This window comes from Cottoperca gobio, chromosome 7 (genome assembly GCF_900634415.1).
Source record: "Cottoperca gobio chromosome 7, fCotGob3.1, whole genome shotgun sequence".
In the NCBI taxonomy this organism is placed as follows: domain Eukaryota; kingdom Metazoa; phylum Chordata; class Actinopteri; order Perciformes; family Bovichtidae; genus Cottoperca; species Cottoperca gobio.
Window position 1 is genome coordinate 6,662,892 of NC_041361.1, and position 102,415 is coordinate 6,765,306.

The 102,415-nt window shown below is 39.2% G+C and overlaps 15 protein-coding genes across 38 annotated transcripts in view; 7 read left to right on the forward strand and 8 right to left on the reverse strand.

The window, feature by feature from the left end:
* slc12a5b (solute carrier family 12 member 5b) overlaps positions 1 to 2,168 on the forward strand; it is a 14,856-nt gene extending 12,688 nt beyond the window's left edge. The window contains 7 exon segments of the mRNA XM_029436301.1: positions 1 to 121; positions 319 to 426; positions 711 to 827; positions 1,048 to 1,250; positions 1,480 to 1,494; positions 1,594 to 1,727; positions 1,878 to 2,168. The exon segment at positions 1 to 121 is cut by the window's left edge and continues 11 nt beyond it. Of these exon segments, the coding sequence (XP_029292161.1) occupies positions 1 to 121; positions 319 to 426; positions 711 to 827; positions 1,048 to 1,250; positions 1,480 to 1,494; positions 1,594 to 1,727; positions 1,878 to 1,969 (790 nt within the window). The 3' untranslated portion in view covers positions 1,970 to 2,168.
* Positions 2,169 to 6,556: 4,388 nt separating this feature from the next.
* rh50 (Rh50-like protein) lies at positions 6,557 to 7,981 on the forward strand. Its single transcript, XM_029435910.1, has one exon. The coding sequence runs from the start codon at positions 6,557 to 6,559 to the stop codon at positions 7,979 to 7,981; it is 1,425 nt and encodes a 474-aa protein (XP_029291770.1).
* Positions 7,982 to 9,367: 1,386 nt separating this feature from the next.
* On the forward strand, positions 9,368 to 16,210 carry rbm39b (RNA binding motif protein 39b). Of its 12 annotated transcripts, XM_029436150.1 has the most exons (20): positions 9,369 to 9,597; positions 10,154 to 10,216; positions 10,492 to 10,549; positions 10,720 to 10,795; positions 11,236 to 11,303; positions 11,632 to 11,782; positions 12,103 to 12,156; positions 12,252 to 12,443; positions 13,012 to 13,065; positions 13,197 to 13,238; positions 13,351 to 13,468; positions 13,561 to 13,713; positions 13,845 to 13,982; positions 14,075 to 14,140; positions 14,223 to 14,427; positions 14,781 to 14,864; positions 14,945 to 15,026; positions 15,272 to 15,377; positions 15,495 to 15,573; positions 15,665 to 16,210. In XM_029436150.1, exons 7-20 carry the CDS (start codon positions 12,104 to 12,106, stop codon positions 15,763 to 15,765), a joined length of 1,473 nt encoding a protein of 490 aa, XP_029292010.1. In that variant the 5' UTR covers positions 9,369 to 9,597; positions 10,154 to 10,216; positions 10,492 to 10,549; positions 10,720 to 10,795; positions 11,236 to 11,303; positions 11,632 to 11,782; position 12,103; the 3' UTR covers positions 15,766 to 16,210. The 12 variants fall into 12 exon arrangements, with proteins under 12 accessions (XP_029292000.1, XP_029291999.1, XP_029292007.1 ...); XM_029436148.1 differs by lacking the exon at positions 10,154 to 10,216; XM_029436149.1 differs by lacking the exons at positions 10,154 to 10,216; positions 11,236 to 11,303.
* A 502-nt stretch (positions 16,211 to 16,712) lies between these two features.
* On the reverse strand, positions 16,713 to 29,052 carry pabpc1l (poly(A) binding protein, cytoplasmic 1-like). Of its 2 annotated transcripts, XM_029435139.1 has the most exons (17): positions 28,853 to 29,052; positions 27,123 to 27,327; positions 26,657 to 26,850; positions 26,080 to 26,195; positions 25,846 to 25,932; positions 25,345 to 25,484; positions 25,106 to 25,200; positions 24,537 to 24,674; positions 23,910 to 24,005; positions 21,917 to 22,177; positions 20,663 to 20,750; positions 18,824 to 18,943; positions 18,598 to 18,725; positions 18,144 to 18,255; positions 17,922 to 18,052; positions 17,045 to 17,111; positions 16,713 to 16,868 (listed from the first exon to the last, which is right to left on the reverse strand). In XM_029435139.1, the coding sequence occupies exons 2-16, from the start codon at positions 27,313 to 27,315 to the stop codon at positions 17,058 to 17,060; spliced, it is 1,953 nt and encodes a 650-aa protein (XP_029290999.1). In that variant the 5' UTR covers positions 27,316 to 27,327; positions 28,853 to 29,052; the 3' UTR covers positions 16,713 to 16,868; positions 17,045 to 17,057. The 2 variants fall into 2 exon arrangements, with proteins under 2 accessions (XP_029290999.1, XP_029291000.1); XM_029435140.1 differs by lacking the exon at positions 25,846 to 25,932 and having other exon boundaries at positions 28,853 to 29,044.
* Positions 29,053 to 29,249: 197 nt separating this feature from the next.
* Positions 29,250 to 34,137, reverse strand: LOC115010530 (14-3-3 protein beta/alpha-1). The gene is made up of 6 exons (XM_029435141.1): positions 33,982 to 34,137; positions 32,532 to 32,833; positions 32,283 to 32,406; positions 31,491 to 31,654; positions 31,135 to 31,230; positions 29,250 to 31,043 (listed from the first exon to the last, which is right to left on the reverse strand). The coding sequence occupies exons 2-6, from the start codon at positions 32,823 to 32,825 to the stop codon at positions 30,987 to 30,989; spliced, it is 735 nt and encodes a 244-aa protein (XP_029291001.1). The 5' UTR covers positions 32,826 to 32,833; positions 33,982 to 34,137; the 3' UTR covers positions 29,250 to 30,986.
* A 1,637-nt stretch (positions 34,138 to 35,774) lies between these two features.
* Positions 35,775 to 37,871, forward strand: ognb (osteoglycin, paralog b). Of its 2 annotated transcripts, none has more exons than XM_029436424.1 (6): positions 35,775 to 36,016; positions 36,131 to 36,209; positions 36,489 to 36,653; positions 36,734 to 36,936; positions 37,048 to 37,152; positions 37,286 to 37,871. In XM_029436424.1, exons 1-6 carry the CDS (start codon positions 35,918 to 35,920, stop codon positions 37,454 to 37,456), a joined length of 822 nt encoding a protein of 273 aa, XP_029292284.1. In that variant the 5' UTR covers positions 35,775 to 35,917; the 3' UTR covers positions 37,457 to 37,871. The 2 variants fall into 2 exon arrangements, with proteins under 2 accessions (XP_029292284.1, XP_029292285.1); XM_029436425.1 differs by having other exon boundaries at positions 35,791 to 36,016; positions 37,048 to 37,140.
* On the reverse strand, positions 36,806 to 40,073 carry uqcc5 (ubiquinol-cytochrome c reductase complex assembly factor 5). 2 transcript variants are annotated; one of them, XM_029436427.1, is made up of 3 exons: positions 39,693 to 40,073; positions 38,022 to 38,113; positions 36,806 to 37,938 (listed from the first exon to the last, which is right to left on the reverse strand). In XM_029436427.1, exons 1-2 carry the CDS (start codon positions 39,844 to 39,846, stop codon positions 38,022 to 38,024), a joined length of 246 nt encoding a protein of 81 aa, XP_029292287.1. In that variant the 5' UTR covers positions 39,847 to 40,073; the 3' UTR covers positions 36,806 to 37,938. The 2 variants fall into 2 exon arrangements, with proteins under 2 accessions (XP_029292287.1, XP_029292286.1); XM_029436426.1 differs by having other exon boundaries at positions 36,806 to 38,113; positions 39,693 to 40,070.
* A 1,123-nt stretch (positions 40,074 to 41,196) lies between these two features.
* On the reverse strand, positions 41,197 to 44,042 carry kctd6b (potassium channel tetramerization domain containing 6b). Its single transcript, XM_029436298.1, has 2 exons — positions 43,360 to 44,042; positions 41,197 to 42,827 (listed from the first exon to the last, which is right to left on the reverse strand). Exons 1-2 carry the CDS (start codon positions 43,384 to 43,386, stop codon positions 42,141 to 42,143), a joined length of 714 nt encoding a protein of 237 aa, XP_029292158.1. The 5' UTR covers positions 43,387 to 44,042; the 3' UTR covers positions 41,197 to 42,140.
* Positions 44,043 to 45,650: 1,608 nt separating this feature from the next.
* On the reverse strand, positions 45,651 to 56,302 carry abhd6b (abhydrolase domain containing 6, acylglycerol lipase b). Of its 4 annotated transcripts, none has more exons than XM_029436296.1 (13): positions 54,414 to 56,302; positions 53,483 to 54,250; positions 52,313 to 52,378; positions 52,054 to 52,185; positions 51,331 to 51,487; positions 50,690 to 50,803; positions 50,458 to 50,590; positions 49,194 to 49,351; positions 48,989 to 49,043; positions 48,808 to 48,864; positions 47,727 to 48,380; positions 46,048 to 46,188; positions 45,652 to 45,680 (listed from the first exon to the last, which is right to left on the reverse strand). In XM_029436296.1, exons 4-11 carry the CDS (start codon positions 52,176 to 52,178, stop codon positions 48,277 to 48,279), a joined length of 903 nt encoding a protein of 300 aa, XP_029292156.1. In that variant the 5' UTR covers positions 52,179 to 52,185; positions 52,313 to 52,378; positions 53,483 to 54,250; positions 54,414 to 56,302; the 3' UTR covers positions 45,652 to 45,680; positions 46,048 to 46,188; positions 47,727 to 48,276. The 4 variants fall into 4 exon arrangements, with proteins under 4 accessions (XP_029292157.1, XP_029292156.1, XP_029292154.1 ...); XM_029436294.1 differs by having other exon boundaries at positions 45,655 to 45,680; positions 48,808 to 48,908; XM_029436297.1 differs by lacking the exon at positions 48,808 to 48,864 and having other exon boundaries at positions 45,651 to 45,680.
* A 143-nt stretch (positions 56,303 to 56,445) lies between these two features.
* slmapb (sarcolemma associated protein b) lies at positions 56,446 to 68,266 on the reverse strand. Of its 3 annotated transcripts, none has more exons than XM_029436288.1 (11): positions 68,120 to 68,262; positions 63,096 to 63,263; positions 62,714 to 62,773; positions 60,644 to 60,772; positions 60,489 to 60,563; positions 60,094 to 60,396; positions 59,604 to 59,853; positions 59,260 to 59,431; positions 57,920 to 58,054; positions 57,373 to 57,460; positions 56,446 to 56,958 (listed from the first exon to the last, which is right to left on the reverse strand). In XM_029436288.1, the coding sequence occupies exons 3-10, from the start codon at positions 62,763 to 62,765 to the stop codon at positions 57,377 to 57,379; spliced, it is 1,200 nt and encodes a 399-aa protein (XP_029292148.1). In that variant the 5' UTR covers positions 62,766 to 62,773; positions 63,096 to 63,263; positions 68,120 to 68,262; the 3' UTR covers positions 56,446 to 56,958; positions 57,373 to 57,376. The 3 variants fall into 3 exon arrangements, with proteins under 3 accessions (XP_029292148.1, XP_029292149.1, XP_029292150.1); XM_029436289.1 differs by having other exon boundaries at positions 62,714 to 62,786; XM_029436290.1 differs by lacking the exon at positions 57,373 to 57,460 and having other exon boundaries at positions 68,120 to 68,266.
* LOC115011230 (ceramide synthase 5-like) lies at positions 67,664 to 74,765 on the forward strand. Of its 2 annotated transcripts, XM_029436292.1 has the most exons (11): positions 67,664 to 67,854; positions 68,356 to 68,512; positions 70,013 to 70,115; positions 70,301 to 70,431; positions 71,035 to 71,092; positions 71,238 to 71,288; positions 71,430 to 71,522; positions 72,338 to 72,466; positions 72,748 to 72,854; positions 73,016 to 73,172; positions 74,079 to 74,765. In XM_029436292.1, the coding sequence occupies exons 2-11, from the start codon at positions 68,445 to 68,447 to the stop codon at positions 74,220 to 74,222; spliced, it is 1,041 nt and encodes a 346-aa protein (XP_029292152.1). In that variant the 5' UTR covers positions 67,664 to 67,854; positions 68,356 to 68,444; the 3' UTR covers positions 74,223 to 74,765. The 2 variants fall into 2 exon arrangements, with proteins under 2 accessions (XP_029292152.1, XP_029292151.1); XM_029436291.1 differs by lacking the exon at positions 67,664 to 67,854 and having other exon boundaries at positions 68,306 to 68,512.
* Positions 74,766 to 74,791: 26 nt separating this feature from the next.
* On the reverse strand, positions 74,792 to 79,679 carry LOC115011228 (ribonuclease inhibitor). Of its 4 annotated transcripts, none has more exons than XM_029436285.1 (10): positions 79,451 to 79,591; positions 77,642 to 79,244; positions 77,389 to 77,550; positions 77,130 to 77,303; positions 76,869 to 77,042; positions 76,605 to 76,778; positions 75,600 to 75,773; positions 75,342 to 75,509; positions 75,046 to 75,220; positions 74,792 to 74,925 (listed from the first exon to the last, which is right to left on the reverse strand). In XM_029436285.1, the coding sequence occupies exons 2-9, from the start codon at positions 79,231 to 79,233 to the stop codon at positions 75,151 to 75,153; spliced, it is 2,688 nt and encodes an 895-aa protein (XP_029292145.1). In that variant the 5' UTR covers positions 79,234 to 79,244; positions 79,451 to 79,591; the 3' UTR covers positions 74,792 to 74,925; positions 75,046 to 75,150. The 4 variants fall into 4 exon arrangements, with proteins under 4 accessions (XP_029292145.1, XP_029292146.1, XP_029292144.1 ...); XM_029436286.1 differs by lacking the exon at positions 79,451 to 79,591 and adding an exon at positions 79,595 to 79,679 and having other exon boundaries at positions 74,798 to 74,928; positions 75,047 to 75,220; XM_029436284.1 differs by having other exon boundaries at positions 74,798 to 74,928; positions 75,047 to 75,220.
* Positions 79,680 to 80,476: 797 nt separating this feature from the next.
* On the reverse strand, positions 80,477 to 84,182 carry LOC115010544 (intermediate filament protein ON3-like). The gene is given in 10 exon segments (XM_029435166.1): positions 80,477 to 80,689; positions 80,799 to 80,845; positions 81,402 to 81,430; positions 81,432 to 81,623; positions 81,905 to 82,030; positions 82,258 to 82,422; positions 82,518 to 82,613; positions 82,877 to 82,937; positions 83,047 to 83,255; positions 83,452 to 84,182. Coding segments are annotated over 10 exon segments (1,281 nt in total). The 5' UTR covers positions 83,716 to 84,182; the 3' UTR covers positions 80,477 to 80,597.
* A 571-nt stretch (positions 84,183 to 84,753) lies between these two features.
* On the forward strand, positions 84,754 to 88,945 carry LOC115010985 (deoxyribonuclease-1-like). The gene is made up of 9 exons (XM_029435911.1): positions 84,754 to 84,834; positions 85,226 to 85,314; positions 85,401 to 85,487; positions 85,578 to 85,690; positions 85,954 to 86,066; positions 86,617 to 86,774; positions 86,903 to 86,999; positions 87,156 to 87,279; positions 88,782 to 88,945. Exons 1-9 carry the CDS (start codon positions 84,754 to 84,756, stop codon positions 88,943 to 88,945), a joined length of 1,026 nt encoding a protein of 341 aa, XP_029291771.1.
* A 1,198-nt stretch (positions 88,946 to 90,143) lies between these two features.
* On the forward strand, positions 90,144 to 95,810 carry abtb1 (ankyrin repeat and BTB (POZ) domain containing 1). The gene is made up of 12 exons (XM_029435164.1): positions 90,144 to 90,199; positions 90,626 to 90,688; positions 90,786 to 90,841; positions 90,950 to 91,094; positions 91,263 to 91,422; positions 91,557 to 91,602; positions 92,219 to 92,335; positions 92,440 to 92,552; positions 93,125 to 93,223; positions 93,350 to 93,517; positions 94,044 to 94,244; positions 94,873 to 95,810. The coding sequence occupies exons 1-12, from the start codon at positions 90,144 to 90,146 to the stop codon at positions 95,077 to 95,079; spliced, it is 1,431 nt and encodes a 476-aa protein (XP_029291024.1). The 3' UTR covers positions 95,080 to 95,810.
* Positions 95,811 to 102,415: the final 6,605 nt, after the last annotated feature.

The window sequence follows — 102,415 nt, forward strand, 5'->3', positions numbered from 1 at the left end:
GTGCAAGATGCGCATTTTCACTGTAGCTCAGATGGATGACAATAGTATCCAGATGAAGAAAGATCTCATTACCTTTCTCTATCACCTGCGCATCGAAGCTGTGGTGGAAGTGGTGGAGATGGTGAGAGACTTGTCTGGCACATAATCTGAGTTCATGATAGGACTTTTGTTTTGAAAACTTTGTGAATAAAAGCTCTGTGTTCTGAGATAAACCAGTTTTTTTTATCCATAGAGCCCAAATGTATTTCATAATTTGACTCCTTTTTTCAGTACTTGACAAATGTATGATAAATGAAAAATGTCTTTTTCGCTTTAAAGCATGACAGTGACATCTCAGCCTACACCTATGAGAAGACATTGGTAATGGAACAACGATCACAGATCCTCAAAAAGATGCATTTGACAAAGAATGAGAAGGAGAGAGAGGTAAACCAGAACCTTTTGTACTACACATAACTGGAGAACACGTAATACCTAAAGATTAAAACCACTTTTACAACATAGGAGCCTGAAGAACGGGAAATTAATGTTGACATTTTCATTATCACTCTGTTCACACTAAATATCAGCTCTGGGGCCGGGAATAGGTTGTTAATAAGGTGTTGGTGTCTGGACTTGTTTTCACTCATATGAGGGAAGAAAGAATTAATTGCAAAGGGAAATTACAAATTGAACCTAATTAATTTCCTTACTTTGTTTTATAACTATAGATCCAGAGCATTACGGATTCATCCCGTGGGTCCATTCGGCGTAAAAACGTGCCTGCCTCGCGCTCGCAGCACAGCACTGATGAAGGAGCCAGCGTGGCAGAACTACCAGAAGACGAGGTAATGCTGCAATGGCCCTTTTACAAGAAATAACATGTTTATTTACATGACCTCTGTCCTCATTTTATGCACACCTGTTGTCTCTCTGTGCTCCAGCTTGAGCAGAATCTACTGTTTGTGCTATGATTTTGTGATTTCCCATTGGCCACCGAGTTTCACCTACACTGACAGGTGTCTCTTTTCTCTCTTTCACTGTCACGTCACGGTGTCCGTCTCTTAGTCTGTGGCTGTCTCCAACCCAAAACAGGTGCAGCTGATCCACAGTAAGAACGCTTCCACGCCAACCAGCCCCACAAGCCCCACATCTCCCACTGCGCCTGCAGGGGGCGCTGCAACCTGGACGGACAACAAGGGTGCAGACAAGGGGAAGACCCTTTTAACAGCGAACCCGGAGGTGGCCAAAGACCTCTTCAACATGAAGCCGTGAGTTACCTCTCAGTTTCTCTCAGAGAAAGCAGACATGACACATGGGGATATGGGAATGAGTAAATACTTGTGTATATCAACACATGTACCGAGGTTGAACGAGATACATTGTGTTCCTGCGCATGTGACAAACAAAACGTTGAATTAACAAATGTAGCTTCCTGTGTGAGCCTGAGTCCTGTTTGTAATTCATCGTAATTATTTCCCTCCTAACACGCTGCTGCAGAGAATGGGAGAACTTGTAAGTATTGACATTTTGAAGGGAGACGTACTTGTGTGAGCTGAAGCAGCTGACAGAAGGATTTGTAAACCTAATGTGACCTTTTATTTCTTGCATCAGGAACCAAATCGACGTGAGGCGCATGCACACAGCGATGCGGCTCAATGAGGTCATCACAAAGAAGTCCAAGGAGGCCAAACTTGTCCTGCTCAACATGCCTGGACCGCCCAAGAACCGTGTGGGCAATGAAAACTGTATCCTACAACATACATACGACACTGTATTCCATATATTTTGTGTACTTTGCTCAGTTCAGTTTAATTCAGATCAGTTTAGCTAAAAGTAATGAGTGAATGTTACGTCATGTAAGAAAACTACTTTCCTTCATTGTGATTGTCTCTCAGACATGGAGTTCCTTGAGGTGCTCACTGAAGGTCTCAATCGGGTCCTCCTGGTGCGAGGAGGTGGACGGGAGGTCATCACCATTTACTCTTGAAGGACTTTAAGGTCTTTTAAGAGCACCTACACGGCACCTGGACTCTGTCCTCTTCCCTCTCTCTATATTGTCCCAGGAAAATCCTCCCACTCCCTCACATACCATCTCCTCATTTAAAGCTGGGGTTGGTAATCTTGAGAAGCTAGCAAGAGTAAACTAGATTTTTAAAGTTATCCAACCAAAAAAAACCATCCCAGTGTTACCAACTCTTTTCCAATTAAAGTAGCTAGCATCACTAACTCCAAACGTCGCTAAATCTAGTGAGAAAGTCGCCAAATTGGCAACACTGAAATCCTTCCTAAGCCACTCCCCCAAAATGATCATTATGAACGTAAACATTGAACATGGCTATTTGAACATGGCTATTGTTAGTACTCACAGCTGTCAAACTTGCCGCTTGTGGAAGACTCTGGTGACGCACAATGAGTGCATGGAGTGCGCGCAGTTAGACGGGCCGAATGAAATTAGACGTAATTATTACGGTCCTGCGACAGGCACAGATACGGGATCGTTTGCTTATTTCTGTCAGAGGATTTGATTTATTAATTGCTGTCGGGATTCAAAGACAATTTCAACAAATATAACGTATATAATGTTTTTGAAGTAGATTACACGTCGTAGCTTTGACGTTTTAACCGTTATGGAACAGTCTGTTGCTATCTGTTCTCGGTTATCTGTGATCTGTTATCAGCTGAGTAGATGAGTGTATGATGAGTCAGGGAACACACAAACAAAGCACTCCAAAAGCTTCACTTCTTCTCAGAAAATGAAAGGTTTTCTTTCCCTTTTCTGATATGTGCTCAATGTAATATGTTTTCTTTCCATTTGGTTTTGATCTTGGTCATTGGTAAAATGTTGTTTATTTATTTATTATTATATATTGATTATTTATGTATTTATTCATCTTATCATGTCTGTCTTCGTCCTGCTCTGTTTTTGTCTTTCAATGTATGGTCGGAAGCACACATGTATTAATACTAGAGATACTGGTAATGATATTTATTGATAGTGGAAAAAGGTTCGATGAGGACTTTTCTATTTTAATGCGATACTTTCATATTTATTAATAGGAGTATTAAAAAAGCAGAGGTGGGAGCTGTATGTCAATTTGTACACAAATACCCAAAACGGACCAATTGGATCAAATATACTTGCGACTGGTTTGCACTCATTTCCGTGCCCAAAGTGTAACATTAAACCATCTATGTTATGAGAATGCAGTTTAAGCCCCGGCCATGAACATCATGAGAACAACAGTATCATCGCTGCCTCGTCCCTGTAATGGCAGGGATTTTCTCTCATTGCAGAGAGAACAGAAATTAAAATCAAAAGAAATTGATTTGATGCAGATTATCATGATCCCATACCCGATTGTTTGATTTCATTATCCTCAGAGTGGGACAGGGGTCATGTAGATTGAATGGACTCAATGACATGCTGTAATACAAAGCCTTTGAGCCCAGTGACGGCCACTTTGAATACTGCACATTCACTAATTGTTTGATATGAATACAGTATTCTGCATTCTTGTTTCCCAGCATGCCCAGAAACGGTCCTGTGCTAGATGTTGTGCTAGTTGATCAGCGTGCGCTGAGATCTTTGTCTGTTGTTTTCATGTTAAAATATTTGGATTCATAAGAAGTAAGAAGATTTTGGTATATGATTTCAAGTGACATGAAATCTACACTTTGTCCCGTTACAAAATAATATTTTTCTATTGAAGAAACACACACAACTCTTTAATAAAACCCTACCTCTGCCTGAATATGTTCGAACATTATGTGCCAATTTATAATGTAAGCATGTTTTGATACCATCTTTAGAATGAAGTCAAACAGTTAAAAAGTCCAAAATATAATTTCAATAAATTTCGGGCCAGGCATCTCTTTTATGAAAATATTATAACATTGAATTAATCTACTTATATGTTTGTAAAAAGACATGTTACTACTTCGGTCAGTGTAAGATAGATATACATTGATATTGACATAAATTTTATCTTATAGAATTTATTTTTTTAATTGTATGGTTCAGAAAAAAAGGTTTAAAAACGAAATTTATTTAGAGATTTTAGAAATATTATATATAATATATTTTATTTTATGCATCTGCTGAGTGCACCATATTAAAGGAGTCCCTTGCTTTTAAATATCTTACTGATGGAGATATAATAAGATTGATACCAATGTCAGCCGGAGCCAGGAGATGCTTAGCTTATTTTAGCATAAGAACTGGAAACAGCTTTTTGTTTAATACAAAAACTAAAGTTTAAAAATTATAATTAGCCGATAATCAGGATGCATAACTTCTTTGAGTCTTGGCTGGTTGCCATCTGTTTCAGAATGTCTGCTAAACTAAGACAAGGCTGCTAGATGTGACGTATCAATCTTCTTGTCTAACTCTCAGCAAAAAAAGCATATTTTCTAAAATGTAAAACTACTTAAAATGTTGATTTACTGCTATACTAATGCACACCATTTGAACATGTGATGGAATAAGCTGTAATGTTGTCAAGGCAAACGTATTCAGAAAATGCAGACACAGAATAATACCTACAAATGAGGAAGTTAGATTATCCTTCAGAGTACTTCTCAGACGTTTAATTTGTGTGTGTGTGTGTGTGTGTGTGTGTGTGTGTGTGTGTGTGTGTGTGTGTGTGTGTGTGTGTGTGTGTGTGTGTGTGTGTGTACAGTGGATATTTACCTTCTTTTTGTGTATGGTTTAGTCATTTTGGGACATTCATTAATTCATGCATATGTGCTGTTTTGTCATAGATATTCACACAAAATAAACTGTTCTGCAAACGTTTTGTAGGATGTGAACAGTAAGAGTAGGGCCAGTGTACTGTATAATGTCTTGCCCCAGAACATGTATAGTTTATGAGTATGGCAACAAAGCTATAGTATTTATAGTTTATGATGGAAGTTTTTGTCCAAACATATATATACACAGTAGTTTGATATATTGCCCTCTTATCCTTGGAAATCATAAGACTTGTAAGTATTGTAATTTCCCTTACAATGTATTGTATACATGTATTGTTTTTAATGCTGTAGCAGATACAGAACCTCACCTCATCATACACATATTAATATGTCCTCTTTTTGGTGAATATCTGTGCAGGCCTCAGTGTACTTCCTCACCCAGAGAGTGTGTGTGTGTGTGTGTTTGAGTGAGGACAGTGTATGTAGCCTAACTGAACAGCAAGGCAGAGTGAAGATGGGATATTTGTAAATATATGTGTGATTTTAGGCTTAGAGATAACACTTGTAACGTGTGTTAACACAGGTTTTATAGATATGAAATAGGCAGTTTGTATTGTCTTTTAAGATGATAAACAAACGTTGTGTTATGTTCTACAATGGCTTATGCAATTATGTACGAGTAATGGTTTAAAGAAACCATTTTATGTCAGCACTAAATGCAGTAAATTAAAATCATTTTAATACAACAGTGACTGTTGTGTGTTGTGTGATGAGTGTTTTCTTACAGTGTCTGTTTTTAGATTAAATGTATTGCATTTGCTTCATTTGCCTGCCACCTGTTTCTCAGCATCAATGACTTTAGTAGTCATACAGTTACACAGCTTTGCTGATATTTGGATTAAAATGGCATCACACTAGAAAAACAAACCAGTTTCTATAATGTGCGTATTCATCTGTGCTCAGGCTGCATCTGAACGAGAGGAATGACTTTGCTTTTTAACTGTGCTACAGTGTTATGTCAGGAATAAGACCACATACCACTTGTATGTGAAAGAGTCTACAGCGGCTCTGTAATGCTGCACTTTCAGAGGCACCGCGGCGCTTTGAGGTAAATGCTAACGTCAGCATGCACACATGATCTCAGTGACAATGTTAACATGCTGATGTTTAGCAGGTTTAATGTTTACCATCTTAGTTTAGCGTGTTAGCGAGCTAAACTTGGATAATTAGCACTAAGCACAAAGAGCAGCAGAGGCTGAATAAAGTTGTTTCACAATCATTTAGTCATGAACCAAAAGTATTGAATAATCAATATGTTGACCTGATACTGGCACTATATGAACAGTTACAGCATGAGGCTTGGACTGATGATTATTCCACTGCACTTTGACTCTTTTGACTATCAGAATGCAGCTGGTGTTAACAAAGAAGAACATTACAGTTTCAATTATAAATCCACATGGCAAACTGAATGATATTACTGTATATATGAATTCTTGTAATGGATATTTTGTATTGTACAACTTGTGTCAGAGGACACATGCTTTTGGAAAATGCATCACTAATGTTTTACTACATCCGATAAGAATTAAATCTGAGATAAGATGCTTACAGTTCATGAGGCAAGCTATTGTGAATGCATTATGCAAAGTCATGCTTTGTTATGCTATAAAATAACTACATAAATGTCTGTGTCAGAACTGTTCCATGTCTTATTACAACGGCTAAAGTCCACGCAGCAGCTTGTCTCTGTGAGGGAGATATTGCTTGTGTTTGTCTGAGAGATAGCATGATTAAATAATGCCTTTGACCTGTCTTATTTAAACAGAGATAATACAGGCTGCAAAAGCAATGACTGTCATTTGCCCCAAGAGCTTCCAGGATGAAGGCGCAGTCAACCAGCCTTCGAGTGAGGTTACCTGTGTTTTTGTTTGTCACACAGGTGATCACTGTTGCCTTGTATGCTGCCTTTGTCACCTACGATGAGCATGTGGATGCCAGATTTCAGACTAACAGGACTAACCACATTGACAATGCTGTGTACAGGGACTACCCTGTTTTTACACACATACAGGTCATGATATTCCTCGGCTTTGGGTGCCTGCTGGCGTTTTTTCGACTCTATGGCTTTGGGGGGATGGTTTTTAACTTCCTCGTGGCTACTTTTGCCATTCAGTGGGCCATTCTGGTGCAGGGCTACTTCCAGTTCAGCTACGAGGGTAAGATCCACCTCGGAGTGATCAACCTCATAAATGCAGAGTTTGCCTGTGCGGTGGTGTTGATATCGTTTGGGGCAGTGCTGGGGAAGACGAGCCCGTTGCAGCTGCTGGTCATGGCTCTGCTAGAAGTGCCACTGTTTGCAGTCACAGAATGGGCCGTGCTCAGGTATCTGAAGATCAACGATGCAGGAGGCTCCATTCTTATTCACCTATTTGCCTGTTATTTTGGCTTGGGTGTCACTTTTGTACTGTACAGGCCTAGCCTAAATAAAGGCCATGCAAAAGAGAACACCAGCTACCAGTCTGATATCATGTCTTTAATTGGGACCTTGTTCCTCTGGGTGTTTTGGCCCTCGTTCAACTCAGCACTGACCCTGAAAGGAGACGACCAGCATAGAGCCATCCTCCACACCTTTATCAGCCTCAGTGCCTCCACGCTCACAGCCTTTGCTCTCTCTGCCATGCTGAATAAAAATGGTAAGATTACCATGGCCGATATTCAGAATGTGACCCTGGCTGGAGGCGTGACAGTGGGGGCGTCTGTGGATATGATGATATCGCCTGCAGCTGCATACGCTCTGGGTATGATGGGCTGCATTGCATGCATGCTGGGCTACAAGTTCTTGAGCCCCTTCCTTGCACGGCACTTCAGGATCCAGGATCAGTGTGGAATACATAATTTGCATGGTCTGACAGGACTTATATCCTGTGCTGCAGGGATATGTGCCATACTGATGGCTAATGAGGAGGTGTATGGCCCCAGCTTGTATGAGATATTTTCCCACAGAGCACCAGTAGAGGGAGACCCTAAGCTGCAAGAGCTCCAGATGTTGATCCCAGGTTTACAGCCAGGGTTGGGGAGAACTGCCCAGGAACAGGCTCTCTTCCAGGTCGCAGCTGTGTTCTCCACCATAGGAGTGTCAGCGCTGGGAGGCATCCTCACAGGCTTTGTCTTGAAGCTGCCATTTCTCGCACCACCATCCGATGATTTATGTTTTGATGATAAGCTGTTTTTTGATGTTCCTCTGGACTATGATTCACCACTTAAAGTCTATAATACAATTACAACAGATGATTCTGCTGCCTGACATGCAGCAGCCGTGTGTGGTCAATGCATTTGACTGAGGATAAACAGTCCATATTTGTTTTTTTATGTCGTGAAATTTAACATCATAAACAATTCGGCACAATAGGAAAATGTGAAATACTTTTTAATATGTGTGCAAATATTTTTTCTCGTATTTCTGTCAATAATTCCTGCTATGAAGAGGAAGAGCGTCAACTAAAGCTTTTATTAATTTTGTCAAAATCCATGCAATAACTTAAAAAATGCACAGGAGCAAACAGGGCTCAAATCTGTGTTACAAATATATTCTGTACAAAACAAATAGGAATTAAAAATGGATTAACAACTGCGCTACAAAATACAATTATGTGATGAAGACATTAAACCTATACAGCTTACTACAAAAGGTACAGTAAAGAAAAGAACTACAGCTGAAACAAAAGTAATGATGAAAGATGAAGCTAAATAGCCATGTCATGAAAATAAGTAATAGATCCTGAAAAGTCTGATGGTGTTTTAAAGTTAAAAGCTCATCTCCCAATTTATTAAGAAATTGAAGGCACAGAGAAGAACATGTGTTGGGTATGTTTAAGTGAGTATAGTGATCCAAATGGAAATAAAAGCTGCTTTAGATATTTAAAAAACAAGTCTCCTAGAGTTAAATGTATCATACATGAAACATTGATGTGGAAGATAAGGCCACATTATCAACAAATATTATTTTTAATTAAATTTAAAGGTGTAGGTTTCAGAAGTGTTCTGATATATGATGGTAGCTTAATCTATAGCAGGACATAAAAAATGGGAGACCATTGACATTTGTTTTTACTCAACACTAGATGGCGACACGTGACTGTGTTCTCAAAAAGTTCCAAAGACCCTCATTGTTTGTATCCTCAGTTCTGTTTTACAGGAGGAACAAGAGGGGGGTTGTTCTTCGATGGTATGCTTTGGGCAAAAGAGAGAAGGAGCTAGAGCACAAATTCATGTTGAATATTGATCTGAAATGCACTTCAAATGAGCCATAGGCTATTCTCTTTATTTGCCTTTGATATTTTGTTGAGGTACAGTGTTACTTGCAGCTAATTGAATTGATGTTAATGGCATTGTTGTATGGGTATCTGTGTTAATACATATTTTTAATACATGTCTATTGTCTACTATATTTCTAATTAAAATGTTTTGTGTTGTTCTTTCACATTACTAAAACTATAGAAAAAATGGTATCATTAAAAACCAAAGTCATAGTATCGTAGGCCTATGTTATGAACCTCAAATCACCTCGCTTTAATATTGTGGAGGTGGAGAGAAAGACAGAAGTTTAGTCTCAGGAAGAGAGCGGTGAAGTGCTGCTTGGCTCCAGCAGGGGGCAGTAAGGCAACACCAAATATCGCCGCTGCCGCAAAAGCTCAAAGCAGAAGAAGAAGACGACGAAGAAGAAGGAAGGCGAGCATTTTGATACCAGGCCACGACCTGCCACGGCGAGTCGTAACATAAAAAGGTTACATAACTTCGAAAATTGTGATTACATCTTAGCTTTGTGTGATCGGCATAGAGGGAGGCGTCGAGACGAGTCTCTTCTGCGCCACATTTCCTGGATATTTTGACTTTGGCACATCATTTCATCAATTTCAAACGGTAACGTCAATGTTTGCTAATTAAGCTAGCTCGCTGCCGCGGAAACGTTGTTAGCCATAATGGCTGTTTAACTTAGCGCTTGTTTTTCTAATGTTAAGCATTATTTGGACTACTGTAAACATTTCGGGACAGGGCTGTTTAAAATGGATTCTTACTGACGACGAAATGTAAATGTTTTCTGATATTCAAGTTAGCAGTCTAGTCAAACGCAGCGTCAAATTAATCAGGGTCATTGAAATAAGCTAACGTTGAAACGACGGAGATATAGCTTCCCGAGGTGGCTAGTCAGTGTTAGCTTCGTGTTGAGTGTAACGCGTGTTTATCCTTTATGTTTCGTCTAATGCTAAACATGTACGAGCTATCTTGGACCTGTGACTTTAATTAGCATTTACATTTATATAATTTAAGATTGAGATTGTGAAATTAAGGAAATTATAAGGAAGTTAGGGCAAACTCCGTCTTGTATCGCTGCCATCTAACAAACGTAACTTGTTTTTAGCAAACGTTTATTTAGCTTTCATTCACTGTAATTCATACTTATTTTTATTTACCAAAGTCAGTTGATGGGCTACCTTCTGTGACCAACCTCACAAAACAAAGATTGGCTCACAATTTTCAGGTGATGTGAAAACTGATAAACAAATGTAACTTACATTTATGTTGTTCAAACCTTATTGTTTAGCCAGCTGCGAAAATACTCAACCACCTTTTCTCAAACGTTTAATTGTATGAAATTGCATAACAAAGATTCAAGACCAAGTATCAGTGCACCCCCTCTAAAAAATGATCCGTGTGGTGGTAGCTGTATACAAAGAGGGGGGGAGGACTTGTGTCATTGTGTCCTTAAAAGCAAGTTTCTTGTTTATAAAGATAATCATTGTCTCTCTTTCACAGGATCATCATGGCTGATGATTTTGACGTTGAGGCCATGCTGGAGGCTCCATTCAGAAAGGTGGGTTGCAGATTACAGATATGAGGCCTGTTTCACTGTTATGATTTACTCTTGAGTCCTTTTTATATTTGCTACTGTGACAAAGTTTACTTGAATGTTGTGTGGTGTGATTGAGTATTTAAAACGCAATACAGAATTATAAATAAATCCACATCTATCTCTCTTTATAGACTTCCCTAATGATATCTCACCTCTACTCCCATGAATTCATCTTTGATTCCACTGTGAACTGTGAAAAAAAGGAAGGTAGTTATTGTGCATATACTGATGTACTGTGGTTCATCTTAGGACTAAAAGCGATTTAACCTAGAACATCCAATCCCTATTCGGTTGCAACAAGGTGAATGCCAATGGTTGATAAGCCCATCTTTACATGTCCAGGAAAGGAGGCAGTATTCAGATTTACAATCTTCATGCCATCACTGTTTTTGAATGTGCAGTCCTAATATATAATCAGTTTTAAACCCCACATCTGAATTGTCTTACACTGTCTTTGACAAAAATGTATTGTTCTGTTGCGTTGAAGTAATTCAACTTTCATTAAATTGCTCTTTAATGTATGAAGTTGTGTTTTTAGAGAAACATTTCCCCAAGTTAATTAGGGATTCTGAATTGTGTTTGTTTCAATTTATAACTGTTTAAAATCCAATAGTTGTAGTTTGACAACAGTATGCTTGAAAATGCAGATATTGCAGTTGTGGAGCTTCATTGTTCGAACACATGAGCCATGTCATGATTTTATGGCAAAATACAGGTGAATAATTTCTCTTGCTATTAAATATGAATACTGCCTCTTTGCCATAGTCAACTGTAATGTGAATCAGCATCTTGATTTTGCATGCTACACGAAACCACAGATATTGATATATTTCTAGAATGACTGTAAAATAGATACTTCTATCTAGCATCATTGTATTATAAAGTGAGTTACTTTTCAGTAGTTAATAATTCCTTAAGTCAAAAGGTTAACAGATAATGGCAGTGTTACACGTGGCTGAATTGATGGATTATTTCTTTTTTTTATTCATTATTTTTCTTGGGCGTCAATATTACTAAGAAGTGTGAATCCCTGTTTGCTTCAGGGCAAGATGTGTGACAGAGGTGGCATCGAGCTCTTACAGTCCAAGAACGAAAATGGGTGAAGATCACTGGACTGACACCAACCACACAGGATCTCTTTTAGTGGCCGTGGGCCATGCGTGGTCACATGATTAGGCACAAATAGTGGCATTGGTACGACCTATAAGAAGGGGAATGGTGGAGATGATCTGACTTCTGTCAAAGCTTCCTGAACTCAGCTAATATGTTGGACACTCTCCCTTAACTTTGCTTTGTTGTACTGAGCTGCCTTGTAAAAAACAGGAGCGGGATGGGAAGCTATTGGGGTGGTGGAAGGACACTGTCCAGACAAGACAGTAGGAAGTTTTGAAGTATTATTATTATTAATTGAATATATTCTGCATTTTCTCTTGTCCCACCCCATCCCCTTTACCTTGACGACTTGAAATGTTTCATCTACGTCCTCATGATGTTCTTCTATCAACCTTGCTTAGGATGAGATCAAGTCCTCTCATGCAAATGGACATGATGATCAAAACAAGAAGTAAGTCTTGATATAATATATGGCATATTAGCTTTGTGGTTCTGAAATTTTAAATGTGTTCACTTTGCACGACGATAGCAGTGTTGTAACATTTTTCAGAAAAAGGAGAAGTCGAAGCAAGAGCCGAAGCCCGGGCTCTAGGAAGAGAAGAAGCAGAAGCAAAGATAAAAAGAAGGGTAAAAAGAGGAGCAAGAGCAGAGAAAGAAAACGGACCCGCAGCAGAGAGCGCCATCGCAGCAACTCCCGAAGCAAGGAGCGCTCTGGTCGCTACAGAGCCCGCAAGAGCCCAGTGTAAGTGACTTTTCTATACTCGAGAACATATACACGCTGTCCACTCTATTAGGTATAATCTAATGTACTCCAATGCAACAGTCCTACTATATCTTCTGTCTTTTCAAAGCTAAGTGTTCTGTTTTGATGAGTCAGAAATTATTTTTAAAAACACCTAACTGACCTTAGTGGTAAAACTTATAATTTAATTAACGCCCCTTTGACAATGTCAACTAAAACTGAACATTATAAGCATCATAAAAATAAACTTTATGCCACGGTTGTATTGGATTGCATGAGATTGTAGACGTGTACCTCAAAAAATGGCAACTGAGTGCAAGTAGTTGCTAATAGCTGGTGTTTGTGAGCTTCCAGTGTTGTATATTCACAGAAGAATTGTTCCCAACTTTCTTTTTGACAGATACAAAAATGTTCAAGAAATATTTAAATTAAATATTTGTTTTGGAAAAATCTGGTACTCTTATAGGAAAGTATGCAAAGTTTGAATGCCCTCTTGTCACACAGCATCCCATCAACGTTCTTTTCAGCTTTATTTGATATTGTAAAAGTAATTCTTCTTTGTCTTTAGCCGGAAACGTTCCAAAAGTCGGAGCCCGTTCAAAAAAGAGAAGAGTCCCATCCGGTAAGATTAATCTTCACATTACTGTTTATGAGCCCTGTGGGTACATTTCCTGATTTTGCTATAGCACCCTGAAATCCAGTGGTTCTCTTCAAGGTTTAAACAGATCTGTAAAATTTCTTTTTTTATTCAAGAAACTTTGAGGATGCTATCGGGCAGTATAACAAAATCAGGGAGTAAGATTTACATTTTTGATTTGTCACAATATTGATTATTTCACCCATTTATTTTTGTTTCCAGAAGATTCTTTTTTGTTTTGTTTAAATGTGGATGTTTTTTCTCTTTAAGGCAACCCATTGACAATCTAACACCAGAGGAGAGAGATGCCCGCACAGTTTTCTGTATGCAGCTCGCTGCAAGAATCAGAGCTCGAGACCTGGAAGATTTCTTCTCAGCTGTTGGAAAAGTCAGTTGATTCTCAAGTTATTGTCTCATATAAACCAGCAAGTCGGTGTGTAGCAATGATCTCTTAAACCGTCACCGTTTCTCTCTCTGTAGGTAAGAGATGTGAGAATGATCTCCGACAGAAACTCCAGGAGATCAAAGGGCATCGCATACATAGAGTTTGTGGAGTCTTCTTCTGTACCACTGGCTATCGGATTAACTGGCCAAAGACTGTTAGGGGTGCCCATCATCGTCCAGGCCTCTCAGGTGGGTGTGTCGGATCATATTAATAGCCAATACATCCTTGTTTATCCCAAATTACAATAGTTAGGTAGAATTGTTTATACATTGAGGCACTGAATTAACTTGCTTTAATTACTTTCGTCATGTAATCACAGGCAGAGAAAAATAGAGCCGCAGCCGCTGCCAACAATCTACAGAAGGGCAGTTCGGGTCCAATGAGGCTGTACGTGGGCTCGCTGCACTTCAACATTACTGAAGAAATGCTGCGAGGGATCTTTGAGCCTTTTGGAAAGGTGAGGAACAAGTTTCACATTTAGTTATTAATAATAATGCTTTGTAGACTCATTCATGACGATCCTCTATTGATGTGTTTTTGTTTCCAAAGATTGAGGGAATCCAGCTAATGATGGACAGTGAGACCGGACGATCCAAAGGATATGGCTTCATATCGGTAATTAAAAAAATCTTTATTTCATTGACAGTGCTTTTAGTTTTTTCAGATTGTTTGATTCTAACCTCTTCGCTTATTAAAGTTTGCAGATGCAGAATGTGCAAAAAAAGCCTTGGAGCAGCTGAATGGCTTTGAGCTGGCCGGACGTCCGATGAAGGTGGGGCATGTTACAGAGCGCTCCGACTCATCAACAGCCAGCTCGTTCCTGGACAATGACGAGCTAGAGAGGACTGGCATCGACCTCGGCACCACAGGGCGTCTACAGCTTATGGCTCGACTAGCAGAAGGTTCGTAAGATCCTAGTTTTTGTATTGACTTCACAGAAGCACAAAAGTCCCCTTAAAGTAAAGCTTCAGTCATTTTGTCAAGGGACCAAACAGTCAACCTTATCCTTAGGTTCCAGCCTATCCAATAGGAAGATTTGCTGCTTGGTTATATAGTAAACTGAATACCCTTTTTAGGGTTTAGGACGTCAAAATGTTCGTAACTAAGTAGCTCTGTATTTTAAACAAGACGCAACGTTTGAGTAGTTGTAAAGTGTGACCTTTTTCTCACTGCTGGGACACAAGATATTAATCTTCCCATCTAACTGGCCTTTTTCCTAAAATTAACATTGTGTAATTTCTCTCTCCCTTCACAGGAACTGGTCTGAAGATCCCTCCTGCCGCTCAGCAGGCTCTACAGATGACCGGGTCAATACCTTTTGGAAACATTTCTCAATCAGGTAAAGGGTCTAGATGGTGAAAACATTGTTTGTTTATAACATTTCTGTGGAAAAAAAATCATTTATTTTTGCTGTTTCAGCTACAAGCCATGCCTTGAACCTCCCATCACAACCACTGGCCACACACTGCCTTCAGCTGTCCAACCTGTTCAACCCACAAGCGTAAGGATATTTGAATACGTTATTCCAGTTTATCTTAAATCCACAATCGCATGCCCAAGGATGAACATTGAATTAGTTTTGGTCTCTGTAAAGTCCAAAGTTTCTTGTTACTGACGACACTGAGTGGAATTTCACACTAAAAGCACCCACAATATTTGACAAACTGCAGAGACCTTAAATTGGCACACAGGATTATGAATATTTATAAATTGCAATTACCAAACATGTTTTTATTTCTTCTTCAGAGAAAACGATCCAACCTGGGCCATTGAAATCCAAGATGATGTTATTGAAGAGTGCAACAAACATGGAGGAATTGTTCACATTTATGTTGATAGAAACTCTGCTCAAGTAAGTTGCTGCTACAGATGTATTAGACGTCTTTTCACCGAAATAACAAAATGTATTTCTAGTAGAGCGTTTCATAGGAACTCTGACATTTTTGTAATCTTTTCTTTTTCCACATAGGGTAATGTGTACGTGAAGTGTCCCTCAATACCAGCAGCGATGGCAACTGTAAATGCACTTCATGGTCGCTGGTTTGCAGGTATGTGACAATGCCAACGGGTTTTGAATCTTTAACATAAGTGTAAAACTATGGAGAAAGTTTGAGGTTAACGTTTTCTTCTCTCTTCCAGGCAAAATGATAACGGCTGCCTACGTTCCCTTACCAACCTACCACAACCTTTTCCCTGATTCAGTAACGGCGAAGCAGCTTCTAATGCCGGCACGTCGATAGTCTGAGACATGCTTATATGGAAGTCAGTGTAAATACATTTGTTTGCAGTCATGGAAGTGTTGTTGAAAAAGACGCATTGAAATTAGATGGCTGTGTAATAAAAGTTGCCTCAAGTTCATGTTCACCATTGAAGACTAGGCAGGTTTTTTTCTTTTGAATTGCTTTTCAAATTTTTCGTGGGTTTGTGTTGTAAAATACCACCGAGAAGTAATCTGCAGTTATCTATTGGTATGTACGTTTTTAAATATTCTTGTCTTATCTGCTTGTTTAAATCAACAGTTTTAGATTTAAAATAAATTGCAAAGAGTTACAAACTGTGTTGGGTTATAGGCCTTAATGCCAAAAGTATATCAATGTCAACAATAATCCTTTGTAACTTTTTACAGCCATAATTTCATTTTTTGTATGAAGGCTCCCAATAAATTTTGGCAAATTTGACAATTCATTTTTATGTTGTCCCCCTTTTTGAGTTTGTTCAATTTTAAGTCTTAATTGCAGCATTAGACACCGTGTTTCTAGTCAATTAAATATTTCTTCAGAAAAGTGGATTTAAAAACAAAGTTGCGTCTGTCATTTCTGGACAAAATGTGATACAAGCCGCTGAACATTGTCAGCCTGTAAATAAGTTTTGTACTTGATGTGTTTACATTCAGCTACAAAACTTCATCATATTACATTTAGTCAAAATATGAAATCCCTACTACACCCTACCTTTTCTTTCTTGTACTGTTGACCCTAAAGCCTAACATGCTAGTGGATGATTTCTGGTCTCATGGGACGAAGAAGACTCCTCACTAGAAAACTCACGTGGAGATTTAGGCTTTATCGGAAGTGTTTTTCAGTTTAAGAAGACTAACTGGTTTGTCTGGTTACCGTCTTTGTTACAGAACACAGCCACTTCCCTGTTTGGGTACAAGTTGATGTACTTCAGTTTAACAAATGACACAAGCCAGGTTTAATGCATATACGGTGAACTTTATCTTTTAACAAAGGGTACTGCAACAACAAAATAGCTTTAGCTTTACAAATTTACCAATTTTTTTCTTTTTGTAATTTTACTTTTTTTTTTATGTTTTCCCCCTCCTCCAGAAAGTCGTAGACATCTGGAAAAAATGACATTGTTAGTCTTTGTGGCAACATTTAATGTCTGGGCTACATTTTACAACGACTAAAGTCTTAGCTTCCTCATTGTCAAATTGATTTCAAAAGAGGAACACATACTGCAAACTTAAATATGTTGTAAACAGTCAAGTGCTTTAAGGATCCTTTAACTTCTGACCTGAAAGGGCTCTTCACTTCTTAGGAGAGCACTGGTGAGCCTGCAGGACAGCAATCGCCTCATCCACCTGACCGAAGTAGAGAAAAACAGATTTATCAATACCACACGTTTGACAATAAATAAGAAAAAGCCAACTTGGCTTCGTCCGAAAGTAACAATCTGCCTGCCAGCACCTCTAAAACTCACAAATTAACACCTTATATCTGCCTTGTTTCATCTGTAGAAAAAACTAGTAAAAATGTCACATTGTAGTTTGACCAAGCGTCAACCTCCCATGCTGTGACAACGTGCCAAGAACTGCATTTCATGAATGGCCACTTAAAAGAGTCAACCCCCCTAGAACCTCATGTTAAGATTTACAGCAGAAATAAATAATTTAGCCTAGTGTTTTGTCACTTTTTAAATAAAATTATACTTCCCAATTTATGCCCAATGAAATACATTTGTTTTACTCTTTTATGACTAATGGGAGACACTTCAGCATCCATTCTTAAATTAGCCAATATGGTGGAGGCCAATGTGATACATTGAGCCTCAATAGATGATGCGAGGTGATCACGTCAGATATGTAATGGCTCTTATAATAGAAAGCAGTCAAAATCAAATTTAGCACAATTTCATCTGAGTTTTCTTAATTTTTTTGACTAGTCAAGTTTAAATGTCAGAGACGTTCCTTAAAGACTAATTCCCCTAATTCGATACTGCTCCTTTCTCGTCTCAGACTTGTTTACAAGGTGCACAGATCGTTAGGAGCGGGGACTGTGTGCTGACGTTAAGGTTTTGGTCAGAGATCTTGCATATTTTAAGACAGGCAAATCATAACAAGTCTTGTAATCTGCAGTAGTCCCTTACAGCAACTGTGGAATAGCAATTATACCTTAGAGTGCAGGGACTCGGGAGTCTCCAGCATGTGCAGCAGCTCCGAGTTGTCAATCTCCAGCAGCATGCCAGTGATTTTTCCAGCTAAGTTTGGGTGAAGGGAATGGATCACTGGGTACAATCGCTCCCCTGTATCACAGCAGGGAGAGAGGATTATCAACCAAGTACACAAGTTTCTTCAATCTACATAAAAGAAGAAAATGATGTAATGATGGCACACCGAGAAGCTGTTTCTGATCCATGAGTGGAGCTGCAGCCAGCATCGAGGCGGTGAGCGGCTCTCTGCCTTGAAAGTGCACTGGTGGTGGCTCCATCAAAGGTGCAGGAACAACCTGAAGACATTTACTTTAACACACATCCCAGTGTCTACATCTCATCTCACACTACATTTATTTGACAGCTTTAGTCAATTTGCTGATTCAGATTAATTATACAAAATCACAAGCTACCCAGCAGTATGTAATGTATGAAATATATATATATTCTATACAAGTAAAAATGGCTCCACATTTAGCAGCTGTAATTACCTTCTTTTGTTAGCAGGTCTGAACACAGCATTACTCCAATGATGTAAACACAACATTGTTTACAAGAAGCTCAAACAGTGATGATCACCGTTTCTGGTCCCGAATGTGCATCAGGATTAGAGAACAGGACAGTTCAGACTACAGTACCTGTATTCTTGTCATAGGTGCAGGTACAGTAACGACCTGCTGGACGTTTCTCACTGCGGACGAGTACTTGTACTGGCCGCCTCTGGTCATGTCAGTACGTCCTCCTACAGTCTGGGTGCCTATGTTATCTAAATAAAAGACATAACATGCGTCAGATTTTAAGCGCACATGTGAATGGCACATTTTAGACGAATGGAGCTCATGTTGTCATACTCCTGGTACTTACTGGTCTTGTGCGAGCAGCTTATGATTCGTGGAGCTTGAGTGGAGGCCTGCCTGACTGTGGCGATGGGGGTCGGTCCACGTCGGGGAACAGAGGTACCAACAAACTGGGTTGAGTAGGGGCCTACAAACAAGGGGAGACGACATTTATACACATTGCATATATCCATATACAGTATATCTCAAAAGTGAGTACACCCTTTAGATTTTTGCAAATATTCTGTTATATCCTTTCAGGGGATAACATTATCCTACTGAAACTTTGATATAACTTAAAGTAGTCAGTGTGCTGCTTGAATAACAGTATAGATTTATTGTCCTTTGAAAATTACTCAGTACACAGCTGTTAATGTCTAAACAGCTGGCAACAAAAGTGAGTACACCCCATAGTGAACATGTCCTAATTGTGCCCAATGATGTTGTTTTCCCGCCCTGGTGTCATGTGACTCGTTAGTGTTACAAGGATTCAGGTGTAAATGATAAGCAGGGCTGTTAAATTTGGTGTTTTGGGCACAATTCTCTCTGAATGCTGGACAACATGGCACCTCATGGCAAGGAACTCTCTGAGCGGCTGAAAAAAAGGATTATTGCGCTTCACAAAGATGGCCTTGGCTATAAGAAGATTGCCAACACCATGAAAATGAGTTGCAGCACAGTGGCTAAGATCATACAGCGGTTTTCCAGGACAGGTTCCACTCGGAACAGGCCTCGCCAGGGTCGACCAAAGAAGTTGAGTCCACGTGCTCAGCGTCATATCCAGAGGTTGGTTTCCAAAAATAGACGTGCGAGTGCTTCCAGCATTGCTGCAGAGGTTGCAGAAGTGGGATGTCAGCCTGTCAGTGCCCAGACCATACGCCGCACACTGCATCAAATCGGTTTGTATGGCGGTCGCCCCAGACAGAAGCCCCTTCTGAAACCGATGCATAAGAAAGCCCGCAAACAGTTTGCTGAAGACAATGAATCCAAGAACATGAGTTACTGGAACCATGTCCTGTGGTCTGATGAGACCAAAATAAACCTGTTTGGGTCAGATGGTGTCCGGCGTGTGTGGCGGCACCCTGGTGAGGAGTACCAAGACAAATGTGTTTTGCCTACAGTCAAGCATGGTGGTGGCAGCATCATGGTCTGGGGCTGCATGAGTGCTGCCGGCACTGGGGAGCTACATTTCATTGAGGGACACATGAATTCCAATATATACTGTGACATCCTGCAGCAGAGCATGATCCCCTCTCTTCGGAAACTGGGCCGTAGGGCAGTTTTCCAACATGATAATGACCCTAAACACACCTCCAAGATGACAACGGCCTTGCTGAAGAAGCTGAAGGTTAAGGTGATGGACTGGCCAAGTATGTCTCCAGACCTAAACCCAATTGAGCACATGTGGGGCATCCTCAAGAGGAAGGTGGAGGAGTGCAAGGTGTCCAACATCCGTGCGCTCCGTGATGTCGTCGTGGAGGAGTGGAAGAAGATTCCAGAAGCAACCTGTGCAGCTCTGGTGAATTCCATGCCCAGGAGGGTTAAAGCAGTGCTAGATAACAATGGTGGTCACACAAAATATTGACACTTTGGGCACAATTAGGACATGTTCACTATGGGGTGTACTCACTTTTGTTGCCAGCTGTTTAGACATTAACAGCTGTGTACTGAGTAATTTTCAAAGGACAATAAATCTATACTGTTATTCAAGCAGCACACTGACTACTTTAAGTTATATCAAAGTTTCAGTAGGATAATGTTATCCCCTGAAAGGATATAACAGAATATTTGCAAAAATCTAAAGGGTGTACTCACTTTTGAGATATACTGTATCTATGTAACATAAAAACAACTCAAACCTATTCACCCTGCAGTCTCTGTGGTTGTCCTGTCCAACGAGGCACTGGTCTGATGTTGCTGACAGCATTGTGGTTGTAGAAGGAACGAGTGGGAGGCTGTCAGATAAATATTAATGGAAACATACTGCAGGTTAACATCAATCACATTTAAAAAGCTGCTTGTCCTTCTACTGCATTTCATCAACTCTGTGTCAAATCAGAAAATGTAATGCTTCTTTTTTGTTTTGCTAATCTGATAGATGGAACCACCAATGATATGAGCATGTTTGGGAACCAATACAATGACAGAAAGAAATTAAAGCCAAGAGCCAGTAAAAGCAAAGGGGCTTGTAATGAGAACAGGTACGTACTGATATCCTCTATTCAGTCCTGCTGAATGTCAAGGTCCTGTAACTTTGCACAGTGAATATTTTATCTCCCACCTCTGTTTATCCATCTGAATTGAGTTTATGGCAGGGGCAAACATACATAAAAATTGAAATCAGGGAGGTCATCCATCAAATTAATTATATGGTTTTTGAAGATTACATTTTGCTCTTTTTTTTTTTTTTAAACCCTTGTGCCTTACTTTGAAAAATGTTTCTCTGATGTCAGACAAAAAACTGCTTTAGTCCTGACCAAATATTAATTTATTTTCAGAATGTTAACCCTTTAAATGCCTGTTTGTTTTTAATAAACAACAAAAATATTTTAAAACTATTTGCTGCATACTAAATGCTAGGGAGAAATTGTATTCCAGTCTGTGATATGGCAAAGATTTGCCAAAACATTGATTTGCCTTAAAGTTGTTACCTTCTGATACCTGGTGGAAAGCAGGTAAATATGTTCAATATGGTGGAAAATATCTAGATTGAAAGATTAACATAATATAATGCATGATTTTATGTTGTCATGGCTTTTAATGGGGACAATTTTGTGCCTTAAGGAACTGGGTGTTTGTATTTTGAATACACACATTATAGACTGAATATTAGGAGCTGAAGTTAAACTAAAACTACCTTACTAAAATGTATGCTATATGCATTAGCGCACCCAAAGTTATCAAAAGATTTCAAATGAAAAAGACAAAAATATCCCTTGTGAGGCACAAGGGTTTAACTACTACTGCGTTCAGCGTGGGGATATAATAAAAGTGAGTATCACGTCACAGCCATTTTTCTTTGTGTGGCATAAGTTCATTACTGAACAATCAAAAACCTTTGGTGATTTTCAACATGACGAATACCACATGCTCTCTGTTCTCACTGTTCAAACGTGCATACCTGTGGTACAGTCATGTAGTATCCGGCCTGCTGGTACGAGTCAATGATCGGACTCGGCATGGTCCTCATGGTAGCGATTCTCTGCATGTATTTATTGGTCAGGATCGCTTTACGCTCCTCCCTCCGCTGAGCCAGCGCCACATACAGTGGCTTGGTTGCAATAATTCTCCCGTTCATTTCAGTGACTGCTTTTGTTGCTTCCTCAGGTGAAGAGAAACAGACAAATCCAAAGCCCTTGCTTTGGGAGCCGTCTGTCATGACCTGCCGAGAACAAACAAATGTTTAAGACACTTGACATCAGAACTGTAGACGAGTCACAAAGATGGAGGACTTGCTACTCTTAACTTTTCTGCTGCAAGACTCGACTTACTTGAGACTCGACTATGTGACCCATAAATATTGTGCGTTTTGGAGCTCCGCCAAACTGTCCTGCTCTTAGAAATCTCCTGTATTATTTATTTGCTGGCTTAATTACATTTTGGGCTTATCAAACATACGGTTCAGAACTACATGCTACCAATCTCCGCTGTGGAGACATTGGTACAGTTGGCTCTTCGTAGGACACTGATTTACATTATATTTAAACCATGATTTCTTATTTAGCTTTTGTATGCAATTTATTCTGATCCTTGAGTGTGTAATCAAGGTCATCGGCAAATGCATCGATGACGTCATGCCAAGGATTACTGTACGGACATTCCCAAATCAGAAGGCCTGGATAAACGGAGAGGTGCATGCTAAACTTAAAGCACAGGCTATCGTGCAAAGTGCCAGTGATTTGGATGAGTACAGGAATTCCAGATACGCCCACTGGAGAGTATGACCAACGCTAGAAACATGTGGTCTGGACTAAAAACAATAATGGACTATAAAAGAACAAGTGGTAGTGCTGAGGAAGTGTCTGTATCTCTCCCAGATGAACTGAGCTCCTCGGCTGTGGAGGTACAGAAGGATCCCTGCCCACGGATTTGAACCAGAACAGATGTGCAAATCCTTCAAAAGGATTAACCCACAAAAGGCTCCTGGACCTGATGGCATCCCCAGCTGTACTCTCAAGGTGTGTGCAGTTCAGCTGCCAGGCAGTCTCAATAGTTCTCTGCTCCAGTCCGTAGTCCCCGCATGTTTTGAACAGTCCACGATCGGTCCTGTGCCCAAAAAGACAAAAAAACGTCTGCCTGAAAGACTCACTCACCTCCATCATTATGAAGGGCTTTGAGCAGCTAGTCAAAACCTACATCACCTTATCCCTCCCTGACTCACTGGACTCTCTGCAGTTTGCTTACAGAGCAAACAGACGACACCATTGCCCTCTCCCACCTGGATCAGAGGAACTCATGTGAGAATGCTGTTCATTGAGTTCAGCATTCAACACCATTGTGCCCTCCGAGCTCGTCATTAAGCTCAGGGACCTCGGGCTCACCGGCGCCCTCTGTGACTGGATCCTGAACATGGGCAGACCCCAGGCAGTGCGGGTGGGAAATATCACATCCTCCACCCTGACACCGGAGCCCCTCAGGGCTGCGTGCTCAGCCCTCTCCTCTACTCCCTGTTCACGCATTACTGCGTGGCCACACACAGCTCCAACACAATCATCAAGTTTGCTGACAACACGACCGGCATGATCACCGACGGCGACGAGACAGCGTACAGAGAGGAGGTCAGAGCCTTGACATCACCAGGACAACAACCTCCATCTCAACGTCAGCAAAAGTAAGGAGCCGATTGTGGATTACAGGAAGCAACAGAGAGGGCGACACGCCCCCGTCACCATCATTGTATCTCGCACTATTCCGCATACAATCCTCACAGCGCCCGGCTCACGTCTGCAGGGCGGTAAGACCTTGCTACTGAGAGGTTGCATTTTGTGGTGAATCCCTTTAACTTTTATTGGAGAGGCTTTTAATGGGATGTAGTTTTAAAAATTGTATACCTACAGCTGATGAATCAACAGAAACCGTCAACGATTGTTACACGTGCAGTCTCATCTCATTACCTTGGCACTGGTGATGGTGCCGTAAGGGGCAAACTCCTTCCGCAGTCTCTCGTCATCGATGCTATCGTCCAAGTTCTTCACATACAGATTCACCCCCTGGAATCGGAAAGAGTAAGAAATATAAAATGTCATGCGTCCAAACCATTTCGTCTTTCCTTTTTTGTAGATTGGCCCATGTCATTGCATGACTGATGTTAGTAACTGTCCAAGATGTCCTGCCCTTTATCTTAGTTTTCAAAGATCCATTTATAGACCTGCCTCCACTTTGTGTCTACCACTCTGCTCTTGGGTTCATTATTAGGAATATTGACAATAGTTTATAGAATAAGGTCAGCAGGTATTTTTCCACAGACTCCTACAGAAAATAACCCTATCACGTATATGGGGAATATGTTTTCAGTGTTAACTGTAAGTAAAGGATTTCTGTGAAAGAGCGTGTGCTCAGCTGAACTACCTCGTATAAATATATATTTATATATAAAACAATTTCAGGGAAGGCCTCCATTGTGAACACTACTGCACCTACCTTGTTTACAAATATTCTATAAAACATCCACTTTAGATTAAACCAAACTATTAACAAGGTCTTCAAATGTCAACGTCGATATGCACACAATGCAGCAGCACCTGGTAGCGCTGGATGCGATCCTGTTTGATCTGGTCAAACTTCCGCTTGAGCTCTCCCTGGCGCTCCAGTCGCTTCTGAGCACGACCAACGAAGATGATCTTTCCATTGAGGTCTTTGCCATTCATATCATTAACTGCCTGGGAAAACAAGGAGTATCAACACGTTTGAACAGATTCTGTCTCGTAGAAATAGAATGAGTAGAACAGACATTCCCATTCAAAGCAACAGACAATGATGGGCACAGCAGAGGCCATTTTTATGTGCACCGTTGCGACTGCAAAGAACTGTGACCGTTGTAGCGGGATCATTTTCGTATAAACGGACTTGCGGATTTACTGAGAAGATAGTTTTGCAGCAACGACCAAATTAGTAACAGTGTAGTAGTACTTTGTCCAGAGACACAACTCCAATTCTTTCCCATGTCACGATAAACCCGAAGTGCATCTGGGCTGCAGGTTTGTGAGTCTCTGTACAGTGGTGGTATTATTGGCCCATTGTTCTTTGCCAATGCAGTGAAATAAAGCCAACGTGGATGTAAAATAATGAAGTCAACACTGAACTAAACTACCTTCTGAGCATCCTCATGGTTAGCGTAGTTTACAAAGCCGAAGCCTCGTGAACGGCCCCTTTCGTCCTTCATCACCCGCACACTCAGAGTCCTCCCTGAGAGTTTGAGCACAAAGCAGTCTGTGACAATCTGATATGCAAAGTGAAAGTTATTCAAATATAATACCAACTGTAGCAATCAATTGATCACAGAAAAGCCCCTTCATTAGTAGGAGAGCAAAAAACAAAGTGCTTTCTTACCAAATGCAGAAAAGACTTCCTTGAGTTTCTCATCAGTGTAGTCTTCACCAAAGTTTTTGATGTAGACGTTGGTGAACTTCATCGCTTTGGTGCCAAACTCTACCTCTCTTTCCTTGCGGGACTTAAAGTGGCCAACAAAACTACAGATAGAATCCAACCCCTCAACAAGGGGACAATAACAAAGGGGGTAGTTAAGAAGAGTTTGGCTTTACAGCTTAAAAAAAGCACAGGACCATTGATGAGGACGAACATCAACCAACAGCGCGACTTTAAGACATAACAGTCAAACATTTATTTCTTTAAACAAATAATTACTTCAGTAAAAAAAAAATCCGCAGAGTATCACATTTGAGAAGAAATAAAATAATCTTTCTCCTTCCGTCATGAATGAAGAGCCTACACTGTATTGACATGAGAGCTTTCTGATCATCTTGCCTGTTTAGTCCTGACATCACAACACAGAGACAAAAACCTCGACACAGATCCTACCTATTCACTGACCTAAGCAGGGACACCTGACATGTTTCCCACAGCAAATTGGCCTTTGTGTTGACAATGCCAGAGTCCAACTGTTTATCTGTCTTTCGACTGAGCAAAGAAAACATGGAAAAGTCATCCAGCATTAATTTACAGTGTACACATTAACATACACACATATATGCTGCACTACTCTTTGCCTGACTCTGTTAGATTGCATTTTCTCCACCTTTTTTGGATTGTATTTAGTTTACTCACACTTTCCTGTCATTCAGCAGCATCCCATTCATGGTATCAATGGCCCGGTTTGCAGCCTCGTGAGTCTCAAAGTGAACAAATCCATAGCCTTTTGACCCTTTATCGTCACAAACAACCTACAAAGACAAAAGGTTTCAAATCATGCAAATTACAGCTTTTGCTGCAAAAAAAAAGCACCTTGTGTACTCTTTGCTGGGCGATCGTTCGTATCGCATTGTGTCAGAATGATATCATGTTGTATTGTAAATTATTACAAAGTAAATATTGTCAAACTAGGATGACAAATGGATTTATTTACCGATTTTTACAATTTAAGTGTTCATTGCACTGATTATCAGTTTTGTCTGCTTACATATGCAACATCAGGATATATTGATTTTATATAAATGTTTCAACACGGATTAAAAGCATCTGCACCGCCCTACTCCTGTATACAAATGTCATCATCCCAACACTGGATGTAGAAGAAAAGTGTAGTGTCAAACATCTGCGTAATACTCGGTGCAACATTAGCTTAATGTACAAAGACGCCCAGAGAGCTACATGGCAGTAGTCAAGGAAGACCCCGGCCACTTACCTTGCAGGACAAAATATTGCCAAAGGCTGAGAAGGTATCATACAGCGCCTTGTTGTCAATAGACTCATCCATGTTCTTGATAAAGATGTTTCCCACACCAGACTTCCTGAGTCCCGGGTCACGCTGAGACCACATTATCCGGATAGGCCGACCTTTGATAACGTCGTAGTTCATTGTATCCAGGGCGCACTCCGCTGAAATTGTTTTTATAAATTGTGTTTTGTTTACATTTGTCGTAAAGCACCACCACTCATCATGTCACAGCTGTGGGGGATTCAAATTCCTTTTATCAAGAGAAAATAAATCAAATCAGTTGATCAGAATGTGTTTCATGTGTGCGTTGAGTGTTTACTTGATAAAAAAAAGGTGCTACTTATTCTCCAGTTAAAACATTTCTTGCAGGATAATTTCAGAAATACGCGAGGATATTAGGTGTAATATCATTATTATATTATTGATACTTTACCATCAGCTGGTTGCTGAAAGTTTATATAGGCATATCCCAGAGATCTGCGAGTGATGATGTCGCGGCACACACGGATTGACATGATGGGTCCAGCAGGAGAGAATTTCTGGTAGAGCATGGCCTCCGTAACATCTGAATGCAGGTCGCCTACATACAGAGATGCAAGGGGATACGATTGTCCACTGCTGTTCATCTTAGGTGACAGCTAGTTCAAGAAAGAAGAGTGTTAGGAGTATTACATAGTATCATATATATCATATTCCACTTGAGTTGATCCAGCTCTATGTTCATTTCTGAAGCCACATTTATATTAGAAACACCTTTTAATGTCAATTTTCTAATCTTAACCTGGAGCCCATCCTTATATGAATGCCTCTAACCCAATTGTGGTGAGGTACACCCGGGTTAAGGTCTTATATAGTTTCTACCCAGACAAACTAAATATAATGCAAAACTATTTAATGGCACAACCTGCAGTTTCCAAAATGACCACAAAGTTGAATCAATACATCTTTAATACAGTTTTAAACAACAACTTAAAAGTTACAACCTTCACGAAGGCAGGATATATTGCAAGGGTGTTGTATTAGACTGCATTACTGTAAATCATGTCTCTCTTGCTTTGATTAAACATTTCATGTCATCAATGACATGATAATACTAGGCGCACTTTCACTTCTCAATTGTTTATTCATCTAATTACACAAAAACTTAGTTTCTGTTTGAAGAAATAGAAATATGATTGGGCTTTTTTACCCTACTATGCAGACAGTAGAGACTGAACAATAAAATGTGGACTTTGATTCTTTGCTTTAACCAGATATACACTTTAATTGCTAGTTTATTAGGTCCATCCCATTTACATCAATGACGGTAAGAGACACAATATTATGTAATACAGTTCAAACAGCACCACTAAACATCCTCAAAAATAAATCATAATGTTGAACCTCCTGTAAAACGGTTTTTAACATAAACTAAGCATTACAACCTTATGGAGGGAGGATTAACACCTAGCTAGTTAAAATATATAATATAATAGAGTCTAATAAACTGGCAACTACGTGTACATGTGTGGTTTTGAGGATCTTCATATTAAAATGATCACATTTAAAAACCTGTAAGAAAATTATAAACAAATCTCAATTTATTCAAACTCTTCAATAGTATAAGGGATTAAGTAAACCTCTCGTGTGGGTTCATAAGTAAGTTTTGTTTAATTAATTTTTCTATATTCACATTTCTGTCATGGTACTAAATAGTACTAATTTCTATTTTCTAACTGTCTATATTGTACTACATTCCCTGCAAGCGTATTTAATCATTTCAAATTGTATTCTTTAAAAATTGTTTATCAATGAATGTTCTTTGATTATGCATGTTAATATTTATGAGAAAGGGTGTGGCTAAATGCTGGAGCGAAAATGTGCTTCTCAAAAAAAGTAGAGTAATCTAAAAACTCCTCACAAATAAACATTTAACAAAGATATATCACCTAAATAGACGTAGCTTTGGCAGAGACAGGTGAGTTTAAAATGCATTCATTAAAAGTTCATAAAATATTAATTCGACTTGTTATCACTAAGGAGAGCTAGCTACAGTTAGCTAACTTTAGAACATTTCTTAGAGCACTTCACATCAGAATTAGCTGATATCTGATGGAGGTAAAGCAACTACATCTCAATTAAACACCGGATTTTAAAAAATTGCTAAAAATTAACGTTACTTACGGCTTTTAAATAGCCAATGCGTCGGAATACTGATGTACGAGTTTCAGTGTAGCAGGTTGCGAGCGCCGTTCAACACTTTCCACATGGGCGGGGGGTTGTTTTCGTTTAATTAAGACCGTGGAACACCTGCAGCTCTCCTCCGCATATCGCCGTTTCAATTAAGCTGTGTGAGAGGGCAGAGGTTAACAGACGTGCCACTCCGCGATGAAAACTAGTTCTTGTATAAAATGGCTAAAATCTTATTTATTTCGCCCTCTGGTGGGCGTTAGCAAGGCCCTTGCTGAAATCAAAGCCAACCCACAAATCGTCACCAAATCTTAGTGAATTCAAGCTCTTTATGAATTACTAAACCATATTAATATTCCTTGTGAACAAAAATGAAGACATAATTTGCCTGTTATCTTAAACGAAACTTTATTTCACTGAATGGTCTTTGACACTTTCCTATTTCTTACATGTATAGTGAAACTAGAATGGTTTTAAGATACATAAACACAAAGCTAGAATTACACCAACCATTGTTTATCTCCATTTCTTCATTGCTTTTTAGAGCTATTCTAAATTTTCACAACCACGTGTGTGCACTGGGTAATAGACTGTTACAGAAGCAAATTTTTAGCCATAAGACTTGTCAGTAAAAACAAAGCAAGTAAATACCTGATATACAGACAGGCTTCGTTCCACATTCACTAATTGCATTTTCATCAAGCATAATAATAAACTGACATGATTTTTTTTTCCCAACAGAAGACTATTTCAATTCATTGGAGCATTGTCAGAGTAAACAGACTGTCAGCTATAATGTGCAATGGTGTCTTTAACTACAATATGTGGAATGTAGTGGTGATAAATGGTATTGTGACACTGAGCTTCTTTCCAAAAGTGATGGATTGGGCTTCTCCAAATTGCACCTTCAAAATAGACCTGATTTTTGAGGCGATCATTCACACCAACTATCTTCAACAGCAGAGAGATGCACCTGGGTAAAAACTGACGTCAAGATTTAGCTATTTAAGTTAGTCTTACTCGTTCCCTTTGAGATTTCTAAAAACAACAAGCAGATGCTGCCTAAGAGGCTGCAAGAGAAAGCCAGGCACAGATTTTTTTTGTTGGAGAAAACAACCGCTTTAAGAGGAATATTTTGCAAGCAGGGTTGATACAGTGTGGTAAGACATTTTCAATTAACATCAATAAAAGGTTACTTTAGGTTTTACATACAGATGATAGTCAATCTTGCAAAATACATGGAACCACATTTACGCACATACAATTTTCATTGTACTGAGATCAAGCAGCACCTGAACAGTGAGTAAAACTACAATGACAATCCATACTTAGTTCCAAAAAAGAAAATAGGAGCACTGCCTTTCCAAAAGCCTAATAAATGTGGAATGTCTGAACAATTCTAACATGACAATTTAAGGGGTCCCTTGAAACTGTGATTTTGTGAACATGATCAAGGAGCATTACACCAAGATGTCAGTGTCACAATACAGCCTGCCTCCTTTCTGTATGAGCCCACAGCAGAATTGCAGTTAGTTATTAATACAGGATTGTACGTGTCTGGAAATTCAAACACAAAAACTGTTTTGGGGTTGTGAAGCAAATGGAGCGCCTACCATCACAGTGTTTGGTGAAAATCAACTGCCAGTTTAATTACCATACAATAAAACCTGTAAATATCATGAGGAATCACAAATAAAGTAACCCAAAAAAAAAAAAAAAAAAAATAGGGTGATGAAAATGCACAACAAACTAGCTGGGACAAAGGGATTTGGAAGGACGATTAGAATTCACAACACCCCCTCCCCCCCAGACCACCACACATACAGTCTTTCACATCCTTTCATACATGCTCTCTCACTACATACAGACATACACACAAAGCCGACAAAAAAAAACAGCAACATGGACTCACTAATCAATACAACATGTTTCCAAAAAGTGACTGAATCTGCTAACTGAAAATTACCCTGTCACCTCACAGTGAACTGAGAGGGGTAAACTAGTTGGTCAGGAGCAATTCAGGCTGCTTGTCATACAGAAGTGGGAGGAGCTGATGGAGTGGAGGGGGATGTATATAAGCTGTCTGTGTTTAAGATAAGAGTGTAGGTGGATTAACAGTGCATTTCCATTAGTTTTCCCCGTCTCCAGTCTCTCCCTCATCTGCCTGGTTTTCTGATGTCCACAGCTAGGAACAGAGAAATACAAATGTTATAATTTGCTGCAAGTAATACATGAGGATCAATCGGAGGCAAAACAGCATGTAGCTTAAAACTTACAGTCAGGTTGTCCCTTAGTAGTTGCATGATCAGGGTGCTGTCTTTGTAAGAATCCTCATTCAAAGTGTCAAGTTCAGCGATGGCGTCATCAAATGCCTGAAATTCAAAGATTACACTTGTTATTTAAATGTAATACTACAGCAGCATCCTCTAAACACTGTTTGACAGTGACTATTCACAACAGGCCATTTCTTTGAGATATTCAGCACTTAGATAAATACCACAAGAATTCCCTTACAATGTTTGCAAGTAGTACAGTTTCTGGCTACTTGTGATGCTGATTGTCTTCGAATCTTAAAAATACAGTTAGACTGTAAAATGGTTTAAAAACTATGACATTAGGCTTCGGTTCATACCGCCTTGGCCAGGCTGCAGGCCTTGTCCGGGTTGTTGAGGATTTCATAGTAGAAGACTGAGAAGTTGAGGGCCAGGCCAAGCCGGATAGGGTGTGTTGGCTGCATCTCCCCCTTGCTGATGTCAAAAGCTTGCTGGTACGCCTGCTGGGAATTGTCCACTGTATCTTTAGACAAAAAAAGAATTGAAAAAAAAAAATTAACTTCACTATTTACAACACATTTTAAAGCATTATTAACCGTTTTTGGCCACCTGGGGGCAGCAAACAACAATGTCATACTGTATTGTCACCTATAATTGAAATGGCATTAATTTAAAAAAAAAAATTGTGTCTCCCTAGCACATGCAAGTTCAATATGCACTCTCCTTTTAGCTCTGTTTAAGTCTCTAAAAAAATCCTGGAGGGAAATATCTGGCTCTTTAGGTGCAAAATGCTCTACCAGCTAGGGGCCAACATTGTCTTTTTGCAGTTTGGTGGACGACAGGAAGACTGCCCTCAGTATGTCAGTATGTTGCCTTTTTGTGTGCTAAAAACAGCTGCCTGTCATTGCTGGAAACAATGTTGATGAGTGCTTTCAGTGTGAACCAAAATAATCAATTTGCAGGCAGTTAAACCAAGGAATTAGCTGAAAGACGCTAAGCGGAGCATAGCTGAACTGCAGAGTTTGGGATAATGCCATAAGTGATCCATTTCACAAAGTTATTTGACCCATTGTTATAAAATATTAATTAATGCAGCTTCAGGCACATTGTTAAGAGCACAAATATATAATGTTAATCATGTCCTCACTTACCTTTCTTATCATCCCCAGAAGCAACCTCAGACAGGTATCTATAATAGTCGCCTTTCATTTTCAGATAGAACACCTTGCTTTCCGCAGCAGTTGCATTGGAAATGAGAAAGTTGTCCAGTAGCCCCTGAAAACAATAGTTACAAAAACGTCAGTTAAGTGATGAATCAGGCTGAATTACACACAAGAACAGTCTTCAAAACATGTATGAATTAGGACTAAATTTAAACATCAAAGATAAGAAACCCTTACGAGCACATCATGGCAGATTTCCTGCAGCTCGGTTTCAATCTTCTCCCGGTATTCCTGTGCCATCTGATGTTTTTTGTCATTGCCCTCAGTCTTCTGCTCGATGCTGGAGATGACGCGCCAGGATGAGCGGCGTGCTCCTACCACATTCTTATAGGCAACCGAGAGAAGGTTGCGCTCCTCATTTGACAGTTCCGCATCTTGCTCTGTCACTGACTTCATGGCTGCGGCCATGTCATCGTAGCGCTCAGCCTGCTCAGCAAGCTTGGCCTTCTGTACCAGGTCGTTCTTATCCATTTTCTAGACTGGGGGGAAAGGAAATGCAGGATTAGAAGTTGTTATGTGTAGTTATCAAAAACAAGGAAGAATGTTCACAATAGCCTCACATTGTCCATTCACTAGACATTTATGTGTGCATTTAACTTTGTGTTATGAAATTTTGTTATGCTTTGGCAGACCAGGACTTTTAAGTAAGAATCCAATGGTTACCCATTGGATTCAATGGACAGTGAGGATAAGCATTGGGAACTGGGCCCCTTGGCAAGTGGGTCAACCATACACATCACTAGCTAAGATTAGCTGCTAGCTAGCGTTCGCCAATCCTTTCTCGTCCTTATCGTTCTCAACCTAATTTGGATTGAATAGAACTGATTCTAATTCATAAACAATCGTAGCCATAATGTTAAAAACAATATACACAACGGTTTTACTGGCTCGTTTAACGTGGGTTCAATCGGCACTTGCTACACCAACCGAAGCCTTCCCGGGTCAGGTTTTAATGTCGTCCCCTTATGTTGCTAGCAACGCTAGCGGGATGGTACATTTTGCTAGCTGATGTCAACGATAGCTGGTTCTGTGCTACCGATCAGATTCATCATTTATTCTGTACCATTTACATGTGCGACCTAACTGGATTAGATAACGGTAATGGTGCTAATCTGTCGTATTCATGCTTACGCACAGCGAATGGAGTGGCTAACTATTAGCTAGCTAGCGTCGTCTTTTAATGTACCGTTACGGCTATGTAACGGTAATGTCCGTTAGCTAGGCCAGCAAAAGCACCGACTGACTTTCGTTCAAAAAAACACGGTTAGGGTGTTGGCAATCCAGATTTACCATCTATGTATATTAAATAGAAAACAAAATGATATTCTGAAATGTATTACTTTCGCGTTTAATTCATTTTCAGCAGCTGTATCACGGCCCGCCCAGGCTGACGAGCCTGTCAGAACAAAGTGTCATGGAATCCGACCGTCGGTTAGCTCGTTGGTTAGCATTAGCTGCTAGCAAGCGAGCTAACCCACTAGCCTTTCACAAACCCAGCTCCGTTATCATGGTGGCTTCTCAGCAGGATTCAACCGGACACGATGAAACAGTAATTCTAAAATTCAGCTACGACTTAAAATATAGTATCATAATGCGCTATGTATAAGTGCGATGTTATTCCACTTACAATATTGGCGACTTTTAGTCCTGCTTTTAATTTCTCTCTCTGGACGATTCAGCCTCCGTCCTCCGTCTCGCTCAGCGTATCGTTCAGGGCAGTACCACTTCCGCTACACTGCCACTTCTGTTTCCTCTTTTCTGACCGCACATCTGCCTTACGTAATGCCACCACTAACACAATAAATAAGATAATTAATATAGCCAACGTCACGATATAGATGTTCAACAAACTAAGTAGGTTGTGCGCTTGCATCACATTTTTATGATTTGATGGACTTTAAAATATAGCCTGTTTTTTTGGATGGATTGTTACATCAGGATTTTTTCATTCAAAATTCATAAAAGCAAATAATGCATATTAACGTAACTGCTCATCCGTGTCTGGCAACAGCTTCCTGCTTTAGTTGCGCTTACACAATTAACATAAACATTATGCAAGATTGGACAACCAATTTCTAGCATTTCTGCTATAACATGGGAGCTGTCTGCAGCATTTATACACCTTACATAACTAAATAAACAATTGCCGAGGTTCGTATTGGTTATAAATGTATTGCATATATATGCATTTTATTAGGGTGTTGTTTTACATGTAAGAAATATCTATCTGCTTTCCATCATGCACTGCAAGGTCAAAGGTAAGGGTCAGTCGCAGAGTATGACCTCTGGATCAAGCAGGCTTCAGCATCTTGAACATGACCAATCTGCCTGAAGCACAGGCATAGGAAAAAGTAAAATATCTTTAAACCTTAATATGACATTTTCCTGCAGGCTCCGTGTGAGATCTTTGACTGTGTGCATATGACAATAGTGATGTGACCAATGATCATTTTCTTTATCTTTTCTGTTTTTTATTAATCATATTTTATAAAATATCATAAAATAGTGACACATTCCCAGAGTAACAACAGTACCAAACCTAAAGATATTCAACTTGCTATGAAATAAAACAGAAACAAAACAGCAAATCCTCACAGGAGAAGCTGGAACCAAAGATGTTTAGTGGCTTTGCACAATAAAGGGGAAAAAAGGATTGAATGTTAATTAAAATAGTTGATAAACTAATTGATTAATTGTTTCCACACATGACAATTTCTTACATTTTTAGAGTGAATGGCAATAAGTGGCTATTCACTGTATGCAGAGTTGTTGTAAAGGTAGTTTTATTATTTCTGCGGAGAGGAATTATGTATATTTTCCAGGTGCAAAGTTTGGACACATTACATATAATGATGTTAACATATGACTGTTAGAATAACGATGGCACCTGTAGGGCTATTCATTAAGATTTAAGAAACAAAACTACATCGTCTAATGGAAAACTGAGTAACTGTTGGAGATACATTTTGTAACTGTCCAGTTGCAAGCTGCAAACAAGTGACTTTCCTTTGAAAATAGTCACTTCTAACAGGGAAACAGCCCTCTCCTAAAGAGACAGAGTGCATCAACTGCTGTTATTGAGTTGGTATGAACTGAGGTATTAAGTTGAAAAGGGACATATTCCAAATAGTTTTCTCTTTCCAGTGTGTTGCTCGCTTTGGCAATTCCTTTCATAAATTACTCAATTTTTTCCCCATCGATTACTGGAACTGACCACTCTGTTTTTCCAGTAGCAACATTCTTTTGTCAGTGAAAGTAACATTTGAAAGCACATTAGGTTTTACTTAATGATTTGCTATATATTTTAATCATCACTTTGAGCTCAATACCAACACACTTCTCCTGTCTGTTTGGTAGACAAAAATACACTATATATAGTCTTTAGAATCATACTGACCACTTAGAGCAACACAAACACAGCATGTATTGAGTTAAAGTTTGTTTCCTTTTCCAACTCAGCAGCTTAATAAAAAAACGAGATGGAAAGTTTTCCTGCTCACATGTACTTCAGATCCCAGCCTAGCAGACAGACACTCTCTTCTCTCACCAGCAACTAAGACACGATGATGCAATTAAGGACTTTAATTTTCACATTGATTATGCTCCCATGGATACTGTCTTCTGCAGCAAAAGAGGAATACATGGAAGTCAGAAAGCCTAAGGTAAATTTATCTTTTGGGGTTTATACACTGTAAATGAGTGGTTGGAAGAAATGCATAATACTCTTGAGTTGACAGGAAACGTATAGCTTTCATGAAGAGTTTTCCTTTTTACAGAAAGACACTGTAAACTTTCCAGACTATGATACCCTTCAAGACTCAGACACTGACCCAGCAGCAGCTCCAAAAGCCGCTGGTAAGGTTTGTTTAAACAGATAATTAGTTTTCAACAACTGTTTCAAAGCTGATTATGCAACACTGCAACGCAGAGGCATTCTTCCACATTTCTGTGAATGTAGCTAAAGCCCATATTATATAATAATGGGGCCGATCAAGTGCCCTCATCTAAACTGTGTGTAGTGCCTTTTAAGCTGCCGTCACATCAATGAGACCAATAACTCGACTTCTTTATGAGACAAATCATTTTTTTAAATGTCTGTACAAATGTAATGAAAAAACATTGTGATCTCTTCAGAGCTGCCGACATGTCTGCTGTGTGTTTGCCTGAGTGGATCTGTTTACTGTGAGGAGGTGTCACCAGAAATGTCAGCCGTCCCAGCCCTGCCAAAAGAAACAGCACATCTCTATGCACGTTTCAATAAAATAACAAAAATAAGAAACCAAGACTTTGCAGACACAGGTAAATAAAAGTCATTATGGTATAATTAACTCTTCAGTGAACGCCATTTTTCAAGCTCTCTCCCTTTGTCTTTTCTCTAGTCACATTAAAAACGATTGACCTAACTGGGAATCTCATCACTGAGATAGACGATGGAGCTTTTTCAAAACTTATACATCTTGAGGAGCTCACTCTTGCAGAAAACAGACTGACTAAACTTCCTATGCTGCCCCCCAAGCTGATGTCATTCAATGCCAATTTCAACCAGCTTAAAACCCAGGGTGTGAAGGCAACTGCTTTTAAAGTAAGATATCCCAATGCTCTCAGGTTAAAATGTTGCAGACATTATGTACTCTGCATGTGTTCAGATGTTTGATACAGCCTAATCTAAAGTAGTGGTCTTTTGTTGTTGCAGAAACTCACGGGACTGGCATATCTTTACCTTGGAAACAATGTACTGACAGCCGTGCCCCAACTTCCAGAGTCTCTTCACGTTGTGCACCTGCATGTAAATTCATCTGTAATTCACTGCTATCACAGCAATTAATCAAATAATCTCTGAAGAAGCAATTCCATTATTTTTCTGTTTACAGAGCTAGTAGTAGTAGCTGGTTGATGGGCAAATGTTGTGGTCTCCTGTGTCTGTACTGCAGAACAACAAGATCTCGACAATAACAGATGAGACCTTCTGCAAAGGGAACAGCAGTCACTACATCCGGACCAACATGGATGAGGTGAGACTGGATGGGAACCCCGTCCAGCTGTCGAAGCACCCCGAGAGCTTCACCTGTCTGTACTCCCTCCCTATCGGATGGTACAACTGAAATAACCAAAGCATGCTTTTGACGGAGGTAAACCCTTCTGGGGGAGTTCTGTGTAGAATAAAGGATGCAGATACAAAGATAGTAAACATATCAGTTGCAAAATGCAGTTCTTAAGTTACATTTTATATACTCAAAAAAGTGCAAGACCTCTTATAAACAGACAGACATTGTATGATTACAGAACAGCAGGATGTGTTATCAAGGGGAAGAAATAGCTTGTGTTTCTTATCAAGTTCTATCTCTCAGTATTTAACACATCTGTGCAATGTGATGTTTTTAAATACAAAGACTATTTCTTCATAATTTTTTTGTTACAAGTATTGCTGAGGCAGTTAGACCAGTGGCTTTATTACTGCTAATCTTTCTTAAACTGAAGATCATATTTTACAATAAATTTGCATGTTTTTCCATCTGCCTTTCACTCTTGACTCCTTCTTAACTGTGATACGGTTGTTGTAACATGCTATGAAGTCCATTCCAGCCTGTTCGAAACAAGTAGGGGAGCAAGAGTCCAAAAATGTGTCCTCAGATGACACAGGAAGTCCACATTAAATCTGACCATCGTTCATTTGGCTGCAGGCTCATTATGGACTATCAAACCATCTGCTTTCTTCTTCTCGTACTCCCGTACTGATTGTTTTCTTCGGTAGACATCATCTGGAAAGAAAACAGAATAAAGAGAGTGCAATGAGACGCCTCTAATAGAGGCAGTTTTGACACAATCAAAATTGCAGTGGAGGACAGGACCAGGACACTTAAAACAAAACAGCTGGAATTCAGTAATGCTATTTAAAATGTTTTTTTTCCACTTGTACTTTTCCTTGTGACATGTCAAATTTTCTTCTATAAAAGAAAACTGGCGTATAAGTTATCCTGCAGAATAAAGAGAGTTTGCAACTACAGTAGGGGCTGAGAATTCAAGGAATAATAATAAAAAAAATACAGATGAGAGTCTGTTCTCTGTTCAGGAAAAACATTTTCTGTATCCCTAAATGGCCTCAGAATACTATAATAAATGTGCAGGGCAGCTTTTTCCCCTTTTTTTTTTTTAAACACGAGAGGATTTTTACTTATTTTAGTTCTGCTGAAATGTCACACTTCAGCACATCTGGAATAAATGGATGTGGGTTCAGTGAGAGTAGAAACGCATAAGGATTATTTTCCTTTTTAAATCTTTCGGGTGATCCTGTAGCATTTCTACTCTCTACAGGTGCAGATACAGACATATCAATGCAGTATCAACAATGTGATATGCATTGGTGGAAAGTATATTCACTGTGTAAAGTACTTACACTTTAGACACTTATACTTTTTCTTTTAGTGCTACTTTATAGTACTTCTATTCATATATATAAAGTAATATGATAATATATATATACATACCTATACAACATATTGGAAGGGGTAATTCTAAATAATGACTAGAACTACTTTTACTTTTAATACTTTAAGTACATTAAGTTAAAAGCCTACTTCGGTACTTTTTGAATAGAGGGGTGCTTTTACATTGTGGTATTGCTAAATAAACTGAGTATTTCTTCCACCACTGGCATCTCAAGATCATCTTAGTTGTCATATCATGATGTACAGTTTGTTGTATTTTCCTAGTTTTAAAGTCTGTAACAGGGTCTAATGATATAAGTTCCCAGTATTCTTTTAGTTTGACACAATATCACCTGGGTGCAGTTTGTGTGGTATGGAAATCACAGATGGTTAAACCAAAATGATCATCACTTAATCAACATGGAGGTAATAAACCAAGGTATACTGTGATATGTATTTCTCTGTTAGCAGCTGTACATGCAGTGACCTGCAGTAGTCTGACACACACCCTGTGCAGTGTGTACTTAAAAATGCCTGTTTTTCTACATTTCCTAATGACATTGGGGAGGAGAGGAAAGTTTGAGGACATGTTTAAAAGGTCAACATGGGCGCGTGTCACTGTAAACAGGCTGTAAATGGCTGAATCTTTACGTCACTAAAACGTTTAAAATTAAGTGAAGTAGCTTTCCAGACATACAGTTATCATTGCACTCTGTAAATCAGAATAGCGTTATATCTACTAATTGTCTCAGTTTTGGTCTATTATTCGTTTTTAACAGCCGTTAACGCTCAACATGTAACTTACATACGAAGACACAGGGCTACAAGATGACCCCGTCATGCTAACGTCAGCTAGCTTAGATACCAACGTTTTACTCTTGAAAACAAAGTACATTTGAAAATGTACACTCACAGAAAGTCTCTTTTCCTATCCTCACGTTGATCATGATCCACTCCATGGCGCCTCCGATGCAAAAGAAGATGGGAAGAAACCTGTACGTCCCAAGACGTTGTTTGCCCGGGACAAGGCTCAGTAAATATCTTACTTTGTCACTCCTCTTAAACATCCTGGCTAAGTGACAGACCCAGTATAATAAGTTGTGTCTCGAAAAGACAGTCTACAATGCGGCGGGGAAACTACAAGGAAAGAGCAGGCATGGACCTTTTACATGTCCTCTACACTTGTTACAAGAGCAACGACGTGAGGGGAGGGGTGCGCTCGTTTTGGGACCTGCCGTAAAGCAAACGAGCGGAGCTTTCTTGAATCTAATGGAATCTAGCGAGGAATCAACGGCAGTCGAGAAGCTAAAACGAACGCACCGAGGAAGAGTCGTAACATCCGGTTGTTTGTATGTGCCATTAACACTGTAAGATTAGTATTAATAATTAATAATTTTAAAAATACACAGAAAATATCCAAACAATAAACGGTTGAAAAAGGTTTAAAGGTCACAAAACATAATCATTTTGTTATTTTTTCCCTGCGCAATATTAGTGAAATAGCTAAATTCTTTAGTGATAGAAATGTTTTTGAAAATGTTCAAAAATACAAAATAAATGGGTTTCTGAAGACATTCTGCCCTTATATGCACACGTAACAAAATTAAAACAATATAGATGTGTTTGAATAAATAAACGACCGCTGGTTTAGTATTGATATTTAATATTGGTCTATGTGACGTTCTGACTATCAATGAATAGTGATGCAAGGTTATAATACTGAATGTACTGAAATGTATACCTATTCTTTTTGTCAGCCATTTCTGACTTGGCTAAAAGCAGGTATCAAACCACCTTCATACCCTGGCATTATACTGAAGATGAGACCTGCATCATGGATATTTTCCTATTTCAAAAATAAAAATTGGATTGGTTTCCATGTCTCAAAAGACACTTTACATATGTCGTATCATGAACACAAACAAATAAATATGGCCTAGTTTTGAAATCTTAATGAATGTGTAGATGTTTCAGCATGTTTCTAGTTTTCTAATGCCTTTTCTATTGGGAGGCAAAAAAGGTAATTGGATATAAATACAATGTTGCCACAGGGTTGCACTAGCAAAATAAATGTATGTGACGATGTAGATTAACACAGCTAGTAATTTCTGTGCTTCCACTTATTTTACAATGGACCAATGAATGATGAGAACTGCAATTACTAAAACATTTCGTTCCTAGCATTCAATCTTATAATATATATGTTCAAATACTGATTTCAATGATTAACACAATTTGTCAAATATTCTACCCCATCAGTAGCCCAACCACCCAAAAAATGTTAGTTAACTTGGTTGTACATGCTTGCAAGGAGCTTTGAAGTGATTGGATGTTTGAATAACTGACATACAGTAGGCAAATATTAGTGCAAAATATCAAGTTAAAGTTTAAAAGTTCAACAATAAAGCAAAGCTAAGGACTGACAAATACACAAATGGGTTTATTTTTGGCTGAAATGACCAAATACATCACTGTTGATATGAGCTCTAAACTGTATCAGTATAACAGAATGCTGCAAAGCCCACAAATACATATACAAACACAAGACACCCAGACACATGCAACGAGGGTCTTCAAAAAGAGTACCATACAAGGAGATAAGAGAGCTAACTAACTTAAGATCTACTGTAAATTGGGCTAAAGATAATATAATGTATTATTAAAAAAAGGTTTACTCCTGACAACTCAGGATCCAAAAAGATTCTATCGAGTGTCTGCGTCCCAAACATCCATACAGCTTATGTACGAGGTACAAACCTTTTACAATTTCCCTTTTCCCCCTCAAATTGGGATCTAAATGCATATTAATGCATGTTAAGACGTAGATTTGATAAGACAATATATGGGCATAGAGTCTTAAATCATGGCTACCTGTTTACAATCACTTTATTACTGACTCCAGTTACCGGAACCACATTAAATCACATTATTGCTAGAAAAATTAATTTCTCACATTTAAGCATCATTGTGTCCCTAAATAAATATAATCAATAAAATCATTGCTATAGTATAGGGTCTTTCTGCTTCATAATAAAACATTTTTGTTTTGTAGACCTTAACCTCAATGAAGAATTTTATTTTCAAGTAACACCAAATAAGTAGTGGTGGCATAGATAAGAAAGTGTGCTTGCACTCAAAGAGGTGAATAAATCAAGAATTCACATTTTCATAGTTGTAATGCCATCTGTGTGGACTTCGAGCCTTGTGGCACTGTACCACATTGATCAAAATATGAAACCAAAATCATTATTCGTGAAACACAACTGAAACAGAGGTCAAAATGTGTTCTTGTTTGATCAGGACATGTGTAATATGAAGACAAATCAAACAGCAATGTCACCCACAACAACTGTGCTTTAACTCAGTCTTCAACCTTGTGAGCTGGTCTACAGAAAGTCCAGTGATGCTCCACCGTGTTCTCGTTTGCACGCTCACTCATGTGATGCACACGCGTGTTGCGGATGGTAAAGCCTTGTTTCATGATGTAGTCCATGAGGAGAACCCTTAGGGACACCTCTTGGTGATAGTCACATGGTCCGAAGGTGAACGACACCTGGCAGTCTCTGGTGTCCATCATGTGTTTGTTCCACTTGGTGAAATTGTTGGAAACACCTTCCAGCAGGCCGTGAACCTTTGTGGTTATGGTTAGCTGTGTGATGATAACGGCGACTGGGTTTGAATATTTTGACAGTTTCCGAGTGCTGGAGAGCTCAACGACCTGCTCAAAGATGTCAGGAGGATACAGTGGCTTGGGATCGTTAAGGCACTGGATCAAAGGTTCGATCTGGTAGAAGTCCGCCTCTTTCCTCAGGAGGTCTGTCTCTGTGAAGTCCAAGGGGAGGGTAAGCTCAGACGTCCGCAGGAAGTTCAGGATGTACCGGAAAAGTGTCCCATCGCGATCAATGAAATAATTTCCTTTAGAATCACGAGTAGTGGGGAAATCTCCCCGGAACATGGCACCCAGCATGGAGTCTGGATATCGCTGCAGGGTAGATAAACTGGTGGTGTACAGGTTGCCTCCCACGTTTAACGTAACAGGAGTACTCATCTAGGACAGAGAAGGAAGAGAGAAGAGGATAAGAATCATATGTTCCTTGTAAAATTTAAATAGGGCATTTACATCTTGCAGTTGTAGTTTAATGATAACATTAACAGTGTGAATTTCAACTGCCAACCTAGCTCAAATGAATGGAGTCGAATGAAAAGGCCCTGTAGTTTGTGGTACTGTGTGTTGAATTATATTGCATTAGAAAAAGTTATTCTAACATGTTTGTCCACCCCATTAATACCAATGAGACTAAATTAGAAACACCTGAGTATAATGCAACACAATTCAACAGCACCACAAACTATAGCTTCTAAAATGAACAAAAAGTTGAATCCACACCCGACTAAAAATCCCAACATTACAACCTTCATGAAGGTTGGACTTACGGCAGGGAAGTTATTAGATTGCATTAGTTTTAGATGCGAGCTGTAAACTTAAACTGGCAACAGAGTGAATTTAACATTTATTTATCTGGAAAATAAAAACACCTGACATTGCTCTTATTCTAGTCTGACTTCTATCCATCTCTTACCCTATGGCCCCAGTCGCCATTATCCATTTGAAGAACAATACCCACTTGGTCATAACCAAATTAGAGAGGGAACAGATACTACTTTGGCTTAATTCAATTTCACCTGTGAAAAAAGTCAAATCAACATGAGCTGTTATAAAGTTATGCATAATGTGATTGACACAATCATGTTTTCAAGTACAAGTGCGAGCTTGCAGCATCTGTACCTCTGTGTGAGTTGGATTACATGTGTAATGTTTACATAAAAGGAAGGTGCTCACTTTGTGGATTTAACAAACAAACCGTATTCAGGCACTTGTAATTTATGTTATGTTAAATTAGAATATTTGTAACTCTAGAATGGATACATGGTTCTTTCAGAAATGTTCAGTGTATTTCCTGGCAAAGCAGCAGTTTGTATTTGACAACCTCACCACAGGGTCCATTTAGTAGCTGTTTGAGAGCTTTTGATCATTTACATTGTATTAGGTAACCAAAAGAGAAATTGATATAATAATGGCAGATGTATTGTACCAAACCAGCAGATTATTGTCACGGTAACGTCGCCCCTTCCAGATGTATATCCACTAAGACTGTGTCATTGTTCTTTAAAGGGCCTACGAAATGATAAACATGAATTTCTACTGATGATAGTAAATGCTATTTGTGGTGTAACATTATGTGTTATTTATGACACAATGATCGCAGTATTTAATAAATCATGATTTAGTATGTCGACCACCGATGTTTACACTGCCGCTACCGGAAACACCCAACGCCGTGTTCTGACGTCACAAGTAGAAAACAGTCCACCAGTTGAATACACAGACAGCACGGCAGACGTGGCGATGTCGGACTCTGGCTCGGATATTTTGACAGAATCGAGTGACAGTGAGTCGTCACTCGTTGCACCTTCAAGAAGAGGAGTTTATTGAAGAGGATGCCGGTGTCGTGCATTTAGATCATGCGGGCGAGTTTAACGTGGTGGAAACAGAGCAGCGCGAGACCCATAGTATTCAAGATGGAGAAACAGACGCGGATGATGGTGACGGTGAGTCTGGATTTGGCGGAGATCCTGTGCGACAACAGAACACAGACAGGTATATAGTATATACATTTGACTATAGTTCATAGAACTTCTCAATATATAGTAAATACATCATAATAAAACGTAACATTATCCTCGATCGTAAATAGATCGCAAGCTATCGATTGCTTGCTAACGACTAGTTGTCCGCAAATTGCTCGATCCCTAAATATTCAATTACTTCTCTACTTGGACACATCGACGTCTGTAAAGTTTGATAACTTGATTCTTTCTCGAAGTTTTTGCGGTTCAGGTTCTATCGTTGTGTCTGATGTCAAACGTCATTTATTACGAGGCTGTATATAAAGCATTAGCTAACAAACAGACCGGAGGACAGCGCTGGTTTAGAAAGTATAGTCTGTATACTGAGGTGAGACGGTCTATATATATATATATATATATATATATATATATATATAATATATATATATATATATATATATATATATATATATATATATATATATATATATATATAAAATAGTATGAAATTAAGATGACGTTAATATTGGCCTTTTTTCTGGATATTGCATATTATGTACATGTCCTTACCACTTCTTCTTTTGTACATTTAGGTGTACATGTGAAAACTGTACAATTATGGAAGCAATTGAAGAGCTCCTGCCAAGAAAAGGATGTCATGGAGGAACTCAATGAATATGAGGGACATGGTGCAAACATAACCTGCATAACAGATCACCCAGGATTCAAATCAAAGTGTCTCGATGTGTGGGTGTTGCAGACAGCCTACCAAAGCTATTCAAAGAGGGACTGACAACAAGCAGGTGATCAGCCACGTAATGAGTAAGTTACTTGTGTGCACAAATGTGTAGAGCTCAGAAACTTTGATGTATTTATGGGAAGTCGAATGGTCACTCTGGCAAAGTCACAGAATAAATAGATAAATAAGGTTGAAGTGATTACCATTGACATGTATGATCTTGTATGTTACAGAATGTATCACTATGTGGCATACCGCCGGTGAGATGGGTGAGTTGGGGAATACTTGGTAAGAACCACAGAATGCCATCATGTGCCATTCAAAAGATCTGTGCTACGTTTCCATCTGACACCTACACGTCGTTCAAGTATCCAGCACTTTATTAGAGTCAATAACAAAACACAATGTCAGTTCAGTGATTGAATCTGCTTCTATACAGCACAACAGCATCCCTCTTGTTTGGTTCTTCCACCGACTGCTGAGTGGATCTGGGACTTCGAAAGGTTCCTCATCAACAATTTATTTCTGACATGTCTGAAATGTACAAAACACAACTTCACTAATAAATCTTTCAAACCAGCTTGAAATTGTATTGCACGTTTATACATGTCTGCGTAAAGAAAATATCTAATAACATTCACAATAAAAGATGTGGTTGAATTGATTAAGCTAATGAAGTGTAATTAGCTAAAGCTATTAATACTACAAACAATAACACAGATATTGGCTAGGGCCTGGTGTAGATAGATAGATAGATACTTTATTCATCCCGAGGGAAATTTAGGAAACATTTACATTACAATTTACATTTGTATGTAAACTCGTTACATACAGTAGGCCTAGACCGATTATAGATTTATGCTTGAAACAATAAATACAGTAAACAAGTAGCATGGCTTACCTTTGCTCTCTCCCTTTTGGTGAATGCATTTCGTCGTCTCTTTGGTGGAGGACTCTGTATCGGCGGAAGTGTTTGAATCGGCATGCTGGCTTGTGCTGGCTTGTGCTGGCTGGGGTCTCGGCAGTATTGTAGGCACAGCATCTGCGTTCAGTTTTAAATTCTTTTTGAATCTTATTTCCTTGGTGAGCATAGTTTGTTCGAAACACGATCTCTCAAAGTGCCCACAAATCGTCGGTTTCATCGACGCACTTGTCTTGTCCATAAACGCGACATTTTATCATCTTTTGGCCACAGAAAGCTAGATTTGGAGACAGCCCCACATCCCCATACAACACATCGCTTCACAATTATCCTTGACGATCGATTGTTGTCCGTTCTTTTTCGTAATAATTGACAGCAGTCTTTGCTGGACGCTTCAACGCAGACGAACACTGGCGGCGGCTGTATTCTACTTGTGACGTCATCGCCCGAACATTGCCGAAGTGGATGCTCTCGGCGCAGCGATCGATTGTTGTTAGCGGAAGTCATTTTTATGCTGAATACATCAATATTAAAAATATATATATGGCACATTTCACAATAGATATGTAACCTCTATCATATACCAAGCCCAATAACACACCAAGTACAGAGGCTCTTTAACTATATAATTTTCCCATTTCAATCTTTCCATCATTTGTTCCCTCCACATTTTCAGTGCAGGAGTTTGAGGCTCTTTCCAACATCTTAGAATCAACCGGGCACAGGTTATTAAACCTGATGTTTATACTCTAAATGCAAATTTACTCAACTGAACCACTACTACGACATTTCTCTACAAGGGAGAAACTATGGGAGATTCCTATAATGCGTGCACATATTTACCATGTTCTGTTTTGCATTTCCAACATAAACGGTCTTTAATTAGACCCATTTTATTGAGTCTTGTAGGGGTGTAATAACATCTATGACGTATTTTATATTGAATAAAGTTGACTCCGGCTTCTCTAAAATATTCCTTATTGTTGAAAAGAAGGTCGCTATTTATTCAAAAGATCAGGAATAAAAAGGAAATCTGAACATCAGCATTACAACTGCCAAACTCCATCTGCTGTTGAAGATAATGCAATATGATCGAAAGTTGCAGAAAATGTTGCTACATTAGATTGTTGTCAACTGCAACATGTCAAAACTGAAACTCATTTGTCTGTAACCACGCAGCATAACAACATAAATTCTGCCACTGAATTTAAAGTGAAACCTGACGCTACCAAACTGAACATAACCCAGTAGTTTACATGTTGTAAGTTATTTAGCAACATTGTAAAGTGGGGAATGCAAGTGAAGTTAGCTAGTGTAAAAAGTAGCTACAACATCACTACATTTCTCTAATTCCGTTACAAAAATTAAGGAAGTTGTTTAACGAGCAGAATGAGATGCATTTTAAAAGACGCACGATGTTATTAAGTTGTGAATCTAGCTTGGATGCACTGAGCTATGTAGCGTAAGATACAATGCAAGTACCACTTTGGAAAGGTTTATCGTATAGCCCGCTAGCTAATTGCTAGCTAGCAGGCTAAAATAGCTAGCTTTCCACAAGCCGTTGACGTTAACTGCCGTTACTACTACGATTTGACGCCGGAATTAATTAATTAATTAGACTACCAGGAAGTAACATAGACGTTGAAACAAAGCCTTACCGGATGGCTTTCTCGTTTATTTGTCTGTTTTTGTCCAGAAAACAGCAGCTTGCGGTTGGAATTTAACTGTACAGTCAGGGATGATTGCCGCTGGTCGTACCGGGCAGCTGTGCTCGGCTCCAGGCTGCAGCAAAACTGCGCATACAAGGAGGGTGATTGAAGAAGGAAAGGAGGGGAGGAGGGGAGGAGGTCCTGCTGCAACCACAGTCAGGCAACTCTGCTGTATGAATACGTTCACACATCCGAAACATAGTCACATACAGGTCAATGCATGGGACTTTTATTAGAATGATGCAGTTTACATTACAAAATAAATGCTTTAAATGTTTTAAGAAATTAAAAAGAAGACTAAACACCTTACTTTCTGTCTTAGTGTACATTTGTTCAAGCTTGGACATCTGTTTACATATGCATGTCACGTACAAGGAACATGTGAAGCATTGTAGGGGAAATAAATTATTACAAGTCTTTAGTTTAGGAAGATTTCTTGGTGCCACCCCTAGCATCTTGCTGCAGGATGATGAACTCCAGGATGAGTTTGGCTGTGCGGCTAGGCCTCTCCATCACCACAGAGTGTCCACAGTTCTCCAGCAGGTCCACTCTGCATCCAGGTAACACTTCTGCAATGACTGTAGCTCCAGAAACATCCACCACCTGAACAAATGCAGGGCAATTATCATGTTTATAAAGATATGCTACTGAAGTTTCTCTATTGAGACCCGAGCAGCTAGAGAAACCTGAGCCACCTGAGCTTCAAGTCACAAGTTTATACACAGCCATATCAGGTTTGAGTTTATTAGCATTCATGCTCAAAGTTAACAACTGAATAGAAGAAAAATATACATTAATAATAAAACATTTGACTATATCTATACTTTATTGTAGATCATAAAAACTATTAATTTATCTATATATACATGCACCAATGTGTTATACTCGCACATACTCTTTTACAAATAGAACCATACACTTACATACAACTCGTTTTAGCATTAGTTTAGAAGCGAAAGTTGCAGGTAATCATTTATGTATTTATATAGGCTTTGCTGAGTCACTGTATTAGTTGAACATCATACGTTACCTGGTCTTTTTTGCCCCATATCACTTGTAAGGGTGCAGTTATCAGATGTAAGTGCTCCTGTAAGGCATATCTTGATGTCTCACCAACAATCTCCATAAATACTAATAAAAAATAAACACATTTACTAGTATGGACTAAACTGTACGCTTACATCGGAAATACAAAAAATGTGTGAACTAACCTTCTTCGTAAAATGTGTTGTGAGGCTGCCGAACATCTACTAATCCTTGAAGAATCTAACAATGACAGCACATGTACAAACAAATAAATACGATTAAATACAGCAGTAAGGTGAATATTATTCTGTAACAATTTGTGTGATCATCCACTGTGAGTGCATACAAAGTGAAATTGATAATGCTTGTATTTTGAAGTGTGGACCTGACCTGCTGAGGGATTTTAAAGCGGACATGAGAGCAAAGTTTGAACATGTCCTCCATCTCCTCGGGTGTAGTAGGGATCAGCGGGATGTTTAGTGTGTAATTGCTGTGCTCTAGGTCCTGCAGATGATTGTCAAATTTGGTCTCACATGGGTGTCTTATACCTGCAGGATAAAATTATTGTTTTCTGATTAGAAAATGATGATAGACACTCATATTTAGTTTGGCACGATATACAGAGAAAACTACAAAGGAAAGGGAAACATTAAGTGCATCTGAATCTAGAAGGATTTTCTGCTAGACTGTGAGAATATTGTTTACTAACTTCACTAAGTTAAAGTGTATTTGCTTTTAATAGGTTTTCTGCTAAAACTGTACTTTGTTTCTGTATGCTGCACTTACATCGGTTTGGCTTATTTGAATCTATTGTTCTGCACTTAAATGAATGTACCTATTTGATTGTTTACATGATTGTCGCTTTGAACGTCAGCTAAATGAACTGTAATGTCACTAATGTACTGTAATTAAGGGTGTGTGTGTGGGTGTGTGTGTGTGTGTGTGTGTGTGTGTGTGTGTGTGTGTGTGTGTGTGTGTGTGTGTGTGTGTGTGAGCATGTACGTTATTATGATTATGTCAGTTCGTGTCTTGTAATTATTTATAATTAGTATTCTGTGACAACTTAAAGACAGACTGGTAATCAAGTTAAATGCCACAAATAATAATGTAGGCCTTTAAAAGGGGAACTCCACCTATTTAATATTGTACTTCCATGAAATCTGGGGACTTTCAGTAGACGCATTTAATAAAGAACCGAAGCAACAGAAGCCTAGCTAGCCAGACCTTTAGTTCCTAGTGTGGATTAAGCACCCAATATATTCAAGCCTAGATTTCCCATAAAGCAATTAAATTGCGTTTTTCATTAGATCCTCCCCGCTTGGTAAATGGAGACCTCACGTCTGGTGATCCCAGGTCTGTGTGCCATTGGGAGAGTTCCAAGACGTGAGATTTGTCCCTTTATTTTCCACCACAAAAGTATAAAAGCTCAGATTGAGAGGGTAACACTATCTTCTTTGTAAAAAAAAAAAATAGCTTTAAGGGAATTGAAAATCAAAAAAAGTCACAAAGAGTGAAATGTTCAAGCATTACAGAGCAGATATAACTTTATCTTCAGGTTTCTGTTAAACATTTGACCGTAGACACACACACACACACACACACACACACACACACACACACACACACACACACACACACACACACACACACTGACCGTCTGGACAAATGAGAGTCATGCTACAGATCTCTAAAGGGTAGCAGGCTCCGTAAACCCCGGCTACATTTCCCCCCATGGAGGTCCCAACCACATGGAAAGGTTTCCTGTTCAAGCGAATGGTTTCCACAAACTAAGAAGAATTAGAGACAAAAACAGATATTCAGTGGAAGGATTTCAGGTACCTGACAAATACCCGCTTATATTTTTAATTACTTTCTCTTCACTGTACCTGATGGATCCTTTTGACCTGCCCCTGAATGGCGTAATCCTCTGTGGTGGTGCGTGTTGTTCCCTCATGACCAGGCATGTCCACACACACAATGTGCAGATGTTTTGGTAGATACTACAGCAACCGATGAGAGAAAGTACAGCTCAAAACCATTATTGGATCATGGAAGCCAAGAAACACTGTAATAATTGCAATCTTATAAGCACCTGCTGTTATCGCATTAAATATTTTACTTTGGTTTATCTGAATTTATGTGGTTTGAATTCCCCTCTGGGAAATTTATAGTTTCAAAAACATAATTTCCAGTCGCTCATCTGAGTTTTCTTGGCTCATATGACTATGGTCATGTAATTTGAGCAAATTTCCTATATTTATATTTTGAAACAGCCTTGAAATAACCTGAAAATACCAAAAGGGGAATTCAAAATATTTCACATAAGTTCCAATAGAGTCTAAATCTGTTGATGAATAAGGTACATTTGTTTTAATTGCTCAATAAAATGAGTTAAGAGCCTCTGATGTAGTTATATTTATTGTAACTGCTTCTTTACAAAATGTAAAGTTTGAAGTTTTATAGTCTTTCTTTAGATGAAATCTCTCATGAGTTCATAGCAAATGTTTAGTGTTGCAGATCCACTGACCTTGACAACAGTGAGCCATGTGTCTTTGTGAGCAGAGAAGCCATGCAGCATTAAAATGGAGGGTCTCATCCCAGGCTTTCCTCTGTAGGCATAACAGAAGCGATAGCCACCGCAGTCTGCGTAGCGGACCTGCAGGCCCAGAGTCCTCCTCCAGTACCTGAAGAGGAGCAGGTACACCTGAGCTTATACACACAGACATGATGGCACTTGAATTCAAATTTGGGCCAAATGAGAGTATGTGTTGCCAATTTTCTTGGATACATTAAGGGTTTCGTGTTGAATAAATAGACTAAACATGAACCTTCAAGCTGTTTATAAAGGTTACTGTAATCTCTTTAAAAGGATAGACGTGCACACTTTCAAATCAATCTTAATGCAACCCTCACAATTAAAGCTACCAAAAACACTGTTGAAGTATATATGGCCATGTGAGTGTTGTTTTAAAACAGTTCATACATTCGTCTGAGTGTTTGTATTTTGAGTATACAGTTTAGGATCTGAGGTTGAACTTCCAAAAGTCGGAATATCATTTTTAAAATCATTTTTAGTTACATGATTGTATGTCTTGTATTTTGATTAAAAGCATATTTTTTCATCTGTATTTTCTCATTTATTGTAAAATATTTGTGGTAGAATTATTATCTGGGGCTCATAAGAGGAAATTCCCCTGAGGCATTAAGCATATAAACGTGAAAGACAGAACAACACAGTTATGGACCTTACCAATAATACACTTTAATGAGTGCAGAAGGCCAGAAGAGGAAGGAAGCAACAAAAGCCAGGATGGGAATAGCCAGTGTTCCCCCCGCAATGACAAACAAGTTCACCACGTCCAGATCAGCTGCCATGGCTCACCTCGAATACAACACATGTCGGGGGAGGGGTAAAGCCAGTATCCATACAATGTTTTCTTGAGATAATAAATAACATATGAAACATCTCTCCCATGCAACAAGCCTTTTTCAAAATTGTAATAACTTACAGTTCAGGTGAGTTTTTCCCTCCTCGCTTCTTGAGTAACAGGCAGACACATGTGATCGCTGTGATCCTGTTGATTAGTTTTACAGCATGCAGACACTTCAGTTCATTTTAAGGTGCTTTTGATGTGTTGGAAGCATAAATATTCAACTTATCTATCTTATAATTGAAAAAAAAAAAAACTATCCCTGTGGAGTGGAGTTAGTCGCGGCAGATTATGTGTGCTCTGGATAAATTTATTGATTATTACTCATCATTGGGGAAAACCGGGCCACATTATTCGGTCAATCTTTTAAAGTGAACGTAACATCAACGTATCAACAGCAGCCTTTAACACCATACGCAGCACACAGTCGGTAAAGTGAAAACAATAAGGATTCAAGGATCATTTAGTCATTTTGCAACACATGGTTGTTACACACGAAAAACACGACAGAGCAGAACTGCTGGAGTAGAAGTGCATTTTCCGGCAGAACATCTTTTGAATTTGCAAAAGGAGAAATGTGTATTTGGGCAGATAATATGGCCGGCATCTTTAACATTAAAGAATTCTACTTTATACTGCTACTTCTCTACATTAATTTGACAGCTTTAGCTACTTTACAGATTATTAATACAAAATATAAATGAACGAATACATGATGATGCATTATTATAGATTTAACTATCCAGTAGTATATAAAGCAATACAAATTAGTTCCACCTTTACCAGCTACACATTAAAGGGGTGAACACATGAAAGCATCAATAATTATAATCAAATAATATGATATGTTTCTGAGATGAGCCATTCTGCATAATCAGTAGGACTACTCTAGTTTAGATTTTACTTGTGCCATTTTTAATGCAGGACTTTAACTTGTAACAATTTTGCACTGTGGCTTTACTACTTTGTATTACTTATTAAAAGATCTGAGAACTTGTATTGCAATCATTGATATTCATCGAAATATTTAAGTATTAATGTAAATATTTAGTTACAAATTAAAGCGCATACTTGACAGTGCCTTTGAGTCACACTTGTTTCACACCATGTTTCACTTTGAGCACCCTAAACCAAAGGAGCATTAATAAGTCTATGAATGTGTTTTCTACCTCCACTGTTAGTTTGACTGAGGCACACACATAAAATCCACATCAGGTTTCTAGCTAAAGCTTCAAGTCCAAAACGTACCACTGGGTGTCATGGTAGAGGAAGACTGTGGAGCGGTCCCAGTTTGCAGTCATAAGATTCGAGGGCTTTTCTTTGCACAGACCACTGGGTGTCATGACATCCCCAGCGTGTGAGCGTCATCAGCTTCAGTTGCCTGTGGGTTTGAAGGGTTTGGGTACAGACTTTCTTCAGAGACACTTTGAGGAGGCTTCCTTGACTGAAGGGAAGAAACATAACTTTACATTAAAACGACTAAAAGTGACGTTATTGAGTTTAGTTTATTTCGGTCACCTTAAACAACTTAAATACACATATCAAATAAACAATAATAGGTCATCACTTTTGAAATAGTGACAAACCAAAGCGAACTTCTACTGACTGAAAAGGTTTAGGCTGAAGCCTTACATATATTATAAATTATAATCCTCCAGATCTTCAAACAGTGTAAAAAGGAATCCATGAATCACTAGCAATGTAAATTAAAACTATATGAAGTCCAAGAGTACACTGCAACAATACCATCGCATGCAATGTTCAGCTGCCATTTTGGTGCATCTCTGGTCCACTACATATGACCTACATACAAAGTAGAGCAGAACAAATGAACACAGCAACTCTGCAGGGAGGCCCGCCTTGCGTGGGAATGATTCTTATATTTGGGTTTATATAGGACGAAGAGGCTGCTCACATGTCCCATACACAGTGCATTCCCCAGGTTGTCTGTGCCTCACGTCTAGCCGAATCATTCTGCTCGTCACATCCCGAGAAGTATCCTTGAAACAGCCAAGCCTGCAGAACAGAAATGACAGAGCCAATGAAGCAAAACAAAAACGAGGAAGCGTCATGCAGCCACGTGCATTCAGTAAATTCCACTGGAGCTATGACGCTGCATGAACGTTGCAACAAGCTTCTCATCCAGTTGAGAAATATACATCCTCTTATGCAGACCTACCATCAGTGTGGTCTGCCTGCTCAAAGGGCATAACTGCACGCTTCACCCTGTAATCTTCAAGCAGAAGTAAAGGCCAGCACAGTTAGTAGTCACATTAACTCAGATCATCAAACCTGTGTGATATCATGTTACAAATACATAAAGTTGAGGTCTCACAAGAGATAAGATCAGTCAGCAGAGGCCGAGATATCCTTACTTCTAGTCCCTAGCATGGGTCACGCTCCAAAATACTTGCATCCTACATTTCCCAAAATGCAACTAAGCTGCATTAGCACCTCCATGCCCCCTAAATGCCCACTTCTTTTAAACCCCACACTTCCAGTTTGGAACGTAGTCCTTTGTTGGAAACGTGTAGTCTTGCAGGGATTGATACTGAAAACAGACGTGTGGTAAAACAGTGCAGGGTGCTGCGGGGGTGGTAAACCCCACCCCACCTCACCCTACCCTACTGCCTTGCCACACCTGCTGCACAGACTGACAGGCTCCATTCAAATTAATTTGCACAGGGCTCAAGTCTGTCTGTACAAGGCCTTAAATCACATTACTATGCCGTCATCAGGGGTATTCTTTCCAAGTTTGAAAAGCTCCTTTCAGAGACACAAAAGACATTATACAACTGTATTCAAAGTAGTTTCCCTCATGATTAATAAACAATGTAGCATTGGTAAAGGGCTATTTAATTTTAAGCGTCAGTATGCACAGATTACTTTAAAGCAGATGTGCATTTCAGTTGGATGGTGTCAAACTGTAGAATTCTCTACAGAATGATTTAAAGGGTTGTATAAATATTTGTCAGTTCAGGAAAATGTATAAAGAAAGAATAATTAGACTGTCAGGTGCTGTAACACTAAGGTATGCTTAGTTGATGGTGAATTATGTATGGCATGTTACTGTAATTATTGGTTGTTAGGTAAATACAATCTATTTATAATGTTTATTCATGTTTTGAGTAAGGGGCAGGTAAAAAAGTCGTTTTTTCTGTCATACAGGTCAAACTGCAGGTCATAAGTCTGTCCAGACACTGCGTGTGTTTATTGTACCACTGTGAATACTGCACAGTCTTTTTCCACAGTACATTGTTGGCCGGCTGACGCACGCCCTGTGCTCACCGGAGAAAACCTCACTCTCCAAGGAAAACACTCCCTGCTGTTCTTTAAATACCATCTGCAACACAGGGAGCTTTTAGAAGGGTGCAAAACAGGAAATGTGAGAGAAGATCTAACTGAACAAATTATTTTGCTGGACAGTAGAAGCAAATATAGTTCCCTTCCCTGTATATGAATTGACGATGCACACAAGAACATCTTACCTCAGACAGTGTTTCTCTACAAGGGTGCAAGTGAGTGCAGCGGGATGGAGATCGTAAGAAATAAAAACCTACAGTAGCAGCATGTCTGACCTCATCGCCATAGAACTTGACGGCTTCAGTGACGGCCCGCTTATGAAATTACTATAATGGTGTAATTATGAGGTTAAGATCTTTAATTGAGGTCACCCCTACATATTAGAGCAGTTATTTATAACCCTAGAAACTATAGCTTTCCATCTCTTTACAAAATACATCGATTTTGTACTTATTTACAAGAAACTAAGCAAACTATCATTAATGCAGCAAATGAATATGTATTCATTGATATAATTTAAGATCTTCCACAAAATCACATAACGCATGCAAATATATAACCACGAGGTAACTCTGAATGAATATCAAATTTAGGTTTGACATGACATTTTAAGTATTTGACCAGTTTCTTAGGGTGGCTACTGGTAAGATGGGATACAATATAATAAATAACATGCATTTGAACTGTTTTGTGTGTTTTACTTTAATCCTCATACATTAAAAACGGTTTTTCAAAATGTTAATAAAGCTGAACAGTAACTGCTCAAATACCAGTTTCCAAAATGTCCAGAAATAATACGTGACGAGAGATAATATGTTAGCAGAGCCGACCACCACCATCAACTGATGTTTCGTTATGCTCCTGTTATGCTTCTACGGCATTCATCATGCACTCAATTAGGGGAGGCATTATTGTGACATTATTTATTATACTCACAGTTACAGAGATGTGTTACAGTTAGGGAGGTTCAAACTCGAGGTGATCTATCTAAAATATCATCATCATAAACTAATTAAGTGTGTAGCGTATCTTTACATTCATTAATGGATAATCCTATAAATCACGATAGTAAACAAGAAAACACAACCCTATATTTCCTTCAAATAATAATAGGCATACAAATATTTGTAATTGCACACAAATCTGACATTCTTTTATTAACATCTCCGTCATCTAAAATAGAGCATCTTAAAAATTAAACAGTGTTAAGTATGAGCCCTCCTAATTAATAGTGCAGATATGATACGGGGGCAAGTTTTTCAGTTTCAGTGCGAAGAAATCTGATGACAAATATGGATTCACTTCTTTTTGTGCATGTTTGTGTGTGTTTGAGCACGTTGCCCTCAGATCCTGAAGAGCACAGCAGCAGTCACAGCTGTTAGAGCCACAGCAGCCACAGGTCCCCAGATAAACCATGGTTTCTAAAACAAGCGGTGACACAGAAATGGAAACATGAGCATCACCTCATGAAAACTCCCAACATCATCATCATAGGACCGCCGAAGCTTTGACGGAAGAAGCTTGCCATTGAAAACAATGCATTGCACAGAGAGGGCGCGTTAAAAACAAGCTCTTTCAGATAAAGATAAGCCCATCCAAGCAAACTGTGAGAAACAGTTGTTAAGCATTAGCCATCCAGACAAGACAAACAGATGTCAGATGTTTGAACTGTGAGTAGAGAGGTTAGTCTCTAAGATGTCAATTCTTTTGGAGTTTCCCCCCCCCCAAGGAAGGCATTCTGGGGAATGAGGAAAACCTGATTAAGTCATGCAATTATCTAAAAGACACTGATGAGAATGAAAGATGTAGGCCGATTTGACAGGAGTAATGTGTACCTTACTACCACAATGCACCGATGCACCAATACAGCAAAGCCAGGATAAGGCCGATGACTATGGCTTGAACAGGCAGCAATAGGGATGTCTACAGAAGGGAAGGGATATTACAGTAATCAACTGCAGCGGGACATACTTTTAGTTGGGCGTAGCTTTATTAATAAACCCCTCAGTGAGTAGTCCGTGTTTGTAATTGGTATTTACAAAAATCTCAAAGTCACACACGGCTGTCAATGTCTAAAAGCATACAGTAAGAGACAAGTAGATAAGTGGAGGGGAGCAGGCGTGCTGCTGAGAATATAAGGAAAATATTGTGAATCTTATAAAAGATTCACCTTTTATTCCCGCAGGATATGTCCCAAAATAAAAAAGATGTTCAATACATTATTGTTGCAAAATCTGAAGCAAAGCTCATGCTTCTGAAACAAAACTTGCTTCTTATGCAAATAAAAGCTATAGTGCTGTTTATTTAAGTTTTGTTTTTAAATATAATTGCATTTCATTATATATTAGTCATACAATTGTATACGATTGTGCCGGCACTTACCTTTGACCCTTTCTCCTGTAATTCCTTCATGTTGGCTTTGCACTCCTCAAACTCATCTGTAAGCGACTGTTTTTCCTGCTCAGTCTTCTCATATTTTTCCTTCAGGTCTGACAGCTCAGTCTTAGCCTCCTCATACTGCATGAAGCAAATTATTATTTTTACCTTAACTCACAGGACAAATTACTTTCATTTAAATGTATTTCCAGGGTACATTTGCCTAACAAGGGATTATACCGGGGCCAAAGGTTACTGATGTATCCATGATGTTGACGTGCTTTGTCTGACAGGGCTTTACATGACGAGTGAAGCACACAGAGAGCGCACTCAGGTTCCACTATTATTCAGTGACTGAAAGAGACAATGCCTTGTGGTTCAGGACGACTTCATCTCGGCTTTCTGCTATTCAACAGTGCCCCTCCTATCTGAGAGTTACAGTGGTGGTTGATCCCTATCCAGCCTGCTAAACCTGACTGGGAGCATACAGCAGAGCGCCACTGCCAACACAAACTGTGCTCTGTTTGGGCTGGAAGATGCTGGGAGTTTCACTGTCACTTCAGGGCAGTTCTAGCTAGTTATACTTAGTAGTAGTAGTATCTACGAGCCATTAGAGGAAGCCATTAAGGCAGTTGTGTGTCCCGGGCTGGGTTACCCTGCATCCTGGTACATGAAGTCACGGCTCCGCAAGCAGGAGAACTCAACCTTTTCTGTCCATAACGCACTGAAGAATGTGTTGCTTCAATTATCTACATTCACCATCAACACTGATTGGACATTCACATAAAAAAAGGTGGCATATTTTCCCTTTTGTGGAGAGATGCCATAGTATCACAACATACTGGTTATGCATACTTGATCCTTGATGTGGTGTTACATTTCATTTGATGGCTCTGCGTGTCATTAAAGTGTGATTTTCTTTGCTCTCAGGGAAGAACTTCTAGCCGTTGTTGAGTGTGCATGTAGGAAGTTTCATAAATAATGCAACACCTAGTAAACATTGGTTGTGCAAAGCAACATGTCAGTAACAGCTGAGGACTGTTTTGACATATCTCATAGATACACAATCATCTACTTATGTGTATATGAGTGACATAATAGACTTGTAGCCTTGGGCACTTTGGGGTGGTAACCAGTGCAGCCAATGTTGACAGCTGCACCGTTTACAATGGAACTATAGCTGTTATACAAGGAAGCTATTCTCTTCAGTCACATGATTGAAAAGAGGTTTAACTGTCAGGCTTGAGGGTAGAAGTATTATTAGGCCTAGAGTTAATTCCCAGGAGTGATTCTGAGATGCTTGACACTGTGGTTGATCTTCTGACCTTTTAGTTTTGAGAACTTACCTCTCTCTGCAAAGCCTTGCTGTGGCTGTCTGCTTCCTCCAGTTGGGTTTGCAGCTTGGTGCTATCCTGCTGGTGCTGGAGCTGCAGGCCCTCCAGCCTCTTCTCCAACTCCTGCTGGGATCTCTCCAGGGCTTTGAGGCTGTTGCTCAGCTCAGCATTCTGGGCACGTGAACTACCAGAAATAAAACAACACTGAGTTCAAAAGGGTGAAGGATCACACAAAGAGAAGCATGTGGTATACTGTGTAGCAAAACATGTTGGAGAAGAGTCAAACACATGAGACAGAGGGAGCATAAAGGTGGGGGTGAAGCTGAGCTCCTGGAGATGTAGCTCAGTGCACTGACCTGGCAAGGTCCTTCTCCAGCTGCTGCTGCCTCTGCAGCACTGCCTCTTTCTCAGAGCGCAGAGCTGCACATTCACTCTGCAGGTTGGCCTTGTCTTTCTGGTGAGATTTGAGGAGTTCCTCCTTCTCAGCCCTGAGGGAAGCACACTCCCTCTGGTGCTTATTCACAGTGTCTTGTTTTTCAGATCTCAGGACTGAACACTCCTTCTGAAGGCCGTTACACTCCGCCTGCATGGACTGCAGCTCACCGGCTGTGAAAATAAAGGGTTTTTATGTAACATTCTTTGAGCAGATGGATTTTTCTTAATTAGCTTAAATATTACATTTCCAGTTTGCTTGAACAGACTAGTGTACATTTGAGTTTCTTTATGCTTGAAAACAAAAAGAGACATTTAAAATCATGAGGTCATTACTGCGTCAAAGACATATTTCCTTTTTTGGCTATTTTCATCCTAATTTGTGTCATAATGTTTATTTACACCCTGTGGTACCTTGTATTTCTGCAGTTTTCTGCCACTGCTTGCTCTGTTGTTGAAGGTCACGCTGTAGGTTGTCAATCTCATGCTCATATTTGTTGGCAGTCTGACGCCATTTGTCCAGATCCTTCAAGACGGTTGCCAGGTTAGTCTGGATGGCAGCGACGTCACGGTCCCGCTCAGAAGTAGCTGCCTCAAGGGCACGTTTCATCGCCTTCACCTCATCGCGTGCACTTAGTAGCTCGCCGTGTGAACTGGAGGAGACATCTATCTGCTCTCTGAGACTGCCCGTTTCATCTTGGAGCTGCCGCAGCTGACCTGTCCGAACCATGGTCAGCGTTTAGCTCAGTAATGTTGGCATGTTTAGTAGGATAGACAAAATGTTCCAATCCACAAACACAAATATGTACCTTGAAGATGTTTGATCTGTTTTGCAGATTCATCAGCTTGTTTCTTATTTCCCTTTCTCTCTTCCTGCAGGACACCTACAAAAAAATGATTGCATTTACTGCATGCATTTGTGCTCGTCTGTGTGTGCAAAGTGAAGAATGGTGTGTATTTTTACCTTGTAGCTCCATGCATTTGTGTTTCTCAGTATTAGCCAGCTCCTGGGCTTCTCGAAGATCATCATTCAAGTGCTGGATCATTTTCTCTGAGTCACCAGAGGATCCCATGTTTGACTTAGTCAAGTCGTCTGACAATGAAATAAGAATAGAATTATCCAGGTTAAAAATATCCTTTACTCCTAACATGAGAGCATCTAGCTGTAAGGGTAGAGCTTCTTATCTTTCTGCAGAGTCACTGGGGGTGCATACAGGCACACAAAGTAAAGCTTAAACCATGATGATATGTCAGGCTGTAATGATGGAAATTCACTACTATAAAAATAGAAGGATAACTCAAAGTTTTACCATATTAATTCTGCTCTAGTCCCAAATATTTAACCAGGGCTGACATACTAGATGATTTCCCAAGATATTAAAATGGGACTATTACATAAACTAATTGCTAACCCAGAAATAGACGCATTTTTTTTATCCAAGCTTTTATTCCAAATTGTCCATTAAACCCGGCAACAAACGCGTATCTGGCACATCTACATTCCTTGTTAACTATTTGTTACAGTAAACAATACACAAAGGGAATGGACTAGCCAACGTTGTCAAGGGTCTGTTGTGTTTCCCAGAGGTGGAAACAAGTTCCACAAATACTTGCGCTTTGCAATTCCCGGTGAATATCTTGATCCCCTAATCTACCATGGCTAGGAAAAGAGATGACCTCATCTCAGATCGAGCATTTGGCAGAGGCGAAAACAGGAGTCATGACAGGTCAAGCATGTACACCATAAATGGACACATCAGTGGACTGAGGCAGCTGCAAAATGCAGCATTTGTCGTGATTTCACTGTGTGTGGCAAGCACAGCTGCATAAACATACTCCATATATTACGTACACATATTATTAATAGTGCTACCAGATTGCATTGATAAATGTCCCTAAAATGAAAAGCAATGAAGCGACTGCTGGAGGCTGGTGGCACCCTCCGACTCAGGCACATGACCACCCTGCTGTGTGACGGACAAAGGATGGGCGGGCAGTGCTCCGTCCAGCATGTGTGTATGAGGTTGTGTGTTCCCTCATGCATGCATATGTATGCGTCAGAATGTGAGTGGGCTTCCTGTACGTGGGTTTTTTTCAGTTTGTATGAAAGATGAATGTCGTCTGGAGAGCATGCGACAAGGAGAGTCCAACGTGTTATCTTTAGTAACATTAGTTAATATAGACTGACACCTGACAAAGTAATAATGGGATTAGCCTGCGTGTAAAAATACCACTCTGACTAGTTGGGGGATAGTGAGCATCACACTGCCTCAAGTGACGACAGGGGGGAAATAAAAAAATGTAGGAAAAGTCTTTTTTTAGCTCAAGTGCTGAAGGCTAAAGCCATCATGGTCTATCTTTCCCTGCTGTCGGTTTCCTTCCCAATGAATGTGACAGCGTTATTAAACTGAATCTGAGGGGTAGCGTTGCTCGCACTGAATGTCGACAGTATTCAGCGAATCTCTATAAAACTGCCAGAAGTGATATGAATTTACAGCTACAAAATGTGCTCTAGGTGACTGAAACTGAGAAATACGCTTATCATTTTGAAAAGACTGAGATGCTGTTGTTGTGAGGACAGTGTTTGCTTTGTGCTGCATATACAGTATACTGTGCAGTGTAGCATCACAAATTAATTCATGCAAAATTGATTCCCCTCACTAAAATGCTCGCACATTTTCTCATGAAGGTCTCCGTTGATTTTTATGTTCTCTGTATTGCACTATAATTGAGAGCTCTTTTAAAAAGACAGCCTAAATGGCACTAACAAACAGCCAGCTAATGTGCAAAGAGACTCCATCTTCTAATAAGCTGTTGACACTGGAGAGATCAGCCTCTAAAACAAGGCCATCTACAGCACTGTCAGCTCTAAAACCAAACAACTGCCCTTATAGGCACAGTCACTCTTCTTAACGGTGACTCATGCTTTTTTTCTCTCTTCACATCGTCACTTTGTAAAATATGCAGTTACATGTAAGAGCCATTGGAACAGCAAAACAGTCAAGTCATTCACAAAAGAATACAGCTGGGTTACCTTTAATCAGTGACACGTCATTCAGGGGATCGCTCAGCTCTTTCTCATCCATTTGCTTATCTGTGAAGAAAAACTATAACTAAATATGTCAACAAACAAATAGATGTAGTTTACTAAATAAAGAGTTAATGTCGACAAATAAAATACATAAGTACCTTAGTTATATCATTTAGACTATGGTTGCTGTTATGGTTAAGGAGAAATATATATATATATATTTAAAAAAAAAAGGTAAACACAAAAATGCATGCTCATCTATGAACACACAAGTACTTTTGAAAGAGGCAGCTGCATCGGTGCTGAGCAATTTCCTTTAAAGACTAGTTCACAGAAAACATACAAATAAAAAGGTTAAGAATAAGAACATAGCAGGGAATATTACCTTAGGTGATCCAGGAGCTACAGTACTCTATGTTCTGAGGCTACAGCAGTCTCTGGCATGAAGAACTCTTCTCCCAACTATCAGATTTTTTCAGATGCGAAATGGACCAGTCCAAGCAGTGAGGGGGATATGGGGGGGATGACAGACACTGTGTATCAGACCTCCCTACTATTGTTGGACCGAAGGCAGTGAAGACAAAGAAATGGATAAAATTAGTGAACAAATACCTCAAGTGTGGGTACAAAGCTACACCAGAGGTAAGTGAGATGAATGTCATTAAAAACATGACCCCCCCCTATTTTGTGGCTAAAGTCCCCAAGCCCCTCCACTCTAGGTCATGCATCCGAGCAGGGCATGTCGGAAGCTGCAGCTGCATAGTGACACAGAGAGGTTTTGTTCAGGGAGCCAAGCTGCTCTCTGAACAGTTGGTACTGATGTAAAAATCTACAGGATGACACAGAATGAACAAGGCCAGTGTGATGGTGTGTGTCACACATGTGCTTCACCCACATCCTCTCTTTGCCTTGCTGTAGGCCCTTTAAATTCATGAATTATTTGCCTTTAGGGTTATATCTACATGTCATCCTAAGGGGTACAGCTGTGTTGTGACTATTACAGGGATACACTGTGTGTATTGTTTAGCGAATATGTATTGTATTGGACTATAAAATACCTCAGTTATCCTCTTAAGCATGCTTTGAAATGTTTGTGATGTTGTGTCATCATCGTAATACTAATGCCAAAGGCTCAAAAAGGTGCAAGTCAGAACAGCTCGTGTCAACTGTTTTTCCGGATCTGTGAATACTTAATGTTTGATTATAGAAAGCTGCACCCTACTCAAAAAGGGCAAACCAGTCAGTGTTAAGAGGAGAATGTCACCATGATAGCTGCAAAAGTCTAAATTACAGCTGACAGTACAATACAGTCCACAAGACTAAACATCCTGAGAATTTGGAAAATGAGCTTGCTGCTATCTGCTTGCAGCTACACAATAACAACTAGAAGGGCACTCGGAGAGCGCAGACCAACTCTAAGGCCGTTGGGAGAAAAATAATGCATGTATCCGCCCCGTGATTCGGATCCCCTGTAAAATTTGCAAATCGTTTACCGTTCCACAAAGTTTCATGAACATCGGGCCAGTAGGTTTTAATTGTAGGTTGTAATCCTGCCAACCATCAGAAACAAAAAACATAACCTCCTTGGCGGTGGTAATACATTTAAGGATATGATCAAATTATAGCAAAGGCTTATTGTACCTCTAGAAACCTGGGAATAAGGAGTTATCTTAGGACTCTGTGAATACAAAAATAAAATAAAAACAGGGACAGAAAGAAACCTAAACCTTGGTTGGTCAGTAAACTAGTATTGGAGTAAAGGTTAATGATATAGAGCTGCAAATCATTGACATCATTTCAGTCAATAATCAACCATCGCAACCTTTTACTTCGTTTGTAGTACATTTATAATCTTTACAAACTGTATCTTGGCATTCCCAAAAGGGTGATATTTAACTCTATAGAACCGTAACCAGCCTATCTTCAGTTAAATGGATGACTCTTAAAGAGCACACAATAAGGGTTCTCTAGACAGAAAAGTGAAAGATAAACCGGTTTTATAGGTGGAAGCTACACCCAAATATACTAACAAAGTACTGCAAGCGAAACTACTTTTTGACGAAAATGTGTGATAGCCCATAGAATCAATATGATCTAAAGTTGCTACTATCCTTACACATGCTTCAGAGATCTATGTGCCAAATTGCAAGGATTTTTTACTTTCACCACATTTAATAGCAGCCTGGACTCAAACCAAATGCTATAAAAATCTGCCTGTTGTCTCCACAATAAATCTTTTCTTGATGTTGCATAATAACCGAAGATATCTAGTAGATGTCTTGAGTGGAATTACAGTATAGATCTAACTACACTAGAGTTGCAGGTTAATCAGGTTCACCTAGTTAAAACTAATGCAGTCTAATACAACAGTCCTACTAATAATCCTGCCTTCATGAAGGTTATAATGTTCAGGTTTTATTGAAACGTTTTTAGAAAGGTGCTAATTAAACTTCCTGATAGTTTTTTAGGATTATAACCTTCATAAAAGGCAGTGTCTATTGGCAGGTCCTTGGATTAGACAGCATTAGTTTTAGCTAGGTTAAACTAATAAACTGGCAACTGGGTGTATATTTATGTAAGCTATATGACCGGCTGTCTGTGAAACATTTTTGGTGGAAGGGAATTAAATGAAATGCTGTCAATAGTATGTTTATCCACCCTACATAAAATTAACTTAAGCAGGTTGTTTACTCAACTGGATAATGACGTGAGTGACTTGAAGTATGTTTGAACTGTTATGGCATATCTCATGCATTAATCTAATCTAAACTCAACTACCTTTGTTAACAATATCAGAGAAATTCACTTTGAAATCTACTATCTCTAATAACATGACTGGACAATTTGCAACAATAATGCCTAAAGACATTATCGCTATATTTGAATGTAATTATACATCTGTGAGTTATATGACACTTGTAGTTGGTCAATTTCACATACATAAAAAGGCAAGATTATGTAAGTCCTTTCCAAACTAATATTCTTCTAGTTAAGTAAATGTGTACATGGATACTTATGACAAGTTTTACTTGCTTTTTAATGTTATTGTTTATTAGTTTTTTATATTTCATTTCATGTTTCATTTGATGTTTCACACTGGAATCTTTAATGTTGTAAGAATTTCCATGACCTGTTGAATGGCTGTCTGTTCAATGTAGAGACAAAATAATAATACAAATAAAATATCTTGTCATTATATATATACAGTATATCTCAAAAGTGAGTACACCCTTTAGATTTTTGCAAATATTCTGTTATATCCTTTCAGGGGATAACATTATCCTACTGAAACTTTGATATAACTTAAAGTAGTCAGTGTGCTGCTTGAATAACAGTATAGATTTATTGTCCTTTGAAAATTACTCAGTACACAGCTGTTAATGTCTAAACAGCTGGCAACAAAAGTGAGTACACCCCATAGTGAACATGTCCTAATTGTGCCCAAAGTGTCAATATTTTGTGTGACCACCATTGTTATCTAGCACTGCTTTAACCCTCCTGGGCATGGAATTCACCAGAGCTGCACAGGTTGCTTCTGGAATCTTCTTCCACTCCTCCACGACGACATCACGGAGCGCACGGATGTTGGACACCTTGCACTCCTCCACCTTCCTCTTGAGGATGCCCCACATGTGCTCAATTGGGTTTAGGTCTGGAGACATACTTGGCCAGTCCATCACCTTAACCTTCAGCTTCTTCAGCAAGGCCGTTGTCATCTTGGAGGTGTGTTTAGGGTCATTATCATGTTGGAAAACTGCCCTACGGCCCAGTTTCCGAAGAGAGGGGATCATGCTCTGCTGCAGGATGTCACAGTATATATTGGAATTCATGTGTCCCTCAATGAAATGCAGCTCCCCAGTGCCGGCAGCACTCATGCAGCCCCAGACCATGATGCTGCCACCACCATGCTTGACTGTAGGCAAAACACATTTGTCTTGGTACTCCTCACCAGGGTGCCGCCACACACGCCGGACACCATCTGACCCAAACAGGTTTAATTTGGTCTCATCAGACCACAGGACATGGTTCCAGTAACTCATGTTCTTGGATTCATTGTCTTCAGCAAACTGTTTGCGGGCTTTCTTATGCATCGGTTTCAGAAGGGGCTTCTGTCTGGGGCGACCGCCATACAAACCGATTTGATGCAGTGTGCGGCGTATGGTCTGGGCACTGACAGGCTGACATCCCACTTCTGCAACCTCTGCAGCAATGCTGGAAGCACTCGCACGTCTATTTTTGGAAACCAACCTCTGGATATGACGCTGAGCACGTGGACTCAACTTCTTTGGTCGACCCTGGCGAGGCCTGTTCCGAGTGGAACCTGTCCTGGAAAACCGCTGTATGATCTTAGCCACTGTGCTGCAACTCATTTTCATGGTGTTGGCAATCTTCTTATAGCCAAGGCCATCTTTGTGAAGCGCAATAATCCTTTTTTTCAGCCGCTCAGAGAGTTCCTTGCCATGAGGTGCCATGTTGTCCAGCATTCAGAGAGAATTGTGCCCAAAACACCAAATTTAACAGCCCTGCTTATCATTTACACCTGAATCCTTGTAACACTTAACGAGTCACATGATACCAGGGCGGGAAAACAACATCATTGGGCACAATTAGGACATGTTCACTATGGGGTGTACTCACTTTTGTTGCCAGCTGTTTAGACATTAACAGCTGTGTACTGAGTAATTTTCAAAGGACAATAAATCTATACTGTTATTCAAGCAGCACACTGACTACTTTAAGTTATATCAAAGTTTCAGTAGGATAATGTTATCCCCTGAAAGGATATAACAGAATATTTGCAAAAATCTAAAGGGTGTACTCACTTTTGAGATATACTGTATATATATAAAAATCTTAAATTAGACAGAAGCGTTATCAGGTACTTTTCATTTAGCTAGTTTAGGTCAGACGTTGGTCAGACGTTAGTCAGACGTTAGGTCAGACGTTAGTCAGACGTTAGGTCAGACTGGATGTAGCTAACGGATACCTCGTTAGCTTGTTATTTAGAGAGCTGTTTTAATTGTTACCTCATAGGTAACTGGAAATGGACTTAATATTAAAAAACATTTTATGTGTTTAGCCTCATTTAACTATGTGACTTAACTGTCGTAACTTACTTCCAAACAACTCCAAACTCTGGTTAGGTGAGTGTTTATTGGCTGTGATGGCTAACTAAGACCTTAACTAATCAAAATGCAGTCATTTGCAAATTGGCTAGGTTTCAGTTGATATTAGCCATTGTTAGTTAGCTGCCTTTTGAATCCCAAATATTACCCTACTTTTAAGGTACAGTGTAATGTTGAAGTGGCAGTCTCAAAGGCTACAACGTATAAAACAGTGTGTTCATCATGCAAGTGGAAACATCATTGAAAGTTGCCTAATCAGTGTGGTGGGTGTTGCCTTTCTTACGTGTCGAGCTAGCGGTCCGTTCGGCTTTACTCATAGGAGTAAACCAGAAGTGATACTCTCTTCTTAGTGTTAGTGCTAGCGGGAGGAGGTGGAAACATCACAGCAAAGGTTTTCAGTTTAAATGAATTAAGCTGCCAGATGTTCGACAAGTAACTTTCACCGTTTCACGGTTAGTTCACCCTGGTTTTTTTTATCTTGAGTATTTTTCTGCTCCCCGATGACTTCCTCTATCTCAGCCTGGCTTTGGAGTGAGAGATTTTGGCTTCCCGAAAATGTTACATGGGCGGACCTGGAGCAACCACCACCTGGTGTCGAGTATCCCCGAATGAGACACATACTTTACGCCCTACCTCTGGCTGTCGGAGTTTTTCTACTAAGAATGATTTTTGAAAGGTAAACCACACCCTTGTACCTTGTTTTTGTTATTTTTTGGTGATGTTCTTCATCTGGGTGTGTGCTCTATGTGCGTGCACAGTTGGAGGGATACAGCCTATGTGCCAACTGTTGCACATAAAGAGAGGAAAAAAGCATAGCTACCAAACTCATTGTAAGAATCTTAATATATGAGTCATTCATTATTAATGCAAACTATCAGGAAACTAGAGAGAACTAATTTGGCTTCAATACAAATGCTGAGCTGTTGCTCTCTCTCGCTCTCGCTCTCTCTCTCTCTCTCTCTCTCTCTCTCTCTCTCTCTCTCTCACACACATATATACATATATACATACATACATACATGCATACACACACACACACACACACACACACACACACACACACACACACACACACACAGTTCAGTTAGTTGTTATGAAATTAGGCAAACCTATTTTTAGCTAATTAAACTTCATAGATGGGACTTCTTCAGCTTCTGCCTCTCCATGTGACAGATACTTATATGCTTCTTCTCTCCTTGTTAGTTTTGCCTTAGCCTCTTATTAACAGTGTTAGCATTCTTTTGAGGTGATGATATATGAAATAACTCCACTGACTTGAAACACATGTTTACCTTGCTCATCAAGATACTTTTCTAAGGATAGTTAGGTTGAAAATCAAACAGAAGAAGTGGCCTGATCATACAGTTTAATTCCTTTTATCACTGGAAATTGAACGTGTGTGTGTGTGTGTGTGTGTGTGTGTGTGTGTGTGTGTGTGTGTGTGTGTGTGTGTGTGTGTGTGTGTGTGTGTGTGTGTGTGTGTGTGTGTGAGCATGTACGTTATTATGATTATGTCAGTTCGTGTCTTGTAATTATTTATAATTTCTCAGGCCAAACTTTATAGCACAGAAAGTCCAAGTTCTACAGCAAAGTTAAGCTAAATTAGGGGTTATGCATGGGCTTAATTTAGAATAAAATCCCCAATGAAAGGGCAGGCCCAAAGTCAAGTCTGTACTTCTATTCATTCAGTCTTTTTCCACATTGGGGGATCTATTCCAGATAAGTGTGGGGTGTTGTGAGATTGTAATAAATTGCTGAGTTTGAGCATGAACACTGGTCAACTCGTATGAGCATGTGACACACATCAGTGAGGTGGTTTGAGGCAGCCCCATACCCTCACATGACAGAGGTCACCACGCTCTGTTTAGACTAGGTGCTACATTCCCCAGGATTCTTCCTCGCTTGCCTGTGTCTTCCTTTCAGGCTCTATTGTACTCTCTTCCCCTCCCTCTAAGACAAAGTTAAACATTATGGTGAGCAAACTGCAAACTCAACAGTTCAAGTCAATGAAGGGAGCCCTTTAGCCAGTCTTGGCTAATGGTTTATCTGATTAAGCCTGCACAATATAATTAACTTATCTCTCTAACTCTCTTCTTGTTTATGTCTCACCATCTCTGTATCCCCCTTCCTGCCCCCTTCCTCTTTTTTTTTTGTGCCTCCGTCTGTGTGTTTGCAGGCTAGTGGCCAAACCCTGTGCCCACATACTTCAGATTCAGGCGGGAGTACCTCGGCAAGCTCAGCCCAATGCTGTCCTGGAGAAGGTGTATCAGTCCAAAACGGTAACTAAAGCCCATATTTGTTGTGTAGTCCAGTAAATGTTCCTCTGCACGCTGGAATGCTTAAGTTAGTGCACTGAAATACACCAACACCGACATAATGATATGTTCAGTAAATAATTCAAGCAGTGTGACATACTTACTGGTGTACTGGAAAGCAAGTGATCTCTATTTAGTCCCGTCTTTAGTGTCCGGACACGAGGCTACTGGAGGGACTCTCCAAGCAGATGGACTGGGATGAACGGAAAATACAGAGATGGTTTCGGGTCCGTCGAAACCAAGACAGGCCCAGTACACAGAAAAAGTTCTGTGAAAGCATGTAAGTTCCTACTTAACTGCTGTGTTTTGTCCATTCATTACCATTAGGTTTGCATCTAAAGATTATTTTCATTATCAATTAATCTGCAGATTTCTTTTTTTAACTAATTTAAAAAATAATTTTTTTTCAAATTTCAAAATGTAAAAAAATTAACTCATTTGTTTGTTCTATTCAATATCTGTCCCAGTCTCTCAAAGTCCAAGGTGATGTCTTTACACGTCTTGTTTTGGCAGTCCAAAATCCAAAGATATTCAGTTTAATATCATATAAAACAGAGAAAAGCAGGATATCTCCATTTTTTGAGGCTGAAAGCAGCATTTTCGGCCATTTTTGCATGGAAAAAACACGATTTAGTCGATTGACTGATTGATTAGTTGGCTAAGCGTTGCAGCTTTAATTCTCATGAATTTTAGTACAGACTTTCATAATGAATCCAAATGACTAACGTATCCCTGACTTTATCTCAAGCGCCACTAACAAGTCAAAGTTTTCACTTATCATATCACTTAACATCTATACCTCACTGAAGCATTAGCATGACTGAAGAGAAGAAGAGTACAAGTTACATTATTCTTGTTTTTCTACTCTTTTATGTCACTTCAGGTGGCGGTTTACTTTTTACTTGGGGATTTTCATCTATGGCATTCGACATTTGTGGGTGGTGAGTTGAATTAGCATCATAATTGGTTTTGCACAATACTGATACTGTTGCATTAAAGTGTTGCAGTGCTTTAGCTTTTATTGAAAGACTAACAAGCCCACCATATGTTTTTGTTTATCTAATCATATGCATCTGATTCTGTTAGTCGCCTTGGATGTGGGACACCAGACAGTGTTGGTACAACTATCCTTTTCAGGTTATTAGTTTTTTATTAACTTCATAATTATTATATTCAGCTGCTTATATTAGGACTCCAATCTGTTCAGCACCATATTGTTGGCAGGCCAGTGGAGCTACATATTTGTAAAAGGTGTTTTTGTTTCATTCCCTCCAAAAGCCTCTCAGTCCTGGACAGTTCAACCACTATGCAGCTGAGCTGGCTTTCTATTGGTCTCTGATGTTTTCCCAGTTCATAGACATTAAACGAAAGGTAAGTCAACAACTGCTTTGCCAGCTTCGCACATTCACTTCATATCACAAATGTGTTTGGATTTTGGATCTATGAGAAGGTAACTTGAGCATATTAAGGGGAAAAAATGGTTTCTTCTAGAATAATAAAACATGTGTTCCTCTTGTAGAAGGACACTTATTAACTTTTAATCCTGGATTATGGTGACATTTTTTATACATGCATGTTTAAACTGCGTCTCTGAAGCACCTGGATGCTGTTAATTACTCTGCAGTAAGATTTATTACTGGGGATATAGCCCTCTCTCTCTGTAAAACGTGATAGACACTGGGTTTTATTTATTTATAAGGCCCTTACCTTTTTTTATTTTGACCCCCTTACAGTACTTCGTTGCTGTCTGATTTTTTGTATTTAATTTTTACTCCGCTATATTGTAAATGAGGTATCTACCTCAATGTATGTAAGTTAAAATAACTTTCATACCTTTTTTTTAATGACACCATTGTACTGGAATTAGCTTATTACAATGTGCTCTGGCAGAACAGGTTATACAATGTGAAGCTGCAGCAACACAAATATTTACAATGCCTCTTATTCAAAGCTTCACATAAGCCTGTCGTCCCGGTTCTTACACAAAATCTTTCCGTTGGTTTCACGACAGCCTGTTGATTGATGTACAAAGACAGGCAGTGAGAATTATTCCGCAACTTCATCTCATTGTTCTCATTCGCTGCAAGAGTTTTTACATACTTGAACATTTACAGTGCAGGTATCTTGTGGTGTCAAAATATAGGTGTCATATTCAGCCCTGTCTCTCTTCATTTCACTGAACACAGGATTTCATCATCATGCTTGTCCACCACCTGGCCACCATATTCCTCATCACATTCTCCTACGCCAACAACATGCTAAGAGCTGGCACTTTAGTCATGTGTGTGCACGATGCATCCGACATCTTCCTCGAGGTAAAGAACGCTTTGAAGATTTTCTTTTTCTTACAGCACCTGTCAAACTTGAGCAAGAACTGTTTTTCACTTGGCAAAGCCACACATTATTTTATAAAATGTAGCCAATCACAGCTGGGAACATATGAGCGTGGAAATGCTACTTGTTAGCTACTGTTTGTACTTTAACATGTCTGACAGAAAAAAACACATTGTCCACTACTATTTCTGTGACAAGATGTCATTACTGGAGATACTGGTGTGGTATTTTAATATTGTTATTTCCTTATTTATTCCCCAAGGCTGCCAAGCTGGCCAACTATGCCAAGTACCAGAGGCTATGCGATGGCCTGTTTGTGGTGTTTAGCATAAGCTTTTTCTTCACTCGACTCATCATCTATCCTTTCTGGTGAGGCAAATGAGAGCTTATTTACAAATCAAATGACATATTTGCCTACTTGTCACGCGTTAAAGTATCAGAAGCTGTTTTTACATTAAATTAGTATCTTTAGTGTACTAAAATAATAATATATTGAGAGCTCCAGTTACCTCTGTGTGTATTTGTTGCAGGGTTGTTTACAGTGTTCTGATTGAGAGCTGGGAGATCGTTGGGCCTTACCAGGCCTGGTGGTTGCTCAACGGGTTACTGTTGGTGCTGCAGATTCTTCACATCATCTGGTTCTACCTCATCACTCGCATTGCTATCAAAGCTATATTCAAAGGAAAGGTTAGTCTGGCTGTCTGTAGTGTGTGTTTAGTAAAAACAATTGTCATACTTGGTCCTCCGACTGAAATATCTCAAAATATCTCAGACTAAACTATTGGTTGGATTTCCATGAAATTCATGGTCCCCGCAGGATGGCTACTACTGAATTGGTGATCTTCTGACATTTCCTTTAGTGCCACCATGAGGTTGACATTTCTCTTTTTTAGTTAAAGGTCTCTACAACTATTGGTTGGATTGCCATTAAATTTAGTGCAGACGTCAATGTTCTTTTTACCCTTAGGGTAAAATCATAATGACTTTTTCTCTAGCATCGTCATCAGGTCAATCTTTTATTTGTATAATACTTCCCATCAGCCTCAGCTGTACTTTGTGTTTAGTGCTAATTAGAACATGTTATCATGCCGACACACTAAACTCAGATGGTGACTGGTTAACATTACCTGCGTCAGGATGTTAGCACGCTGACAAGCTGCTAGCTTGGCTGTAGACTCTTAAGACTGCGGTCTAAAAGTTTTTCTGCTTATGAAGTAGCTGCCATGTTTAGAGCTCGTAGAATTCTTTAAATGCTAAGGAAATGTGCATCAACACTTCTTTTCTTATCTCCTTTAGCATACATTGAAACATCCTTTTCAAAAGGAAAGGAGATAATACGGTCCCACAATTCCCTGCAGCAGTATTTAAAGCGACACGGCAGGCCCAAGTCAATAACATCCGCTGTTGCACAATTATGTAGTCTCGTGTAAGCGCAGCCTCTTAGAACGGTGGTTGTCCTTATGAATTCTGTCACATCTTTCCTTGACCACATGACGTTTTCCATCGAGCTCAAAGACAAGTGGTTAGGAAAAGAAATGGGATGTAATATATTTGACTATTCGACCGCAGCCTTAGTCTTGTTTAATTTTACAGGTGGCAAAAGACGACCGCAGTGACATCGAGAGCAGCTCGGACGAGGATATTCATTCCAGTTCCAGTAAAAATCCCAGTCAAACCCTAAAACCAAAGGACCGCAGTCACACTGGTAACCTCAATGGAGACACTCATGACCACTGAGTACCATGAGGGGATGTTTACTTCCAGTGTGGCTTTTATTCACCTGCTGCCTGTGTGACTCACCTTGTCACTTTGACCTCCTGAAGAGACATTCAACTTTCTGAGTGGACTCAGATACAGAGGAACTTTTTGTGTGGACTTAGCACTGTCTTACTGAGTCAGGTTTACAGCTGCTTTTTGCTTATAGGAGTGTGTGTGTGTGTGTGTGTGTGTGTGTGTGTGTGTGTGTGTGTGTGTGTGTGTGTGTGTGTGTGTGTGTGTGTGTGTGTGTGTGTGTGTGTGTGTGTGTGTGTGTGTGTGTGTGTGTGTGTGTGTGTGTGTGTGTGTGTGTGTGTGTAAATTGAAACGGCATGTCAACAGTGCTATTGTCAAAAAGCATTTTCTACATGTAAATACATTTTATTAGTGAAAATGGTAATATATTTACAGCTGTAAAACAAATCACTGCAATCTGCCTTACTATATTTACTGCTTACCCTGTTGTAAGCTAAATATTTCTCTAAAAATGCCAAATATTTCTTAATAAAACATTATTGTATCTAATCAATGTGTAAGTTTTTTATTATGTCATATGGTGAACTTGACTGTATAATGAGTAAGGCTGCAACTGCCAATTATTTTCATTAAATTATAATGTCAAAAAGTGTCAAAGTCCTTTCCCTTGAATTGATCATGTTTCATGTTCTGCCAGGCCAACAGTCCACAGATATTCCCTTTCACATAAGACAAAGAAGAGAAGAAAGAAGAATTATGTAAGTTGCTGGAATCAGTGAATGTGCCCCAATGCAATGTTCATATGACCTAAACAATGAATTATCAAATTGTTATTTTTCTATTTATTGACAAATTAATTCATCCACTTATCGTTTGGTTCAAATAATACCCACTGTATATGATCCTCTAGCAGTCTTTGCGTACTTATCCGTCTTCAGTATATTATTTTTTCACACTCGTCCAACATGTTAAAAGCTTCCTCACCGAAGTCGTTGTACTTCAGGCTGAAAGAGACAAAAGCAGCAGATGCATGCAAGTTTAAAATGTTTTCTCATGCTTAGAAACTTCATGTAAAGTTCACTAACTCAGGATACTTTATAATGAACTGGAGGGAATGAGGCTTACTTCATCTCCAGCATGTTGTGGCTGTCTTGCATGACTTGGACGAGGGCTGGGACGGAGGTGTTAGTCAGCGAGTTGTTTCTCAGTTCCAGGCTCTTCAAAGTCTTACTGGCTCTTATAGCAGCACACAAGTCCTCAACGCAGGCGTCTGTCAAACCGGTCATCTCAACACTACGATACAAGAGAGGCAGACAGATTTAAATGTAGTGCTTACTGCAATGTGGTGATCAAAAATTGGTAAAAATAATTTTGTCAACTCACTCCAGTTCCTCCAACAGACAGATTGGTTGTGCAACAGCATCCCAAAGATGTTTAACCCCTTGGTCTCCTACAGCATTTATACCTACATCCAGGGACTTTAGCTGAGAAGTCCCACTTGTAAGCACTGTACTCAGCGCCTTGAAGACAGACTGGGTTAACTCGCATCGTTTCAAGCTGTAGGATGGAGCAGAACATACATTAGATATGTGTGCACTGTGTGTGGCACTGCACAGTCCCGCTCTGAGCTTGTCTCGGTATCAGCAAAACTCAGTTGAAAATATCAAGAAAAATAACAATGCTGCTCCAATTACCGGCCAAATGTACCGATAAAATGATTTGCGCCATATTTCTGAATCTGTCGAAGCATCTACTGTAATTCGGCAAACACATAATCCACGAAAGAGTACGTGTTAAAGTATTATTTTAATTATGTCCAGGGCTCCTCTTCTCACCGTACACCGTCGCGTTTCTTATCAACGTGACATAGACAGAAGGAAAAAGCTGTCCGGCGATTGACAGTATTTTAACACCACTTTAACACAACACAGCGCTTTCTACAGTTACTGTGGTGTGTTACTGATGTTACCAGCGTTTCCCTCATCAACATCTCACAGAACTTCATCTGAATTTATTATCATTTTGATTTGAAAGGTGCTCGCCGTCTCCCGTGCTGCAGTACCAATCTCTGCCTGAATGGTTACTTATGTGTTGGCAGGGGCGCAGTTTTACCGAAACACAAATATCACTATATACTAACATAATTGTTATTAACATGATGTCGCTGTTTCTTGACTTGGTTAGTTGGTATATAAATGCAGGACTTTATAGAGGTCATAACATTTTTAATTGCAGCTTTTGCATTGATGATGCGTAGACTAGCGTTGCTACTGTAAACGTACATAGACTCACTTCAAAACCAAAGAAGCAGCGACACGAGCACATGATCCCTTGGTACTGTACTAGTAGTCAATGAAAAGTCAGAAGACAGTTACTACATGTGACTACCTGAGCTTTTCTATTGGACATCCAGGTCGACGGAGGGCTTGGCAAAGCAGCAGCGCCCCTTCCTGGCCCAAATCATTCACTGACAGGTCCAGTTCTGACAAAGAGCAGTGCTCCAACATCAAGGCCTCCATGAAATGAGGACAGCATGCACCTGTCAACTCACTATCAAAGAAACTGTGGGGAAGAAAAATATAAGTCGTAGTATTTTTATTTAGGTGTTAAGGAACACATTCACGTGAGGTATTTTGAACGTCACAGACTCACTTGAGGCTCTTCAGTTTGCAAAGTGGGTTTTGCAGGGACTTGCACAAAGCCTCCACTCCTCTCTCACCAATAGCGTTTTGGGTCAGGTTCACTTTTCTCAACTCTGATTGGCCAGAACACAACGCTCCTGATAAAGCCTCCATGGATGCAGCAGTCAACTTGCAGCTTTGTACCCTTTGAATAAACCAAATAACGTAATTTTTCAAAAATAAATAGCCAGGTCTAACAAAAAAACAAATAAGTAATACTATAAGTACGTACTGGAGCTCCTGTAATTTGCACAGTGGACTCTGCAGCGCTTTGCACAGTTTGGTAAAGCCCTGGTCCCCGATCTCGTTAAACCTCATGTCTAACACACACAGCTGAGAGGTGCCTGAGGTCAGGACAGACACCAGATCTTCACAGATGGCCTCAGTCAGTCTGCATACTAGAAGTCTGGGCAAATGAAAAGCAAAATATGTTAGAAATGTCTATTAACATAAAAACACATTTAAAAGCATGCCTTCAGCTTTAATCATACATTAATGTGTGCAGCTTGCAGTCTCTAAGTCCAGCGCATAGAATTTTGAACTTTTCATCTCCGAGGCGGGTATGAGAGAGATTCAGCTCCTTGGTGAGTCCTCTGCTGAGAGCTGAAGCTAGATGAGGGACAGCCCCAGTACTCAAGGAGCTGTCTGACAAGCTGGGGGAGACAACAGAGCAATCTTAATAAGATATACTGAACATATGAAATTAATGATGTCTGGACATGTGAAGTTTTCCCCATGACTTACCTTATCTTATGTGACAAGCTCATAGTTGGAGCCAGCATCTCTGCTTGTCCCTCCGTCAGATTCCTTGTACGGTACAGATTCAACTGCTCCAGCTCACCGAGGCACGTGACAACATAATTCAGAGCTGCACAGTCCTGGAGGCTCAGGTCTCCATAACTGATGCCTATTCGTGCTGAGGGGGTGATGATCTCTTTCACCAAACTCTCATTTTGAGCTTGATGAAGTAGATGGAAGCAGTGGTAGTGCTTGTCTTTGTAAAATCCCTTCAGTGTCGCCTCTGAGCTGCTTTTAAACCAACGATTGAAATCCATGATCCGATCAGAGTTCAGCTCCCCCAGCAGGATCTCCAGCGGTCTGCGTTGAAGTGGCTCTGAGAGCCCTGACAAGAAGAGATCTAGAAACTTTGCACGGCTATTGTGCTTTACCAGCATCTTCTCCACACCCTCAGACATTGACTTGTCCAAAAAGAAAGACACAGCCAAGAGGAACTCCTGCATCAGATTGGAGTAGAAGGAGAAGACACGTCCATCTGATTGGTCAACATCTACTTCCAAGAAAACACCAACTGATGTAAGAAACTGTTGAAAACCAAAGGAATCCATTTCCTCTTTGGTGCAACTCAAATGCTGATCAAGGACGCAATGAGATGCCATCTTGCCAAGGGCCAACATCAGATCTCTGTTGCAGGCCTTGTTCAGCGAGAGCGTCTGAACCAGGTGGACCAGGATGTCTACATACAGCTGAGATAACGTTTCAGGAAGTTTAGCGCCAGCATCCATCAGAGACTTGTAAACAGAACTAACTGTCCAACAAAATCTCGGGGAGGTGCAGATATCATAAAAGCCTAAAGTCCTTTCCATGTGTATTCGTGCTTTGTTGGCAGCAGCTGGATCAGTGAAGAACCCGTTGAAGTAGGCCTCTCTTTGTGGCTTCAGAAACCCCAACACCTCCACCTTGGTGCCACTCAGACACGTTAGAGATCCTGTCGGCCTGGCTGCCACCACAAAGGCAGCTCCTTTCAGCAGCGATCCATGAAGCAAGCTGGCCACTAAACAGGACACCGAAGCTGCCTGGCTGGGGTCAGAGCAGAGGGTGTGGACGGAGGGGTCCAGGCTTTGTTTGCACTGATCCAGATCATCAAACACAAACAACACATTTGCAGGCTTCTGCAGAAGTAGAGGCACAGACTCAGGAGGGATATGACCGTGATGGTGCAGCATTAATGTTTCCAAGGAGAGCGTCCCTGTAAGGCGATTTAACGCCCTGTACCGGAAATGGAAAACATAAGAAAAGTTTTGAAGGTGCTCTCCTTTCGCCCAGCCCACAACTAGCTTCTCCAAAGTAGTAGTTTTACCTGATCCTTCTGGACCAGTCAGTATCACAGTTCTCGTTTCATCAGACAGAGCGGTGTGGATGGCACAATCAAGGGAGGGCAAGTTGTCTTCCACATTTCTGTCTGTCTCCTGAGCTTCAGAAGTCAGCAGGGATATGTACTTATTGTTGTTTATCACACTGATAGGCTGCTCTCCACCCAGAAGTGTAGACATGACATCTGACTTCAGGATGTGAGTCAGCACGGTGTCTTTGTCCATTGTGTAAATCACTGTTGTGAGAATACATAAAATATAATACAGTTAAAGGAATTGACATTCAGCATGACAGTCTGCAGGAAACATTTCATTCATGTCTGCAATATATTAACTGTGAGTTACTTTCTGACTTTAAAAGTTGTCTACCAAAATGTCCTACAAGGTAGACCTACAGTTAAAGAGCACACTTTTCAAAACACGGAAGCAGAAGTACAGTTACCTTGTACGAAGTGCTGCTGCAAAACAAAGTCAAACACGAGACAAAGTATCGTAAAGACAAGAAATCTTTAAAGAAAGCAGACAGGTTGTTGTTTTATTGTTGGGGTTACGCCTATACTGGTAATGCACGAGACGAGCTACATACCAATTAAACCACCAGGAGGCTATATCAAAACAGGAAATACAGTAACATTGTGAACCCTGCACGCTGCCTTACAGGCGTCAGGAAGTGCCGCGAGAGAACGGTAACATACGAGAATAATGTCCTTCTAGTGATAACATCAACGAAGCTGATTTAAAATGCTCCTAAATTAAGTTTAGTGGTGAAAAGTGACGTAGTACATTTACTCAAGTACGCTACTATACTTTTATACACCTACTCTAAAGAGATACATATTCTAATAAACTACATTTCAGAGGAAAGTGTTGTAGCCTACTTTTTACTCCACTGCATTTAGACAGCTTTAGTTACTTTGCAGATCCAGATTATTAATACAAAATATAACAAAAAATACCCAGCAGTATATAAAGTCAGAAAGAATCCACTGTCTCAAATAACTTACTTAAATTACTTTTGGTACTTTGAGTACATTTTGATGCCAATAGAAAATATTCATGTAGATTTAGCCAATAACACTGTTCTTTTACTTAAGTAACATTTAACAAAGTATTTCTTCAGTATGGTATTGCTACTTCTACTTCTAAACTATAAACTGAACGGTCTTTCAAAAAGTGTCTGACGATAACATCTTATCAAAAATATCCCCAAATACAAAAGGAACTTCTACTTCTTACAACATTGTGGTTGTTTATTTATAAACACATTTATTATTAAAATAAACTCCCTTTAGAGGAAGCCCAAGTCGATAAACCTCTGTAAATCTTATCAAAACTGGTTTATTCTGGTCAGAGGTCAGCACGTTTTAATTAAGATTGGAAGAGGAGAATAACCAATAAATGTGATTTCTACATAATTACTACCCAAGAAAAAGGAACACGCATGATCATGCAGCTGAGTTTCTTTATTGTAAACACAGGAATTTGTAATTAATGTGTCATCAAACAGGACTTAAAGCAGTTGACTAATTGTAGGTTACAAAGAGATTCATTTGAAAGTTAGAGTTAAATGGTCCCAACAATCCAGAAAGCTAATTTGCTGCGTCGCTGTTCCATGTGTCATGGGTCTCCAATGTCTTGATGAGAATCGCACTTTGTGGCTTGAGGTTGCAAACCTGGACGACTGTTGTGGAGAGGATAGTATAAATATCACATACAAACACTGCACGTTGTCATAACAATCCTAATGCAAGTGGTAAAAATAGTGTTATCTTCATTTTAAAAGTACTTACTTTTGTTAGGCACTGTTTTGATGTTGACAATAGAGTCCTGTCCAAGTCTGTGAGTGAGAAAGCAGGAAATGTATATAAAAAAATATATATAATACTGTAAACCTTGATGTACTGAAAGTAAAAGATTATTTAATAGGATCTCCCCCAATTTTATACATAAAAGTCTGTTTACAGGTCTTGAGTAAGTTTGTTTTTAAGTGTTGAATGGGCTCATTGTTGTTGAGGGGGAAAGCACTGACTACAAATGCAGTTTTCACTAACCATCAAATACCAGAGACTTCAAGGATGAAACTAATTGGTTTGTTTGGCAAATGTTCTTCTGATTAACCGCCCAAACCCCGTGAAAGAGCTGACCAAACTGTTGGCAGCCGAGTTGCATTGCAACTAATGTAGGCGCCAGGATTTGACAAGAAAAAATTAAATGTGGAATGGTTCTGCTGCATCAATTTTAAAGCTTTCAAGCTTTGACTTCAAACTGAGGATTATCACAAGGCAAAATAAAATTTCAGAAATGCCCCCATTAAGAGCCTGAATTGCCCTTCAAACAATGAGTTATTATGCTATGAGAACTTGACACTGCTGAGATCTACCAATACGACTCACCTTGCCTCCTCTCCCTCCAGCAGTTTTCCTGTAGGTGGAGATCTCTATGTCCAGGGCCAGCTTGACATTCATGAGCTCCTGGTACTCTCTGACTTGCAGAGCCATGTCATGCTTGGCCCTCTGCAGAGCCAGCTCCAGGTCCCTGATGCGAGCCTTGGCATCCTGCACGGCCCCCTCCCCACGCTGCTCCGCTTCAGCTATCTGGCCCTCGAGGTTGGAACACTGAAAATAGTGCAGGGATAGATGGTGTATGCATTCAATGGGAGTCATGTAAAGCTGTCAACTCCGTTTTTAATTCTGTATGAATATTAAGCTTGAAAAGTGTTGTGTCTGCTCAATGATATACATTTGATTTTGTTTTGTTTTAAGCACCTGATTCTTGACAACCATCAGCAAATAAACCCTAAGGCTTAAAGCAAGCATTATCCGGCAAATTGTAAAACGATAAATCCTGTTGCTTTTGGCTTTCAACATACCAAGCACTTTATAAACCTTTCACTCACCTGTGCCTTTACAGCATGGATCTCATTCTGCAGGCGGCTGATCAGTCGATTGAGCTCAGATATTTCCCCCTTGGCGCCACGCAGATCACTGCCATACTGGTCGGCAGTAGCAGTTATCTGGTCAAACTGGTGCCGGCAGGAATCAAACAGAGCAGCAAAGATGAGAGATCAGTAATTATCTGGTTTGACAAGAATTTGACATTTTGACAGCAACCTCTGCGGTCATAATTCTAGTAGATTCACAAGTTTTAGTTAACTGCGGACCCCTTTCATGTTTTAAAGAGAAACTTGTTTTACTGCAAATTTCATTGCATAAACAGCGACATGCAATTCTTCATATTTTAGTTCTTTACCTTGGTCTTGTGCCATCTTTCAGCTTCTTCACGACTACGAGCAGCAATGTCCTCATACTGAGCCTTAACCTCTGACACGATCTGCTCCATGTTCAGGCCACGGGAGTTGTCCATCTGCACCACCACAGAGGTCTCCTTCAGACTGTCCTGCAGCTCACGCAACTCCTTTTATAAACAATAAAACACAGCAACAGTAAGAAGAGAAACTCCAGAACACGAAACAAGCTCAAATACTGTATACATGTTCTTATATTGTGTACCTCGTCATACAGAGCCTTGAGGAAGTTGAGTTCATCAGTGGTAATAGACACCAAATCTATTAAATCCACCTTGGACATATAGCCTGTGTCCACATCCTGCAGGCAGCCAGAAAACATACAAACAACCTTTTTCTCAATTTTTTACCTTTTGCATTTAACAGACACCTTTAAATTTCATGTTAATGTGTGGCCAAGATTATTTCACTTTAACCGTAGTAACACATTACAGATTTGTAAAAAATATTAGCAGAGAAAGAGCCTTGTGATTAATTTCTTTACTAAATAACACACCTTTCACCAATGATATACACACCCATAAAACCATTATTTATCATAACAATTATAACTGCATACTGTACCTTTTTGATCAAGACAAAGTCATTCTCTGTTTCATTCCTCTTGTTGATCTCTTTCTCATACCTGAAACAGCCCACACATATGTTTCCTCATGCAGATCTTAACAGTTAACACTTAATTACCACTTCTTAACTGCCTCTCCAGTTCATTTTGTTTCACAACACTTTCTTACTTTGTCTTGTAGTCATCCACATCTTTGTGCATGACACCGTTCTCCATGTCAAGTCTGTGTTTGTCATGGCTGAGATACTCCAGCTGCTTTTGCAGGTTGCTGATGTAAGTCTTCAGCATGGGTTCAATGTTAGAGGAGGTGGCCGTCTGTCCCTGCATCACCTTCCACTTGGTGTCCAGCATTTTGTTCTGCTGCTCCAGGCATCTCACCTGTGGCACAAGGAGGAAATACCAACCAAATAAAACAGATTCTAACATATTACGTAGAGATGATTTAAGTCGTCGGCCTTTAAATATCACTTCAAATGCCAATAATGTATCTAAATGCATTATCGGGGTCATCAAGATTAATGAACTCTAACGCTCAACATCCCTCAGCAGGAGTTTAAGTGAAATTTCCTCTTACCTTATCAATGAATGAGACAAAACGGTTGTTGAGAGTCTTGATCTGCTCTTTCTCCTGGTTGCGAAGGACGTGGACGTTGGGGTCGATGTCTATCTTTAATGGGGTGAGCAGGCTCTTGTTGATGGTCACGGCTGAAATGGAGGCTGCCTGGTTAGCCCCGTTGCTGGTCCTGGGGATGGAGTAGGATCCCATGGACTTGCTACTGAAGCCCCCTGACGACATGTGTAGTCCTGGGCGGCTGTTGCGCTGGCTCCTCATACTCATGGTAAGTGTTATGTTGAGATTTCTCCGCTGGAGAGGATGGAGTAGGTCTGACGGTGGGTGCACTCGATCAGTGCATTTCTTTATCTTTTGGGTTCTACTTTATAGACAGTACTGGGTGTGGCGTGATAGGGAAGTTATGTGGCTCCCAAATGTTGGTGAACCAGTCTCTCATGTCACCTGTTCTCCCACCTACCCCTTCTGTGTTGGTTGCATTGTTCCTGTTGTACGCTGGAATTCAGGCCAACTCCTTGGGTTTCAGGTATGCTGCATACCATAATGCAATCCATTAAGTGTTTCTGGAGGTAAGCACCTGGTCTGTCCAACATTTTAAAAAACGTAGAACACGAGCGGAACACCACGTAACATGAATGACAATCCGACAAAACACACTGGGGCAGACAGGGATAAATACACAGACACCAAACGAGGGAACAAGACACAGATGAGGGCAGAGTAAATACAGGATGAACACATTAACAATCAGAAGGGGAGGGTAAAGACACAGACAGGTAGTACCACTAGACATATAACAAGGGGGAGTGAACACTTCAACATAAAACAGGACACCAAAGAACAAGCAGATCGTTACACTTATCACAAATATATTAGTGAACACCCCAAATATTTAATTATTTGTGAAATATGTTCCAGTTTTCAACCTTTCCCCTTCAGATAACAGTTTAAAGTAGTCTGAGTCAACAATTGTTGCAGACATACAGACATGAGAATGGGCTGTCCTTAGTGTCAATGTTGGATTTCTTTTCAAACTTTCCATTCATCCCCTTTGAGACCGATTACCCAATTATTGCTCGAATTAGTTTGACAGAGAACATAAGTAAGTCATACAAGGTGTGTGTTTATTCTGCAGATGTGTCAAGACTGTGCCACTGAAGCATCTAGGTGAGTAACGCTGGGAGAAAACGAACTGCGAGAGACCGTGTGAATGTCTGTGTTGTGATTATATATGAAGCAAAACTGAATACTTTTTACAAATATATTGGACACTAATTTAAATGTCTCTATTAGCTCTGCTCAGATATGAAGATTGCTTCTTTCAACGTACAGAAGTTTGGTGTGACCAAACTCTCCAATCCAGATGTCCTGTCAACTCTTGTTAAGGTAAAACGCACCCCTTTGGCAAAGACATTACACAGTAAAAGACCTGTAATGATAAGGGGTTAGTTTTGGAAATGCATAGTTCTGTGATCTTTGGGAGGCAGCCAAGAAGAGATGGGAAATAATTGGCGGTGTACTACATAAAGTGTGAAAATGATTTATTGATCATACCTTGGTAAGAAGAATGGAGAAGGGAAGTTTGGGGTTCCTTACTGGAGCTGCTGCCTCCGCGACCCGACCCCGGATAAGCGGTAGATGATGGATGGATGGATGGATGAATGGATGGACCTTGGTAATTGTAGCTGTCTCTCGTGAAGCTGTTATGAATTCAGATGAAAGAAAAAATAAGCCCATATGACATTTATTAAAGGTTATAATGCGTCCTCTTTTGTAGATTGTGTCTCGATACGACATCATAGTGATACTGGAGGTGGTGGATTTGAGCGGAGATTCTGTTAAACTGTTCTTGAAAGAACTGAACAAGTGAGTTCACTTTTTTTTTTCTGAATGAAGCAAAGATTGTTGTTGTTGGTTTTTACTACACGTACGCTTACCTTCACTCCTGTCAGAGTCAACACAACCCATCACTACGCTCTGCAGCTCAGTATCCGCCTGGGGAGGAACAGATACAAGGAACAGTTTTTGTTTCTATACAGGTAAGATGAAATCACATCACCAGACTGTAATACTTTTGTACTGCAACCATCAAACAGCCGCACTCAAAGCCGCTTTTGTCCCACTGAAAGGGATGATGTTGTCGATTTGATCGACTGCTATCAATATGAAGACAACCAGGTGAACAACATGGATGCCTTCGCAAGAGAGCCGTATATTCTCCACTTCAAACCACACAACACAGGTCTGTCTTTACTGGAGTTTAAGGAATAACACGATGGTACAGTTTGAACATCAGAGTATAACGGCAGTGTTGTCATAAAAACCTGTATTGTGTCTGAGCCATGTCTATATATGGACTTTGTTTTTTTAAGATGAATGACACAGGTTTAGTTTGACAGGGCCGGTTCATCGAGTTATGTCAGTCAGTGTCTTCTGTGTGTAAGATATGTCATGATGGGGCACGTTATCGAAAAGATGATCATTTGTGTCTGTTTTTGGTTGCAGTGCTGAAGGATATAGTGCTCATCCCGGTCCACACCAAACCACTGGACTCTGAAAAAGAGCTGGATGATCTGTATGAGGTCTTCCTGGCTGTCAAAGACAAATGGAAAACTGATGTGAGTTGCATCATCATGTTTAGTATTTAAGCATCAGGGTGTCACATGAAAGTAGTACTTAAATGAACTCAAGGTTGACCAGATTTATAACCAACACAGTGGAAGAAAACAATCTGAGCGGAGAATGAAATCTGTGATATTAACAATAAAAACATTAAGATAAATAAAATAGTAATAATAGAATCAAATTAAAAACTTTTAAATATCTTTATGGAAACTGGACATGTAATCAATTATCCAATCCACTGTGTGTGGTTTGAATGTTCTTCTCAAGTAACTATACTTTTATAAATATGGTTTAAAATCATTGCAAAATGCAAGTCTTGCTTAATCTACATCATACAATTACGGTGACTTTACTTACACAAAAAAAGTATACAAAGACTTGCTTGATCTACATATTAACCTGACATCAGATTTTTTAAGTAGATCAAGCAGGATAATGTTATCAGTGCACATATTTTATTCTTTTATTGATACTCTCATATCAGAAGAATCACTCTGTATCCCTTTTATTAGCACTAAAATGAACATTTCTGATTTCCTCTAGAACATAATGATCCTGGGGGATTTCAATGCAGATGGTGTGTATGTCACCCGGAAGGAGATGAAGGAGATCCGTATTCGCAGTGACAAGAATTTCCATTGGCTGATTGGTGATGACGTGGACACGACGGCAAACACATCAAACGAACACACCTACGACCGGCACGTGTGCATTAATAAACTCCATCTGTGCAATTCCAGCGGATATAGTTTTAATTTCTGTCAGCAGGAAACAAATTGTATATATTGTCATTATTTATGAATTAATGGAATTACTTTATTTACAACAGGATTGTTGTATATGGAGAAGATATGCTGGCAGCCTTTGTGCCAAACTCAGCCAAGCCATTCAATTTCCACAAAGAGTTTGCTATGACAGAAGAAATGGTGAGTTGTCCCTCATACTGCTTTTCGTTGTCTCAGTACCTGAACTCTGACAATAAAGTTGAATCTAATCCAATAATCAACATGTTCTGCATAACTTATTTTCACTGCCCTTTTTTGTGGCAACATTCCTCACTCAGTATATGCATCTTCCCGCAGGCCCTGAGGGTGAGCGACCACTACCCTGTTGAGGTGGAGTTACGTAAAGCTCCTCCTTTCTGGATGACAGAGAGTTCCCAAGGACGTGACAGTGTTGATACATCAGGTAACAAAGGTGTCGCAGGTAAAAAGCCAAACTGTAATTTACTCTGTCAGACAGACATGGAGTGAAGTATTCGGGGCAGTAATTTGTTTTCGACAGTGCAGTGGTGCAACAAATGGAAAGGAATGCTTGGAATGTGTGTAATTTTACAGCCAAACTTTTAAAATGCACATGCTTTAAAAACATTTTTGGGTAGGGGCGCTTTCTGGGACTCAAATAGAGTTTGTTTTAAGTGTTTTTTGGACGAGGAATCATGTAGACACAAAAATTAAAAGAAAACTCTAAGGCTCTCTCTTTTTAAACAATTAAAATGGCTTTATTGTAATGATGCCAAAGTGCATCGGAGTTTGTTATGAGGTCTAACATGACTATGTCATTGCAATAAAGGCATTTTAAATTGTTTTATTTTTCTTGTGATTTTTGCGCGCACATGCTTTAAACTTGGAATTTTCTACTTTTGTGATTAACCAGTGCCATTGCCTCTCAATGTCTAGAAATCTCATTAAAAGACTGGAGACTCCTGCTCCACTCCGTTCACAATGACAGAAGGAGAGTAGGTTGGGTGGGGAAACAGGTTTATAATTCATGCCGCACTGCCACAAAAAACAAAATTAATAATGAATTGATCCTACTAATATGTATTTCCTGTGTGTCCAAAGCCTGATCGAGCATATTCCTGCTTTCAATACTGTAGATCTCTATTCTACCGAACAAAGCCAAAAACGCAGTAACTACATAGTTAGAATTGAGTCAAGAACTGAATCTGCATCTATTTTACAATATAAAAATAATTTTGCCATAAAAAATGTCTTTAACAAAACAGCATGTAACGTTGGAAGAAGTAGAAAACACCACCACGTGAATAAGACAGTAGCTAAATCTAATCCTAATGAATTAAAAAGCAACTGCTATCTTTGCAGCCTCTGATTAAATTATCTACATTCAGGTACAATAATATTTAAATGTATGTCATTTAAGATTAATCTACTGACACACCTGGACATTTCTCTTTAGTACTCGAGTACATTCTTAAAATGATATGATATTTTTCACATTTCAACCCAAACATTGAGTCCCAAATGCACAATAATTTGCCAGACCATGGCATCATATCACATGAATGTCTAACGTCTAAATCCAATCTTACAACATGTCAACTGTTTTATAATTTGTAACCACAGGCATGTAACTTAAAAAAGTGGCAGCTCGTGTTAACGGCTATAGATCATTGAACATCGGAGTTTACGCGGGTTACCTGAATGCAGCACACTTTCATTAACCGTTTGTTCGCTCAACTTGTTGAACAAAACAACTGATGAACCTGTTATTAATTAAATGTGTTTGTGCGTGTGTTTTTCTACTCAGAGATAAACCTGTTATTAATTAAATGTGTTTGTGCGTGTGTTTTTCTACTCAGAGATAAACCTGTTATTAATTAAATGTGTTTGTGCGTGTGTTTTTCTACTCAGAGATAAACCTGTTATTAATTAAATGTGTTTGTGCGTGTGTTTTTCTACTCACAGAGAGTCTGCAGGTTGATGTTTTGAAACTGCAGAAAGAAAACCTGCTGCTGGAGCGAGAAAAACTTCAACTTCAGATCTCCTTATTAAAACATCGGCTGGTCAAACTGAAGCTGAACGAAAGACCAGAAGACCTCAAGCAGGCTGACTTTGCTAAGCTGTTTTAATTGTCCAATAATAGAGCCCTACGTGTGCCCTATTTCAAAGGGATGTTGTCTATATATGTTGGCATATTGCAATCAGTTTGTAAATTATATATTGGACGAAGGTCTGCATGCTTTCTAATAAATAAATATTAGAATCATATAAATGTTATAAATCAATAAATAATCATGAATAAAGTAGGTGTCCTTCAAAATCACTATGCAGGAATTTAAAAAAGACATTAACACAAATTTCTCTTTCTGTGATGAATATTCAGAAACAGCTTTACATTTATTTTGGCATTTTTCTCACACCAAGAAATTCTGGCAAGACCTTTGCCAATGTGTCGATTTAAAGACTTTAGATTATTATGGGAAAATGGTGTTTCTTCACAAACCCAAGAAATGAAAACATTTTTAATTCATGGATGTAAATTTAACAATACAAAAACGTATATTGTTTTCCTGAAGGATACTACTTTCTAAATCGACTAACAAAAAGGCCATCAAGGCACTCACATCTGTATGTTTTATAATAGTTTTGTCTCGTGTGATATACCCCTGGATATTTGTATATACTATCCCCTGTGTTCTTTTGCTTGATTAAAATAATGTAACTATTTGTAAATCTGTAAAATGTAAAAAGAAAATAACCTCAAAGAGCAACGGTATGTATTTTACAGTTTAGTAACAGGTTCATCAGTTGTTTTGTTCAACAAGTTGAACGAACAAACGGTTAATGAAAGTGTGCTGCATTCACGTAACCCGCGTAAACTCCGATGTTCAGCGATCTATAGCCGTTAACACGAGCTGCCACTTTTTTAAGTTACATGCCTGTGGTTACAAATTATAAAACAGTTGACATGTTGTAAGATTGGATTTAGACGTTAGACATTCATGTGATGTAAACGAATAAATAATACAGCGTTACATAACCTTTGCAGGAGAATAATTAACGTTTGCCATCCTGTGAAGCTTCAGTTTACCGTTATTCTCTACATCAAGTGAAGCCGACACTTTAGTCACGTGACTGCACGGATCACTTCCACCAAAACACCGAGGAGGAACCGAGTAGTTTGTAAACAACTGCAAGAAAGGTCTGACAGTCAGCCAACTTCTAAACCGTCGAGCAAAATCTGAAGCTACACCAAATCATCGCTCACCTGTCCGACCGACAGGCCGTCTCAATGCATTACAGAGGACCAAAAACACCGCGGGGATCATGGATGTGTCCGATTTGTTTAGTAGTTGCAAAAAGGGCGACATTTGTAGAGTCAGGTAAACAACGGCTCAGCTGACGTTTTGGCTATAATGTCTTTGCATGTGTGTTACGAATGCAGGTATTTTCTGTTTTCCTCAGGACTGTGTTACAAAATAGGAATAGCTTTCATGCATTTGGCCCGCTCTGCATTGCTGTCTTGCAAGATATAGAAGTAAACATTGAGGTAAACAAGGAAGCCAGGGTTGCTAACGTTAGCTCTTGGTGAGTCAGCTGGTAACTTTAGCCACCGTTGAAGTTGGTATTTAAAAATTAGTTTCCAGATGCAACGTAGGTAAGATACTATCTGTCAGTGTTGGATGGCCTATTTACCAGGACGAAATGTTTGACGTTTTGTATACATTGTAGTCAGTGGCTCAGTTTATGGCAGGTTGTGACTGTGCGCAGTACACCACTGTAACCACTCATTTCTTTTTCTCTCCAAGATACCTTGTTGAACAAAGAGACGTGGACCTCAATGTGAGAGATAAATGGGACAGCAGCCCTTTGTAAGTAGGCCTACAATTTAGTCAAGTAGTCTACTTCTCTGGCTAACACAGCATCATTATCCTAACAACTTAACATGTGAATGCCATTGTTCTTCAGGTATTATGCTTGTCTCTGTGGTCATGATGAGCTGGTCCAGTACCTGTTGGCTAGTGGTAAGGTTGTTTGTTAAGTAATGCAAACATAATAAAAGCATTATAATCACACTGAAATCAATGTTCTGCGGTATAATCGTAGTTTTCTTATCTTTGCTTTGCTTTCAGGTGCCAAGTGTGAAGCCAACACGTTTGATGGCGAGAGGTGTATGTACTGCTGTCTGAATGATTCTCTTCGACACCTGCTCAAAGAATATAAGTGTATCACTATACGCGCCATGCAGCGGGATGATTTTAACTACTTCCTGCACATGTAAGTTGTCCATTAATTTTAAAGGAATTCCAAGTCATTCCCCTCAGCTGTTTTAGTAGTTTACAGTAAAAAGAAACGTGAAAATGAGGAGAATTACCTGCAAAAGTACAGTTTAGTACTTATACAGTTTGTGTACAATCTACACGTTTGTGTGTTTTTGCCGTACAGGTTACTGGAGCAGGGTCAACACAGCGACGTCAAGTTCCTGGTCCATGGACATATATTTACAGCCCACCAATGTGTTCTCAGTGCACGCTCAGAGTACTTTACTGATATGTTTGAGACCAAATGGAAAGGGAAGAACTTGATCACCCTCAAACACCCTTTGGTAGATAAAAATATATTTTCTGGTTGATTAATTCTGTGTTGCAGCGTGTTGTTTTTGTTTCTAGATGGGTGTGTCTAATGTACAAACATACAGGCATATCGTGTCTTTCTACATCTGTATGGCTTTCATTTCAGATCAACCCTGCAGCCTTTGGAGCCATCCTGCAATATTCCTATACAGGTGAGCTGCAAATATTCAGGCTTCTACATTGGTCACAGTATTTAAGAATGTGCAAGAAAATTCAGTCTGTAAATTTTCTTTATGTGTTTATGTGTTACAAAGGTTTATCATTCTGGATTAATTAGAGACGCAGTAAGATTTTTCTTTTCATTGCATGTTCAAATATTTTTATTTTGTATCTGTAAATAAATACATTACCAAAATTAATCAAATCAGAAAACTAGGAATTAAACAAATTAACAAGTTTATACTCTGGGTCTGTTATTATATTTTCTGGTTTTCTGATTTGATTTGCCAAATTAATTATATTTTACTATATATTAATATGCTTTTGATATGATGATATGAAAACCTATAATTCTAACTAAACCTTTTTAATTTACTGAATGTTTGATTTAAGGTACCTTTTAAAGGTCAGGATTCAAATTTTGTCCATATGAACATTGAAACATGAACATCTTTCTGAAATCAATTAAACGAACGAAATAAGAAACGCAGAAAACTAAAAATAAAGATTTTTTCAAGGTCCTTAGTCTTTAGTCCTGCAAAGCAAAACAACAAAACTAATGAGTTTGAGTAAAACCTTTTTCATGCACTCTTTTTCTTAATGTTACAGGACGAATGGATATTGATATAAGCCTCGTGGAGGACTGCAGACGACTTGCTAAACAGTGCAAAATGGAAGATCTGATAGAGGAGCTGGAGAATAAATGCAAACAGTTGTATGAATTTGGTAAGACAGTACTCTTTGTTCAGTTTCTGCTAATGGATTTACCTTTTTCCACTTAAGTGATGTCTGTCTTGTCTCTTTTTTTTCTTTCTTTTCTTATACTGAAGTGTCCAACAAGCCAGGAATCTGTGTGAAGGTTCTCAGCCTGGAACCTCACATCGGTCGACTTCAGGAGGAAATGGCTCAGTTAGCAGACTGTGCACTTCCCATTGAACTAAGAGTAAGGACATGATGGCAAGAAAACACTATAGCTGCCATTATATCAGTTTACAGTTTAGGTATAATATGTAACTTTACCACATTAAAATGTCTAAAAACGACTAGACCTATGTTGTATATTTTGTCGAGTTGTGCACTTACATTTTCCAGCATTTTTAAACCTAGAAAAATCTGTCATTTTAATCAAAGTAATGGTCCATTTCATATCCCCAGTGTTGTGGTTGTCTGCCAAAAGCTCATAATATACTTTTTATGCAGCTTTAAGCCACATATTTACGATACACTTTTTAGATTTATATATTAGTGGTTTTTTTAGTTATATATTTTAACCTGATGAAGGATTTTAGTCTTCAAACGTCTGGATATTAAGTTATCAGGGAAACAAGCTGTGCAAAATATAGCATCCTGTTCCAACCAAACAGCATCAGAAAATCACTGATTTTGAACTTTTTTGTGTCACCAAACTTCGTCCTTTGTTATTGTTTTGATTGAGACACCCCTATGATGGGGAATTACATGTTGTGAGTGTAACAAGCCTATTTTTATTGTCTTTTTCCTGTTAAATCTCCGCAGGTTGGATTTGGTGAACTTCCCTTTAACAGAGTCGACCGCTTCCCTACTTTTCCTGACATCTGCTTCAGAGTCGATGGTTTCAACTTCTTGTGTCATAAGGTACAAACCTTACACAACATTTCTCAGTCAGATTACAGACCCCCACACCCTGTCACTCAAATGATTTTGATGATATTAGAGTTTAATTGTGTGTGTGTGTGTGTGTGTGTGTGTGTGTGTCTCCAGGCGTTTTTCTGCGGACGTAGTGATTATTTTAAAGCCTTGCTGGAGGACCACTTCAGTGAAGGAGAGCAGCTGCAGTCCCATCCCAGCACCCCAGTGATTACTTTACACAACATTTCCCATGAAATATTCATCCACGTCATGTATTTCATCTACACTGATGACACAGAGGTTGGTTCACAATTTATATCTGATAATATTTTGTGGAATTGATTAGCAGGGATGCAAACGTGTCATTCAGTGAGAGAAACAAAAAGATCTCGTTAGTACACCAGCCGAGAAGTCATACAAAAGACGAGGAAACAGAGGCATCACCTTTTAAGGACCAATTTATGGTTATCAAACTGGTTTCCTACTTACAGGTTTTTTTTTATGCTAAAATGATTTGGTAATAATACTTTCTTCAGCGCTCTTTCTGTTGTATTTCACATTAAAACTTTACTATATTTTTTTACACTTTTAAACTTATATAACCAATAACCTTAGTTATTGTGTTTGCATCCTTGAGCTATGCAAAATACTAAATATTTAAACTATATATTGGGTGGGAATATCCACCAAAAAGAAAAATAACATTTTCATGACCTTTGAAAATGTAAACTGTGGTTGTGAGAAAAACAAACTCCTTAAACAACAATAGTAATGTTACTTAAAAGCTCATCAATATTATCTGACTGCTGACTTGACTTGTGTCCAGTTAATAACAGAGATCGTTTTTGACGTGCTGTGCGTGGCCGACATGTATCTGCTGCCGGGGTTGAAGCGTCTTTGCGGGAAGACTCTCGCTAAGACCATATGTGAGGACAATGTTGTGTACATGTGGAAGATGGCCAAGCTTTTCCGTCTCTCTCGGCTTGAGGATCAGTGCACTAAGTTCATGGCGAAGATCATCGAGCAGGTGGGTGTCTGTTTCTCCCTGTGTTGACACTGGAGGGGGCTTTATTTTGTATGGATAACAACAGTGTCTGGGATATCACAGCTGGTGGCTGAAGTGCAAACAACATTTCATGTCTGTACGTTGAATATGAAGCTGGAGCCAGCAGTTACTGCTCCTGGTCAAGAATAGTTCAACATGTAACTCCCCATTTTCACCTTGGGCTAATTGTTTCCCATTGTTTCTAGTCTTAATGCTAAGCTAACCAAGTCCCAGCTCTTGCTTCATACTTAGCAGACAGACATGAATGTTATTGATCTTCTCATCCAACTCTTGGCAAGAAAGCAAATAAGCGCATTTCCCAAAATGCCAAATTATTCCTTTAAAGAGCTCCCACAAAAGGTAATTGGCTTCTGAAAAACACTAAAGATACTGTCCCTGGTACATCTATCATTGACATTATATTAAAGGTCACAGTAAAGACAAACCTCTGAGGCCATATAATTATACTTGTTGTGTCTGGGAGCTACATGAGCTAGATCCCAGTTTTGGCAATTTAACAGAAATTTCAACCTGCAAGTTGATGTTCTAGTCGGCCAGGCTCAGTTCCCCCCTCATAATAAATTCACACCTGTGTACCTGTCTGTCGCAGCTGGTGGAGCAGGCTGAGTTTGCAGAGATCATCAAAGAAGATGCTGCGTTGTTGGAAGATAGACATGAGAACGACTCCATCCCCCTGGTGGACGAAATTCGTTACCACATCACCAGCAATGTGCAGACTTACAGTGTGATCGAGGAGGCCAATCAGAAACTGGAGGCCTTGGAGGAGCTGCTCTCCAGCATCAATATTGAATGCTGAGGGGTCAACAGGTTGTGGTTTGTGGCTGCAGAGCTTGAATTTGGAAACTTTAAATGTGAATGTTTTGGGATGAGCCATATGGTGGTGCAAATATCTGTAGACGGTCTTTATGTTTTGTCAGTTTTATTTTATTTACATTATATTGTACAGAATATATATTTTTTAAAGGGTGTTCTGATGCATACTCAGAAAAAGCTCAAATGATTCTTTGAGTGAGACTGTATCAAAAGATACTTGGTGTAAAGAACTTGGTGTATATATTTACAGCTATATCTTTCAACTACAAATGCATGGGTTTATTTTAGGCATCTGCTAGAATTTAGACTTGCTGATTATTCAGCTCTTTTAAAATGTACTTTAACCTCAACAAAGTTCAGAAGAAACTTTATTTTTATGCTAAAAGGAACAGACACGCACTTGATAACAATGGGTTAAAAAGACGAAATATAAAGTATGTTCACTTCAGTGACCCAGAAAATATTTTTTAATACGTTTAGATCCTAATTTTAAGTTGAAAATAATAGTTTTATGATGTATTTCATGTGCAGAAGCAAGCAACATTTATTTTGGATTTGGCAGCTGAACCACGCTAATCAACCTGTAACATTGCTCCAGTGTGACACTTATTATTCCTACATTTTTCAAAAATGGTGATATTCAATTTCTCAATCTCATCCTGCAGTTATAAAAATGGTGCTCTTGGTTTTGGCAATTAAATGTGGTATTGCAAGCATCAGTGGTGTTTATTTCTCATGAATTTTGAAGTGTGGCATCTTCATGAAATTAAATTGGTTTTACGAATATAATTCATCTTGACTTTTTTTTGTGGTATAGTCAGTCAGTCTCCAGAACAGATTAGACTAATTGCCATAGAATTTGGTACAGACATTCATGCCGCTCACAGGATGATCTGTAATCACTTTGATGATCGTGTGACTTTTCATCTAGCACAAAAGTAATTTGTCAGACCCTTTGGTTTATGACCTGCTAAACTAATGGCTTGAACTGACATTAGTTTCCACTTCAGTGTTAATACCCTCTATTTAGCATTCATAACACATTGTTTAAAACACTAAAATCTAGTTGAGCAGATAGAAGGCTATTTTAAAGTGTTTACAATATTTGTCAACAATTTGATCTCTGAAGAAATGTTATATTATAATTACTAATTTTACTATATTGCCATTTATTGATCATAGTTATTTATATGCCAACTTCTACTTTTGGGTGACCACATTGTAGTGGGTAGCTAATGTTGAAGTGTACCAGCAATGCTAACATGCTAAACAAAGATGGAGAACATGGGAAACAACACACCTGCTTACTATCAGCATGTTAGCATGTTAGCATACTGATGTTAGCATTTAGCTCAAAGTTCACAGAGCTGCTAGCATGGCTGTAGAGTCTTGCTCTTTCTTTTATGGTTCTCAATTAAATATATAGAGCAGCAATGTAGCAGCAAACAACTATTTGCTATGTAAATATATATAATTAATGGAGTAATGTCTACCTGAGTAGAGAATAAAGTCCCTCTGTGTTTGTTGTAATCCCAGTTTCTTTGTGCTTTGTTTATGTAGTACGGGCCGGCCGCGCGTGCATGACAGTGCGTGACAGTCCTGTATGTGTGTGGTTAGCTACTGACCCACGAAGATCTCGCAGAAACGTAGGGGCCATTCTCTGGTTCCACCTCAGGTTAACACTGTTAGCTCTGTCAAGTCTGTTGACTTTGTTTGCACAATTTCCGCTTTTAGCTCCGTTAGCTGCGATGATCACTGCTCCGAATAATAATGGCGTCATCGACAGCAAGTCGGCCATTTTTGGAGAGTAAGGGCAAGAGTGCCATCTCCTGGATGTTTAATGTAGGTGTCAAAAAGAACTGCTAAACTAATCCTAAAAAAATGCAGATACAGTTATAATAGAATAGAAGAAAAACATATATATAAAATGACCAAGGAAGGATGATTAATCACTAAAATAACTAACATATTGTCTGGTTTCAATAAGCATAATGTTCCACAGTCAGTTGTGTTAATCAGAGGAACTCCTTCCATTAATGTACATTTTAAAATCAAGTTTAGGAAGGCACCTAAAGATGGCGCCATTTCTCATGTTATCATCCCTGAGGTTGTGGTGAGTTGCCTCAGAAACACACCTCTTCATGCATTGTGAGAAACAAATGAAACCATCACCCAGGTCTCTCAATTCATGCTAACATGTTCTGAATGGGGCTGTTTCACAGTTGTCCTTTTTTCAACTCACTCATTGATCACAAGTCCACAAAGGTGTAAATAATGGCAGTACATAGTGAGGCATTGTTACATGTTAGTAGTGATTTAAATGTTTGTGCCAGGGTACATGCCCTATAGTTTATAATGTGCGTCCCAATGGGCTCCATCACTCACATTTTCAACAAAGCTGTATGTCACCTTAATGGAGCCCAGAGGTTCAGATCAGTGGGTGATCTCAAATCCCAACAGAGAGTACACTGTGGAGCAGAGCTACTGTGAAAATACATTAAAGTGCAGTTCAACTGAGACACTAAGGCCATCCATTAGACAACAAAACATTTGGCTTCCAGCCCAGCATCTTGGAGGCTTACATGTTTAATAAGACAAGAATAAACAACACAAATAGTTATTACCACAGCAAGAATCCTTTGCAAATGTTTGAAGGTTGCTGCTTAGCAACTTGGGGGTGGTTTTGGTCTTGGGTGGGAAAGTCCAGTTTATTGGGTTTCAGATTAACATCACACTGCTGCTGGGGCTAATGGATATGTATGCAGTGTACAAGAGGAACTTATATTTCTCTTGGCTTTATTCAATTTCCATGGAGACTGTGTTTACCAGTTGATCCAGCGTCTCTATGATAACAGCTTGGGGCCTCAGTTTGTTCCCATTTAATGTCCCCACACCTCTAAAATGACCCCAAGTCAAAGCGGGACACAATTTGAAGCCTAAAAACTGTGAGCTTGAATTTAGTATCAATGTCAGTTTATACTAAGGCTTTTTAGCCATGTTAGTGGCATGGAGAGACAACTACTGGACAGATTGTTTTGAACTATTGGACATTCATGGTCCCCAGAGGATGAAGCCTAATTACCTTGGTGATCCCTTGATTTGACCTCTCACCCTTAGGTTGAAATATTTGGCTTTCCTGAAGTATTTCTACAACTATTCTATGCATTGCCATGAATTTTGTTTAGATATTCAGGGTACCCAGTGGATGAATCCTCATAACTTTGGTGATCCCCTGACTTTTTGTTGAGCATCACCATGAGGTTCACATTTGTAGTTTGGAGTAAAATGTCTCAACCACTATTGAATGGATTGCCAGGAAATTAGGTACATACAATCATGTGCCCCTCATGATTTGTAATAACTTTGATGATCCTCTGACCTTTTATCCATTTAAACTCTTGGTCTTGTTTTCCTTGATTACACAACTTTTCTGTTGTCAGTTGACATGATTAATACCACACCACATCTCGTGGTATGTTTGTTCTTGGCACAGTGCCAAAAACATTATTTGCAGCCTTTTAAGCAATTAAACAGATCCAGTCCCTTTTTCCCTGTCTGATATTTTTTTTCTCAAATAGTTTACAAGTGAAGCACTATATTAACTCATAAGCATCTAATATTACTGTCAGTCATTGTTTTTAATGTTAATTGTCATTCTCAGCTGGCATGAAATCAAACTCTATTGTGACCTATGCTGTGTATCATTATGCTTATCCGTTACATGTTTTGAAGTCACACACCAAACACTTGTAATTGTGATTTAGATAATCATTTCCTTTTCAGATTTCTTGCAACATACTGACATGCCTGAAATTTTAATATCCTCAAGACGTAGCCTCCGTTACAGAGGACACTGACTTGTACTAAAATAGTTATGACTAATATTTCTGTCATGTGTCCTGTGCAGTCCTTAAAAAACATTTATTTGCACTGATGATTTCCATTAGATTTTGCAGAGGAAAAAACCCCAAACCATCTTGTAGAGATGATAAAATCTCTTGGCTCCTGGCTCATGCCACTGCGTGACTCATTGAGACTTCACTGTGGCATTTGTCTCCTCATACAGGAATCTGCAGGGGCAGAAATCTACCAGTCAAATGTAAAAACAGCTCTGTTTTCTACTTTTTCCTTTAACCTCCTAACATTAACGGTTACTATCTGTGTGGATGTGCATCGTATTAAACACATGGTTTGGTTCCACTAAAATGTCTCTGGTCTTCCATTTGATCTTAATTAGGTGGTTTCCTTTATTTAGGTTTTGTCATTAAAAGTGTGACTTCAGGTGCTATATGGAGGACATATGACATATATACAAAACTTGCAGGGTTGAGTCACTCATTATATCTGTCTGTCTGTCTTTCCTGGAACGGACGTGCTCATCTCAACCATGACATTCTCCTATATGTGACTCACATGTAGGATTAATTACATTTGGAACAGGTGGAAAAGGCTGGAAGTGGTCCAACATAAAGCTGATAGCGTGTTTCAAGTAAGATGTGTGTGTAGTTATAGTTTTTATTTATTTACTTGTATTTCCATTTTATGCTACTTTATATAAACATTGTACATAACATTTCTACTAAATAGAGTCTACTACATTTATTTAACAGCTTTAGTTATTATTATTATTATTATTATTATTATTATTATTATTATTATTATTAACATAATACATACATTATTAATTATTATTTTGCAGCAGTTGCAAGATAAGTATTCAGATATTTTACTAAAGTAAAAATAGCAATAAGTGTTGGAATAATCCATTATAAGTACAGGTACTAAAAATACTACTTTTTCACGTAAATATTATTAGCAAAATAAAGTAAAAGTATTCCTTTATTTTTAACTACCACAATTCATCATAATTACAATTGAATTCATATATGAGCAGCCTTTTAATGTTTAATGTCTAATTCAAAATTGTACTTAAGTACAGTACTTGATTAAATGTACTTAGCTACATTTTTGCTTTGCAGATTAAGATTTTACATACACAAGTGATGATGAGTTTATAAAATATGATGCATTGCTGTAGATTAAACTACCCAACAATGTATAAAGTATGTAAAATTTTCTTTACTTAAATGTTGCCTTTAATTCTTAAATACTTTTATTTAAGTAAGATTTTAAATAATTTGAAAGTCCAAGCAACTTTATTTGCAATTTGCACACTTACTCTCTAAGTCATTTAAATGAGAAAAGACCATTAAAAAAAGGTGGTGTAACAAGTACACACATATTTTATATACAAAGACAAATAAACACAGAGAACATATCAAACAACAAAACTGAGTAAAAGAGGCATACAATAAAACATACAAAAATATATAAATATACAAAGATAGAAATAGAAATGTTATAGTATATATACACTGTAATGGAGAAATTCAAAGTAAGTAAAGGGTCTGAATATTTCCTCCACCTTTGGAGTATTTCTAGTGCTTGCAGGAGTGTATACTGTATTTCTACCATACAAATCAAGTTTAACGACAACATCTGTCTTAAAGCCAATGTGTTCTGTCATGGACAGAACTGTACATTTGCAACCTTGTCCATGAGTATTGATATATCCTCCCAGGCGACGGAAGACATAACTCACTGCTGCTGTCACTTCCAATATCCTAATTTGCTATTAGTTGGGGATTACCACCTGAGAGAGAGAGAGTGGTAAGCCCATACTTAGCCAGAGACTGACCTGAAAAAAAGCTAAAGCTATTTCTCCAACTCCCCCACTACATCTTAGATCCCACTTTTACATTTCTATGGTTGAACATAAACAATAAAACAATATTTTAAGATACACACAACACAACATACGTATACCAAGATACTTGATTTATGACTGTCGTTTCAGGACGAGTTTGGCACCAAAGAAATCCTGCATTTAACATTTCAACAGACAGAATTAGAGACTTAAGACTTAAGCAAGTATTGTGTAGTCCCTGCTAGCCATTACGTAAGAAATGGCACGGCAACGACTACACGCGCTCTAAATCGAATGAAAGGTTCCCGCCAAGAAGATCTCTTTATAGGATTGTCTTGAAATGAGAGAGGCTGAGCAGCCAGTCACTTTCCCCTACATTTCCACCGTCATGTCATGCAAATACCAGCCTGAAGATGCCTATAAAGTTTTATAAACACTGATTAAAGCTCCAAGCTTATCAACCTGGAATTCTGATTATCTCCCTGCTCTGCGTGGGAGCTCCTCTTGGAAGTGTGTGACAGTCAGATGCTTACACTTAACATAGCCACGGTAATATGGGATTAGGCCTTACATGCTGCCTTGAAGTATTAACAGCCAGGACACAGCCAAGCAGGCGAGCAGTGGTCTTATTAGTCATCTTTGTAAATGACGACGGGCTCTCTGAGAAAACTAAGTAAATATATTTGGCCAATGCATTTACAAATAATAGGATGAATGCCATTTTATTATGGTTTTATTTTTCCAATGTGTGTCTGAGTGTTAATTTTAGCCTTCATCACATGCCTCACTTGTTTATTTGTTGCTGTACAGTACAATGTAATGCTGCATTAAAGGTGATTCACAAGGTTGCCAGAAGAGAACACGGCCAGGTCTGCAGATAGATACAAACAGCGTCTGCATGTGAGGCAGGATTACACTGTTACCATGTGACTAGTCTGCCCTTAGCCAGACCTCTAACAAAAGACAGGCTAAATCTATCCAGGACAACAACCACAAACTCTTCAAATGTAAACAATCAGGTGGACTTCTGTGAATAGATGCATCAAACCTGCTGCAAGGGTAAAGAAGCATGACCTTGAAATACTAAGCTTCTCTCTGCAAGAAAATCAAGAACAAGTTGATAGTTTAGTCTTACTTTTACACACAATCAAAGTATTCATTTCTTACAGACAACAATTTAGCTACTTGCTTTAACTTTACCTCAAAGATAATATCGCTTATAAAGTTTGTACCAACAATGCAATTGAAAACAAAGGGGAAAGAGCTGAGTTGGGCGTATGATAGAGTTGGCATCAGATCAAAAATGTTCAGCAATTAGCAAAATTACAACAATAATTTCCTACATATCAAAATGTGGGCTTCCATTGATGTCATCTCTGAAAAAGTCACAGTAACTTTTACTTATTAATGATAACATTAATTATTGCTAACAAACAGTAACATTGACCTGAGTGATTCACATTGGTGAGTCAGCTAGCAGGTTCCAACAACATAAAAATAAGCATGAACTCTTCAGGATTTATACTTTATTAATCCTGCAAGGGTTTCAAAAATTGAAATTTGGCAAAATTTCATGATCTTTTCAGCTCATTTAAGCTGAGTCACAGAGCAG

Excerpts from the sequence above, each read along its gene's own strand:
- uqcc5 (XM_029436427.1), bottom strand. The coding sequence starts at position 39,846 with ATGTTTAAGAGGAGTGACAAAGTAAGATATTTACTGAGCCTTGTCCCG. Across the intron at positions 38,114-39,692 it reads GATAGGAAAAGAGACTTTCT|ATGATGTCTACCGAAGAAAA; the intron begins GTGAGTGTACAT and ends TTTTCTTTCCAG.
- rbm39b (XM_029436140.1), top strand. The coding sequence starts at position 10,499 with ATGGCTGATGATTTTGACGTTGAGGCCATGCTGGAGGCTCCATTCAGA. Across the intron at positions 13,983-14,074 it reads TCTTTGAGCCTTTTGGAAAG|ATTGAGGGAATCCAGCTAAT; the intron begins GTGAGGAACAAG and ends TTGTTTCCAAAG. Across the intron at positions 14,428-14,780 it reads TATGGCTCGACTAGCAGAAG|GAACTGGTCTGAAGATCCCT; the intron begins GTTCGTAAGATC and ends CTCCCTTCACAG.
- kctd6b (XM_029436298.1), bottom strand. The coding sequence starts at position 43,386 with ATGGATAATGGCGACTGGGGCCATAGG. Across the intron at positions 42,828-43,359 it reads ATGGCGACTGGGGCCATAGG|ATGAGTACTCCTGTTACGTT; the intron begins GTAAGAGATGGA and ends TCTCTGTCCTAG.
- pabpc1l (XM_029435139.1), bottom strand. The coding sequence starts at position 27,315 with ATGAACAGCAGTGGACAATCGTATCCCCTTGCATCTCTGTATGTAGGC. Across the intron at positions 26,196-26,656 it reads GCAATATTTTGTCCTGCAAG|GTTGTTTGTGACGATAAAGG; the intron begins GTAAGTGGCCGG and ends TTGTCTTTGTAG. Across the intron at positions 17,112-17,921 it reads CCGAGTCCCTGCACTCTAAG|GTGGATGAGGCGATTGCTGT; the intron begins GTATAATTGCTA and ends TACTTCGGTCAG.
- LOC115010985 (XM_029435911.1), top strand. The coding sequence starts at position 84,754 with ATGAAGATTGCTTCTTTCAACGTACAGAAGTTTGGTGTGACCAAACTC. Across the intron at positions 85,315-85,400 it reads TTCTTGAAAGAACTGAACAA|AGTCAACACAACCCATCACT; the intron begins GTGAGTTCACTT and ends CACTCCTGTCAG. Across the intron at positions 85,488-85,577 it reads CAGTTTTTGTTTCTATACAG|GGATGATGTTGTCGATTTGA; the intron begins GTAAGATGAAAT and ends TCCCACTGAAAG.
- LOC115010530 (XM_029435141.1), bottom strand. The coding sequence starts at position 32,825 with ATGGATAAGAACGACCTGGTACAGAAGGCCAAGCTTGCTGAGCAGGCT. Across the intron at positions 32,407-32,531 it reads AAATCTGCCATGATGTGCTC|GGGCTACTGGACAACTTTCT; the intron begins GTAAGGGTTTCT and ends TATTGTTTTCAG. Across the intron at positions 31,044-31,134 it reads TACTAAGGGACAACCTGACT|CTGTGGACATCAGAAAACCA; the intron begins GTAAGTTTTAAG and ends CTCTGTTCCTAG.
- abtb1 (XM_029435164.1), top strand. The coding sequence starts at position 90,144 with ATGGATGTGTCCGATTTGTTTAGTAGTTGCAAAAAGGGCGACATTTGT. Across the intron at positions 90,200-90,625 it reads GGCGACATTTGTAGAGTCAG|ATACCTTGTTGAACAAAGAG; the intron begins GTAAACAACGGC and ends TTTCTCTCCAAG. Across the intron at positions 91,603-92,218 it reads CCTGCAATATTCCTATACAG|GACGAATGGATATTGATATA; the intron begins GTGAGCTGCAAA and ends TTAATGTTACAG.
- LOC115011228 (XM_029436285.1), bottom strand. The coding sequence starts at position 79,233 with ATGGACAAAGACACCGTGCTGACTCACATCCTGAAGTCAGATGTCATG. Across the intron at positions 77,043-77,129 it reads TGCAAATTACAGGAGCTCCA|GGTACAAAGCTGCAAGTTGA; the intron begins GTACGTACTTAT and ends GTTTATTCAAAG. Across the intron at positions 75,774-76,604 it reads TGTCCAATAGAAAAGCTCAG|CTTGAAACGATGCGAGTTAA; the intron begins GTAGTCACATGT and ends TCCATCCTACAG.
- rh50 (XM_029435910.1), top strand. The coding sequence starts at position 6,557 with ATGAAGGCGCAGTCAACCAGCCTTCGAGTGAGGTTACCTGTGTTTTTG.
- slmapb (XM_029436288.1), bottom strand. The coding sequence starts at position 62,765 with ATGGATGAGAAAGAGCTGAGCGATCCCCTGAATGACGTGTCACTGATT. Across the intron at positions 58,055-59,259 it reads GCAAGGCTTTGCAGAGAGAG|TATGAGGAGGCTAAGACTGA; the intron begins GTAAGTTCTCAA and ends TGCTTCATGCAG. Across the intron at positions 57,461-57,919 it reads TACAGGAGAAAGGGTCAAAG|ACATCCCTATTGCTGCCTGT; the intron begins GTAAGTGCCGGC and ends TCCCTTCTGTAG.
- LOC115011230 (XM_029436291.1), top strand. The coding sequence starts at position 68,337 with ATGACTTCCTCTATCTCAGCCTGGCTTTGGAGTGAGAGATTTTGGCTT. Across the intron at positions 68,513-70,012 it reads CTAAGAATGATTTTTGAAAG|GCTAGTGGCCAAACCCTGTG; the intron begins GTAAACCACACC and ends GTGTGTTTGCAG. Across the intron at positions 71,093-71,237 it reads GCATTCGACATTTGTGGGTG|TCGCCTTGGATGTGGGACAC; the intron begins GTGAGTTGAATT and ends TGATTCTGTTAG.
- abhd6b (XM_029436294.1), bottom strand. The coding sequence starts at position 52,178 with ATGGCAGCTGATCTGGACGTGGTGAACTTGTTTGTCATTGCGGGGGGA. Across the intron at positions 51,488-52,053 it reads CTCATTAAAGTGTATTATTG|GTACTGGAGGAGGACTCTGG; the intron begins GTAAGGTCCATA and ends GCTCCTCTTCAG. Across the intron at positions 49,352-50,457 it reads GACTCTCATTTGTCCAGACG|GTATAAGACACCCATGTGAG; the intron begins GTCAGTGTGTGT and ends TTTATCCTGCAG.
- ognb (XM_029436424.1), top strand. The coding sequence starts at position 35,918 with ATGATGCAATTAAGGACTTTAATTTTCACATTGATTATGCTCCCATGG. Across the intron at positions 36,654-36,733 it reads CCAAGACTTTGCAGACACAG|TCACATTAAAAACGATTGAC; the intron begins GTAAATAAAAGT and ends TCTTTTCTCTAG. Across the intron at positions 36,937-37,047 it reads TGAAGGCAACTGCTTTTAAA|AAACTCACGGGACTGGCATA; the intron begins GTAAGATATCCC and ends TTGTTGTTGCAG.